Below are 144,179 nucleotides of genomic sequence, written 5' to 3'. Positions count from 1 at the left end.
TGCCTGCCGGACGCTGTGGTGTGAACAGCGTCCGACATGACAGGTACATGGCGTGCGCTCCCGGACCCATTCCCGTACCTCTGCAGGGCACTAGGCGAGAAATTGTTCTATAAGGAACGCCTGTATAACATCTTCCACAGTAAAGGCGTTTTCTGCTCCCAGCCATCTCCGACATGCCTCGGACATCTTATGTGCATACATCCTAAACGATCCCCCCGTGGTGCATGGGAGTTCTCGGAACTTGGCCCTATATGAGTCAGGGGTGATAGCATGGTAATCCAGGATAGTCCGCTTTACAATGTTATAATCCCGATTCCGCAGTGCATCAATGGTTCGGTAAGCCTCCGCCATGCTTCCATTCAGGAGTCCCAATAACAAACGCATCCAGCTAGAGTGGGGCACCTCCATCACAGCACACTGCTGCTCAAAGTCTTTGAAGAACCCCTCCACATCTCCAGAAGCCTCATCAAATGGCTTAAACTCTGTCCGGGTGATCCGTACAGGCTCCCGGATTGTTGGGGTTACACTCCACATTGCGTTACTCCCTTTTTCAAGCTCCATTGCTTCCTGTCTCCACTGTGCCCGGCGGACAGCCTCCTCCTTGTACTCCTGAGAGACGCCGGGTGTTATGATTGCGTCACCGGAGGAGGAAAACAAAAATACAGGCTAAGTCCAGAACACCGAGAGGTTGGTAACTAGCGGATTGCAGACCCCTGATCCTATACACCACAACTAACAGTAGCCGTGGGGGGTTCCTACGGTGATCCTTGACTCCTTGATCACAGCCGGAGATCTAAATAAACCTAAAGAAGGAAAGGGGAAATCTAAACTGCCCCAGAGCAGACCCCAAAGCAATAGGCAGCCCCCAACATGTATTGACGGTGAAAACAGGAGAAAGCACAAACACAGATGGAAAGACAGGCTGAGCAAACGATGGGGCCCTTGCTAACTAGATAGGACAGAAAAGCTGCTGTCTGCAATCACGCAAAACTCTACCAAAAATATTGCCAACCGTCTGATAGGAAAAAAAGCCCTGAAGTCACTAGACTTCTAAATACCTATATCAGCCCTCAGGTATATTCTGCAGACAGAGCAAAAAGAGCAATTGATCAGAGACCAAAAATGGAGTCCAGCCAGTCCTAGCCAAGCTGGCTGAACACAGACACTAAGTAAACAAGACAAAATCTCAAGAAATAACAGAAGAGCAAACTTAGCTTTAGCAGACTGGAATAGACTGGAAGCCAGAACTCAGAGCAGATTGGAATCACCAGCAACCCAGCAGAGCGTCGGCAGCCTTATATCCACTCAGAAATTCTGGATGTCCAATCACACTCCACCTGGTCTCTCCCCTCCAGATCAGTTTCACCACCTCCCTTCACCAGCAGAGGGAGTTCCTCGGACATCAGCGGTGAAGGAGAAAATGAGCTCATAACAGGTGAAGGAGAAAATGAGCTCATAACAGTACCTCCCCCTTGAGGAGGGGTCACCGAACCCTCATCCTCGCCACCAGGGCGATCAGGATGGGCCCGATGAAAAGCACGAACCAATCTTTTGGCATGAATATCGGATGCAGAGACCCAAGAATTATCCTCCTGGCCATAACCCTTCCACTTAACCAAATACTGGAGTCTCTGTCTAGCCAGACGAGAATCCAGTATCTTCTCAACCTCGTATTCCATATTACCATCAACCAATACAGGGTCAGGAGGTGCCACCACAGGAACCACTGGCTCAACAAACCTCTTTAACAGAGACTTATGAAACACGCTATGGATCTTAAATGTAACAGGAAGAGCCAATCGAAAAGAGACCAGATTAAGAATCTCCAAAATCTTGTAAGGTCCAATAAATCTAGGTTTAAACTTTGGAGAAGCCACCTTCATAGAGATATTCTTAGATGACAGCCAAACCATATCACCCACCTTAAACCGGGGACCAATGGTCCTATGCCGGTTGGAAAACCGCTGGGCCTTTTCCTGGGAGAGAGACAACTTATCCACCACTTGGTCCCAGATCTGGTGCATTCTCTCCACCACAGTGTCAACACCTGGGCAGGCAGAAGACTCCACCTGCCCTGAAGAGAATCGAGGATGAAACCCATAGTTAAAAAAAAAGGTGACATCAAAGTGGCAGAACTAGCTCTATTATTTAAAGCAAATTCGGCCAAGGGCAAAAATGAAACCCAATCGTCCTGATCAGCAGAAATAAAACATCTCAAATAAGACTCCAAAGTCTGGTTTGTTCTCTCCGTCTGCCCATTGGTCTGAGGGTGAAACGCAGAGGAGAAGGACAACTGAATTCCCAGCTTGGAACAAAAAGTCCTCCAAAATTTAGAAACAAACTGAACCCCTCTGTCAGACACAATGTTCTCAGGAATCCCATGCAAGCGAACCACTTGCTGCAAAAACAAGGGCACCAATTCTGAGGAAGATGGCAACTTAGGGAGTGGTACAAGATGGACCATCTTAGAGAATCTATCGCAAATCACCCAAATAACAGTCATTCTCTGAGAGACAGGCATATCAGAAATAAAATCCATAGAAATATGGGTCTATGGCCTCCTGGGCACCGGCAAAGGCATCAACAACCCACTAGAACGAGAACAAGGTTTAGACCGGGAGCAAGTCCCACAGGACTGCACAAAATTCCTGACATCACGAGACAAGGCGGGCCACCAAAAAGACCGACTCACCAAATCTCTAGTACCAAAAATACCCGGATGACCAGCCAATGCGGAGCAATGAACTTCAGACATTACTCTCTTCCTCCACTGGTCAGGAACATACAATTTTCCAATGGGACAATGCTCAGGTTTGTCCTCCTGAAACTCTTCCAGAGCACGTCTCAAATCAGGTGAGATGGCAGAAAGAACTACCCCCTCACCTAAGATGGTAGCAGGCTTGGTCACCATAGGAGAGTCAGCAAAGAAACTCCTAGAGAGGGCGTCTGCCTTGACATTCTTAGTGCCCGGAAGAAAAGAGACCACAAAATCAAAACGTGTAAAAACAGGGCCCACCTAGCCTATCTAGGACTCAAGCTTTTGGCCGACTCAAGATAAATCAAATTTTTGTGGTCAGTAAGGACCATGACTTGATGTTTAGCTCCCTCCAACCAATGTCTCCACTCCTCAAAAGCCCATTTCATGGCTAACAATTCCCGATTCCCCACATCATAGTTGCGTTCGGATGGGGAGAACATTCGGGAAAAGAAAGCACAGGGATTCATTTTAGATGTCACAGGATCCTTTTGGGACAAAACCGCTCCTGCACCAATCTCAGAAGCGTCCACCTCTACCTGAAACGGGAGTGAGACATCAGGTTGCCGCAAAACCGGAGCAGAAGTGAACCTCCGCTTCAGCTCCTGAAAGGAAGAAACAGCCTCTGGAGACCAATTCAGTACATCAGCACCCTTCTTAGTCAAATCAGTCAATGGTTTGGCAATACCAGAAAAATTAGCTATAAATTTGCAATAAAAATTAGCAAAACCCAAAAACTTCTGGAGGGCCTTCAAAGAAGTGGGCTGAACCCAATCATAAATGGCCTGTACCTTGGCCGGGTCCATTTCAATAGTTGACGGAGAGAAAATAAATCCCAAAAATGAAATCAACTGTACACCAAAAAGGCATTTCGATCCCTTAACATACAGGGAATTCTCCCTCAAAATCCGAAACACAGTCCGAACATGTTCCACATGAGAGTCCCAATCCCTGGAAAAGATCAAAATATCATCCAGATAGATGATCAGAAATTTATCCACAAAATCCCGGAAAATATCGTTCATGAAGCACTGGAAGACAGAAGGGGCATTAGTGAGCCCAAAAGGCATCACCAGGTACTCAAAATGTCCCTCCAGAGTATTAATCGCCGTCTTCCATTCATCCCCCTGCTTAATGCGAATAAGATTATATGCCCCCCTGAGGTCGAGCTTGGTAAACCAGCAAGCACCTTTAACTCTGGAGAATAAATCAGATATCAGGGGTAACGGATACTGATATTTAACAGTAATTTTGTTGAGGGAACGATAGTCAATACAAGGCCTCAATGAACCATCTTTCTTGGCCACGAAAAAAAAACAGCACCCAAGGGTGAAGAGGATGGTCTAATATGACCCTTCTCCAATGACTCCTTAACATAAGATCGCATAGCCTCGTGCTCGGGTACAGATAAATTGAAAAGTCGAGCCTTGGGAAATTTACACCCAGGGCTCAACTCAATTGCACAGTCATAATCCTATGAGGAGGCAAAGACGCAGACTTATTCTCACTAAATACATCATAAAAATCAGCCAAATAGTCAGGAACATCATGCGACTGGGGAGAGGTGGAGAAGACAGGAGCGTCACCAATAGCACACCAACAACCCCAACTCACCACAGACACAGATTTCCAATCCAAAACTGGATTATGAATTTGCAACCAGGGAAATCCCAGAACAATGGTATCATGCAAATTATGCAACACCAAAACTCTGCAATTCTCCTGATGGTCTGAGGCGACCCGCATTACCACCTGGGTCCAAAACTGAGGTTTATTTTTCGCCAAAGGAGTAGCATCAATACCCCTCAAAAGGATAGGCGTCCGCAGAGGTGTCATAGGAAACCCACAACGTTTAGCAAAATCCAAGTCCATCAGGTTCAGAGCTGCTCCTGAATCCACAAAAGCCTTGGCGGAAAATGTAGACAGTGAGCAGATCAGAGTAATTGCCAGAAGAAACTTAGGTTGAACACCACCCACAGCAAATGTGTGTGCAAAACGTTTTTCTCGTTTAGGGCAGACAGAAATCATATGAGAGGCATCTCCAAAGAAAAATCACAGCTTATTACGCTTTCTGATCTCCTGACGTTGCGCCCTAGAAAAAACTCTATCACATTGCATAGGTTCAGACATTTGTTCAACAGGAAACATTTCTCGTGTACCTCTACGTTCACGCAGATGCCGATCAACCTGAATGGCTAAAGACATAGAATCGTTAAGACCAGAGGGAACAGGAAATCCCACCATAGTATCCTTTACGGTTTCTGACAAACCCCTCCGAAAGAGAGCTGCCAAGGCACCATCATTCAAGGTAGTAAGGACCGCCCACTTTCGGAATTTTTGACAGTATAACTCTGCAGAATCCTGACCCTGGCTCAATGCCAACAGGGCTTTCTCAGCGTGATCAATAGCATTAGGTTCATCATACAATAACCCCAAGGCTTGAAAAAATGCATCCACATTAGCCAGAATAGGATCATCAGGTGTCAAAGAAAACGCCCAATCCTGGGGATCGCCGCGGAGCAAATAGATGACAATTTTAACCTGCTGCGCAGAGCTCCCCGATGAGTTAGGCTTCAAGCCAAGAAATAATTTACAATTATTCTTAAAATTCAAGAATTTAGACCGATCCCCAAAAAACACATCAGGAGTAGGAATCTTTGGTTCAGCAGTGTGTGAACGAGCCAGATAGGCGGAAATTCCCCGCACTTCAGCAGTCAGCTGCTCCACATGATCAGACAATTGCTTAATCTCCATTAAGAAAAAATTCCTCCTACGGCCCCAGAGAAAAAGAGGAAGAAATATAAAAAAAAAAAAATTCTGACACTTTTTTTTTTTTTTTTTTTACAATTCCTTTCTGCTATTGAGTACCCTAGAATCTGCGGTTTGGCTGGTGATTCTGTTATGATTGAGTCACCGGAGGAGGAAAACAAAAATACAGGCTAAGTCCAGAACACCGAGAGGTTGGTAACTAGCGGATTGCAGACCCCTGATCCTATACACCACAACTAACAGAAGCCATGGGGGGTTCCTACGGTGATCCTAGACCCCTCAATCACAGCCGGAGATCTAAATAAACCTAAAGAAGGGGAAATCTAAACTGCCCCAGAGCAGACCCCAAAGCAATAGGCAGCCCCCAACATGTATTGACGGTGAAAACAGGAGAAAGCACAAACACAGATGGAAAGACAGGCTGAGCAAATGATGGGGCCCTTGCTAACTAGATAGGACAGGACAGAAAAGCTGCTGTCTGCAATCACGCAAAACTCTACCAAAAATATTGCCAACCGTCTGATAGGAAAAAAAGCCCTGAAGTCACTAGACTTCTAAATACCTATATCAGCCCTCAGGTATATTCTGCAGACAGAGCAAAAAGAGCAATTGATCAGAGACCGAAAATGGAGTCCAGCCAGTCCTAGCCAGGCTGGCTGAACACAGACACTAAGTAAACAAGACAAAATCTCAAGAAACAACAGAAGAGCAAACTTAGCTTTAGCAGACTGGAATAGACTGGAGGCCAGAACTCAGAGCAGATTGGAATCATCAGCAACCCAGCAGGGCGTCGGCAGCCTTATATCCACTCAGAAATTCCGGATGTCCAATCACACTCCACCTGGTCTCTCCCCTCCAGATCAGTTTCACCACCTCCCTTCACCAGCAGAGGGAGTTCCTCGGACATCAGCAGTGAAGGAGAAAATGAGCTCATAACAGGTGAAGGAGAAAATCAGCTCATAACAGCCGGGGCCCAGAACCGCCATCTCTTCTTCATACCACACCAACCACTGGCTTTTCTGGATGGGGATCCCTGTCTCCAGTGCTCGTCCTTCAGACATCTGGGAGGAGGTGGCCGGGCTAGCGCCCACCAGTAGATCGATTAAGGCCTCTTTAGTCAGTCCCTGGTAGTTCAGGCCCAGGTCTCTGGCTCTCTCCTGTAAACTGCATACAGTCCAATTTCTGTACTCATTCTGTGGGTGGTTCTCCATTGGGTTACGCTCTGTCGATCCCACTTCTGACACCAGTTGTCACGGGGTCCTTCTCTGGTATCACACAATCAACAGAGCAAGTGAAGAGTGAACAATTCCAAGACCTTTATTCAGGCAAAAATACGAAAAGGTCCATATTCAGTCCACCACACAAAGGATAAGATAGTCCAGAATAAGAATGCAGTCCAGTAACAGGATAAAATGTCCAGGGAAACGAGATTCCAAAACTCCAGCACCAGAGGATAAAATGGGTCCTTCTCTCTCTGAAGTGATGTCTGTCCACGATCCTGTCCTCTCCAGAACTGACTTGTCCAGCTGCTGTTCTTCCCCCCACCCCCTTCTGTCATGTCGGACACTGTTCGCACCAGGGTGTACGGCAGACAGCGGTAATACCCCATCCTACCACTTTGTTCTCAGCGGCGCTGGTTGGTCTTCTGATCCGGCTTGGATTGGATTAACCAGGTTGTCATTCTGACTGAGGTCTTAGCCACGCCCTCTGTCTTTAAATTGTCCTGCGTGACTATGGGCGTCGCCGACTATAGCTCTTGCCTTGTGCTAGCGTTACCGGTCTGGAGTGGTGGTCTAAGGAGCATACGGTTTCTGGTGTAGTATATTCCGTTGTTGCCACTGTGCCTCCCTGTGTTGTATTATTTGGTTGCTCTTGCACATTATTGTATTCCCCTGTGTGTACGCGGTGTGGTGCATTTCCTTTATCCCTGTCCATACGTATTTGTGGGGTCTGGGGTTTGGTCTCCTCACTGGGTGGAGGGTGGTGGGTTCAGCTTAGGGCTGGACAGGAGACAAGGACAGGGTGGAGGCCCAGGCAGGCACACCTTCAGTGTAAACCCTGGGTTGAGGGACAGACAGGGTTTCCCCTAGTCTGAGGGACACCGCAGGGGCCCCGGGGTTTCAGCCTAAAGTTACCTAGGCTGCCCATGACATTATAGTCGGCCCAAAAAAAAAAGAAGAAAAAAAAAAAGAGGATTATTTACCATGGATCCTATAGTCTCAATAACCAAGCAGCTGGAGGCTCTGTCCATACAGGTCACTGAACTGAGGGGGGCGGTCCAGCAACAAGGCTTGTCAGTTCCTGCTGTGCAAACTGAGGCAGCAGCCAGGGCAGCTGAACCCAAGTTACCTCTTCCTGAACGATTTTCTGGTGATCGCTGTAAGTTCATTGTATTTCGTGAATCCTGCAAATTGTACTTTCGCATGCGTCCACTCTCCTCAGGAAATGAGGCTCAGCGTGTGGGCTTGGTAATCTCCTTGCTGAGTGGTGATCGAGAGGCATGGGCCTTTTCACTACCTTCTGATTCACATGCATTTGAGTCCGTAGACTTTTTTTTTCTGCTCTTGGTTTAATCTATGACGATCCAGACAGACTGGCGTTAGCAAAGTCTAAAATACGCTCTCTACTCCAGGGTGAGCGACTGGCGGAGGATTACTGTACTGAATTTCGTCGCTGGGCTTTGGACACTCAATGGAATGACCCTGCTCTAAGGAGTTAATTTTTGCATGGGGTTTCTGGAAGGGTTAAATAAGCTCTGCTAATGTATGAGACTCCCGCCTCTCTGGAGGCTGCTATGGTGCTTGTAGTACGCATTGATAGCCGCTTTCGTCAGAGATCGCAGGAGACATTGCCTGTGGGGGGGCAGATTCTGGTGAGGTTGCTTCGGGTGAATCCGTGGAACCTATGCAGATCGCTGGTATATCACATACACATAATAACAAGCATAAATGTCCCTTGCCCAGAAAGCAAGGGGTCTGTTTTTTTTGTGGCAAAAAAGGACATTTTATTAATGCTTGCCCACTGGTACCTAAGAAAGACGTGCCGGCGGAAAACTGCTAGGCTCAGAGGGTCTGGAGGAGTCTAGTCTGAGCCTTTGCATATCCTCCATGGTGTGGTCTCCCAGTGTATGCTCCCTGCCAAGGTAGTAATCGGGGGCCAAGAGCTGTCAATTACTGTATTTTTAGATAGTGGTTCAGCTGCTAATCTCATTGATGAAAAGTTTGCGCGTACAGCTGGATTTAAGGTGGAGACGCTGCCTAATCCTATCCGGGTGGTTACCATCAATGCCTCCCCTCTCCGACAAGGGGAGATTAAAGAGTTTGTGGCTGATGCAAAACTCCACATTGAGGTCCTACACTCTGAGCAGGTAACCTGTAAGGTGCTCAGTAATTTACCTGCTCAGGTAGTTCTGGGGTTTCCATGGTTGTCTATGCACAATCCGGTGGAGCAGATATTGCCAGGAGAGTTGTCTGGCCACGTGTATCTCCGCAGTGACTCCCAGCATCCCGGAGCCACTGCTGGACTTTGCTGATCTATTTTTTATGAAAAAGGTTGTTCAGAGCTGCCACCGCACCGACCCTATGACTGTGCTATTAGGTTAAAACTGGGAGCTAAGTTACCAAAAGCCAGGATGTTTAATATCTCAGGTCCTGAGAGGCAAGCTCTCAAAGAATACATTGCAGAAAGTCTAAGCAAAGGGCACATCAGGCCCTCATCATCTCCATTGGCGGCGGGGTTCTTCTTTGTCAAGAAGAAAGATGGTGGATTACGCCCTTGTCTGGATCTCAGGGAACTCAACCAGATTACGGTTCGTGACCCATACCCGATGCCACTGATACCCGATTTGTTCAACCAGGTGTCTGGTGCCAAATGGTTTTCCAAGCTTGACCTCAGGGGGGCGTACAATCTCATAAGAGTCTGTCAAGGGGATGAATGGAAGACGGCATTTAATAACCCTGAGGGTCATTTTGAGAGTTTGGTGATGCCATTTGGGTTGACGAGCGCGCCAGCAGTGTTTCAACATTTCATAAATGATGTATTTTCTTATCTCTTGGGGAAATTTGTTATATACCTTGATGACATTTTTATTTACTCACGCGACCGTGATGCACACATAGAGCATGTTAGGCAGGTATTGCAGTTGCTCAGGGAGAACAAGCTCTATGCCAAGCTTGAGAAATGTGTATTTGTCGTCCAAGAATTACCTTTTTTGGGTTATGTAATTTCCGCCGCAGGGTTTAAAATGGACACCGCTAAGGTGCAAGCGGTGCTGCAGTGGGAAGGGCCTGATAATCTCAAGGCGCTTCAGCGATTCCGGGGCTTTTCCAACTATTATAGGAAATTTATTAAGAATTTTTCTATGATTGTTAAACCGCTCACTGACATGACTAAAAAAGGTACCAATTTTTCTGACTGGTCTGAGGCTGCTGTGCACGCGTTTGAATTCCTGAAAAACAGTCTTGCTGCAGCTCCCATCCTGGTTCAGCCTGATGTCTCCCTACCATTTACTGTGGAGGTGGATGCATCCGAGGTTGGAGTAGGGGCGGTACTGTCTCAGGGTCCATCCTTGGGCAAATTGCATCCGTGTGCCTACTTCTCCAAGAAGTTGTCGCCTGCCGAGCGTAATTACGATATTGGTAACAGGGAATTGTTGGCCATCAAGTTGGCATTTGAGGAGTGGCAACACTTCTTGGAGGGGGCTGTCCATCAGATTACTGTTATAACAGACCATAAAAATCTGCTTTATTTAGTGTCTGCTAAACGCCTGTCCCCCAGACAGGCTCACTGGGCGTTATTCTTCACCCGGTTCAATTTTTGTGTCATACCGACCAGGTTCTAAGAATACTAAGGCGGACGCCTTGTCCAGATGTTTCCCGGGTGGAGAGCCACGTGAGGATCCGGTGCCTATCCTCCAAAAGGGTGTTGTGGTCTCGGCTCTCACGACAGAAGTTGAGGCAGATATTGCTGATGCTCAGGAGGAGGTACCGCCAGATCTGCCTCCTAATAAATCATTTGTGCCACTACACCTACGCTTAAAGGTGTTAGGGGAACATCACAATACTGTCCTGGCAGGCCACCCAGGGGTTAAGGGCACTCTGGAACTTGTATCACGTCGCTTTTGGTGGCCCAAAATCTGGCAGGACGTGGCCTCATATGTGTCAGCCTGTACCACGTGCGCACGGGCCAAGACACCACGCTTCCGTCCTGTTGGCACGTTGCATCCTCTCTGTGTGCCCAGTAAGCCATGGACTGAGATTTCCATGGATTTCATTAAGGATTTGCCCTCCTCGGCGGGGAACACGGTCATTCTGGTAATAGTTGATCGGTTCTCTAAAATGTTGCATTTCGTTGCTTTGCCATCTTTGCCCAATGCGAAGACCCTTGCTCAGGTATTTATTCGCGAGGTGGTCAGACTTCATGGTGTCCTGTCTGACATTGTATCTGATAGAGGTACACAATTTGTGGCAAAATTTTGGAGAGCTTTTTGTTCACGCCTAGGGATTAAATTGTCTCATTCATCGGCTTTCCATCCGCAGTTGAATGGGCAGGCTGAGCGTATGAACCAAAACCTGGAGCAATACTTACGCTGTTTTGTGTCTGACAATCAGGAAGAGTGGTCGGCGTTTCTTTCTCTGGCTGAATTTGCAATAAACAATCATTGTCAGGAATCGTCTGGGGAATATCCCTTCTTTTGTGTTTATGGTCAACATCCCCAATTCTGTACCTTGCGCCAAGGGTGCTCGGCGGGCGTCCCTGAGGAGGACCAGTTGGGATCACAATTGTCATCTGTTTGGAGGAGAGTAAAGCAGCGCTTGCTGAATGTAGGTTCTAGGAACAAACGTGTGGCTGACGGTAGACGTGTGCCAGGTCCGGACCTGTGTGTGGGTGATTGGGTGTGGTTGTCTACAAGGAACATCAAACTCAAAATACCATCCCTTAAGTTGGGTCCCAGGTTCATTGGTCCATTTAGGATCTCCGCAATTATCAATCCTGTGGCATTTCGTTTGGAGTTACCTGCCGTATACAAGATACATAATGTGTTTCACAGGGCGTTACTTAAGAAGGCCGTTGTTGATGTTTCTCCCGTGCCACCAGCTCCCGTCTTGGTGGATGGCACGTTGGAGTTTGAGGTGTCCAAGGTGGTTGACTCTCAGGTAGTGCGTCGCACTCTTCAGTACCTGGTCCACTGGCGTGGCTATGGTCCAGAGGAGAGGACTTGGGTGCCGGCTTCGGACATACATGCGGACTGACTGGTTACAATGTTTCATTGCCGCCGTCCAGACAAGCCGGGTCCTCGACATTGCGAGGTTCCTGGGGTCCCTCGTAGAAGGTGGGGTACTGTCATGTCAGACACTGTTCGCACCATGGTGTCCGGCAGACAGCAGTAATACCCCATCCTACCACTTTGTTCTCAGCGGCGCTGGTTGGTCTTCTGATCCGGCTTGGATTGGGTTAACCAGGTTGTCATTCTGGCTGAGGTCTTAGCCACACCCTCTGTCTTTAAATTGTCCTGCGTGACTATGGGCGTTGCCGACTATAGCTCGTGCCTTGTGCTAGCGTTACCGGTCTGGAGTGGTGGTCTAAGGAGCATATGGTTTCTGGTGTAGTATATTCCATTGTTGCCACTTTGCCTCCCTGTGTTGTATTATTTGGTTGCTCTTGCACATTATTGTATTCCCCTGTGTGTACGCGGTGTGGTGCATTTCCTTTATCCCTGTCCATATGTATTTGTGGGGTCTGGTGTTTGGTCTCCTCACTGGGTGGAGGCTGGTGGGTTCAGCTTAGGGCTGGACAGGAGACAAGGACAGGGTGGAGGCCCAGGCAGGCACACCTTCAGTGTAAACCCTGGGTTGAGGGACAGACAGGGTTTCCCCTAGTCTGAGGGACACCGCAGGGGCCCCGGGGTTTCAGCCTAAAGTTACCTAGGCTGCTCATGACACCTTCCTTGTCCAGGGGTAGTCAAACAAGTTGCCTCCCAGAGGAGATCAAAGGGCCTTAGGGATTATTGCACTACAGGGGGTCATCAAGAGACAGATACAGTGAGGCTGTAGACTTACAATGTAATAAGAAAAACACTATGAAAATAACGAATTGTTAAAAATAGGAATATACAAAAAATGACATCCACATAGCATATCACACCATCACACCGCACAACTTCAGGTATGAAGAAAAAATAAAGTTTACTGAAATAAGACAAAAATATAGAAACACCAAGTTCCGGAATATGCACATCATGAAGGAAACCCATCTCAAGTTGACAGGCGAAGCAGAAGGTCATCATGGGTAGATGCAGTCCAGGATTGTCTGGCACGGGCTTACTAGGGGGAACCGCACATGCGGGTGGTCATGCAGCACAGCGGATCCACGCACGCATGCACGGGTACAGGCGTAGCACAGGCGCAGCAGGAGAAAGTCAGATACCGACCTCAGGCGGGACTCCAATGATGGCAGAGGTCATCACTAGTAAGACCCCAGGGAACCGGCAAGACATAAGAATGGGACTTGGATAGCACAGGTCCAGGAATGTTGGCAATACCGCATCGGGCATAGGCTGGTCAGATCCAGGACTTGCAGGTGGGACCGTCACCAGGGAGCCGAGCTGAGGACTCCAGAATGCCGTGGAGGAGGATTCCATCCAGGAAGAACGGGACTGGCTTAAGAGCACGAAGTGGACCACCAGAACCATGGACAGGATATCTGGACACAGGCTGGACATCAGATCTCAGAGAGACATCAGGAACACGGAGCGGACATCAGGAACACGGAGCGGACATCAGGACATCTGGACGCTGGGTGGACATCAGGACACTAGACAGGACATCTGGAAGGGGTCGTCAGATACCGGACATCAGGCCGTGGACGTAAGGATCCAGACAAGAGGCCACGGACATCTGGAAGCGACCTAGAAAGGAACCCAAACGGTCTGGTGCAAACCCTGCCGGGTTGGACAGGAGCCGGCAGGGAATTGCACCGAATCCCCAGTTGAGCACAGAGTAGCAGAAACTCAGTGGACTCCTACTTCCTAGATGAACCCAGGTTAGATCACAGAAAGTCAGGTAGCAAAGAGTCAGTCACTGGGCACAGGGTTCAAGACATGGAAGGACCTCAGGAACATCACACAGTGAACACAGTTCAGACAGGGTCAGGTAAAGGAGCAGATCCAGGAAACACACAAAATACACGGGCCTGGATATGCAGCCTCCAGGAAGGGTGATCTGGGTATTACTGCCCCCAGAGCAGGCGGAGAAACAAGATACAATTCAGACAGGCCTGGATATGCAGCCTCCAGGAAAGGCGATCTGGGTATTATGCCCCCTGAGCAGGCCAGGTTATAAGACACAGTTCACAGAGGGACAAAGAGCAACAGCTCCCCCAGAGCTGAACAGAATCAGAGCAGGAGCAGAACGCAGACTCACATGGCAAGGTTCAGGAACTCAATGCGAAGCTCTTACAATGCCCCAAAGGGGAAAGGACCTTTATATAGGATCTGCCCACAGTCATAGGCTGGAGCAGCAATTGTAGCACACACCCATTCCTCATAAAAGGAAGGGAGGTGTGGCCGCGCGTGCCCTAAGCAAAGCAGAACATAATCAGACAGCAATGCAAAGGACACCTGGCAGGAGCAGAAGCCTGAACACAGTGCTAAGTCAGGCAGGGTGCCACAGACCTATTAACCCACGGATGACTGCCAGGGAACGCACACACGGGTGGTCATGCAGCGCAGCGGAACCACGCACGCATGTACGGCTATGCAGCGGAGCCGGGCACTGAGCAGCATCCACACAGATAACTGACAACAGCATTCCAGCACATTAGAGGGAAAAGAGCGAAGGGTTAAAGCAGAGATGCAGAGTAACGCCGTGAATCAAGGTCCAAACACAGCGGCGTTACACAAGCCTTTGCTTGGTGCTGGGAGTTAAATGATCCCTGAGCATATCCCACACCAGTAGACTACATTGTTTAATAAGTTCCACCTGGTCGCCTGCTCCATACATTATCAAGCATAGCTATACCCCTTCCTCATCCATCCAGCCTTTTACATTCACATGTACAAAACAACCAACAGGGAACTTGAGTTTCAGCAGTTTTTCTTTTAAAAATAATCATTGGTCTCAGTTTGGCGCCATCAGCTGTGCATCCTAACACCACTGTAAAACTGGACTTCTCATGCCATTGTTTTAATTAAAATTGTTTTTTCACCTTTTTGATAGACAGTTTTATTTCCAATCATATCAAAATTCATTGGAGTCTCATCCATATTTCCAATATTACGTAACGGATAGCCATGTTTAGTGCGCTGTTTTATTAGGTATCGATGGAAACTATGTACTTTGTTATCAAGATCTGCAGGTAATTTTTGGGCAATTTTAGTTTTTTGCCTCAGTACCATATTATGCCTTGCCATGAACCTAGTACACCAGGATACAGTGGCCTTAAATCTGTTGCTGTGATCTGGGTTAGATTTGGCTCACTGAAGTGCAAACAAACATATTTGATTTCGTGTCACTACATAGCCGTCTTGGCAATGCTCCTTCACCATGTCTGCTGAATGTTTTTCAAGTTCTGGCCAATGTGGGTGCCTCTTCTTAATGCACACTTACCCCTCGGCATACTCTTTAATGCTGTTTCATTTGCTTTCCAGTCCCGAACCATCTTTTCTGTTACTCCAGATTGTCTTGCAGCAGTGCAGTTATTATGTTCCAATGCAAAGTTTACAACTTTAAGTTTAAAACTGGCTTTATATTTATTTCTTCTTGCTGGTGGAGCCATGATGGGGTTTTGACTGCTGGACATTTGTATTGTATTGTACGTACTGGTGAACAGGTACAGATGATGATGCTTCTGAACTCAAGTCAGGGAAGTCTGGGGTTTTGTCTGCCATCACTCTCCTACAAGTATTTAACTGAGAACCAACAGAAGATACATCAGAAAAGTCACATTCGATTACCACAGCTGCGGACTTACGATTTTTTTCCGGGACAGACCGAAATGTAGTGACCAGATTTTCCACAGTAGAGCGCATAAATTTTCTCGAAAGCGATGTTCCTTGCGTGTGTCAACAGTACTCCTCCGAAGCGCATCAATCTGCATAGGCTCATCCTCTGCCGGAGAAGACTTGTTTTGAGTTTCCCCGGATGAAGATGGGAGGAATATGGGGTTATTACGATTGGCCTCAGCCCACTTCTCCTGCCTGCGTTCCGTGAGATGAATATCTATTCTGATACAATGATTTATAAAGTCAGTCAGATTAGCAGGTGATTCACCCCGAGCCAGTTCATCTTAATAATAGTAGCAGACAGACCCCTACTGAACACTGCATATTTTACTGAGTCACACCATGTAGTGTCCAGCACCCACCTCCGAAATCCCATCGAATATTTCACCACAGGATGCTTTCCTTGACGAAGTGTTAATAATGCAGATTCTGCCATGACATTACGGTTGGGATCATCGAACATCTGACACATGGCAGCAATAAAGTCATTTAGCGAATTCAAACGTGCATCATTGGTTTCAATCAGTGGATTTGCCCAGGCTAATGCTTTGTTCGTCAGCAGCATTATCATGGTTAACACCTTGTCCCGTTCAGTTGCGAACTGAGCCGTATGTGCAGAAAAATACAATTGACATTGTTCAGAAACCCACGGAATTTCTCTCTTTCTCCACCAAACCTGAATGGTGGGAGTTTGGGAAAAACTGGACCTGGAGGTGGAACGGGGGCTGGAACCACAGATGCGGCTGTATTCTCCACATTTGAGAGACGAGAGACTATAGCCTGGATAGAAGTATCAGCCACATTTGCATTGTGATTAGTTTGGGACTCTAATGCCCCCAGCTTGGTCTTAATTGCCTGAAGCTTCCTGTGCAGTCCTGTGACAAATGAGCATAGCTTTTTCACCCGTGTCTCCATTATCTGACCCAGTTAGCTCCATATTTGTGGCTTGTGTATTCTGTTATAAGTTTATACTAGAACTCTATGGAGCCCGATGACGTGGGTCAGAAATGAAGACAAAACACGGTATATCACAATTCAAGATGTATATATCTATTGAAAAGATATGCACTTCAGCTGACAGATGCAAAGCAGGCAATAAGACAGTCTCAGTAGTATGCACAAGTAGTAGTACAGACCGAGGGTGCGAATACCAGTCCAGCAATGTGGAGTCCAGGATCCAGAGCCCAGACCTAATGGAGGGCAGACCGAAGCAGAGGTGGGTGCAGAGCAGGTATAGTAGCAGAGTCCTTCCTGTGGTACGCAGATCCCACAACAAGCGGGGTATCCCGAAGAGTAGAAGAGGCAAGCAGGTTGCTTGCTAGTCCTTCCAGCTTGGCAGCAAGTAAAGAACAAGATACACAAGCAATGCTTAGTGTGCAGAGTTCCCTTATGTATACAGCAAACAGGAAACAAGGAGTCTTAGACAGGAAACAAGATGGCCCCCTTGAAGCCAGCAACTCCATTTTGGTTCAGGGCAGAATTCATCAGAAGTAAGGGCAAGAGTAGAAAAAACAGATATGCAGTCCCAGTCCTTACAGCTTGCTGAAAGCTTGGCTGTGTCGTTTAGCAACTTTGGTGACACCCTAGATGTGTTTTATGGGAGTGTTAGCTGGATTCAGAATATCATAGTCCCAATTCTTCTCAAAAGTTCGGCGGTCAATGGTGGTAACTTGTGAACCCGTGTCTAACAAAGCTTCCAAAGGTACACCATCAATCCATATGGTTATATACGGGCATTTGAAGACAAATCGGGAGACCCATTGTGACTGTCCCTCTGGGATTTTGGATTCACCTCCCGAGTGGCGGCCCTCGGCCTCAGGGGTGACCCGTTTAACCTATAGCATTGATACTTATAGTGCCCATGACGCTCACAATAAGTACAGTAGGCACAATCTCCAGATGGAAGCCCTCCAACACCTGGGCGACTAGAACGTGGTTTTGGGGACACTGCTCGACTTACGGATGTCTCGCGTGGTGCATGGGATTGGCTTTTTAGTTCCTTTAAGGCTTGGCATACAGAGTCAAGGACTTGGACAAGTGCATCTGTGGTAATAGGAGTATGACCGAGAGTAGGGGCTGGCACGTACTGTGTGACCTGCATAAATGGAGCATGTGAAGGTGGAGATACGGTCGATATTCCGGCAGCCAGGTCTAGAGACCAAGGAGCAGGAGCATAGCTGGGGCAAGGTGAGTCATTACCCATTACCCGCAAGGCTAGAGCTTTAAAGTCTAAGAAATAGTGAAAATAACATGCCACTCAACTTAAGATGTCCTTAATTAGAAGACAAATTTTTATTAATGCAGTCTATACAAAACGTTTCGGCCTATATGGCTGTCACGGGGTCCTTCTCCGAAACCACACAATCAACAGAGTGAGAGAAGAGTGAACAATCCCAAGACCTTTATTACAGGCAAAATTAGAAGGTCCATAAACAATCCACCACACTGAGGATACAATAGTCCAGAACAAGAATGTAGTCCAGTAACAGGATAAAATGTCCAGGGAGACGAGATTCCAAAACTCTAGCAGAGGATAAAATGGGTAGTCAAACAGGTTTGGGCAGTTTCCAGGCCTCCCAGAGGAGAATAAAGGAGCCTTGGGGATTAAAGAACTACAGGGGGTTATCAAGAGACAGATCCAGTCAGGCTATAGACATACAGGAAAAACACTATGAAAATAAGTGAACTAGAAATATACACAAAATGATATCCACATAGCCTATCACACCATCACAACCTCTCCCCTCAATAATAAGTGAGCACGCTATGAGGTCTACACAGACCTCTGGCCTTCTCTCTTTAGTCCACATTGCTCAACCATTTATAGTTCCTTGTACAGTGGCAGGGGTAGGTCGGCCTGGGGAGCCTATGGTTCTTCTTGTCGAGACAGTCCATCGGCGTTCTGGTGTTGGCTTCCCCGCTTGTATTGGATGGAGAAGCTGTAGGGTTGTAAGGACAAGCTCCACCGCAGCAATCTTCCATTGTCCCCTGATATGCGGTTCAGCCATGTGAGGGGGTTGTGGTCTGTAACAATTGTAAAGTCTCTGCCATACAAGTATGGCTGCAATTTTTTTAGCGCCCATACGATGGCAAGGCACTCCTTTTCAATAGTGGCATAGGCAACTTCCCGATCCAGTAGTTTCCGACTGGCAAAAGCAACAGGATGTTCTTCTCCGGCGGAGTTCACTTGGTTAAGTACTGCCCCAATCCCAAAGGTGGATGCATCTGTCTGCACGAGGAACCTGCGCTTATAATCCGGGGCAGCCAAGACAGGAGCAGTGACGAGTGCGGTCTTTAACGCTGAAAAGGCATCCTCGCATGCAGTCATCCACGTCACATTCCTAGGCATGTTCTTGCGGGTCAGGTCGGTTAGGAGCTTGGCCAAGGAGCTGAAGTTAGAAACAAATTTGCGATAGTAACCAGCAGTTCCTAAAAATGTAAGTACCTGCTTTTTAGTCTGGGGTCTACCGAGAGTCCAAAGGGTTCTCTCCCTTCGAACTACTGTTTAGCCGGAAGGTCCATGGGCCTCTCACTCTTCTGAAAGAACATTTGGAGGGAGACATCTCAGATACCGGAATGCCCATCATTCCCTATGTTCTAGAACTCAGAGACCGTCTCACCCAGCTAGCTACCTTCGCTAAAGAACATCAGCGATTGGCCCAGTCCAGACAAAAAACCTGGTATGACCGTAATGCCAGGACCTGGGAATTTATGGAAGGACAGCAAGTGCTCATGATTACTGCTTCCCCTGCCAACAAGCTTCAAGCAGTGTGGGAAGGCCCTTATCAGGTTGTCAAGAAAACTAATGACACTATGTTATTGCCCTGGACTCTAGTGGTCGACAACAGAAAACCGTCCATATTAATATGCTGAAAGACTACCACGACCGATCTCTGCCTGTTCTAGCTGTCTGCCACCCCCTAGTGATACCGCCGACGACGAGTATCTCCCTGATCTCCTCAAGGTTGCCCAAGCGGGAGGATCACTGGAACAAGTGCCCCTGGGCTCCCATTTATCGGATATACAAAAGGACGATATTGTTGCCGTACTAAGGCCGAGGGCTGCTGCTTTCTCCTCAAAGCTGGGGAAGACTACTCTCACCAGCCACCATGTGGAAACCCCCGGACAACGCCCCGTCCAGCAGGCTGCCTACCGGGTTCCAGAGGCTGTTCAAGGCATGATAAAGAACGAACTGGAGATGAAACGACTGGGAGTTATTCCGCCATCTCACAGTTCTTGGGCCTCTCCTGTCGTCCTGGTCCCCAAGAAGGATGGTACAACACGATTCTGCGTTGATTACAGATGATTAAATGATGCAACCAAGAGTGATGCTTATCCCATGCCCAAGATTGATGATCTATTGGATCGTCTGGCCAGTGCCCAATTTGTGACCATGTTAGACTTGAGCAAGGGGTACTGGCAGATACCCCTAACGGAGGACACTCGGGAGCGCTCGGCCTTCAGTACTCCATTTGAGCTTTTTGAGTTCCTGGGAATGCCCTTTGGGATGAAAACTGCCCCCACTACTTTCCAGAGACTGGTAGATCGACTGTTACAAAAATGTCAGGACTTTCAATCCAGAGAAAACACAAGTGAACGGCACCAAGGCATCAATCCACCAGCAACCAGCCCTGGATCAACCACAGGCACACAGTATGCAGCATGCTGCTAGGGATAACGGTGCTCTGCATCAGAAAAAACATATAAAGTATATGAACGAAGAAACAAAGATGCGGCACTCACCCAATTTGCAGTGTAGTGTTTCTTTATTCAACCATTAAAGGTCACACAATAAAGGACAGGCAGGTAACATGAGGCATGTGGTGAGAAAAAGTGGACGATAGCCGTTTCGCGTACACAGACGCTTCAACAGGTCCAGGTGTGTAATTACGTGATGTAATTTCCTTAAATAGGTATATGACTAAAGGTACTGTCACACTTAGTGATGCACCAGCGATCCCGACCAGCCATATGACGCGGTCAGGATCGCTGGTACATCGCTAAGTGATCGCTAGTGAGCTGCCAAACAGGCAGATCTCACCAGCGACATCGTAGCGGTCGGGGGTCGCTACTTATCTGTCACACTAGGCGATCCTGCGTCCTCCCGCCCCGCTCCACGTGCGTCGCTCGTCTCTCCACAGGAAGCGCCGCAGGAAGCTGACGACGAGAAACAGTCCAGGACGTTCTCGCGCGATCAGCGATAACCAGCGGGGGAGCCGGTCGGAGGTATCAGACACAGCGATATCGCTAGCAATATCGCTATAACGTCACAAGTTATAGCGATATTGCTAGCGATATCGCTAAGTGTGACAGTACCTTAACAGCAAGTGAACAGTTAAAATCATGAACAAACATTTTCACATTAAAAACAAGTGACATAATTACATCTTCATGCTGACTAAAAAAGTAATGAAAGGATCACAACAACCTATTTTCTTCTTATCTTTTCCAAAAATTCTTTTTGCAATGAAGCAAAAAATTGTTTTTTAAGAATTTTTTTTTAAGAATTTTTTTCAAAAGATTTTTTTCTTTACAGAAAGATAGGTTGGATTTGTCTATCATTCAGTCCTATTGGATCCTGCACTTTTAATTTAATTATCCATCTGGCTTCTTGTCTCATCAAGAGTTTATTATGATTACCACCTTGTGGTGGAAATTTTACCATTTCTAAACCAGCAAAGCGTAATAATTCAGGGTTGGAGTTGTGTTTTTCTTGCATATGTTTTATCAAGCGCAAAGACCCTTTTCCTGTACTAATAGAATGATAATGTTCACGAAATCTTGTTGCAAGTGGTCTAATAGTTTTTCCTATGTAAAAAAATAAACAAGGACAAAACAAGACATATACCACAAATTTACTTTTACAAGAAAGAAAATCTTTTACCCAATGCTGAACAGGTCCGATTTTTAGAGGATTGGAAGTCATATGTAAATGACTTTAATTACAATTACCGCATTTAAAATTCCCTTTCGTGAATTTTTTTGTAACCAATTTTTATCAAGGGGGAGCAAACGATTATGTACTAGAAGATCAGCTATATTATGAGTGCATTTATATGCAAATTGCGGAGCCAAAGTACTAATTTCATTCAAATCTTTGTCAGAGCGTAAAACATGCCAATTTTTTCTAATGGCTGTGTGTATAATCCTGTCGATGGAGCTATGTTTAAAGCTAAAGAAAAATCTCTTTTGTGGATTTATTTCGCTATTCATTTGTTTTTTGTGACGTCTGGTGACCCTTTTTAATAAATCACTTTGTGAAATGGCTTTGACTCGTTCGTGAGCTTCATTTACAACACCAATAGGATAACCTCTCCTCAACAATCGTGTTTTTAATTCCTCAATTTGTTTATTACAGATGTCATCATTATTGTTCAGTTTCCTTAATCTAACCATCTGACTGAAAGGAAGCCCTTCTTTAGTATGCATGGGGTATGCACTATTAAAGTGTAGGAGTGAATTAGTCGCGGTTGGTTTTCTATGTACCTTGGTGATCATATTACCATCTACAATATCGATTTTTACATCCAAAAATTCTCTGTTTTTCTGCCCAAACTTTACATATGCGCATATTCATGAGTTTTAATGAGCGGTATCACATGACCGCTGAAGGCAGAAAGAGAGAGCGCGGAGAAGCTGGGGGCTCAAGAGACAGCATCAGGACGGGTAAGTATAGCGATACTCACCTGTCCTGCGTCCATGGCTGCTTGCTGCTGTCTGTCATCTGTCAGTGACTTCAGACAGCAGAGGGCGCAGTGACGTGGTTAGTGCGCGCCGCGCCCCCTGCAATCTGAACGTCACTGACCGATGACGTGGCAGATAGCGATGAGCAGCCATGGACGCAAGACAGGTGAGTATCTCAGGTGCCAGCAGTGACACCGGCACCTGACACCCAGCGACGGAGAGGTGAGTATGTCATTATTTTAATTTTTACATGCAGCACCAGCAGCAGCACATGGGGGAATAATCTATTAAGCATCTTATGGGGGCAGCATATGGGGGAATAATCTATGGAGCTTCTTATGGGGGCAGCATATGGGGGAATAATCTATGGAGCTTCTTCTGGGGACACCATATGGGGGAATAATCTATGGAGCTTCTTCTGGGGACACCATATGGGGGAATAATCTATGGCGCTTCTTCTGGGACACCATATGGGGGAATAATTTATGGAGCTTCTTAAGCGGGCAGCATATGGGGGAACAATCTATGGAGCCTATGGAGCTTCTTCTGGGGACACCATATGGGGGAATAATCTATGGAGCATTTCCCACCCTAGGCTTATACTTGAGTCAATAAGTTTTCCCAGTTTTTTGTGGCAAAATTAGGGGGGTCGGCTTATACTCAGGTTGGCTTATTCTCGAGTATATACGGTACATGCTGAGATGTGATTGGGGTCTGGAGCTTTAAGAGCACTGGATAATGTATTTTGGTATGTTACATTGGGAGGTAGACGCAGCAATTAGAGGTTACAGACCTGTATTTGGGGTTATCTCCACAGTGTGTCACGGCACGTGCACAAGTACTTATAGGTGAATGTAAAAACTGTGGTGAATCCAGTCAGAAATACATGTGGTGAATCCTGTCAGGAATACTTTAGATGTGGTGAATCCTGTCAGCAATAATTTAGATGTGGTGAATCCTGTCAGCAATACTTTAGATGTGGTGAATCCTGTCATAAATACTTTTTCGATGTGGTGAATCCAGTCATAAATACTTTAGATGTGGTGAATCCTGTCAGAAATAGAATGATGTCTGTACAGGTTAGAGGGAACTCAGGCTTTTACGCCTGCAGGAGATCTTGAGGTAAAAACCTCCTCCACGTTTGTTCTGCTCTCCCTGATGGCATCCCTCAGACTAAAGAACATCCTACACTTGCCTGGAAAAACAGCTCCTCCTATTGACCATGTGACTAGGAGCTGGCCAATAGGAGACCGAATTCACATCTCAGCTCCTTACAAAACAATAATTCAGTCATTGTACAGTTTCACCTTTAGATGGCGACAGAACACAGCAAATGAGAAATGCATTGCATCTAAAATGAAGGTGACGAGAAATGGAGAATTACAGCTCACAAATAATGTAGAGAGCCAGTTAGAGAGTGAGCAGTAGTGTACAGAAGCTACTCACAATTCAGTATTACTTAAAGGGACAGACACACTCTGGACTGGGTCACTACACAGTCACATCGGGAGATGTGACCGCTCTACCCGACCTCCGGTGATACACTGGGGGAGATATTACCTCATGTCAGTGTATCACGGAGCTGCACTGAGAGTTCACCAGAGTTCATCACTACGGTGCTCTCCCTTTACGGCACTACCGCTGTGTGAGAACTTTCCCACGCAGCGGTGCCGTGACAGCACGGAGCCGATCAGCTGATACAACATGGGGGTGATTATCTCCTGTCAGTGTATCTCCGGCGACCAGGTAGAGCGGTCACATCTACCGATGTGACTGTTCTACACGTGAGATCGCTGTGGGACAATCTGGGTTACCTTGGACTATGGTGGACAGGAAGTACGTGTTGGTTTATCATTATACATTATTTCTAGAAGAGGGCGTCGGGGATTTGGTGTGCGGTGAGTATAATGGGTTTTAATTTCTATGTGAATATGTATGTATTATAGATCAAGATGTATGTATTTTGTGAATAATGAATATGTATGTAATTTTACTTTTATTTTTTAACAGTGAGCACAGGCGCCGGCAGATGATACTACTCTCCCATCAGCGGCACCTGCTGTCACTGTTATCAGTGACACCAGACATAGCCGGATGGGAGCAGTAGTCTCATGAGGGACATGCCTGCTTCACCGCTGCGGGTCACAGTCAGCTGTGGAATCACCCTGACATCTGCCAGCATGATCCCGCAGCGCTGTGACCGACAGTACCGGCATTAGCGTTACCGCACACGCAGACACCCGCTCACATCTGCAGACACCAGCACGCACTCACCTGCACACACACAGACACCCGCACACACACAGAGACCCGCACACACACAGAGACCAGCACACACACACAGACACCAGCACATACTCGCACACACACAAAAACCTGCACAAACACGCAGACACCCGCAAGCACACGTAGACACCCGCACACAAACACACCCGCACACACGACGCAGACACCTGCACACACACACACAGACACCCAGACACCAGCGCACACGCAGACACCCGCACACACGCAGACACCCGCACGCACACAGACACCGGCACACACCGGCACACACCCGCAGACACCTGCACACACACAAACACCTGCACACACGCAGACACCTGCACACAATCACATGCATACGTAGACACCCGCACACACAGACACCCGCACACAAATGCAGACACCAGCACACACGCAGACATCCGCACACACGTAGACACCTGCACACACACGCAGACACCCTCACGCACACAGACCACACACAGACACCAACACACACAGACACCTGCACAAAGACACCCGCACACACATGCAGACACCCACACACACATGCAGACACCTGCACACATGCAGACACACACCCACAGACACCCGCACACACGCAGGCACAGCTCCATTTCTGGTCACAGTGTACTCATACATGTCGGCGCGTATGTGATGACGCTATCGGGTACGCGGCAGTCCAGGGTGGGCGGACGCAGTCGGAGCTGCGCAGCTGTCAGGGAATGATGGCCGTGCACAACTCCGAGAAAGCTCCCGGGCTCCGACACCGATGATGTCACGCTCACCTCCTCCCCGGCACCTGGCACGCTCACCTCTCTGGCTCTGGTCTGCTCTGCGGCGTCTGCGGCCGCTGTCCCGACCGCCGCTGTCTCTGCTACCTCTGCCCGGGGCTCTCCATCTGCCGATGCCGCAGCTCCACCGCTTGCGGCGCCTTCGGTCCCCGCCGCCTCCCGTGTCTCCATGCCGTCTGGGCCTCTCCAGCGCGTCCGCTCCTCTCGCTCCGCCCCCTCTGCTGGCACCTGTCAATCATCCCTCTGGCGGCCGGCTCCTGCTCCTTCACACAGGCGTACTGTTAGGATGCCAGGTCTAGGGGGCGTATCTATCTCCTGGTCCCATGGTTCAGCTGCACTCTGACCCGGAAGTCCTCTAGCATGTCCTATATCAGGCAGTCTCACCCTCTGCTCACTGCCTATCATTTGTGGTATCGGGTCCACGCGCTCCTGCGTTCCTCTTCGTTCCTGCGCTGTCTACCTCTCCGTGGCCTCCGCTGTTCTTCCTGTTTGTGACTTTCCTGTGTTCCCTCCTAGATCCAGTCCGCTCCTGCTTCCGTCCTCCTGCTCCGGTGTCCTGTCCTGTACCGGTTCCTGCCTGCCGCCATTGCCAGTCTCGTCTGCCGTCCATCACCATTACCGCAGTCTCAGCAACCATCCCTGTGGCCGTCGTCATCTCTCATCTGGTCGTCTGTATTTCCCTGCTTGCTTACTTACCCGGCTGTTCCTAGGTATCAGCTTCCGCGGCGATAGTCTTCCTTGGGTCTGCCCCTAACGCTCCCTGTATAGGGGGTGGTCCACCTGGTTCAGCTCGCCCGAGGGAGGTTCGTCATCGCGGTCCTGAGGGTTCACTCCGGAGGCCCCCAAACTCACAGTATAGTCAGGCCATGGACCCCACTGGTACCCCGACCCAAAAGGAACTACTGTTCCTACGAGAGAATCAGATGAGGATAATGTCCTTCCTCAAGTCTATGGAGTCTCGTCTGTCCTCCCTTCGGTCCTCAGATCCCACCAGCGCCTCCCAAATGGCGGGTCTCCAGAGGGAGCTCGCTCAGCAGCGCGACACTCAGGCACATATTTTAAATTATATGGCCTTGGTGGATAACCGTCTCCTGGCCCTCCAGTCCGCAGCCTCTGCTCCGGTCCAGGCGGCAACCCCCCACCCCGTCTGGCGAGACCTCCACGGTATAATGGGGATCCCAAATTATGCAGAGGGTTCCTAAACCAATGCCTGCTCAACTTCGAGCTGTCTTACCCGCAGTACCCTACGGATCGGGCCAAGGTGGCCTTTGTTGTATCTCATTTGGAGGGGGAGGCTCTAGCTTGGGTAAATCCTCTCTGGGAGCGAGACGATCCCATTGTCTCCCAACTCTCCAATTTTTTAGACACCTTTCGGAAGGTGTTTGATGAACCGGGATGTTTGGCCTCCACTACCGAAGCGTTGTTTAATCTCCAACAGGGCACTCTCTCGGTAGGCCAGTACGCCATACGCTTTCGCACCCTATCCTCTGAACTGGGGTGGAATAACGAGGCCTTGTTAGGGGCTTTTTGGCGGGGGCTCTCTGGCCGAATCAAAGACGAGCTGGCGGGACGAGATACTCCAGCCTCCTTGGAGGATTTGATCTCCTTGGCCACCCGTATCGACCTCCGCTTTCAGGAGCGATCCCGAGAGGCTGCTAGAGAGAGGAGGCCTCGCATCCTGCCAGCCGCTCGTAGACCACCCCGCTCCCACTCAGTGACGTCCTCGACGGCTTCTGCACCGGAACCATGCAAGTGGATCATCTCAAGCCGGTGGAGGAGCGTCGGAGAGAGAGGATTGATCAGGGGCTCTGTTTCTATTGTGGGAGTGCATCCCACTTCCTCCGTTCATGTCCCATACGCCTGGGAAACGCCTCCGCCTAGGTCAGGTAAGAGAGGCCTCCCTAGGTGATTGTGATTCCTCTCTACCCCTGATTCTTTCCGTTCTTTTGCATGTAGACTCCAAACGATCTTCTGAGTGGGCCTACATTGATTCGGGTGCTGCCGGCAATTTTATTCAGTTTGAGGCGGTTAAAAGACTTCGGATCCCTGACCGATCCCTGGAGACTCCTCGGCAGATTGCTTCAGTCGACGGTCGACCCCTGCGGATGTCCGTCACTCAGGTCACTGAAGAAGTGGAACTGCAGATTGGAGCCTTACACCGAGAGAGGATAGTCTTTTATGTTCTGCCTTCGTTATCTCACACCATCCTCTTGAGCCTGCCCTGGTTAAGGACTCATGAGCCTGTTGTGGATTGGCGCTCAGGGGACATCCTGCGTTGGGGACAGTCGTGTCAAGCCGAATGTCTGTCTGCCGTTCAACCGAAGAACGCCATGCCTTCCGCTCTAGTCCCTACAGGATTACCTTTGGCCTATTGGGCCTTCGCGGACGTCTTCAGCAAGAAGGGGGCGGAGGTTCTGCCCCCGCATCGGCCCTATGATTGCCCGATCGACCTGGTCTCTGGCTCTACTCCACCCCGTGGTCGGATCTATCCTCTATCTCCCTCCGAGACCCAGGCTATGACCGAATACATCCAAGAGAACCTGGCCAGAGGTTTCATTCGCAAATCATCTTCACCGGCAGGAGCAGGGTTCTTTTTCGTCAAGAAGAAGGATGGTTCCCTTCGTCCCTGCATTGATTACCGGGGTCTCAACGATATCACCATCAAAAACAAATATCCGTTGCCTCTCATTCCGGAGCTATTCGACCGTCTACGGGGAGCACGAGTCTTCACTAAACTGGATCTCCGAGGGGCGTATAATCTGATCCGCATTCGCCCCGGAGATAAATGGAAGACCGCCTTCAATACCCGAGACGGCCACTATGAATATTTAGTCATGCCCTTTGGCCTGTGCAATGCTCCCGCGGTATTCCAGGAGTTTGTCAACGTCTTTCGAGACTTTCTCTACTCCTGTGTGGTGGTGTATTTGGACGATATCCTTGTGTTCTCCGCGGACCTGGCTTCCCACAGAAAAGACGTTCGCCAAGTCTTACTACGCTTAAGAGAGCAGCGTCTCTACGCCAAACTCGAGAAATGCGCCTTCGAGCAGTCGTCCCTGCCATTCTTGGGATACATCATTTCCGACTCGGGTCTCCGCATGGACCCTGAAAAAGTGTCCGCCGTGCTCAAATGGCCGCGTCCTCAGGGAGTCAAGGCGATCCAACGATTCCTTGGGTTTGCTATTACCGGCAATTCATCCCACACTTTTCTTCTCTGACCGCTCCTATCTCCGCCTTGACCCGTAAAGGAGCCAACCCTCACCTCTGGTCCTCGGAGGCCAAGGATGCTTTTCTGTCGTTGAGACAAGCTTTCGCTTCCGCTCCCGTCCTACATCGTCCTGAAATTAACAAACCATTCATTCTCGAGGTGGACGCGTCAGCCATAGGAGCCGGGGTAGTTCTTTCCCAGAAATCTTCCTCCGGCCGGCTACTCACCTGCAGTTTTTTCTCTAAAATGTTTTCCACCACCGAGAGAAACTACACTATTGGTGACAGAGAGCTAATCGCCATCAAACTGGCTTTGGAGGAGTGGCGGTATCTCCTGGAAGGAGCTGTTCATCCGTTTAAAATCTACACCGACCACAAGAATCTGGCATACATCCAGTCAGCACAAAGACTTAACCCCCGACAAGCCAGATGGTCGCTGTTCTTTGCCCAGTTCGATTTTGAGCTTCATTTCCGTCCCGGTGACAAGAATCTGAAAGCTGACGCGCTATCCAGGTCTTTTCTGGTCTCCAATACTGAGGAAGAGCCATCACACATCGTAGATCCTGGTAAAGTCATCATGGTTGCACCCATTAACCTGACTTCTTTGCCGCCCGGTAAGACCTTTGTGCAAGAGAGCGAGAGAAAGCGAGTGTTACGCTGGGGTCATGCCTCCAAGCTGGCCGGCCACGTGGGTCTCAAGAAGACACTCCTTCTCATCTCTCGTTTTTACTGGTGGCCATCTCTTCTTCAGGATGTCCGAAGTTTTATCGCCTCCTGCCCGTCATGTGCCAGAAACAAAGTTCCTCGGCATCTACCGTCTGGTCTCTTGCACCCGCTTCCGATTCCTTCGGTCCCATGGCGACACATCGCAATGGACTTTGTTACTGAACTGCCACGATCTTCTGGTCACACCGTCATCTTAGTTGTGGTGGATCGATTTTCCAAAATGGCCCACTTTATTCCGTTGCCAGGGTTACCCTCCGCACCAGAATTAGCAAGGATTTTCGTCACCCATATCTTCAGGATTCATGGCTTCCCCAAGCATATCGTTTCCGACAGAGGGGTGCAGTTCACCTCGCAGTTTTGGAGGGCCGTATGCCGTATGATGGAGGTAACGTTGGATTTCTCCTCTTCCTACCATCCTCAGACTAACGGCCAGGCAGAACGAACAAATCAAATTCTCGTGACCTATCTCTGGCATTTTTCCAATGCTCACCGGAACGACTGGTCCAACATGCTCTCATGGGCCGAATTCACCTACAACAATCACTACAGTGAGTCCTCCTCCAAGTCACCCTTCTTTATTGTCTACGGGCAACATCCAGGTGTTCCTTTGCCGGTACGTCCTGTCTCGGGTGTGCCGGCGGCCGATCTTCTGACCGAGTTCTCCAGGGTCTGGCAGACCAAAACCGCGCTTGATCAGGCTCAAGGCCGGATCAAGAGACATGCCGATAAGAGACGCCTGGATTCCCCACGGTACCAGCCCGGAGATAAAGTATGGCTGTCTTCTAAGTTCGTCCGCCTGAAGCAACCCTCGTATAAACTGGGTCCTCGGTATATAGGTCCGTTTGAAGTCTCGGCCCGTATCAACGATGTGGCCTACAAGCTGAAACTTCCCGCTTCGCTCAGGATTCCAAATTATTTTCATGTCTCTCTCTTAAAGCCTGTCGTACTTAACCACTTTCACCCCACCACCGGCTGTCCTCCTCCGCCTGTATCTGCACAAGATGTCTTTGAAGTCAAAGACATTCTCGCAATGAAAAAGTCCAGAGGTAAGACCCTCTTCTTAATTGATTGGAAGGGTTTCAGTCCAGAGGAGAGATCTTGGGAGCCTCGGGAAAACATTCAGGCTCCTCGTATCTTGGCCAGATTCCTTTCCGGTCTTAAGAAGAGGGGGCGTAAGGAGGGGGGTACTGTCACGCTCACCTCCTCCCCGGCGCCTGGCACGCTGACCTCTCCGGCTCTGGTCCGCTCTGCGGCGTCTGCTGTCCCGACCGCCGCTGTCTCTGCTACCTCTGCCCAGGGCTCTCCATCTGCCGATGCCGCAGCTCCACCGCTTGCGGCGCCTTCGGTCCCCGCAGCCTCCCTTGTCTCCATGCCGTCTGGGCCTCTCCGGCGCGTCCGCTCCTCTCGCTCCGCCCCCTCTGCTGGCACCTGTTAATCATCCCTCCGGCGGCCGGCTCCTGCACACAGGCGTACTGTTAGATATGCCCCCTAGACCTGGCATCCTATCTCCTGGTCCCATGGTTCAGCTGCACTCTGACCCGGAAGTCCTCTAGCATGTCCTATATCAGGCAGTCTCACCCTGTGCTCACTGCCTATCATTTGTGGTATCGGGTCCACGCGCTCCTGCGTTCCTCTTCATTCCTGCGCTGTCTACCTCTCCGTGGTCTCCGCTGTTCTGCCTGTTTGTGACTTTCCTGTGTTCCCTCCTAGATCCAGTCCGCTCCTGCTTCCGTCCTCCTGCTCTGGTGTCCTGTCCTGTACCGATTCCTGCCTGCCGCCATTGCCAGTTTCGTCTGCCGTCCATCACCATTCCTGCAGTCTCAGCAACCATCCCTGTGGCCGTCGTCATCTCTCATCTGGTCGCCTGTATTTCCCTGCTTGCTTACTTACCCGCCTGTTCCCAGGTATCAGCTTCCGCGGCGATAGTCTCCCTTGGGTCTGCCCCTAACACTCCCTGTATAGGGGGTGGTCCACCTGGTTCAGCTCGCCCGAGGGAGGTTCGTCGTCGCAGTCCTGAGGGTTCACTCCGGAGGTCCCCAATCTCACAGATGTGTGCACCACAGGCCCACAGCGCACAGCACATTAGTGTACGATGGGGCCTGGTGAGCAGAACCACAAGAGACGGGGCCCTGCGGGCTCCCCTGTGTGCCGCTGCTCATCAGGCCCCATACAGCAGATAGGGCAGTAATGCCCTGATGGCGGCCCGGGCCACACGTCAGGGCTGAGAAGGAAGGAGCGCTGTTTCTGGGAGGTAAAATGAGCAAATAAAGTGCAGTAGAAGATTAGCTCTTATCGTTACGCCGCTCCTCGTGCGGTGTCAGAGATGAGGCGGATATATTCTTCGGGGTGCTGTGATTACAGCGATGCTGGATGTCTATGGCTTCTATGTTTTGCTGCTGTCACACACTAGACATGCTCGGAGAGCTGTCACTTTTGTTGGAGATTTCTTGTGACTGTTTCGGGGGATAATATTTAGTGATCGCTTTTTCTTCAGATTTATCAAATGCAAAACAGAAACTCACTTATTGTTTTTATATGTTATTTTGCGGTAAAAGTGACGACAGCGATTTATTCTTCGGGTCAGTATGATTGTAGCGGTAAAACATTTATATCTTTTTACGCTTTGCTACTTTTACACATTAAAATCATATTTTGCAAAAATAAATGAGTTTCTCCGCCGCCTCCTTCTGAGAGCTGCGTCTTTGTGTGTCGCTGAATGGCCGTATTGGGGCTTGTGGGGCGATTTGGCGGTTTCGTGTGTGGATTATATCATTTCTGTCCTTCCATATCACTGTGGACGCCGTTTTCTTATATTGCTGGTGCCGTTGTCGCCTCTGTGTGAACATTTTACCTCAGCACTGCTGCTGGCTCAGGGCAGTGTTCCCTTATCCAACATGGCTGCCGCGGCGTCAGTCGCCCTATGAGCAGCACTGACCGGGTCCTGAGGTGCTGAGGAGAGTCCTATGGCCGGGGCTGGTGATGTCATGGCCGGGGGTCTCCCAGGCTCGGCTCACGCCCCTCTCTTTGTCTAGTGGCCCCTTCCCCCTCAGTTTGGCCTCGTGTTCCTACCTCCAGGCCTCTCTTCTGCTGAGCCCCCGACCACTTGTCTTCCGGCGTCAGGGCTTGGTGAGTGTTCTCACGGTGCGGCTTCTCACACTGCTCGCCTTCCCTTCCTGCGGTTGTGTTCCTCTCACTGTCTGCACAGCTGATGTCGCTCTGTCTGGTGGCGCTGACCTCTGTCCACACAGTCACTATGGAGCCGCCATCCACACTGGCTTGTAGTCTGTGCCCCGGGTGCCATGTCTTCTGCTGAGGAGGCTCCGGAGGAGGACGGTCCCCAGGATCAGTGCGAGCCTCGTCCTCTGTCTATAGAAGGGCCGAGAGTTACTGGACAGGCGCCTTGAAAAAGTCTTCATTCCCCGGGAACTTCTCCTCAGCTCTCACATTACACCCACAAACCTCTATGGATTCTATTGGGATTTTCTATGATACAAAGAAAAGGAAATAATACAGGAAGGATTAAGAATTATTCTACAACTATAAACCCGAACATTGTGCCGTGCATTAGTATTCAGCCCCTTAGTCAGTGCTTCATAGGACCACCTTACCCTGCAGTCTTCTGGGGTCTGTCTCTCCACCTTTCTCTGCAGTCTTTTGGGGTCTGTCTCCATTCTCTGGAGTCTTTTGGGGTCTGTCTCTCCACATTTCTCTGCAGTCTTTTGGGGTCTGTCTCTCCTTTCTCTGCAGTCTTTTGGAGTCTGTCTCTCCTTTCTCTGCAGTCTTTTGGAGTCTGTCTCTCCTTTCTCTGCAGTCTTTTGGGGTCTGTCTCTCCTTTCTCTGGAGTCTTTTGGGGTCTGTCTCTACACATTTCTCTGCAGTCGTTTGGTGTCTGTCTCTCCACCTTTCTCTGCAGTCTTTTGGGGTCTGTCTCTCCTTTCTCTGCAGTCTTTTGGGGTCTGTCTCTCCTTTCTCTGCAGTCTTTTGGAGTCTGTCTCTCCTTTCTCTGGAGTCTTTTAGGCCTGTCTCCACCTTTTGGGGTCTGTCTCTCCTTTCTCTGCAGTCTTTTGGGGTCTGTCTCTCCTTTCTCTGCAGTCATTTGGGGTCTGTCTCTCCTTTCTCTGCAGTCTTTTGGGGTCTGTCTCTCCTTTCTCTGGAGTCTTTTAGGCCTGTCTCCACCTTTTGGGGTCTGTCTCTCCACATTTCTCTGCAGTCTTTTGGTGTCTGTCTCCTTTCTCTGCAGTCATTTGGGGTCTGTCTCTCCTTTCTCTGCAGTCTTTTGGGGTCTATCTCTCCTTTCTCTGGAGTCTTTTAGGCCTGTCTCTCCACCTTTTGGGGTCTGTCTCTCCTTTCTCTGCAGTCTTTTGGGGTCTGTCTCTCCACATTTCTCTGCAGTCATTTGGGGTCTGTCTCTCCACATTTCTCTGCAGTCTTTTGGGGTCTGTCTCTCCACCTTTCCCTGCAGTCTTTTGGGGTCTGTCTCTCTCCCTTTCTCTGCAGTCTTTTGGGGTCTGTCTCTCTCACCTTTCTCTGCAGTCTTTTGGGGTCTGTCTCGCCCACCTTTCTCTGCAATCTTTTGGCATCTGTCTCTCCCACATTTCTCTGCAGTCTTTTGGGGTCTGTCTCTCCTTTCTCTGCAGTCTTTTGGGGTCTGTCTCTCCTTTCTCTGCAGTCTTGTGGGGTCTGTCTCTCCACCTTTCCCTGCAGTCTTTTGAGGTCTGTCTCTCCCAACTTTGCCTGCAGTCTTTTGGGGTCTGTCTCTCCCACTTTCTCTGCAGACTTGTGGGGTCTGTCTCTCCACCTTTCCCTGCAGTCTTTTTTTTGGGGTCTGTCTCTCCACCTTTCTCTGCAGTCTTTTGGAGTCGGTCTCTTCTTACTCTGCAGTCTTTTGGGGTCTGTCTCTCCTTTCTCTGCAGTCTTTTGGGGTCTGTCTCTCCACCTTTCTCTGCAGTCTTTTGGGGTCTGTCTATCCACCTTTCTCTGGAGCCTTTTGGGGTCTGTCTCGCCACTTTTCTCTGCAGTCTTTTGGGGTCTGTCTCTCCACCTTTTTCTTGAGTCTTTTGGGGTCTGTCTCTCCCACCTTTCTCTTCAGTCTTTTGGGGTCTGTCTCTCCCACCTTTCTCTGCAGTCTTTTGGGGTCTGTCTCTCCCCCTTTCTCTGCAGTCTTTTGGCGTCTGTCTCTTCCTTCTTTCTCTGCAGTCTTGTGGGGTCTCTCTCTCTTTTCTCTGCAGTCTTTTGTGGTCTGTCTCTCCCACCTTTCTCTGCAGTCTTTTGGGGTCTGTCTCTCCACCTTTCTCTGCAGTCTTGTGGGATCTCTCTCCCTCTTTTCTCTGCAATCTTTTGGGGTCTGTCTCTCCCACCTTTCTCTGCAGTCTTTTGGGGTCTGTCTCTCCCCCTTTCCCTGCAGTCTTTTGGGGTCTGTCTCTACCCCTTTCTCTGCAGTCTTTTGGCATCTGTCTCTTCCTTCTTTCTCTGCAGTCTTGTGGGGTCTGTCTCTCCCTCTTTTCTCTGCAGTCTTTTGGGGTCTGTCTCTCCCACCTTTCTCTGCAGTCTTTTTGGGTCCGTCTCTCCCACCTTTCTCTGCAGTCTTTTGGTGTCTCTCTCTCCACCTTTCTCTGCAATCTTTTGGGGTCTGTCTCTCCCACCTTTCTCTGCAGTCTTTTGGGGTCTGTCTCTCCACCTTTCTCTGCAGTCTTTTGGGGTCTGTCTCTCCACCTTTCTCTGCAGTCTTTTGGAGTCTGTCTCTCCTTTCTCTGCAGTCTTTTGGGGTCTGTCTCTCCTTTCTCTGGAGTCTTTTGGGGTCTGTCTCTCCACATTTCTCTGCAGTCGTTTGGTGTCTGTCTCTCCCACCTTTCTCTTCAATCTTTTGGTGTCTGTCTCTCCTTTCTCTGCAGTCTTTTGGGGTCTGTCTCTCCTTTCTCTGCAGTCTTTTGGAGTCTGTCTCTCCTTTCTCTGGAGTCTTTTAGGCCTGTCTCTCCACCTTTTGGGGTCTGTCTCTCCTTTCTCTGCAGTCTTTTGGGGTCTGTCTCTCCTTTCTCTGCAGTCTTTTGGGGTCTGTCTCTCCACATTTCTCTGCAGTCATTTGGGGTCTGTCTCTCCACATTTCTCTGCAGTCTTTTGGGGTCTGTCTCTCCACCTGAGGCTGAGTGCACACGTGCTTTTTGGCCCTGCGGATTTCTTCCATTTTTGATGCGGTTTTCCCCCTGCGGATTTGGTGACAGGGGAGATGGAAAACCGCACAAAAGAAGTAACATGCTGCGGATTTTGTATCGCGGAAAAATCCGCAGCGTCTGCACAGCGGTTTTTTTTTACATTGATTTTAAGGCTACTGTACATCACAATGCAGAAATGCAACGTTTCTGCGCGGTAAAATCCGCTGCGGAACCGCTGCAAATCTGCATCGTGTGCACACAGCCTGACTCTGGAGTCTTTTGGGGTCTGTCTCTCCCACCTTTCTCTGCAGTCTTTTGGGGTCTGTCTCTCCCCCTTTCTCTGCAGTCTTTTGAGGTCTGTCTCTCCCACCTTGCTCTGCAGTCTTTTGAGGTCTGTCTCTCCACCTTCCTATGCAGTCTTTTGGGGTCTGTCTCTCCCTCCTTTCTCTGCAGTCTATAGGGGTCTGTCTCTCCACCTTTCCCTGCAGTCTTTTGGGGTCTGTCTCTCTCCCTTTCTCTGCAGTCTTTTGGGGTCTGTCTCTCTCACCTTTCTCTGCAGTCTTTTGGGGTCTGTCTCGCCCACCTTTCTCTGCAATCTTTTGGCATCTGTCTCTCCCACATTTCTCTGCAGTCTTTTGGGGTCTGTCTCTCCTTTCTCTGCAGTCTTTTGGGGTCTGTCTCTCCTTTCTCTGCAGTCTTGTGGGGTCTGTCTCTCCACCTTTCCCTGCAGTCTTTTGAGGTCTGTCTCTCCCAACTTTGCCTGCAGTCTTTTGGGGTCTGTCTCTCCCACTTTCTCTGCAGACTTGTGGGGTCTGTCTCTCCACCTTTCCCTGCAGTCTTTTTTTTGGGGTCTGTCTCTCCACCTTTCTCTGCAGTCTTTTGGAGTCGGTCTCTTCTTACTCTGCAGTCTTTTGGGGTCTGTCTCTCCTTTCTCTGCAGTCTTTTGGGGTCTGTCTCTCCACCTTTCTCTGCAGTCTTTTGGGGTCTGTCTATCCACCTTTCTCTGGAGCCTTTTGGGGTCTGTCTCGCCACTTTTCTCTGCAGTCTTTTGGGGTCTGTCTCTCCACCTTTTTCTTGAGTCTTTTGGGGTCTGTCTCTCCCACCTTTCTCTGCAGTCTTTTGGGGTCTGTCTCTCCCACCTTTCTCTGCAGTCTTTTGGGGTCTGTCTCTCCCCCTTTCTCTGCAGTCTTTTGGCGTCTGTCTCTTCCTTCTTTCTCTGCAGTCTTGTGGGGTCTCTCTCTCTTTTCTCTGCAGTCTTTTGTGGTCTGTCTCTCCCACCTTTCTCTGCAGTCTTTTGGGGTCTGTCTCTCCACCTTTCTCTGCAGTCTTGTGGGATCTCTCTCCCTCTTTTCTCTGCAATCTTTTGGGGTCTGTCTCTCCCACCTTTCTCTGCAGTCTTTTGGGGTCTGTCTCTCCCCCTTTCCCTGCAGTCTTTCGGGGTCTGTCTCTACCCCTTTCTCTGCAGTCTTTTGGCATCTGTCTCTTCCTTCTTTCTCTGCAGTCTTGTGGGGTCTGTCTCTCCCTCTTTTCTCTGCAGTCTTTTGGGGTCTGTCTCTCCCACCTTTCTCTGCAGTCTTTTTGGGTCCGTCTCTCCCACCTTTCTCTGCAGTCTTTTGGTGTCTCTCTCTCCACCTTTCTCTGCAATCTTTTGGGGTCTGTCTCTCCCACCTTTCTCTGCAGTCTTTTGGGGTCTGTCTCTCCACCTTTCTCTGCAGTCTTTTGGGGTCTGTCTCTCCACCTTTCTCTGCAGTCTTTTGGGGTCTGTCTCTCCTTTCTCTGGAGTCTTTTGGGGTCTGTCTCTCCACATTTCTCTGCAGTCGTTTGGTGTCTGTCTCTCCCACCTTTCTCTTCAATCTTTTGGTGTCTGTCTCTCCTTTCTCTGCAGTCTTTTGGGGTCTGTCTCTCCTTTCTCTGCAGTCTTTTGGAGTCTGTCTCTCCTTTCTCTGGAGTCTTTTAGGCCTGTCTCTCCACCTTTTGGGGTCTGTCTCTCCTTTCTCTGCAGTCTTTTGGGGTCTGTCTCTCCTTTCTCTGCAGTCTTTTGGGGTCTGTCTCTCCACATTTCTCTGCAGTCATTTGGGGTCTGTCTCTCCACATTTCTCTGCAGTCTTTTGGGGTCTGTCTCTCCACCTGAGGCTGAGTGCACACGTGCTTTTTGGCCCTGCGGATTTCTTCCATTTTTGATGCGGTTTTCCCCCTGCGGATTTGGTGACAGGGGAGATGGAAAACCGCACAAAAGAAGTAACATGCTGCGGATTTTGTATCGCGGAAAAATCCGCAGCGTCTGCACAGCGGTTTTTTTTTTACATTGATTTTAAGGCTACTGTACATCACAATGCAGAAATGCAACGTTTCTGCGCGGTAAAATCCGCTGCGGAACCGCTGCAAATCTGCATCGTGTGCACACAGCCTGACTCTGGAGTCTTTTGGGGTCTGTCTCTCCCACCTTGCTCTGCAGTCTTTTGGGGTCTGTCTCTCCCCCTTTCTCTGCAGTCTTTTGAGGTCTGTCTCTCCCACCTTGCTCTGCAGTCTTTTGAGGTCTGTCTCTCCACCTTCCTATGCAGTCTTTTGGGGTCTGTCTCTCCCCCTTTCTCTGCAGTCTTTTGTGGTCTGTCTCTCCACCTTCCTCTGCAGTCTTTTGAGGTCTGTCTCTCCCTCCTTTCTCTGCAGTCTATAGGGGTCTGTCTCTCCACCTTTCCCTGCAGTCTTTTGGGGTCTGTCTCTCCCCCTTTCTCTGCAGTCTTTTGGGGTCTCTCGCCTTTCTCTGCAGTCTTTTGGGGTCTGTCTCGCCCACCTTTCTCTGCAATCTTTTGGCATCTGTCTCTCCCACATTTCTCTGCAGTCTTTGGGGTCTGTCTCTCCTTTCTCTGCAGTCTTTTGGGGTCTGTCTCTCCTTTCTCTGCAGTCTTGTGGGGTCTGTCTCTCCACCTTTCCCTGCAGTCTTTTGAGGTCTGTCTCTCCCAACTTTGCCTGCAGTCTTTTGGGGTCTGTCTCTCCCACTTTCTCTGCAGTCTTGTGGGGTCTGTCTCTCCACCTTTCCCTGCAGTCTTTTTCTTGGGGTCTGTCTCTCCACCTTTCTCTGCAGTCTTTTGGGGTCTGTCTCTCCTTTCTCTGCAGTCTTTTGGGGTCTGTCTCTCCACCTTTCTCTGCAGTCTTTTGGGGTCTGTCTATCCACCTTTCTCTGGAGTCTTTTGGGGTCTGTCTCTCCCACCTTTCTCTGCAGTCTTTTGGGGTCTGTCTCTCCTTTCTCTGCAGTCTTTTGGGGTCTGTCTCTCCTTTCTCTGCAGTCTTTTGGGGTCTGTCTCTCCACCTTTCTCTGCAGTCTTTTGGGGTCTGTCTATCCACCTTTCTCTGGAGTCTTTTGGGGTCTGTCTATCCACCTTTCTCTGCAGTCTTTTGGAGTCGGTCTCTTCTTACTCTGCAGTCTTTTGGGGTCTGTCTCTCCTTTCTCTGCAGTCTTTTGGGGTCTATCTCTCCACCTTTCTCTGCAGTCTTTTGGGGTCTGTCTATCCACCTTTCTCTGGAGTCTTTTGGGGTCTGTCTCGCCACTTTTCTCTGCAGTCTTTTGGGGTCTGTCTCTCCACCTTTTTCTTGAGTCTTTTGGGGTCTGTCTCTCCCACCTTTCTCTGCAGTCTTTTGGGGTCTGTCTCTCCCACCTTTCTCTGCAGTCTTTTGGGGTCTGTCTCTCCCCCTTTCTCTGCAGTCTTTTGGCGTCTGTCTCTTCCTTCTTTCTCTGCAGTCTTGTGGGGTCTCTCTCTCTCTTTTCTCTGCAGTCTTTTGGGGTCTGTCTCTCCACCTGAGGCTGAGTGCACACGTGCTTTTTGGCCCTGCGGATTTCTTCCATTTTTGATGCGGTTTTCCCCCTGCGGATTTGGTGACAGGGGAGATGGAAAACCGCACAAAAGAAGTAACATGCTGCGGATTTTGTATCGCGGAAAAATCCGCAGCGTCTGCACAGCGGTTTTTTTTTTACATTGATTTTAAGGCTACTGTACATCACAATGCAGAAATGCAACGTTTCTGCGTGGTAAAATCCGCTGCGGAACCGCTGCAAATCTGCATCGTGTGCACACAGCCTGACTCTGGAGTCTTTTGGGGTCTGTCTCTCCCACCTTTCTCTGCAGTCTTTTGGGGTCTGTCTCTCCCCCTTTCTCTGCAGTCTTTTGAGGTCTGTCTCTCCCACCTTGCTCTGCAGTCTTTTGAGGTCTGTCTCTCCACCTTCCTATGCAGTCTTTTGGGGTCTGTCTCTCCCCCTTTCTCTGCAGTCTTTTGTGGTCTGTCTCTCCACCTTCCTCTGCAGTCTTTTGAGGTCTGTCTCTCCCTCCTTTCTCTGCAGTCTATAGGGGTCTGTCTCTCCACCTTTCCCTGCAGTCTTTTGGGGTCTGTCTCTCCCCCTTTCTCTGCAGTCTTTTGGGGTCTGTCTCTCTCACCTTTCTCTGCAGTCTTTTGGGGTCTGTCTCGCCCACCTTTCTCTGCAATCTTTTGGCATCTGTCTCTCCCACATTTCTCTGCAGTCTTTTGGGGTCTGTCTCTCCTTTCTCTGCAGTCTTTTGGGGTCTGTCTCTCCTTTCTCTGCAGTCTTGTGGGGTCTGTCTCCACCTTTCCCTGCAGTCTTTTGAGGTCTGTCTCTCCCAACTTTGCCTGCAGTCTTTTGGGGTCTGTCTCTCCCACTTTCTCTGCAGTCTTGTGGGGTCTGTCTCTCCACCTTTCCCTGCAGTCTTTTTCTTGGGGTCTGTCTCTCCACCTTTCTCTGCAGTCTTTTGGAGTCGGTCTCTTCTTACTCTGCAGTCTTTTGGGGTCTGTCTCTCCTTTCTCTGCAGTCTTTTGGGGTCTATCTCTCCACCTTTCTCTGCAGTCTTTTGGGGTCTGTCTATCCACCTTTCTCTGGAGTCTTTTGGGGTCTGTCTCGCCACTTTTCTCTGCAGTCTTTTGGGGTCTGTCTCTCCACCTTTTTCTTGAGTCTTTTGGGGTCTGTCTCTCCCACCTTTCTCTGCAGTCTTTTGGGGTCTGTCTCTCCCACCTTTCTCTGCAGTCTTTTGGGGTCTGTCTCTCCCCCTTTCTCTGCAGTCTTTTGGCGTCTGTCTCTTCCTTCTTTCTCTGCAGTCTTGTGGGGTCTCTCTCTCTTTTCTCTGCAGTCTTTTGTGGTCTGTCTCTCCCACCTTTCTCTGCAGTCTTGTGGGATCTCTCTCCCTCTTTTCTCTGCAATCTTTTGGGGTCTGTCTCTCCCACCTTTCTCTGCAGTCTTTTGGGGTCTGTCTCTCCCCCTTTCCCTGCAGTCTTTTGGGGTCTGTCTCTCCCCCTTTCTCTGCAGTCTTTTGGCATCTGTCTCTTCCTTCTTTCTCTGCAGTCTTGTGGGGTCTCTCTTCCTTCTTTCTCTTCAGTCTTGTGGGGTCTCTCTCCCTCTTTTCTCTGCAGTCTTTTGGGGTCTGTCTCTCCCACCTTTCTCTGCAGTCTTTTTGGGTCCGTCTCTCCCACCTTTCTCTGCAGTCTTTGGGTGTCTGTCTCTCCACCTTTCTCTGCAATCTTTTGGGGTCTGTCTCTCCCACCTTTCTCTGCAGTCTTTTGGGATCTGTCTCTCCACCTTTCTCTGCAGTCTTTTGGGGTCTGTCTCTTCACCTTCTCTGCAGTCTTGTGGGATCTCTCTCCCTCTTTTCTCTGCAATCTTTTGGGGTCTGTCTCTCCCACCTTTCTCTGCAATCTTTTGGGGTCTGTCTCTCCCCCTTTCTCTGCAGTCTTTTGGCATCTGTCTCTTCCTTCTTTCTCTGCAGTCTTGTGGGGTCTCTCTTCCTTCTTTCTCTTCAGTCTTGTGGGGTCGCTCTCCCTCTTTTCTCTGCAGTCTTTTGGGGTCTGTCTCTCCCTCCTTTCTCTGCAGTCTTTTTGGGTCCGTCTCTCCCACCTTTCTCTGCAGTCTTTTGGTGTCTGTCTCTCCACCTTTCTCTGCAATCTTTTGGGGTCTGTCTCTCCCACCTTTCTCTGCAGTCTTTTGGGGTCTGTCTCTCCCACCTTTCTCTGTAGTCTTTTTGGGTCTGTCTCTCCTTTCTCTGCAGTCTTTTGGGGTCTGTCTCTCCACCTTCCTTTGCAGTCTTTTGGGGTCTGTCTCTCCCCCTTTCTCTGCAGTCTTTTGGGGTCTGTCTCTCCCCTTTTGCTGAAGTCTTTTGGGGTCTGTCTCTCATCTTCTTTTGGGGTCTGTCTCTCCCCAGTTTGGGTCTGTCTCTCCTTTCTCTGCAGTCTTTTGGGGTCTGTCTCTCCTTTCTCTGCAGTCTTTTGGAGTCTGTCTCTCCTTTCTCTGGAGTCTTTTAGGCCTGTCTGTCCACCTTTTGGGGTCTGTCTCTCCTTTCTCTGCAGTCTTTTGGGGTCTGTCTCTCCACATTTCTCTGCAGTCTTTTGGGGTCTGTCTCTCCACCTGAGGCTGAGTGCACACGTGCTTTTTGGCCCTGCGGATTTCTTCCATTTTTGATGCGGTTTTCCCCCTGCGGATTTGGTGACAGGGGAGATGGAAAACTGCACAAAAGAAGTAACATGCTGCGGATTTTGTATCGCGGAAAAATCCGCAGCGTCTGCACAGCGGTTTTTTTTTTACATTGATTTTAAGGCTACTGTACATCACAATGCAGAAATGCAACGTTTCTGCGTGGTAAAATCCGCTGCGGAACCGCTGCAAATCTGCATCGTGTGCACACAGCCTGACTATGGAGTCTTTTGGAGTCTGTCTCTCCCACCTTTCTCTGCAGTCTTTTGGGGTCTGTCTCTCTCCCTTTCTCTGCAGTCTTTTGAGGTCTGTCTCTCCCACCTTGCTCTGCAGTCTTTTGAGGTCTGTCTCTCCACCTTCCTATGCAGTCTTTTGGGGTCTGTCTCTCCCCCTTTCTCTGCAGTCTTTTGTGGTCTGTCTCTCCACCTTCCTCGGCAGTCTTTTGAGGTCTGTCTCTCCCTCCTTTCTCTGCAGTCTATAGGGGTCTGTCTCTCCACCTTTCCCTGCAGTCTTTTGGGGTCTGTCTCTCCCCCTTTCTCTGCAGTCTTTTGGGGTCTGTCTCTCTCACCTTTCTCTGCAGTCTTTTGGGGTCTGTCTCGCCCACCTTTCTCTGCTATCTTTTGGCATCTGTCTCTCCCACATTTCTCTGCAGTCTTTTGGGGTCTGTCTCTCCTTTCTCTGCAGTCTTTTGGGGTCTGTCTCTCCTTTCTCTGCAGTCTTGTTGGGTCTGTCTCTCCACCTTTCCCTGCAGTCTTTTGAGGTCTGTCTCTCCCAACTTTGCCTGCAGTCTTTTTGGGTCCGTCTCTCCCACTTTCTCTGCAGTCTTGTGGGGTCTGTCTCTCCACCTTTCCCTGCAGTCTTTTTCTTGGGGTCTGTCTCTCCACCTTTCTCTGCAGTCTTTTGGAGTCGGTCTCTTCTTACTCTGCAGTCTTTTGGGGTCTGTCTCTCCTTTCTCTGCAGTCTTTTGGGGTCTATCTCTCCACCTTTCTCTGCAGTCTTTTGGGGTCTGTCCACCTTTCTCTGGAGTCTTTTGGGGTCTGTCTCGCCACTTTTCTCTGCAGTCTTTTGGGGTCTGTCTCTCCACCTTTTTCTTGAGTCTTTTGGGGTCTGTCTCTCCCACCTTTCTCTGCAGTCTTTTGGGGTCTGTCTCTCCCACCTTTCTCTGCAGTCTTTTGGGGTCTGTCTCTCCACCTTTCTCTGCAGTCTTTTGGGGTCTGTCTCTCCACCTTCTCTGCAGTCTTGTGGGATCTCTCTCTCTTTTCTCTGCAGTCTTTTGTGGTCTGTCTCTCCTACCTTTCTCTGCAGTCTTTTGGGGTCTGTCTCCACCTTTCTCTGCAGTCTTGTGGGATCTCTCTCCCTCTTTTCTCTGCAATCTTTTGGGGTCTGTCTCTCCCACCTTTCTCTGCAGTCTTTTGGGGTCTGTCTCTCCCCCTTTCCCTGCAGTCTTTTGGGGTCTGTCTCTCCCCCTTTCTCTGCAGTCTTTTGGCGTCTGTCTCTTCCTTCTTTCTCTGCAGTCTTGTGGGGTCTCTCTCTCTTTTCTCTGCAGTCTTTTGTGGTCTGTCTCTCCCACCTTTCTCTGCAGTCTTGTGGGGTCTCTCTTCCTTCTTTCTCTTCAGTCTTGTGGGGTCTCTCTCCCTCTTTTCTCTGCAGTCTTTTGGGGTCTGTCTCTCCCACCTTTCTCTGCAGTCTTTTTGGGTCCGTCTCTCCCACCTTTCTCTGCAGTCTTTTGGTGTCTGTCTCTCCACCTTTCTCTGCAATCTTTTGGGGTCTGTCTCTCCCACCTTTCTCTGCAGTCTTTTGGGGTCTGTCTCTCCACCTTTCTCTGCAGTCTTTTGGGGTCTGTCTCTCCACCTTCTCTGCAGTCTTGTGGGATCTCTCTCCCTCTTTTCTCTGCAATCTTTTGGGGTCTGTCTCTCCCACCTTTCTCTGCAGTCTTTTGGGGTCTCTCCCCCTTTCTCTGCAGTTTTTTGGCATCTGTCTCTTCCTTCTATCTCTGCAGTCTTGTGGGGTCTCTCTCCCTCTTTTCCCTGCAGTCTTTTGGGGTCTGTCTCTCCCACCTTTCTCTGCAGTCTTTTTGGGTCCGTCTCTCCCACCTTTCTCTGCAGTCTTTTGGTGTCTGTCTCTCCACCTTTCTCTGCAATCTTTTGGGGTCTGTCTCTCCCACCTTTCTCTGCAGTCTTTTGGGGTCTGTCTCTCCCACCTTTCTCTGCAGTCTTTTTGGGTCTGTCTCTCCTTTCTCTGCAGTCTTTTGGGGTCTGTCTCTCCTTTCTCTGCAGTCTTTTGGGGTCTGTCTCTCCACCTTCCTTTGCAGTCTTTTGGGGTCTGTCTCTCCCCCTTTCTCTGCAGTCTTTTGGGGTCTGTCTCTCCCCTTTTGCTGAAGTCTTTTGGGGTCTGTCTCTCCCCAGTTTGGGGTCTGTCTCTCCTTTCTCTGCAGTCTTTTGGGGTCTGTCTCTCCTTTCTCTGCAGTCTTTTGGAGTCTGTCTCTCCTTTCTCTGGAGTCTTTTAGGCCTGTCTGTCCACCTTTTGGGGTCTGTCTCTCCTTTCTCTGCAGTCTTTTGGGGTCTGTCTCTCCACATTTCTCTGCAGTCTTTTGGGGTCTGTCTCTCCACATTTCTCTGCAGTCTTTTGGGGTCTGTCTCTCCACCTGAGGCTGAGTGCACACATGCTTTTTGGTCCTGCGGATTTCTTCCATTTTTGATGCGGTTTTCCCCCTGCGGATTTGGTGACAGGGGAGATGGAAAACCGCACAAAAGAAGTAACATGCTGCGGATTTTGTATCGTGGAAAAATCCGCAGCGTCTGCACAGCGGTTTTTTTTTTACATTGATTTTAAGGCTACTGTACATCACAATGCAGAAATGCAACGTTTCTGCGCGGTAAAATCCGCTGCGGAACCGCTGCAAATCTGCATCGTGTGCACACAGCCTGACTCTGGAGTCTTTTGGGGTCTGTCTCTCCCACCTTTCTCTGCAGTCTTTTGGGGTCTGTCTCTCCCACCTTTCTCTGCAGTCTTTTGGGGTCTGTCTCTCCCCCTTTCTCTGCAGTTTTTTGGCATCTGTCTCTTCCTTTCTCTGCAGTCTTGTGGGGTCTATCTCCCTCTTTTCTCTGCAGTCTTTTGGGGTCTGTCTCTCCCACCTTTCTCTTCAGTCTTTTTGGGTCCGTCTCTCCCACCTTTCTCTGCAGTCTTTTGGTGTCTGTCTCTCCACCTTTCTCTGCAATCTTTTGGGGTCTGTCTCTCCCACCTTTCTCTGCAGTCTTTTGGGGTCTGTCTCTCCCACCTTTCTCTGCAGTCTTTTTGGGTCCGTCTCTCCCACTTTTCTCTGCAGTCTTTTGGTGTCTGTCTCTCCACCTTTCTCTGCAATCTTTTGGGGTCTGTCTCTCCCACCTTTCTCTGCAGTCTTTTGGTGTCTGTCTCTCCCACCTTTCTCTGCAGTCTTTTTGGGTCTGTCACTCCTTTCTCTGCAATCTTTTGGGGTCTGTCTCTCCCACCTTTCTCTGCAGTCTTTTGGGGTCTGTCTCTCCCCCTTTCTCTGCAGTTTTTTGGCATCTGTCTCTTCCTTCTTTCTCTGCACTCTTGTGGGGTCTCTCTCCCTCTTTTCCCTGCAGTCTTTTGGGGTCTGTCTCTCCCACCTTTCTCTGCAGTCTTTTTGGGTCCGTCTCTCCCACCTTTCTCTGCAGTCTTTTGGTGTCTGTCTCTCCACCTTTCTCTGCAATCTTTTGGGGTCTGTCTCTCCCACCTTTCTCTGCAGTCTTTTGGGGTCTGTCTCTCCCACCTTTCTCTGCAGTCTTTTTGGGTCTGTCTCTCCTTTCTCTGCAGTCTTTTGGGGTCTGTCTCTCCTTTCTCTGCAGTCTTTTGGGGTCTGTCTCTCCACCTTCCTTTGCAGTCTTTTGGGGTCTGTCTCTCCCCCTTTCTCTGCAGTCTTTTGGGGTCTGTCTCTCCCCTTTTGCTGAAGTCTTTTGGGGTCTGTCTCTCATCTTCTTTTGGGGTCTGTCTCTCCCCAGTTTGGGGTCTGTCTCTCCTTTCTCTGCAGTCTTTTGGGGTCTGTCTCTCCTTTCTCTGCAGTCTTTTGGAGTCTGTCTCTCCTTTCTCTGGAGTCTTTTAGGCCTGTCTGTCCACCTTTTGGGGTCTGTCTCTCCTTTCTCTGCAGTCTTTTGGGGTCTGTCTCTCCACATTTCTCTGCAGTCTTTTGGGGTCTGTCTCTCCACATTTCTCTGCAGTCTTTTGGGGTCTGTCTCTCCACCTGAGGCTGAGTGCACACATGCTTTTTGGTCCTGCGGATTTCTTCCATTTTTGATGCGGTTTTCCCCCTGCGGATTTGGTGACAGGGGAGATGGAAAACCGCACAAAAGAAGTAACATGCTGCGGATTTTGTATCGCGGAAAAATCCGCAGCGTCTGCACAGCGGTTTTTTTTTTACATTGATTTTAAGGCTACTGTACATCACAATGCAGAAATGCAACGTTTCTGCGCGGTAAAATCCGCTGCGGAACCGCTGCAAATCTGCATCGTGTTGTCGGGATCCCTCAGATTACTCTTTCATCTGAAGGACCGATGTTCTTAGGTGTGAAGCATCATATGTCTCTAATTAAATCAGCTCCGTCGAGAAGAACTACACAGACACCAGCTGTATAAAACCACTCGGGATGCCTCTCAAGACGCCTCTGGCTTATCAGTTAGGCTTCCGTCTTTTATAGTAAAGAATTTAAACATTTTACAGACATGCGCAGTACAAATGATTTTACAACTTGTTTTAGACAAAGAAAGTCATTTAGGCGAAAAAGCAGAGGTATTTGACCTTGGTTCACAAGGGAGATGTCTGAGACATCTCCTGGAAGAACAGATAAGGTTTTAAACAAGAGAATGCAACATAGACAGAACTCAATTTAACTCCTTCAGTTCCTATCATTCCCCCCTTTGACATCTTCATTTTCCACAATCTGGAACACTGGATCCTGCAACAACAGCGGATAGTGGCTCGTTCACCAGGTACTATCCCAGGCCGACGGGTTGCCCAAGGGAGACAGGTCTTCTACCTTCTCCATCCCCCAGATACTGAAGCCACGTCCATCATTGCAAGAGTACGCTCCTTCATGCCAGAAATGAGATGTCAATCTAGGACTCAAAGGAATAATAGTTAAATTCTTGTTGTTTACAGTCAAACTTCCTTATCTATTTCTACATCTTTTCTTGCATACAGAGATACACCAAAAAACAAGTTTCAATAGCACATATATTACGAAGATACAAACAACAATGATTTTGGACAGCAACGGTGGTGTTCAATATATCCAATATATCCCATATTTGGTCATCTAAGTAATCTGTAGCCCTGACTAATTTATCCCACATTTGAGTGATCATAGGATAAATAAAAATAGAGCTGACAATTTTATTAGCCACACTCATCTGCACTATATGTGGTCTCCCAGAGAGGCGAGGTGTATTGTCAGCAGCTCTTTTGTACAACGTGTGTTTAGGTATGCTCTGAGTATTCAACTGGTCATTCGGAATAACAAAGGTAGCTGGAGTCAAACGACCCAGAGTACAAGCACCTTTTACCCCTACTGGCAACCATTTATATGCATTGTCTCCACATACCCAGAACATGTCACTAGGTAGGTCCCATAGGGCTGAATGTTGTAATACCAGTCTATGAACTAAATCTATGAACGCAGATACATTCTGAACCATACACCAATTTGGAAGTTGTCCTAAAGGGCTACACTACCCTACATCGGGATTTCCACAGGTGGGAGTTCCTTTCTCATATCCAGATGACTCGTTGCAAGGTATATTACCTGAAATATTAAAACAAGTTTCATTATTGCCCTGGGGAAATAAATTGGAATACTCCCAGGACGTGTTATGCAACCTTCTTTCTAGCAGTATTGGTTTGAAGGCATCAGTAGAGTGGGAAGTTACATTAAAACTAACTTGTAGGCCATACATTGGAATTTGCCCCAGGTAGGTTAATAGAGTTCTATTCCTGGGTACCCAAGCCCCCCCTTTATATGCCAGATATTGAAGGTATGTATTACTTCCTGAAAGATTACCCTGCCACCAAGGGTATCCTACCCATCCCACAATAGGTATACCAACAGTTGTGTTCCATAACTTCACATTATTTGTGGCATTATTAGCAAGTGTATCAGAACAACTGGTCCAGGCAAATAATTCCTCGGGTGGCATAGGAATAACAAGGAACGGAATACTGGTGGCTGATACTGGTGAATGTGTGCAGATCCAGCAAATGATTTGACCAATCATTCAGTAATTTTTCATGATGTTGTATAAACTTATTATTCAAGGACATTGGAGAATTTAGATTGTCCCACGCAGCTACCATTATTACAGATAATGCAACAAAACCAAAACATTATGCACTCTTATGCTTTGTTAATTTCTGTGGCTAGTTTGCAATGCGATGCGTGGATCCAGGTTGGTCGTCCTTCCAACTTAACAGAAGTAGGCGTTGTCAGGAGTACTTGGTAAGGTCCTTGATATCGGGGTTCAAGGGTCTTTCTGGAGTGTTTCTTGACATATACGTAATCACCAGGTTGTAGACAGTGAGTTCCTTCCACACTATCTGGATCTAGAGTGGAAGAGAAAACTAGAGAATGCATTTGAGTTAAATGCTTTTGCAACTGGATTACATCCTTGTCAAATTATCCACATTAAGTGTTAAGACCTGTGGGTAGTACAACGCTGTGTTCGGTGGTCTTCCAAACAGTATCTCGAAGGGTGACAGTTTAGTTTTCCCCGTGGGTGTGTACCTTACTGAGAATAATGCTAATGGGAGACACTCTGGCCATGGTCTATGGGTCTGCTCCATGGTTTTCTGTATTTTCAATTTCAGTGTCCCGTTCATTCTTTCTCCCTTCCCTGAACTCTGTGGGTGGTAGGGTGTATGAAATGCCTGTTCTACACCTATCATTTGCATTACATTTTGCATTACCTCAGCAGTAAAGTGTGTACCTCTGTCTGATTCAATTGTTTCAGGGACACCGAATCGTGGTACTAGTTCCATCACCAGTTTCTTTGCAGTGGCTCGAGCTGTAGCCGTTTTCACCAGGTAGGCCTCTGGCCATCCAGAGAAGAGATCTACACATACTAGGATATTTGCATACACTCCTACCTTGGTAGCCGTATGTCGTCAATCTGCCGTCTCTGAAACGGGTAGAGAGGCCTAGGTGTCGCTTTCTTAGGGACTTTTACTGTTTTACCTGGGTTGTGCTGTGCACAGATGAGGCATGATTGTACAAGTTTCGCGGCTGCGCAACTGAAGCCAGGAGCGATCCAGAAGGCATCCACCATGGCACACATGTGACTTTTTGAGGTGTGATTGGGGCCATGTGCTGCTTGCGCCATGATTGGGAACAGGGACTTTGGTGGGCACATTTTATCCTTATTCTCCCATACTCCATTTGAGTTCAGCTCAGCTCCCAGTCTCCCCCGGTGTACCTTCTCTGTTTGGGCAGCCTTTTGCTGGAGGGATTTCAGGACATCTAGACCCAATGTGGCTGGAATACGCTGACTCCCCGCCACCGTCCACTGCTCTCTCTAGGCCGCCTTGTGCTATTTTAGCAGCCTCGTTCGCCCTTCTATTGCCCTCTACCTCCACGGAGTCACCTTTGTGTGTGCTTTTACCTTGACAATGCCAACCTGGACTGGTAACATCAATGCCTCCATCAATTGTTTCACCAGCTCTGCATTTTTAATGGGCTTCGAATCTGTGAAAATATTAGCGACTTTACCTGCAGCGGCTCTACACGCCTCAGTGAGTGCCTTCAACTCTGCCTCCTGCGCCGACATGTGAGGAGAGAGTGGTTCCGCTCGGATTACCTCATGTGAGGATACTACTGCATATCCAGTGTAGAATCGTCCATCCTGGTGGTATCTGGGGCCATCTACAAAAAAGAAACTCAAAGTCTGCATTAGGAACAGGTTTTTCATGAATGTGTGCAAACCCAACTGTCTCCTGACTCATCAGTTCTATGCAGACATGTTCATGCGTCATGTCAAAGTATCCTTCCTCACTTGCCAATACGGTCACCAATTCCCCCTTTTCTGAATCCACAGGCAGGAGGGTGGCTGGATTCAGAACGTTACATCTTTTGAGGAGTGACATACTCAGGAATTAGTAGAGCACACTCAAGTCGGAGCTGTCTGGCCATAGACAGATGTTTTGGTTGAACTTGTAGGAGTATGGCATGGATGTCATGTGGGGAATAGATTGTCAAAAGAAACGTCAGTGTCATCTCACATGCCTTCCCTATTACGTCTCCACTGTTTTCCTTGTGCTCCAGCATACATGACAGGTCGTTTTATTGTCCTTGTTTGCTCAATTTCTTTAGCTACCTTAAGGAGGTCTTTCGGATCTACATGTCTCCATTCAGGTCTGGCTGTCTGTACTGCGTCTCGTAAGTCTTTGTTCATACCGTCAATGAATGCATTCACCAGTATTCTAACATCAAGTGGGTTTATGCAAATGTACCCCATGTCTGCCCATTTCAGCTGTAACCGTCCAAGGTATATCTCTACCCTCTCTCCTCTTTGCTGTGTCACATTAGTCAGGAGTACAGACTGCTCTGATTGTTCCACTGCAGCCCATTGTCTTAGTGACTCACAGTATGTCTCCCCAGATCGTGCAGATTTATCATCCATGCCCCAAGCCTGATTCTTTGTCACATCTGTGTGTCTTAATTATATGATCTAGTGCGTCACCTGCCTTTAAACTCACCAACCTCTCTAGGTCTGCCCAGGTACACTTATATGTCTGCTGTACTTCCTTTATGTGTCTGTAAAACGGGAATGGTTGGTCTTCAGGGGCAGGCAGCTGCTTCAGCAAAGCTAGCTGGTCAGAGGGGCTCCAGGGATAATACACCTGTATCTTTCTTATTCTAGTCACACTTCTAGGTCCTGATGGGGTTGGCCGTCTGATGTCTACTGTCAGCTTACTCCTCAAGGGCCAATGTCCCCACTACCCACTATCCACACTATTATGTCAGCTTCTTATGATCTTGTCTGGATAGGATTTAGTGCAATTCTCTTAGGTCAGTAGCACAGGTCACACAAGTAGCTATTCAGTCTGGGTTTGTCTGAGTCTGACCACAGTGTTTACAAGTCCATCTGTTTTGTCTGGGTCTCTGGTTACACTTTGTCAATCAAACATTCATAATACACCTTCCACACTGCTGCACATTCTCAAGCATCATTTATTCACTTGCTATTTTCTTCCCTTGTCTGTGCCTTTTTGTACATCCAAACATTCACACTCTGGTATTTTTGCCTTTTTCAATATTTGTCCCACTTGTTTTACTACTTCCTTCCTTCTCTGTCTCTTGTAATTTGACACAATTTGCTATACAAATCAATCACACAACTAGAAGCAGGTTCAAACACATTAATGACCAAGCAATCACTTACAATTCCCTTCTAAATTAGGCACCATATCTTACTTTTAACTTCCAATCTTCAATTAAGTACTGTTGCTTTAAAATGCACAAATCTTTCAGCGTGTACCTTACGGATAGAATTACAGAGAATTTTGAGCACAGCTCACACTCAGCAGAGATAAGAGCGAAGGGAGAAGAAAAACTACGCAGCTCCATCCTTCACCCCTCCCGTCAGAATGCAGCGTCGTCCTTCACAGAATTCTGTAGCTCTTTAGACTTATCAAAATCAATTTCTACAAAGAAACTCAAAATCACGGGATTTCACTGTAAGGGCAGATAACTGTATAATGAGATTAACCATGTCTTGCCCTTTTTCTGGCCAAATGCATTCAGGAAACTTTACAATGTAATGCCACATATAACACGAACTATATCATTACTCAATTCATTCAGTCTCAGATGTAGATTTGAAATATCTATAACGCATCTGTCCGGGATTCCACCACAACTAGAAAGGTCACAAATCTCTTGACACAAAAATGATGTGTGATGATTCATTCATACGTGATCATTCACTGATTTTTTTTTTTTTTTTATACTCAATTACTCATCTCTCATCTTATTCAGAGGTTCTCATAGACATATATACAAGGATTCACACAGCCTGCCTATCTTGCACTTTGGATTTGATTAATACTTCTTCCAGGTTCTTTGCTGCACTACTTCCATATCTATCCTCAATTATATCACATAACCGATTTCCTTCTTCAGGTGTCTTTCCCTGACTGTTCCCCATTTTATCTTTTATTCTTATCCTGTCTCTCTTGTTGTCTTCCTGTTAGTCCCCTGCCTTAGGTGGTGTATTGGGTAAGCTCAAGACTAGGCTCTACTATACCTCGTTACCTTCTTCCTAAGGTGCTAACAGGCTAAATGGAGTGTCTGTTCCTCGGTGTACTACGTGTTTCGTGTACTTATATGCTATGTAGCATCCAAACAGAAATACTCCCACAACACACAGGATTGTAAATAAAGTGTCCATCTACTGGGGTTCTTCAGTCATATCCTGTCACAGGCTCATTTCACGGTCCTGTGCTCATTCGGTCACACTCTTATCTGTCACAAGGTTTATTCGTAAAGGGTGTTGATTTAAGCTTAGGCGGTGACCTCCCCGAAAGGACGCTGTCACATGGCCCAGTTAGGCAATATCACCACTCTTTGAACGAATACCTACTGTGCAGCTTATTTGTCTACTTTCCACAACCTTTCAAATCAAAGTAGCCATTCAACAACCTCCTCTATTCCTAGTGCGGAACCGTCTATTGTGAAAAACTTGTCCGTCCGGGCTGCGCAGTATGAACTGTTCACCCAGCCTTATATTCCGTAATGTCAGACCTCTCCCATTTTGATTTGCATCAGCTCTTTTTCTAAAAATAGCTGTGCACACACAGAACCTACAGTAACCTCTCATTCGAGCAGAAATTACATATGCGTGTCACACCCGATTTCCTCAGAGTTCTTATATGGACCTGATTTTACGGCCCCCTCCTCTACTAGATTCCCCTTTATACGGACCTTAGTTATAATGATAGATTATGAAGAGCAGAGAAGAGAAAAATTGATCTCTTACCTGGCCAGGTGTTTAGGTCTGCTGTTCACAATTTCATCAGTAACTGGTGTGGTCTGTAGATCGGGTAGTCTTGGAGAGGTGCCTATATCAAGTCCCTGTTCGGGCGCCAGGAAACTGTCGGGATCCCTCAGATTACTCTTTCATCTGAAGGACCGATGTTCTTAGGTGTGAAGCATCATATGTCTCTAATTAAATCAGCTCCGTCGAGAAGAACTACACAGACACCAGCTGTATAAAACCACTCGGGATGCCTCTCAAGACGCCTCTGGCTTATCAGTTAGGCTTCCGTCTTTTATAGTAAAGAATTTAAACATTTTACAGACATGCGCAGTACAAATGATTTTACAACTTGTTTTAGACAAAGAAAGTCATTTAGGCGAAAAAGCAGAGGTATTTGACCTTGGTTCACAAGGGAGATGTCTGAGACATCTCCTGGAAGAACAGATAAGGTTTTAAACAAGAGAATGCAACATAGACAGAACTCAATTTAACTCCTTCAGTTCCTATCATTGTGCACACAGCCTGACTCTGGAGTCTTTTGGGGTCTGTCTCTCCCACCTTTCTCTGCAGTCTTTTGGGGTCTGTCTCTCCCACCTTTCTCTGCAGTCTTTTGGGGTCTGTCTCTCCCCCTTTCTCTGCAGTTTTTTGGCATCTGTCTCTTCCTTTCTCTGCAGTCTTGTGGGGTCTATCTCCCTCTTTTCTCTGCAGTCTTTTGGGGTCTGTCTCTCCCACCTTTCTCTTCAGTCTTTTTGGGTCCGTCTCTCCCACCTTTCTCTGCAGTCTTTTGGTGTCTGTCTCTCCACCTTTCTCTGCAATCTTTTGGGGTCTGTCTCTCCCACCTTTCTCTGCAGTCTTTTGGGGTCTGTCTCTCCCACCTTTCTCTGCAGTCTTTTTGGGTCCGTCTCTCCCACTTTTCTCTGCAGTCTTTTGGTGTCTGTCTCTCCACCTTTCTCTGCAATCTTTTGGGGTCTGTCTCTCCCACCTTTCTCTGCAGTCTTTTTGGGTCCGTCTCTCCCACTTTTCTCTGCAGTCTTTTGGTGTCTGTCTCTCCACCTTTCTCTGCAATCTTTTGGGGTCTGTCTCTCCCCCTTTCTCTGCAGTCTTTTTGGGTCCGTCTCTCCCACTTTTCTCTGCAGTCTTTTGGTGTCTGTCTCTCCACCTTTCTCTGCAGTCTTTTGGGGTCTGTCTCTCCACCTTTCTCTGCAGTCTTTTGGGATCTGTCTCTCCCACCTTTCTCTGCAGTCTTTTTGGGTCCGTCTCTCCCACTTTTCTCTGCAGTCTTTTGGTGTCTGTCTCTCCACCTTTCTCTGCAGTCTTTTTGGGTCTGTCTCTCCACCTTTCTCTGCAATCTTTTGGGGTCTGTCTCTCCCACCTTTCTCTGCAGTCTTTTTGGGTCCGTCTCTCCCACTTTTCTCTGCAGTCTTTTGGGGTCTGTCTCTCCACCTTTCTCTGCAGTCTTTTGGGGTCTGTCTCTCCACCTTTCTCTGCAGTCTTTTGGGATCTGTCTCTCCACCTTTCTCTGCAGTCTTTTGGGGTCTGTCTCTCCCCCTTTCTCTGCAGTCTTTTGGGGTCTGTCTCTCCACCTTTCTCTGCAGTTGTGAGGGATGAGGGAGACTCCATTTTGGATTTATTAATTCAGGCCCAGTATATTGTCCAGAGATCTTCCTCCACTTATGAAGTGGCCCCCACCCTTGGGAGAAGTACGGAAATCCCCAAAACAACAGAACTTATGCCAAATGGCCCCCCGTAGGCAGACTGAAATATAAGGCAGCACCCCCCCATAGGCAGACTAATGTAAGGCAGCACCCCCCCATAGGCAGACTGAAATATAAGGCACCACCCCCCGTAGGCAGACTGTAATGTAAGGCAGCACCCCCCCATAGGCAGACTAATGTAAGGCAGCACCCCCCCTCCATAGGCAGTCTGTAATGTAAGGCAGCACTCCCCATAGGCAGACTGTAATGTTAGGCAGCACTCACCCCCTTAGGCAGACTGTAATGTAAGGCAGCACCCCCCCGTAGGCAGTCTGTTAGGTAAGGCAGCACCCCCCATAGGCAGTCTGTAATGTAAGGCAGCACTCACCCCCTTAGGCAGACTGTAATGTAAGGCAGCACCCCCCCGTAGGCAGTCTGTTAGGTAAGGCAGCACCCCCCATAGGCAGACTGTAATGTTAGGCAGCAGCCCCCCCCCCATAGGCAGTCTGTAATGTAAGGCAGCACCCCCCATAGGCAGAATGTAATGTTAGGCAGCACCCCCCCCCCATAGGCAGTCTGTAATGTAAGGCAGCACCCCCCATAGGCAGACTGTAATGTTAGGCAGCACCCCCCCATAGGCAGACTGTAATGTTAGGCAGCAGCCCCCCCCCCATAGGCAGTCTGTAATGTTAGGCAGCACCCCCCCATAGGCAGACTGTAATGTTAGGCAGCACCCCCCCCATAGGCAGACTGTAATGTTAGGCAGCACCCCCCCATAGGCAGACTGTAATGTAAGGCCCCCCCATAGGCAGCCTTTGTATTATAATGCACCTCCATAAAAAAAAAATACCTCTCTTCCTCCCACCTACTGCGCTGCTCTTATCTCCTGCTCTTCTCCTGACAGCGGGCGCCAGGCAGTGACGTCATTGCACCCACTGTCAGTGTCTGCATCAGATGCTGAGAGGGAGATGATGGGAGAAGGAGCACTCGTCAATGCGTTCAGTTGTATTGGCTGGATGCTGGTGCAAGAAAGCTCTTTTGTGCATGCCACACAAGAGAGGGGTGGGGTCTCTCAAACCATGCTAGGAAGGAAAAAACGGATTAAAAACACATGTGACATGCACAAATATGAACAAGTCGGTAAGACAACGTTCACACCACCCACTAACTGAGACACAACAAAAATACTCTGCAGTAAAATATATGACAGTAATCAGCAAGTGCCAGATAACAAATACAGGGTATTTAGTCGATACGTTTTTTGCAAAAAAATGTATACCAAGCTGCTTCTCCGCAGTCCCATATACCCATCATACCGTACATATCCTCCATCCCATAGTCCCTTGGCCATATACCCATCACACATATCCGCCATCCCATTGTCCCGTGCCCATATACCTGTCATACATATCCTCCACCCCATAGTCCAGTGCCCATATACCCGTCATACATATCCTCCATCCCATAGTCCCGTGCCCATATACCCATCATACATATCCGCCATCCCATAGTCCCATGCCCATATACCCGTCATACTTATCCTCCATCCCATAGTCCAGTGCCCATATACCCATCACACATCCTCCATCCCATAGTCCAGTGCCCATATACCCATCACACATATCCGCCATCCCATAGTCCCGTGCCCATATACCCGTCATACATATCCTCCATCCCATAGTCCAGTGCCCATATACCCATCACACATCCTCCATCCCATAGTCCCGTGCCCATATACCCATCACACATCCTCCATCCCATAGTCAACCATTATGACATCATAATGAGGGGCGGGGCTTGATACACACACACTGTTTCCCCCTTATGTAGATAGGTGCAAAATTGTTTGGTGAATTGGAACGCGCGGGGTTAAAATTTCACCTCACAACATAGCCTAGGACGCTCTCGGGGCCCAGACGTGTGACTTTGCCAAATTTTGTGGCTGTAGCTGTGACGGTGCGGATGCCAATCCCGGACATGGACATACATACACACACACACACACACTTGAGATTTATATATTAGATATATATACATAGATAGATATTATATAGCCACACACACACATACATGTATATATATTACATAGTCTCCTTTATTATGTATATTGCTGTCCCTTACACAGTGCCCTCTCTTGTTATGTACAGTACCGTCCCTTACATATCGGATTATATAGAGCCCTGTTTTTTATTACATACCGTCCTGTCTTGTTAGCTGTATAATGCAATGATCGCTGATTAAGCATGGGAAAGCTTCCTTTCTAATGGAGGAGCTGATGGACTGGTAGTTTGGTCACTGGCTCCTCGATCAGCAGTCATTTTATATCTAAAAAGAGAGGGGACTATGTAATAAAAGAGGGCACTGTAAATAACAAAATTAGCAAGAATACACTATGTATGAGACAGCACTATACATAACAGCAGAGGAAGCTATATAATAAGGGACGGCACCATATATAACTAGAGAGGATGGTACGTAATAAGGGATGGTGTTATACATAATAAAAGAGGAAACTATGTAACTAAGGATGGTGTTATACAGAATTAGTGAGTACACTATATACTAAGGGACTGTGATAGACATAGTGAGTACACTATATACTAAGGAACTGTGTTAGACATAGTGAGTACACTATCTAATAAGGGACTGTGTTAGACATAATAAGCGATAATAATGTCTTCCTCCACCTTCCCCTGTTCCTAAGGCCATTATAAGTTCCCCTTCTTCCCATCCCAATCCCCCACACCCCTCATTGTCCTCCTCCACTCGCATCCCATTATTGTCCTCTCCCCCACCTCATCATTGCCCTCTTCACCACCTCCATAATTGTCTTCTCCCCCACGACTATCTTTCCTTTCTACCCCACCACTCCCATCATTGCCCATTCCACCACCTCCATCATTTCCTCCTCCTCCTCCACCATGCCCTTTCCACCACCACCTTCATTGCATTCTCCCCCACCACCCCATCATCATTACTTTTTCCCCCACCACCCCATCATTGCCCTCTCCATCACTCCATCATTGCCTTCGCCTTCACCCCATCACTCCCATCATTGCCTGCTCCATCACCCCATCACTCCCATCATTGCCTGCTCCATCACCCCATCATTGCCTTCTCCCCATCACTCCCATCATTGCCTGCTCCATCACCCCATCACTCCCATCATTGCCTGCTCCATCACCCCATCACTCCCATCATTGTCTGCTCCATCACCCCCATCATTGCCTGCTCCATCACCCCATCACTCCCATCATTGCCTGCTCCATCACCCCATCACTGCCTTCTCCCCATCACTCCCATCATTGCCTGCTCCATCACCCCATCACTCCCATCCTTGCCTGCTCCATCACCCCCATCCTTGCCTTCTCCATCACTCCCATCATTGCCTTCTCCCCATCACTCCCTTCTCCCCATCATTGCCTTCTCCATCACCCCATCACTGCCGTCTCTCCATCACTCCCATCATTGCCTTCTCTCCATCACCCCCATCATGGCCTTCTCCCATTACCCCCTCATGACCTTCTCCCATCACCCCCTCATGGCCTTCTCCCATCACCCCCTCATGGCCTTCTCCCATCACCCCCTCATGGCCTTCTCCCATTACCCCCTCATGGCCTTCTCCCATCACCCCAGGCATCATGGCCTTCTCTCCCCATCACTGTCTTCTCCTCATGTCCCCATCTCCTCCAGGGCCAGGCTAACCTATACACACACAGACATACATACATACATACACAGACATACATACACACACAGACATACATACATACACAGACATACATACATACATACATACATACATACACACACAGACATACATACACACACAGACATACATACACACACAGAAATACATACACACACAGACATACATACACACATAGACAGACATACATACACACACACAGACATACATACACACACACAGACTTACACAGACACATACATATACACACAGACACCACCTCTCACCTGTCCGCAGCATTGCCCGCGCTTCCTCGCTGTGACACAGCAACGGCCGCTGAATGATGACGTCATTCAGCGGCGCGCTACTCTCTGTGTCAGTCAGAGACAGGAAGCAGGACGGGTCCTTGCAGCTCCGCTCCTGCTATTCCCTCTTGCAGGCAGTGGAGCTGCTTGGATCGCTCCCTGGCCGCCGCTACACATGAGGGCAATCTGGCCAGGGGCCTCCCGGAGCCTCGGGCCCGGAGAAAACTGCCAGATTGCCCTCATCATTAGCCGCCCTTCAGGGGCCCCCTAGAGGCTCTGGGCCCCGGTGCAGTGCACCGGTTGAACAGACGGTATGTCCACCCATGTCTGAATCTATGCAATGTGTCTAGGTTGCAACGTCAGGAGTTTAGAAGGCGTAATAAGCTGTGTTTTTTCGGTGGGGACGCCTCTCATACTAGTTCTGTCTGCCTTAAACGAGAAAAGCGTTTTGCTCACACCCTGATCTGTTCCTTGTCTACATTTTCCGCTAAGGCTTTTGTAGATTCAGGAGCAGCTTTGAATCTGATGGATTTGGACTTTGCTAAACCTTGTGGTTTTCCCATGATACCCCTGCGGACTCCTATCCCTTTGAGGGGTATTGATGCTACCCCTTTGGCGGAGAATAAACCCCAGTTTTGGACGCGGGTCGCCCCGGACCAGCAAGAAAATCGTAAATTTTTGGTGTTGCACAATTTGCATGATACTATTGTTCTGGGGTTTCCTTGGTTGCAAACTCATATTCCTGTTTTGGATTGGAAATCTGTGTCTGTGGTGTGTTGGGGTTGTCAATGTGTTCTTAGTGATGCTCCTGTTTTCTCCAACTCTCCCCAGTCTCATGATATTCCTGACTATTTGGCTGATTTTTCTGATGTATTTAGTGAAAGTAAGTCTGCGTCTTTGCCTCTTCATAGGAGTTATGACTGTGCAATTGAGTTAATGCCCGGGTGTAAATTTCCCAAAGGTCGGCTTTTCAACTTATCGGTACCTGAACATGATGCTATGCGATCTTATATCAAGGAGTCATTGGAGAAGGGTCATATTAGACCATCCTCTTCACCTTTAGGTGCTGGGTTTTTTTTGTGGCCAAGAAAGATGGTTCATTAAGGCCATGTATTTATTGACTATCGTTCCCTTAACAAGATCACTGTTAAATATCAGTACCCGTTACCCCTGATTTCTGATTTATTTTGCAGAGTTAAAAGTGCCTGTTGGTTTACCAAGCTTGACCTCAGGGGGGCGTATAATCTTATTCGCACCAAGCATGGGGATGAATGGAAGATGGTGTTTAATACTCCGGAGGGACATTTTGAGTACCTGGTGATGCCTTTTGGGCTCACTAATGCCCCTTCTGTCTTCCAATCTTTTATGAATGATATTTTCCAGGACTTTGTGGATGTTTTTGATCATTTATCTGGATGATATTTTGGTGTTTTCCAGTGATTGGGATTCTCATGTGGAACATGTCCGGACTGTGTTCCGGATTTTAAGGGAAAATTCTCTGTATGAATCGTAGAATCATAGAATCGTAGAGTTGGAAGGGACCTCCTGGGCCATCTGGTCCAACCCCCTGCGCAAAAGCAGGATTCGCTAAATCATCCCAGACAGATGTCTGTCCAGCCTCTGTTTGAAGACTTCTATTGAAGGAGAACTCGCCACTTCTCGTGGCAGCCTGTTCCACTCATTGATCACGCTGTCAAAAAGTTTTTTCTAATATCTAATCTGTGTCTCCTCCCATTCAGTTTCATCCCATTGCTTCTAGTCTTTCCTTGTGCAAATGAGAATAAAGATGATCTTTCTACAATGTGACAGCCCTTTAGATATTTGTAGACAGCTATTAAGTCTCCTCTCAGTCTTCTCTTCTGCAAGCTAAACATTCCCAAATCCTGCAACCTTTCCTCATAAGACAGGGTTTGCAGACCGGTCACCATTCTGGTCGCTCTTTTCTGAACTTGCTCCAGTTTGTTGATGTCTTTTTTAAAATGTGGCGCCCAAAACTGGACACAGTATTCCAGATGACTTCAATAATGACTTCACGTGATCTAGACTGTATGCTTCTGTTAATACTTCCTAGAATTGCATTTGCCTTTTTAGCTGCTGCATCACACTGTTGACTCATATTCAGTCTGTGATCTATTAGTATACCCAAGTCTTTTTCACATGTGCTGTTGCTTAGCCTTATTCCTCCCATTCTATATATGCTTTTTTCATATTTTTTGCCTAGATGTAGTACTTTGCATTTTTCCCTGGTAAAAACCATTCTGTTAGTTGCTGCCCACTGCTCCAGTTTACTTATATCTTTTTGAATCCTCTCTCTCTCTTCTCTAGTATTAGCTATCCCTCCTAGCTTTGTGTCATCAGCAAATGTAATCAGTTTACCTCAATTCCTTCATCTAAATCATTGATCAAGATGTTGAACAATACAGGGCCCAGGACAGAGCCCTGTGGTACCCCACTTGAGACATTCTTCCAACTGGATGTGCAGCCATTTATGACCACTCTTTGGGTCCGATCACTAAGCCAGTTATGAATCCACCTAACAGTTGCCTTGTCCATTCCATGCTTAGCCATTTTTTCTATAAGGATTGTATGAGAGACTTTGTCAAATGCTTTGCTGAAGTCAAGATATACTATATCTACAGCATTTCCCTGATCCACCCAATCAGTGATTCTGTCATAGAAGGAAATTAAGTTAGTCTGACATGACTTAGTAGTTACAAACCCATGCTGACTCTGTTTAATCACTTCATTCTTATCCAGGTACTATACTTACATACATGTTAAGGGATCGAAGTGCCTCTTTGGTGTACAGAGGATTTAATTTTTGGGATTCATTTTGTCCCCGTCTGCTATTGAAATGGACCTGGCCAAGATACAGGCCATTTATGATTGGGTTCAGCCCACTTCTTTGAAGGCTCTCCGGAAGTTTTTGGGTTTTGCTACTTTCTACCATAAATTTATAAGTAATTTTTCTGGTATTGTTAAACCACTGACTGATTTGACCAAAAAGGGCGCTGATGTGGTGAATTAGTCTCCAGAGGCAGTCTCGGCATTTCAGGAGCTTAAGCGGAGATTCACTTCTGCTCTGGTTCTACGGCAAACTGATGTCTCACTCACATTTCAGGTGGAGGTAGATGCTTCTGAGATTGGTGCAGGAGCTGTTTTGTCCCAAAAAGATCCGGTGACTTCTAATGAATCCCTGTGCTTTCTTTTCTCGAAAATTCTCCCCATCTGAACGTAACTATGACGTGGGGAATCGGGAATTGTTGGCCATGAAATGGGCATTTGAAGAGTGGAGACATTGGTTGGAGGGAGCTAGACATCAAGTTGTGGTCCTCACCGACCACAAGAATTTGATTTACCTTGAGTCAGCCAAGCGCTTGAATCCTAGACAGGCTAGGTGGGCCTTGTTTTTCACGCATTTTAATTTTGTGGTCTCTTTTCTTCCAGGCACTAAGAATGTTAAGGCGGACGCTCTTTCTAGGAGTTTCTTTGCGGACTCTCTTGATGTAACCGAACCTACTACCATTCTAAATGAGGATGTAGTTCTTTCCGCCATCTCACCCGATTTGAGACGTACCCTGGAGGAATTTCAGGAGGACAGACCTGAACGTTGCCCTAAGGGAAAATTGTATGTCCCTGACCAGTGGAGGAAAAGAGTAATGTCTGAAATTCATTGCTCCGCGTTGGCTGGTCATCCAGGTATTTTTGGTACCAGAGATTTGGTGAGTCGGGTCTTTTTGGTGGCCTGCCTTGTCTCATGATGTCAGGAATTTTGTGCAGTCCTGTGGGACTTGTTCTCGATCCAAGCCTTGTTCTCTTTCTTGTGGGTTGTTGATGCCCCTGCTGGTGCCCAGGAGGCCATGGACCCATATCTCAATGGATTTTATTTCCGATCTTCCTGTCTCTCAGAGAATGACTGTTATCTGGTTGATCTGTGATAGATTTTCTAAGATGGTCCATCTTGTACCACTCCCAAAGTTGCCATCTTCTTCTGAGTTGGTGCCCTTCTTCTTACAACAGGTGGTTCGGTAGCACGGGATTCCTGAAAACATTGTGTCGGACAGAGGAGTTCAGTTTGTTTCCAGATTTTGGAGAGCTTTTTGTTCCAAACTGGGAATTCAGTTATCTTTCTCCTCTGCATTTCATCCTCAGACCAATGGGCAGACCAAGAGAACAAACCAGACTTTGGAGTCCTACTTGAGATGTTTCATATCTGCTGATCAGGATGGCTGGATCTCATTTTTGCCCTTGGCCGAATTCGCGCTAAATAATAGGGCTAGTTCTGCCACTTCGCTGTCGCTTTTTTTGTAACTTTGGGTTTCCTCCTCGATTTTCCTCAGGGCAGGTGGAATCTTCGACCTGCCCAAGTGTGGACTCTGTGGTTGAGAGAATGCAGCAGATTTGGGACCGAGTGGTGGATAAGTTGTCCCACTCCCAGGAGAAAGCCCAACGGTTTTCTAACCGGTATAGGACCATTGGTCCCCGGTTTAAAGTGGGTGATATGGTTTGGTTGTCTTCAAAGAATATTCCTATGAAGGTTGCGTCTCTAAAATTCAAGCCAAGATTCATTGGTCCTTATAAGATTCTGGAGATCCTTAATCCCGTTTCTTTCCGATTGGCTCTTCCAGTTACGTTTAAGATCCATAACGTGTTTCATAAATCTTTGTTGAAGAGGTTTGTGGAGCCAGTGGTTCCTGTGGCGGCGCCTCTGGACCCTGTATTGGTTGAGGGCAATTTGGAGTACGAGGCAGAGAAAATATTGGATTCTCGTTTGGCCAGACGGAGACTCCAGTACTTGGTCAAATGGAAGGGTTATGGCCAGGAGGATAATTCTTGGGTCTCTGCTTCTGACATTCATGCCATAAGATTGGTTCGTGCTTTTCACCGGGCCCATCCTGATCAGTCTGGTGGCGTGGATGAGGGTTCAGTGACCCCTCCTCAAGGGGGGGTACTGTTGTGAATTCGCTTTCTGGCCTCGGTCTCCCTCTGGTTATTACTGAAGGTAGTGGAGCTGGTCGGTTTGACAGAGGGGTTGCAGGTTCTCTTTCTGGGCTCCCTCTGGTGGTTACTGGAGGTAGTGGAGCTGATTTGAATGACAGAGACTTGCCACCTGATAATGAGGACGACGATTGGAGATCTGGGGCTTCAGATTGGGATTTAAGACAGCCGACGCCCTCTATCCCTGCTGGTGATTTTTTTTGCTGCCTTGCCTCCTGAGGTCTGACGTATCCAGCTCTATCCCTGCATTGTCCAGCTAAGTGATTCATTTGCTTTTCTGTTTGCAATTGTTCAGTTTCTGTCTATTCCTGCTTTGTGCGGGTCAGCCAGCTCCAGCTGGGGCTGTGCTGAATCACCACCCATGTGTTGCTGCTTGTGCCAGTTTGTTTTGCCCCCTGTTAGATTGGTCTCTATTGCTTTGCTTTCAGAATCTACCAGAGTGCTGATATAGTGGGAGGTGAAGTCATGTGATTTCAGGGTTTTTTGCATCAGTCGTGTTGGACATTTTGTAGAGTTTTTTGCGTAATTGCAGACAGTGTCTATCCTTTCCTGTCCTGTCTAGTCAGTGTGGGCCCCATCATTTGTTCAGTATATGTTTGGGGGCTATCTATTCCTTTGGGGTCTTCTCTGGGGCAGTTTAGATTTCCCCTTTCTTGCTTTAGGCATAGTTAGCTCTCCGGCTGTGCCGAGGCGTCTAGGATCATCGTAAGTACGCTCCACGGCTACTGCTAGTTGTGTGGATAGGATCAGGGTTCTGCCATCCGATTAGTTACCAACCTCTCTGGTGTTCTGTGGCTCAGCTCAGTCAGGCTACAGTATAGTTTCCCCACAAAATCCTTTATACAGTATAAAGTCCCCACATTGTCCTCCTTACAGAAAAATTGGACTCACATAGTCCTCCATACAGAATATTAGTCCCCACATAGTCCTTCATACAGAATAATGAGCCCCATATAGACCTCCATACTGTAAAATGGGCCCCACATAGTCTTCCATACCGAATAATGGGCCCCACATACAGTGTGGGAAATAATTATTTGAACCCCTGCTGATTTTGTAAGTTTGCCTACTGACATGAACAGTCTATATTTTTAAGGGTAGATTAATTTTATTATTGAGAGATAGAATATCAAAAATAAAATCCAGAAAATCACATTGTATAAATTATATTATTTGCATTTTGCAGTGAGAAATAAGTATTTGATCGCTCTGGCAAACAAGACTTAATACATGGTGGCAAAACCCTTGTTGGCAAGCGCAGCAGTCAGGCTTTTCTTGTAGTTGATGATGAGGTTTGCGCACATGTCAGGAGGAATTTTGCTCCACTAGATTTTGAGGCTGTCGCTTGGCAACTCGGATCTTCAACTTCCAGCATAAGTTTTTTTAGGATTGAGATTTGAAGACTGGCTAGGCCACTCCATGACCTTAATGTGCTTCTTTTTGAGCCAATCTTTTGTTGCCTTGGCTGTATGTCTTGTGTTCTTGTTTTGTTGGAAGACCCGGCCACGACCCATTTTTGCTGTCCTGGCGGAGGGAAGGAGCTTTGTCACTGAGGATTTTACGGTGATGCAGTGAAGTAGTCCTGTGCCTTTAACAGAGAAACACCCTCAAAACATAATGTTTCCACCTCCATGCTTGACAGTGGGGACGTTGTTCTTTGGGTAATAGGCAGCATTTCTCTTCCTCGAATCACGGCGAGTTAATGCCTAAGACCTCAATTTTTGTCTCATCTGACCACAGCACCTTCCTTCTCCCAATCACTGACAGAATCATCCAGGTGTTCACTGGCAAACTTCAGACGGGCCTGCACATGTGGCTTCTTGAGCAGGGGGACCTTGCGGTCACTGCACGATTTTAAACCTTTAAAGTGTAATGTGTTACCAATGGTTTTCTTGGTGACTGTGGTCCCAGCTGCCTTGAGATCATTAACAAGTTCCCCCTGTGTAGTTTTAGGCTAATCTCTCGCATTCCTCATGATCAAGGATAGCCCATGAGGTGAAATTTTGCATGGTGCCCCAGATCGATGTCGATTGACAGTCATTTTGTATTTCTTCCACTTTCTTACTATTGCACCAACAGCTGTCTCCTTCTCACCCAGCGTCTTACTCAGGCGTATCTAAGGGGGGAAGCCGGGGCATGTGCCCTGGGCGCAGCCAGCAGGGGGGCGCAGTCAGGCCGCCTAATGCGGTGGTCCACATTGTCTCCCCCGGCGGCTGCATTCTGGCACCCCCCAGACTCTGAGTCAGCTGTTCTCTGTGCCGACTGTCAAGCTGACAGCCGGCACAGAGAAGCTGCAGCGCATCGGCTCCCATGGAATCATTATGCTTACATCTTGGAGACGCAAGTACAATTGAAGCTCTGACCGCCGGGTCAGAGCGACGCCAGCTGCGTGATCATGTCATGTGATCACGCTGCTGACGTCACTCGCCGGTGCTGCAGAGAGGCATATGGGTGTTAAGTGCTCCATTGGAGCTGAAGACACCAAAGATTAAATACATGGGGGTAGATTTAAAGTGTGGGGGGGAATTAGGAGTGAAGATGGGGGCAGAATTTGAGTGGGGATGGGGAGTGTTAGGCGTCGGGTTTCTGCATCTACTCTGCAGGAATCAGAGCTTCGCATTCTGCGGTCTCCTGCTGTCTATCTCCCGCAGAGTAGATTGTTTTTAAGCAGATCGCTCCAGAGACTAAGTCCCTCTGTTCTCCTACTGGGCATGCTCACGAGACGGTCTCCCATTGGAGATCGGGAGTCATGTGCCCAGGTCCTGCTCCAGATCTCATTGGTCCATCTGGAGATCTGGAAGCTTCCGGAAGGTCCCGGCTATAAAAAGCGCGCATGACCGTTCGGCCATGCGCTAGTATAGTCTCTAGTTGCTACTGTGTGAATGATGATGGATGTATTATTCTGGTGAATGTCTCATTAAGATCCCCTCCCTCTGATATTACAAATGTGTACAGGGACTTAAATTAGAGTCAGCGCAAGCGCGTGGCAAGCCTCAAGCCACTTCTCCATCATCCTCAGTGCTAGCGTCCGTCATTGCGCCTGCTTCTTTGCTTTGTCGACTAGTGGCAGTGTCCTACGTCGCGCTGCAGTTGCAGCCCTCTTTGGCGACCGCAGTAGCGACGCCGCACGCACAGTAGGTCTAGACGGACGCAGCTCCTCTGCCTTGGGTCCTGCTCCTGTGACCACATACTGTGTGTGAATTTATCTGAGGCCTGTGACACTAACAGGCTCAGCTTTTTGTATGTTTATGTTACAGTGCCTCTGTGACTTAACAGAGTCCGCTTTGCGCACTTCGGGTGAAGTTGAACCCGTGAGCATTATACCGCCATATAGCACGTCTGCCAATACTCAGCAGCAGTTATAACACCTTCTGCACGGTGGACCCAGAGCGGCGAACACACCTTATTATTTATTTTATTTAGTGCGTTCCGCCGTTCCTAACAGGGAGATTTGTTTTGTGTGGGGAGAATTGGAGTGGGGATGTGGGATTTAATGTGTGGGAGGGGATTTGGAGTGGTGAATGGGGGATTTAATGTATGGTGGGGAGATTTGAGGACACAAAATGAGGTGCAAAGGAGGAGATGGGGGCATGTTTGATGAAACAGTACTTGGGAATTGGGGCGTGTACGAGGAAACAGTACACGGGAATGGGGGGCATGTATGGGTGAATGGGAGGCATGTACGGGGGAATGGGAGGCATGTACGAGGAAACAGTACTGGGGAATGTGGGGCATGTACGAGGAAACAGTACTGGGGAATGGGGGGCATGTACGAGGAAACAGTACTTGGGAATGGGGGCATGTACGAGGAAACAGTACGTGGGAATGGGCGAGCAAGTACGAGGAAACAGTATAGGGGAATGGGGGCATGTATGAGGAAACAGTATGGGGGGATGGGTGCAGAAACAGTATGGTGATTGGGGATGAGTGCAGACAGTATGGGGAGGGAACGGGGAATGTATGCGAACACAGTATGAGTAGTGATGTGAAAAATGTATGTGGACACAGTATGGGGAGTGAGGGTGATGGGATGTGTGCAGACACAGTATGGAGAGTCAGGGGTATGTGTGAGAAGACAGTATAGAGAGTAAGGGGGTAAATATATGAGGAGACAGTATGGTGAACAGGGGGATGTGTGAGGAGACAGTATGAGGAGGGAGGGAAATAATATGAGGAGATAGTATGGGGGAAAAAAGTGAGCGGGCACAGAATAGAAACTGAGTAGTGGGGGCATAGCATGGGGGGGACATTGTAAGGGCACAGCCAGAAGGGGATAGTATACCAAGGAGCGGGAGTGTGATGAGAGAGTACAGTATAAATACTGGGCCCTATAGGGGGGACACAGTATGAGAGGACAGTGTGAAGAGGGGGGTCGGTATGGAAAGGTGAGGTCAGTGTAAAGAGCATATATCCATAAGAGGGACAGTGCAGGGGTCATATTTTGTGCAGACAATATAGTGAGGGGCATTTTTTTATTCAGGAGCATTATAATGACACTTCTATCTTTAACGGCATCTTGTGGAGATTTGCTGCTGAAGACCGGAGAAGATGGAAGTCTGCAGAGACGAGATGTGGACGAAAAAACTCATCATGGGGTCTGGACAAGATGAAGAAAAGGAGAACAACTACAGAGACTACGTCATCTATAAGGTACCTGAATGTAAATGTTATTTGTGATACTGACTTATTCTCATGTTTTTATTTATGGTAGGAGCTTTAAAGGGGTTGTTCAGGACTGTGATGAGTCTGCAGTCATTCTATGTGACTGCAGACTTCTGAATTCTCACAGTGCTCACTGAACGCTGTCAGGATTCTCTCGTGCTGGCGATTTACATACATGTGGTCACATGCTGACTAGACGTGTGTGGCCTCACTCAATTAGAATGAACTGAGCGAGGTCAGACACGTCTAGTCGGAATGTGGCCAGAAGTATACAAATCAGATGCTTGTGCTGACATGACTGTCCACCGGTACGGGAGAATCTTAAATGTGTGCAGTGCATTTGTTCTGAGAATTCAGAAGCCTGCAATGTCAGGATTCAGCTCTGCAGGTTCCAGTAGTCATCACATGGACACTTCATTCATATGCGATTTTCCAGGACGTCCCTCCTGACAGCACCAGGGAGGACGTCCTTCGCCTCCTTGCAGGGACAGGAAGAGCACACAAGAGGTTAAAACAGTCTCCACCCACATTCCCTCAGTGTTTCTTCCTGTCCCTGCATGGAGGGACGCACAAGAGTATTCGTCTTACCGGAGGGGTCCAGGGGGATCGGGCGGCCCAGCCAAACCTTCCTCCTGTGAAGCGGCCCCAACGCTGAAACCCCCCTGGGTAGAGCTGCTTCCTCCCGCAGTGGAGGCTCTCAGCTCCGACGCCGGCCGCAGCGCGGGGACAGGAAGTCGCGTGGAGGGAGACCAAGGCGCACTTCCAGTGATGTCAGAGCGCCGGAAATCCAGGCCGCCGGCGGGCGCTCTGAAATAGCAGAGTGCGGCAACAGCGAGACAGGCAGCAGCAGCCTTCCTGACCTCGCAGAGGCTCAGCGAAGGATGGAGGACCAGGGAAAAGGGTCGATCCGGACGGGGTAAGTGTGCTTAGCGCAAACCGACCGACCGAGACCCTGACTTCCCTGACTGGAGCCTGACTGTCCCTCTCTTGCACTATGCAGGAAAAGGCACAACCAATAGCGCCCACTCCCACAACCAAACAGACAGGGAAAGATCCAGGGAAAACCAATAGGTGTCCTGTATGCAGGGTTAAGCTCTCCAGCAAGCACAAAAAGATGTGCGTCACCTGTACGGTCAAAGTAAGAGATGAAATCGCTGATTCGAGAGGAGGTCCAGACTTCCATGGCCACCTTTTCCCAGCCTTTGCCAGCCAATCCAGGTCCCAGTGCCAAGCGGACCTGACGGGAGATGGAGCTTAGTTCAGAGGAAAATTCCTACTCCTCAGAGTCGGATCAGGAAGAAGGCAAAGTGCGCGCTAATGAACCAGAGCATGGGAGAAGATACCTCTTTTCCTCGGACGATACAGACAACCTGATACAGGCCATCAGAGACACAATAGAGGAGGTCCAGAAACCTCAGTCCAGACAGGACATGATGTTTGGGGGCCTTAGGTCGCAGAGAAAATTAGTATTCCCAGTGAACGACCATGTGAGAGCAATGGTCCTGGAGGAGTGGGTGGAAGCGGAAAAGCGTCTCGTGATGTCCTGGAACTTTTAGAGACGTCGACCCTGAGGACATTAAAGTGTGGGATGAAGTTCCCAAGATTGATGTCCCTGTAGCAAAAGTGGCCAAGAAAACAGCTATCCCCTTCGAGGACGCCTCTAGCCTGAAGGACCCCATGGATAGGAAGGTGGATAACCTATTAAGGCGGGCCTGGGAGACATCTGTAGCCTTAATTAAAAAAAATCGTAGCAGCTACTTCGGTAGCAAGATCTATGTCTTTATGGTTGGGGCAGTTAGAGGAACACCTGACTAATAAAACCCCAAGGGAGGAAGTTATAGATTCACTCCCAATTATGAAGTCAGCCACAGCCTTCCTAGCCGATGCATCGGCGGAATATGTGAGATTCTCGGCCCGAAATGGCTCTTTGTCAAATTCGGCTCACAGAGCTATCTGGTTAAAGACCTGGTCAAGTGACAGAGCCTCTAAAAACTAGCTCTGTGCCCTTCCCTTCTCCAGGTTAAAGGTTTTTGGCCCAGCATTAGATGACATATTGGAAAAAGCATCCGATATAAAGAAGGGGTTTCCAGAGGAAAAGAAACCTAGGGACCAGCCCTTTCGTAGACCTGGTGGATATAGAAGACAGCAGTACTATAGATACCAGGGGAGTTCTCAGAGGGGTTCCTACGGTAGCACCCACTCTAGAGCTGGAAGACCTAGAGCTCCCCCTTCTGGATCACGTACTAGATCCAGAAGGACATGACTATACCAACATAGGGGGTCGGCTCAGAGAATTCAGTTCCCAGTGGTCTCGGTTCACAAAAAGTCAGTGGGTACTGAGAACAATAGCAGAGGGTTACCAAATCAGTTGGTTTCCTGTTCCTAACAAGGACAGAACTCCCTACAGATCGTCCGTCATGGATAACCGAATCCCAGGCCAGCGGACCGACTCAGGTAGCGGGGGGTTCTCCTACCTCGGTCTCGCTGGGGGCCCTGGATGCGCCACCGTGGGTCCGGGTAGGATTTCCACGGCAGTGGTAAGAGCAGGCGGAGACAGGGTCCGGCGGTCGCCTTCTCCACGGGGCCGGTGAGGTAAGCGGGTCCCCCTGTGTCTCCTTCCCCCGGGGGTGCGGTCCGTTCGGGCGGGCGCCGCCGGCGGTGTCCCACAAAGGGAGCGGCGGTTCCGAGCCGGCGGCGCAGTCCTAGCCCCTTGCCGCGCGTCCCCGCGGCCTCTATCGCGCGGTGGAAGTGACACGGCGAAGGGGGCGGGGCCTAGCGCCGAAACCGGAAGTCGGATGCCGGCGGCTTCCGGTTGTGGTGAACGCGCGCCGATGCGCGCCCGCCGCCTGAGGGGGCCGGGCACCTGAAGGGGAGGGGGAGGATCGCGAGGAGCGGTCCAATGGGGGGCCCGAACACCGGACAGAGTTCCTGCTAAACCGGAGGGGGAGCCTTCTTAAGACAGAAGGCATTGCTGCTGAGGTGCTTCTGGAGGCCCAGCAATGGACACAACAGAAGCCCCCATGGACCCACAAGAGGTGCAGCCCGTGGCAAAGCGCCCCAGTGACCAACCTAAGAGGCGGAAGGAGGGACGTGCGAGTGGACAGAGCCACAGCAGTTCCTCTAGGTCAAAGGATCCTCCTGCAGCCCCCCATGATCCGGTACCTGTCCTCATCTGCAAGGGTAAGAGATCTGCGTGAATGTACCCTGAGCAGTGTCCCCTTATGTGTTTGATTCTCAGGGGAAGAAGGCCACAGGGAAGCAGAAGCACAAGGAATGTGCCCTCTGTAGTTGCCCCTTACCAGATGGCCACCCCAAGAGATTGTGTCAGTCTTGCGTGAGACAGACGGTAGGGACGGAGATGAGGGGTAGAACGTGAGTGGAGTATCAGACTCTTACACTCTTCCCTATTTATGCAGGTAGCGGAAGAAGCTCCAAGCTTCGCTACAGACCTGAGGCAATTAATCAGGACTGAAATAAAAGCCCTATCAAAAGAAGATTCTTCTAAAAGAAGACGAGCTAGTGTTTCAGGCTCAGAGTCTTCAGTCGGCCCTAGGAAGGAAGATATCTCCTCAGAGTCCTCCGCCTCCTCTTCTTCTTCCGAAGAGGATTCCAGTCGGTTCTGCTTTCCCTTGGACCAAATGGATAAATTAATTAAAACCATAAGGTCAACCATGGGGGTAGAAGAAAAAAAGACAGAACTGTCTGCTCAGGACATTATGTTCGGGGGTCTAGACCCCAGAAAACAAAGGACTTTTCCACTAAACGAAAGAGTCCAGAGCCTGATAGACAGGGAGTGGAAAAAAACTGAAAAAAGGGGGTCTATGCCGCCTGCTTTCAAGCGTAGATACCCCTTTGAGGACCCAATAGTAAGTCGATGGGATAAGGCCCCCAAGCTGGATGCAGCGGTAGCTAAGGCCTCAAAAAAGTCATCTATACCCTTCGACGATATGGCCTCCCTTAAAGACCCCCTAGATAAAAAGGCAGATTCCTTTTTAAAGGGCACATGGGAGATGTCAGCAGGCGCCCTAAGGCCAGCAATAGCAGCCACGTGCGCAGCCAGATCCATGATGGTCTGGCTGGATCAATTGGACTCTCAGCTAAAGGATGGAACCTCCCGAGTCTCCATCCGTAAGTCTCTTCCAATTATCCAGAATGCTGCTGCCTTTCTGGCAGATGCCTCGGCGGACTCAGTAAGAATGGCGGCCAGGTCTGCAAGTTTGTCTAATTCGGCCCGAAGAGCCCTCTGGTTAAAATGCTGGCCAGGAGATATCCAAGCCAGGTCCCGTCTCTGTTCTATCCCCTGTGAGGGTGAATACTTGTTCGGCTCCGTCCTAGACGAACTGTTAGAGAAGGCCGGGGATGAGAAAAAGAAATTTCCGAGTCTGCCGAATACATCCTGGAGACGTCCTTTTTCTAGGAAAGGGTATTCCCGCAGGAGACAGGCCAGAGATCAGAACAGATGGGACAACAAAAAAACCAGAGGTACGGGCTTCATGTATGGAGGAGGGGGGCGCCAAGAAGGTCCATCACGGGATAATAAGAAGCCGCCCCAATGACTAGTGGCTCCGGTAGGAGGAAGATTATCTGCCTTCTACCCGGCCTGGGCCAGAATCTCGAATAGCAGCTGGATACTGGGGGTGATAGCTACAGGACTGCACCTAGAGTTCTCCTGCGTTCCCCAAGATCGGTTCAAGGTAACTCCACTCAAATCTTCCCCGCTAGAACAAGCTGCCCTGGAGACCGAGGTCCTCGAGCTACTGGACAAAAAAGTCCTGACGAGAGTTCCAGAGGAAGAGAGGGGGAAAGGCTTCTATTCCCCCCTGTTCTTGGTCCGTAAACCGGACGACTCATTTAGGGCTATATTTAACCTCAAAGCCCTCAATAAATTCCTGGTCGTACGTCCGTTTAAAATGGAAACAATTAACACCGCAATAAAAATGCTGTTTCAAAACTGCTTCATGGTGGTCCTAGATCTGAAAGACGCTTACTACCATATACCAATTTGTCTAGCACACCAATCTTTCCTTAGACTGGCGGTTCAGTTGGATGGGTCAATCCAGCACTTCCAGTACGCGGCCCTACCCTTCGGGGTGGCGGTTGCGCCCCAAGTATTCACCAAAGTGATGGCTGAGGTGATGGCCCATCTGCGCGAGCTAAACATTCTTGTCGTCCCCTATTTAGATGACCTCCTTATAATAGGCAGTTCAGCCGAGCAGTGTTTAGAACAATTACAGAAAACAACGGCGGCTGTAGAGCGGTTGGGATGGCTACTTAATATCAAAAAATCCCGTTTGCAGCCATCAAAAATTCAACAATTTCTAGGCCTAACCCTAGATTCAAAAAAGCAGGAATGCCGTCTGCCCCAGAGAAGCTGCTGCACCTACATGGCCGGGTCCTGAACGCTTCCAACAACCCCTCCATGTCCCTCAGGAAAGCCATGTCCCTGTTGGGTTCCCTCTCATCCTGCATTCCCGCAGTCCAGTGGGCCCAAGTTCATACGAGAACTCTACAGGGCGAAGTTTTATGGTATCAGAGAATCCTGGGGGGTAACTTAGAAGGTCGACTGACCTTATCCAGAAACACAATAGAGTCCCTGGAGTGGTGGCTAGAAAGAAATAACTTGTCTAGAGGGGTCCCTTGGGAGTATAACATTACCCGCGTGGTCACCACAGGTGCAAGTCCTTCCGGTTGGGGGGCGCATATGGAGGAAATTCTGTTCCAGGGCCTATGGGAACGAGATCAGATACAAATGTCTTCTAACTTGAAAGAATTAACAGCGGTAGTACTCGCAGCTAAAGAGCTCCTTATGTATCTACAGGGCCATCACGTACGAGTTCTCTCGGACAATCGAGTGGCTGTGGCCTATATCAACCACCAAGGCGGAACTCGATCCAGAACTCTGATGAATGTGGCGGGACAGTTGTTCCAGCTAGCAGAGCGTCATTTTTTATCTCTCACGGCTCTTCACATAAGAGGGAAAGAGAACATCGCGGCAGATTTCCTAAGCCGCAATCTGTTAAAACAAGGAGAGTGGGCCTTAAACCCCTCCATTTTCGTTCAGATTGTGCAGAGATGGGGTCAGCCAGAGGTGGATCTATTCGCCACCAAGGAGAACTCGAAAACGACACAGTTTTGCTCCCTAAATCCCAGGGAGACTCCTCTGGCAGTAGATGCGCTTCTGATAAAATGGGACTTCAGGCTAGCCTACGCCTTTCCTCCCCTATCTCTACTTCCTCTGGTGTTGAGGAAGATCAGGAAAGACAGGGCAAGGGTCATAGTCATCGCCCCGTTCTGGCCCAGAAGAGCATGGTTTTCGAACCTCAGGATCATGTCGATAGACGATCCTTGGGTTCTCCCGGACATCCCGGACCTTCTGTCCCAGGGCCCGGTCTTCCACCCTCAGGTGCCTGGCCTACATCTCACGGCGTGGAATTTGAGCGGTCACTGCTAGAAAGTAAAGGCTTCTCCCCAGACCTAATTGACACTCTACTAAAAAGTAGGAAAGTGGTGACAACTAAGATTTACGTAAGAATTTGGAAAAGGTTCCTCGAAAGCTCAAATATAAATACTGGTGATTCCGTCCCCATAGGCCAGATCTTGGAATTTTTACAAAAAGGGCTGGACTTGGGTCTCTCCACCAGTACCCTTAAAGTACAGGTATCCGCCTTAGGGGCCCTCTTTAGCTGCAACATCGCGGCTAATTATTGGGTCAAAAGATTTATCAAAGCAGCGAGTAGATCCAGACCAATAGTAAAGAATAGACTCACGCCATGGGATTTGAACCTAGTCCTCACAGCTATGACAGAAGCGCCATTTGAACCCATCTCGTCAGCCTCTATTAGGAGCCTATCCCTCAAAATAGCTTTCCTAATAGCCATAACGTCAGCCCGTAGGGTAAGCGACATTCAGGCATTGTCTAGGCGCCCACCTTTTCTTCAGGTAAAAGAGGATAGGGTAATACTTAGACCCGACCCAGCGTATTTACCAAAAGTAGCCTCCAGCTTTCATAGGTCGCAGGAAATAGTCCTTCCATCCTTCCTCCCTAAACCAACTAATGAGAAAGAGGAGAAGCTACACACTTTAGATGTTAGGAGATGCCTCTTGGAGTATCTAGCGGCTACCGATCCCTGGAAGAAAGACAATGCCCTCTTTGTCTCCTACCAAGGCCCTAGGAAAGGTCTTAGGGTGTCCAAAAGTACACTAGCCATGTGGATTAGAGAAGCAATCTCGTTAGCTTATGCCTCAAAAGGTAGAGTAGCTCCGGAGAAATTGAAGGCGCATTCCACCAGAGCCGTGGCGACCTCGTGGGCCGAGAGATCGGAAGTCTCCATCGACCAGATTTGTAAGGCGGCCACTTGGTCCTCTCCGAGCACTTTTTATAGTCATTATAGACTAGACTTGGGTGCCTCTGCAGACCTCTCCTTCGGTATCAAGGTTCTGCAGGCTGTAGTCCCCCCCCTAAAGTAGTGATTACTCTCTGTAATTCTCTCAGGTGGTGCTGTCATGGACGACCGAATAAAGTCTTAGTTACTCACCGGTTAACGGTATTTTTCGGAGTCCATGACAGCACCCATAGATTCCCTTCCCTTAGTTAATTTGGGTGTGCACGTCTTCCCTTTGTACATATCCACGGGTGATAAAGATTTAAGTATTGATAGTGTTGTACATATAATCATGCATTAACCTTGGAGGTCCTCTTTTTATACTCTGTAATCCAACTGATGCGTGGGAGAGGTGCCGCCCTTTTGTATCTGTAGGTTTTCCTGTTCCTAAGAAGGGTGGATCCCCTCTCTCAGGTGGTGCTGTCATGGACTCCGAAAAATACCGTTAACCGGTGAGTTAACTTTCTCCCCTCAGAGTAAAAGACGACTCACAGATGTAGGTCGACTTAACAGACCTGGCCAACTCTGGCGTGATAATTCCGGTTCCCCGGGCAGAAATAGGTGCGGGTCACTATTCATCCCTATTCGCCATCACGAAACCATCCGGAGAATCCCGCACCATTATAAACTTAAAACCCTTAAACGCCTGGGTCGCGTACAAAAGATTTCGGATGGAGTCAATCAGATCCACAGTCCATCTGATAGACAAGAATGCCCTGATGTGTACCCTGGACCTGAAAAGTGCCTACTATCAGATACCAATTCACCCAACATCACAGAGATTCCTGAGGTTTGCAGTAAGACTTCAGAATCGGACCTGCCACTTTCAATTCCAGTGTCTTCCGTTTGGTCTGGCTTCGGCGCCTTGAGTCTTTACGAAGCTAATCGCGGAGGTGGTAGCATTCCTAAGAAATCAGGGAATAATCATCATTCCATATCTGGATGACTTCCTCCTGGTGGCAAGATCAACAGAGGAACTGCAGCGGCACAAGGAGAAGACAATAGAGGTTCTAGAGTTCCTGGGCTGGATCATAAACAAAGAAAAATCAGACTTGGTGCCAGAAAAAACTTTTGGGGGGTACTACTGGACTCCAGAAGCAGAACTTCCTTACCAGCAGAGAAACAGAGGAAAATACGAGACAGCATGAAGAAACTTCAAAAAGGTCACGTATCCATCAGAGTAGCAATGCGTGGTCTGGGCCTCATGACATCCTGCATCCTTTGTGTCCGATGGGCTCACTTCCATTCAAGAACCCTTCAAAAAAAGAAGTACTTGCCGCCTTTGATCGTCACCAGGCCTCCCTAGACAGGAAAATATCCTTGTCTCCGGCAGTAAGAAGATCCCTGGTGTGGTGGATGAAGCAGGAAAACCTGAGGAAAGGTGTCCCCTGGATCACCTCCCCATGCGTCGTAATCACCTCAGATGCCAGCAAATGGGGCTGGGGGGCACATCTAGACGGCAGAATTCTTCAAGGGGAATGGCCGGCAAACATGCGGTCCACTTCCTCCAACTACAAGGAACTTTACGCCACATGGGAGGCCCTAAGAAGAAATTAAGCCCGACTGAAAAACCAACACGTCAAGATTCTATCGGACAATGTGACGGTGGTGTCCTTCCTGCGGCATCAAGGGGGAACCAGGCATTGGAGGCTCCAGGACCTTTCAAAGAAGATTTTTTTCTTGGACAGAGAAATCTGTTCTATCAGTAACAGCCGACCATCTCGAAGGATCCCAAAATACAGTGGCAGACTATTTAGGCTGAGTGTAGACGTACTTTTTGGCCCTGCGGATTTTTCCGCGCAGAATGGAAGAAATCCACAGGTCAAATGACCTGCATTTTTCCTGCGGATTTCTTCCATTTTTAATGCGGTTTTCCTGCGGTTTTTGTGCGGTTTTCCATTGCGGTTTTCCCCCTGCGGATTTGGTGACAGGGGAGATGGAAAACCGCACAAAAGAAGTAACATGCTGCGGATTTTGTACCGCAGGAAAACCGCGCGGAAAAATCCGCAGCGCCTGCACAGCGGTTTTTTTTTTCCATTGATTTTAAGGCTACTGTACATCACAATGCGGATATGCAACGTTTCTGCGCGGTAAAATCCGCTGCGGATCCGCTGCAAATCTGCATCGTGTGCACACAGCCTTAAGCAGGCAGAAGATCTGTCCCACAGAGTGGGAGCTGAACACAAAGCTCTTCCAGAGCCTATGCCAGCGCTGGGGAAGACCGCACATAGACCTCTTCGCAACCAGCAAAAATACCAAGACGTACAGGTTTTTTTCTCTGAATCCATTGGACAATCCAGAAGGGGCAGACGCTCTAAGCCAGAAGTGGGGGCAAGCTCTCTCATACGCATTTCCCCCAATAGCTCTCATTCCAGCCATCCTCAGAAAGATTCAGGAGGATCAGGCAAGAGTGCTACTGATGGCACCTTATTGGCTGAAAAGGAGCTGGTTTCCACTCCTGGGGATTATGGCAGAGGATCAACCAGTCCGGCTTCCACAGAGGGAAGACATCATTCACCAGGGGCCGGTCTTTCACCAAGACCCAGGAAGACTTCACCTGTCAGCCTGGATCCTGAACGGCAGATCTTGAGGGCTCGAGGCCTGTCAGACCAGGTCATCTCGACTATTCAGGCCTGCAGAAAGCCCATAACTTCTGCGATATACCACAAAATATGGAAAAGATTCTGTCTAGATTGTGGCAGGCCCGACTCAGCAGAAGGAAAACGAGACATCCCAAAGATACTAGATTTCCTTCAGACAGGCTTTAACCCCTTCATGACCAAGCCTATTTTGACCTTAATGATCAGGCCATTTTTTGCAATTCTGACCAGTGTCCCTTTATGAGGTAATAACTCAGGAACGCTTCAACGGATCCTAGCGATTCGGAGACTGTTTTTTCGTGACATATTGGGCTTCATGTAAGTGGTAAATTTAGGTTGATAATTTTTGCGTTTATTTGTGAAAAAATCAGAAATTTGGGAAAAATTTAGAAAATTTAGCAATTTTCAAATTTTTATTCTGTTAACCCCTTCACCCCACCCCATTTGGCGAAAATTTTGAATATTTCGCAATTTTCCAACTTTGAATTTTTATGCCCTTAAATCACAGAGATACGTCACAAAAAAAACTTGATAAGTAACATTTCCCACATGTTTACTTTACATCAGCACAAATTTGGAACCAAATTTTTTTTTTGTTAGGAAGTTATAAGGGTTAAAAATTGACCAGCGATTTCTCATTTTTGCAACACCATTTTATTTTTACGGACCACATCACATTTGAAGCCACTTTGAAGGGTCTATATGATAGAAAATACCCAAAAGTGACACCATTCTAAAAACTGCACCCCTTAAGGTGCTCAAAACCCCATTCAAGAAGTTTATTAACCCTTTAGGTGCGTCACAGGAATTTTTTGAATATTTAAAAAAAAAAATGAACATCTAACTTTTTTTCACAAAAAAAATACTTCAGGTTCAATTTTTTTTATTTTACCAAGGGTAACAGGAGAAGTTGGACTGGAAAAGTTATTGTGCAATTTGTCCTGAGTACAATGATACCTGATATGTGGGGGGGAACCACTGTTTCGGCACATGGCAGAGCTCAGAAGGGAAGGAGCGCCGTTTGACTTTTTCAATGCAAAATTGGCTGGAATTCAGATCGACGCCATGTCACGTTTGGAGAGCCCCTGATGTACCTAAAAAGTGGAAACCCCCCACAATTGACCCCCTTTTGGAAACTAGACCCCCCAAGGAACTTATCTAGATATGTGGTGAGAACTTTGAACCCACAAGGGCTTCACAGAAGTTTATAATGTACAGCGGTACAATTAAAAAATATTTTTTCCACAAAAATGATCTTTTCACCCCCAATTTTTATTTTCCCAAGGGTAACAGGACCCTAAAAGTTATTGTGCAATTTGTCCTGAGTACGCTGATACCCCACATGTGGCGGTAAACCACTATTTGGGCGCATGGCAGAGCTCGGAAGGGAAGCAGCGCCATTTGACGTTTTGGGCTGGAATTGAGATCGGACACCATGTCGCGATTGGAAAACCCCTGATGTACCAAAACAGTGGAAACCCCCCACAAATAACACCATTTTGGAAACTAGACCCCCCAAGGAACTTACCTAGATGTGTGGTGAGAGCTTTGAACTCCCCCAGTGCTTCACAGAAGTTTATAACGCCCGGGCGTGAAAATAAAAAATTTGTATTTTTTCCACAAACATGATCTTTTAGTCACCAATTTTTTTTATTTTCCCAAGGGTACCAGGAGAAATTGGACCCCAAAAGTTGTTGTCCAATTTGTCCTGAGTACCCTGATACCCCATATGTGGGAGAAAACTACTGTATGGGCACACGTCGGGGCTCGGAAGGGAAGTAGTGACGTTTTGGAATGCAGACTTTGATGGAATGGTCTGCGGGTGTCATGTTGCCTTTGGAGAGCCCCTAATATACCTAAACAGTGGAAACCCCCCACAAATGACCCCATTTTGGAAAGTAGACCCCCTAAGGAACTTATCTAGATGTGTGGTGAGCACTTTGAACCCCCAAGGGATACACAGAAGTTTATAATGCCTGGGCATGAAAATAAAAAAATCGTATTTTTTCCACAAACATCAATTAGTCCCCAATTTTTTTATTTTCCCAAGGGTAACAGGAGAAATTGAACCCCACAAGTTGTTGTCCAATTTGTCCTGAGTACACTGATACTCCATATGTGGGAGAAAACTATTGTATGGGCACACGTCGGGGCTCGGAAGGGAAGTAGTGACATTTTGGAATGCAGACTTTGATGGAATGGTCTGCGGGTGTCATGTGCGTTTGGAGAGCCCCTGATGTACCTAAACTATTGAAACTCCCCACAAGTGTCCCAATTTTGGACACTAGACCCCCACGGAACTTATCTAGATGTGTGGTGAGCACTTTGAACCCCCAAGTGCTTCACAGAAGTTTAAAGCGCCCGGGAGTGAAAATAAAAAAATCATTTTTTTTCCCACAAAAATGATATTTTTGCCCCCAATTTTTTATTTTCCTAAGGGTAACAGGAGAAATTGGACCCCAAAATTTGTTTTGCAATTTGTCCTGAGTAGGCTGATACCCTACATGTGGGGGTAGAACACTGTTTGGGCGCATGGCAGAGCTTGGAAGGGAAGGAGCACCATTTGACTTTTTCAACTCAGAATCGGCTGGAATTGATATCAGATGCCATGTTGCATTTGAAGAGCCCCTGATGTGCCCAAACAGTGGAAACCCCCCAATTCTAACTCCAACCCTAACCCCAACACACCCCTAACCCTAAACTCAGCCCTAGCCCTAACCCTAACGGGAAAATGGAAATAAATACATTTTTTTTTATTTTATTATTTTTCCCTAACTAAGGGGGTGATGACGGCGGGTTTGATTTACTATTTATGGCGGTTTTTATTTTCGGCAGCTGTCGCACGCTAAAAGACGCTTTTTATTGTAAAAATAGTTTTTGCATCACCACATATTGAGAGCTATAATTTTTCCATATTTTGACCCACCAAGTTATGTGAGGTCTTATTTTTTGCGGGACGAGTTGACGTTTTTATTGGTACCATTTTCGGGCACGTGACATTTTTTGATCGCATTTTATTCCGATTTTTGGGACGCTGAATGAACAAAAACCAGCGTTTCATGAATTTCTTTTGGGGGGGTGCGTTTACACCGTTCCGCATGTGGTAAAATTGATAAAGCGGTTTTATTCTTCGTGTCAGTATGGTTACAGCGATACCTCATTTAGGTCGTTTTTTTCATGTTTTGTCGGTTTTATGCAATGAAAACTATTTTATATAAAAAATAATTATTTTTGCATCACTTTATTCTGCGAGCTATAACTTTTTTATTTTTATTTTTTAGGGAGTTCGCTAAAGGGGTTAACTAATGGGATAGTTTTATAGGGCAGGTCGTTACGGACGCGGCGATACCTAATATGTGTACTTTTATTGTTTTTTTTTTCTTTTATTTCCAAAAAATGGATTTATTGGGGGAATATATTTTTTTTTTTTCTAATGTATTTGGCGATTTTTTAAAAAAAATTATTTTAACACTTTTTTTTTTTTTAACTTTATTACGTAGTGCCAGGTGGGACATCACTGTCCTGTGACAGATCGCTGGTCTGTCACATCACAGATCACTGTGACAGATCAGCGATCTGTCACAGGCACTGCTGCAGACTTCCTCATGCCTGCGCTTTGCAGGCACTGAGGAAGTCAGCTCCCTACAGGCCCCCCCGTCGTCATCTTGGATTCGGGGGCTTGTAGGGAAACAGACCCCCGCAGCAGCGCTGCACATTGCGCTGCCGTGGGGGGTTCAGGGAAGCACGGAGGGAGCCCCCTCCCTGCCGATGCTTCCCTTTAACCCCCCGGTACACCGCGATCACGTTTGATCGCGGTGTGCAAGGGGTTAACGTGTCGGGGGCGGTCCGTGACCGCCCCTGACACATTGTGCCGGGTGTCAGCTGTGATAATCAGCTGACACCTGCCCGCGATCAGCGGCGCTCACCACGTGGGTGCCGCTGATCGCGGTAGACGTACTATCCCGTCCATGGGCATAGGGGCCCAGGTCCCATGGACAGGATAGTACGTCTGATGTCAGGAAGGGGTTAAACCAGAGAGTTATGTGACACAAAGTGGTTACTAAATAACATTTCCCACATGTCTACTTTACATCAGCACAATTTTGGAAACACATTTTTTTTTTGTTAGGAAGTTATAAGGGTTAAAAGTTGACCAGCAATTTCTCATTTTTACAACAAAATTTACAAAACCATTTTTTTTAGGGACCACCTCACATTTGAAGTCACTTTGAGGGGTCAATATGGCAGAAAATACCCAAAAGTGACACCATTCTAAAAACTGCACCCATCAAGCTACTCAAAACTACATTCAAGAAGGTTATTAACCCTTCAGGTGTTTCACAGGAACTAAAGCAACGTGGAAAGAAAAAAAATGGACATTTTAATTTTTACAACAAAAATTTTCATTTAGCATCAATTTTTTCATTTTCACATGGGCAACAGGATAAAATGGATCCTAAAATTTGTTGGGCAATTTCTCCTGAGTACACCGATACCTCATATGTGGTCATAAACCACTGTTTGGGTACATGTCAGGGCTCAGAAGGGAAGGAGCGCCATTTGACTTTTTGAATGGAAAACATGCTGGAATATTTAGCGGTTGCCATGTCGAGTTTGGAGAGCCCCTGTGTGCTAAAACTTTGGAGGTCCCCCACAAGTGACCCCATTTTGGAAACTAGACCCCCCAAGGAACTTATCTACATGCATAGTGATCACTCTGAACCCCCCAGGTGCTTCACAAATTGATCGGTAAAAAAAAAGTACTTTTTTTTCACAAAAATTTTCTTTTAGCCTCAGTTTTTTCATTTTAACATGGGCAACAGGATAATATGGATCCTAAAATTTGTTGAGCAATTTCTCCTGAGTGCACCGATACCTCATATGTGGTCATAAACCACTGTTTGGGCACACGTTTGGGTCCGGAAGGGAAGGAGCGCTATTTGACTTTTTGAATGGAAAATTAGCTCCAATCGTTATCGGACACCATGTCGCGTTTGGAGAGCCCCTGTGTGCCTAAACAGTGAAAAACCCCCACAAGTGACACCATTTTGGAAACTAGACCCCTTATGGAACTTATCTAGATGTGTAGTGAGCACTTTTAACCCCCAGGTGCTTCACAGAAGTTTATAACGCAGAGCAGTGAAAATAAAAAATCATTTTTTTTCCTCAAAAATGATTTTTTAGCACGCTATTTTTTATTTTCACAAGGGTAACAGGAGAAATTGGACCACAAAAGTTGTTGTGCAATTTGTTCTGAATACACCGATACCCCATATGTGGGGGGAACACTGTTTGGGCGCACGGCAGGGCTCAGAAGGGAAGGAGAACCATTTGACTTTTTGAAATTAAAATTACCGTACGTCGTTAGCGGACACCATGGCGTGTTTGGAGAGCCCCTGTGTGCCTAAACATTGGAGCTCCCTCACAAATGACCCCATTTTGGAAATTAGACCCCCTAAAGAACTTATCTAGATGCATAGTGAGCACTTTGAACCCCCAAGTGCTTCACAAAAGTTTATAACGCAGTGCCGTGAAAATAAAAAATATTCTTTTTTCCTCAAAAAATTATTTTTTAGTGCGCAATTTTTTATTTTCACAAGGGTACCAGGAGAAACTGGACCCCAAAAGTTGTTGTCCAGTTTGTCCTGAGTACGCTGGTACCCCATATGTGGGGAGGAACTATTGTTTGGGCGCACGTAAGGGTTGAGAATGGAAGTAGTGACGTTTTGAAATGCAGACTTTGATGGAAAGGTCTGCGGTCGTCGTTACGTTTGCAGAGTCCGTGATGTGCCTAAACAGTAGAAACCCCCCACAAGTGACCCCATTTTGTAAACTAGACCCCCCAAGGAACTTATCTAGATGTCTGGTGAGCACCTTGAACCCCCAAGTGCTTCACAGAAGATTATAACGCAGAGACGTGAAAATAAAAAAATCATTTTTTTTCCAAAAAAATCATTTTTTAGCCCCCAATTTTTTTATTTTCCCAAGGGTAACAGGAGAAATTAGACCAGCAAAGTTGTTGTGCAATTTTTCCTGAGTACGCTGATACCCCATATGTTGGGGTAAACCACTGTTTGGGCATACGTCGGGGCTTGGAAGGGAGGGAGCACCGTTTGACTTTTTGAACGCAAAATTGGCTGGAATCAATAATTGCACCATGTTGCGTTTGGAGACCCCCTGATGTGCCTAAACAGTGGAAACCCCTCAATTCTAACTCCAACCCTAACCGCAACACACCCCTAGCCACAGCCCTAACCCCAACACATCCCTAACCCTAATCCCAACCCTAACCATAACCCTAACCCCAACACACCCCTATCCCTAACCCTAATTCCAACCCTAACCCTAATTCCAACCCTAAACCTAGTTCTAACCCTAATTCCAACCCTAACCCTTATTCCAACCCTAACCCTTATTCCAACCCTAACCCTAATTCCACCCTAACCCTAATTCCAACCCTAACCCTAATTCCAACCCTAACCCTAATTCCAACCCTAACCCTAATTCCATCCCTAACCCTAATTCCATCCCTAACCCTAATTCCATCCCTAACCCTAATTCCATCCCTAACCCTAATTCCATCCCTAACCCTAATTCCATCCCTAACCCTAATTCCAACCCTAACCCTATTTCCAACCCTATCCCTAGCCCTAACCCTCTTTCCAACCCTAACACTCTTTCCAACCTTAACCCTAATGGAAAAATAAAAATAAAAAAAAATTATTTTATTAGTTGATCCTGCCTATGGGGCTGATAAACAGTGGGTTTATTTACTTTTCATTCTATTTTGATCACTGTGAGAGTTCATCACAGTGATCAAAATGAGTGAATAAATCTTCAGCCGGCGGGCACACTGCGCATGCGCCCGCCATTTTCCAAGATGGCGGCGCCCATGAAGCAGGACCGCGGGACACCGGGAGCTGGAGAGGAACATCGGAGGTACCGGGGGGGTGAAGGGGGGGTCGGAAGGTGGGGGGAGCCTAGAGAAGGGCGAGGGGAGCCGATGATGACGGCGGCGGCACATTGCCGCCGTCAGTCGGTATCGGGGGCCGATCGGCCCCGTGAGTCGGTGGAGGGGGGGGTCGGATCACGGTCTGCAGCCATGTCCGATGCTACTGCAGCATCGACCATGGCTGGGTTGTAATATTTCATCAATTTTCATTGATAAAATATTACTATCGCTCTGATTGGCTGTTTCACTTTTAACAGCCAATCAGAGCGATCGTAGCCACGTGGAGGCAAAGCCACGCCCCCTGTGGTGAAGAGCAAAGCCCCCTGTACTGCGGGTCAGATGACCTTTCAGTGACCTCGGTCACCTGACCCGCAGGGGAGCTTTAAACTCATGACGCCACATAGGCGTCACTGGTCAGACTGGCACATGTTTTTATGACGCTTATGTGGCGTCATTGGTCGGGAAGGGGTTAATAAAGGACTTAGGCCTAGCACGCTGAAGGTCCAGATCTTGGCATTAAGCTCTTTTCTCGATTACCCCTTGGCTTCCCACCCCTGGGTAATAAGATTTATCGGGGCTACTCAGCGGTTACGTCCCACAATAAGGAGGTCAGTCCCCCCCATGGGATCTTAGTCTTGTCCTTCGGTCCCTTTGCTCAAATCCCTTTATCCAAAACCAGTAGATGCTCATTTCACATCGAACCATGAAGGTAGCATTCCTAGTGGCTATCACCACGGCTAAACGTATAATCGAGATACAAGCCCTATCCATCTGAGATCCATATCTCCAAATCTGGGAGGATCGAATAATTATGAGACTAGATCCCACCTTTTTGTCCAAAAATTTCGTCTGTTCAAAACCTAAACCAGGAGATAGTCTTGCCCTTGTTTTGTGGGAACCCCTCAAACAACAAAGAAAGAGCCCTACTCGAATTAGACGTACGCCAGGCAGTTATTGACTACATCAAGGTCATGGAGGGTTGGAGGAAGGACCATAAACTTTATCCTTTTTTGGGGGAAAAAATAGAGGGAAAAAGGCCTCAAAATCCTCCATTGCGAGATGGATAACGTCACTAATCAGTTTGATATATGTCTCTCAGGGGGTCCCCCCACAGAAAGGTTAAAAGCTCACTCAACACGAGCGCTATCAGTTTCTTGGGCAGAAAGGACAGGGGCCTCGGTAAACCAAATCTGTAAGGCCACAACCTGGTCCAGGTTGGACACATTCTGTAAGTATTACAAATTGGATGTGTTGTCTAACCAGCAGACTGCTTTCGGGAGAATGGTTCTCCAGGCAGTCATCCCACCCTAAGGGGATACTTTGGTATTCTTCCTGGTGCTGTCAGGAGGGACGTCCTGGAAAATAGGCATTAGACCTACCGGTAATTATGTTTCCAGGAGTCCATCCTGACAGCACGGATAGTTCCCTTCCCGAATTAATTATGTCATATGTTGTAATATGATTCTATAAATAAAGTGTTCAGTTGCATCATCCACGGTGTGGTACTTGGAAAAACACTGAGGGAATGTGGGTGGAGACTGTTTTCAACCTCTTGTGTGTTCTTCCTGTCCCTGCAAGGAGGCGAAGGACGTCCTCCCTGGTGCTGTCAGGATGGACTCCTGGAAACATAATTACCGGTAGGTCTAATGCCTATTTTCATACTTATGGTCCTGTGACAACGAGCTTCTCTTCCTGCTTCTCTGTTTTTCACTGAGCATTTAGAGCATTAATCAGGGAGAGCAGCTCGTCCGTACATGACTAAGGGCAGAGACACACTGCCGTATTTTTCGTCCGAGAATCGCATTGTAAAACTCGCACTGGCTGTTTTACTTTTTTTTAAATAACATTTAGGCTATGTGCCCACATTGTGTTTTTGATGCAGAATATTCCTTAGCGGAAACGCACACCCTCTTCCCGGGAAAACGCATGCGTTTTATGAAGCGCTTTTGTAAGCATTTTTGTAAGCGTTTTAGCATGCGTTTTCCTGTGCATTTTTGCAATACAATTGAATGTATGCGGAAACGCGTGCGTTTCCGCAAAATTAATGAACACACTGCGTTTTTTTCCGCTTAGAGTTTCCGCAGCGGAAAAAAACGCACCATTAGCACAACATGTGCGTTTACCATTATAATTACATTGGATGCTTTTCTTAAGCGTTTCCGCAGCAGAAACGCTTGTCTAAAATCGCTGCAGAAATGCTTAAAAAACGCAACGTGGGCATACAGCCTTACATTCCCTGTAAAAAAACGAAAACAAATGAACAGTATGTGAGGCAGTGACTGCTGTCACAGGTAGAGGTCACTGTGTGTTCTCCCCAGGATGCGCACGGAGGCGTATGGAGGCCATGTTGGGTGCATTGCAGACAGCTGTGATTGCAGAGGAGACTAAAAATAAGTGTTAGTCTTGGGCATGCTAGCATCCAGGGCAGAGTTGGGAAAACCTGCTCTGGGTTTTTGTATTTTGAAACAGACTGCAGGATGGTAGTTGTGCAGTCCGTTTCATTCCAGGCCCGGGTTTTCCATGTGACTGAAGGCCACAGATCCCATTTAAAATCCCTGCAGTAAAGGGTTTGGGTGTGTCAGGTCCAGTGTCAGTCTGGTGTGTGCTAGAGGGCAGAGCAGTTGGCTCTGCAGTGCTCCATCCATGTGAGGCAACACAGACACCCGGAGCCATGCAGCTCAAAGGCCTGGCACCCACAGCGGTGCAGTCGGCTACGGCAACTGGTCTCGGAGGTGGACTGTCCTGTGCCCGGCGGTGAACTGGAGGTAGACTGTCTTGTGCCCGAAGGAGGACTAGCGTGTTTATCGCCTGCAAACTTGAGGGCATGGTTCCCGGCTCCGATCTGGAGGATACTGGGTACTATTCAGTGCTGTGAATTGGAAATTAATGCTACGCACTTGTGTGAATTGGACATTAATGCTGTGAAGTAACTGCATTAAAGAGACTTTGTGTTGGAACTTTTTAAGTCACTGCCTCATCACTGCACCTTGTGCTACCGCAGCACTACAAGTAATACTCACCTAATGCCAATTCCATTGAATCCCTGGTGTCGCGTAAAAAACAAAAATGAAAAACAACCATATCCCTCACCTGTGATGAAAAAACAAAAGCAAACAAAATCCCTGGTCCATGAAGTGTTTAATAGGCCTTGGACTATTCTGTCAACATATCTAGATCTGAAGGATCCTGTGACCACACGAGCCTCTTCTGGTAATATCCACGTCTGACCTCCCGGCGTGGAGTCACATTACACGGACGGAGACACAGACGCAGTCACCAGATCCTGGTTTCTTTGCATGTAAAACGCGTAAAGCAAGAAAAGTATTGATTCTGAGTAAAAACTTTCTAGATGATTTTGGCACGGGGGTCCTTAGCTATGAATAAATTGACAACTGGGCATTTACATTATATTTATTAAAGGGGCATGTCCATACACTGACTCTGTGAACTGATTGGACTGTGCAGACACCCCCTCACCTGGTAACACCCAGCTGTCCATATATTCATACATTATCAGTAGGAATAACAGAGGAACGGTACAACGCTGAGATATAAAGAGAGATGCTCCAGAATCATATAATGGAGAATATGAGGATTTACTAAAGCCGTCGTGTCCGGAGAGCTGACGGCTCCTCTTTACCGATCTTCTCTGGTCATCTAGAACTTTCCATGTGACTTTTCCTTTGGTCTTTTTCTTGTGTTACTTTTCCTTCTGTTTGTGATTTTTCCATTATTTCTTTCACAGATCTGATATCCGGGTGTAAAATTTGAAAATAATAATACTACAGCCATAATGGAGAAAGAAAAGCGTGATGAACGGTGCACAGAGTACGGTCCCACAGGTAACAGCCCCGGTGAGGAGCCACCATTAAATAAAGCAGAAAAGAGTCACGTTCTCCTCATTCTCCGGACCAGACAGTTTTGGGATGGAGGTTTTAAATATAGGTGATATCTGGTGATAATGTGATAGCACTATATGTGATAACAACACTGTGCATCTATAATATGGGTGTAAAATGCAGCGGGAATGAGGAGGTGAAATAGGAGCAGGGTTGGGCTTACCTAAGAGAGGCGTAGCTAATCGGGTTCCTCGTTTTCACTGGAGCTCCTGATGGTGGAGTCATGCTTGAGCTGCTGATAGCGGCCGGGTACCACTCCAGCACAGTCTCCGGTACTGCTGCTGCTCACCCCAAGGATCACACACGCAGACACTGACACGGTCTCTTGCTCTGCTCTGACTATGCTGCTTCTGGATACTGAGCAAGAACGACACTGACAAGGAGTCACTGACAGGACTGAATTCGGAGACTGGTATAGCTGTCCAGACTCACGGATCTAAGGAATAGGTTCAGGCCCTGGCCACACAAGGACCAGGGAGTAGGTTCTGGCACTGGCCACACATGAACCAGGAGTTTGGGTTCAGGACAGCCACACAAGGACTAGGGGACATAACACGTGTCCACGTATCAGTCGTTAAGTGGACAATCCCAGTAAGTGCATTGGTAAGGGCATGGGTGATGTTCCTGGACACGTGCTGGTAAAAGGTGGGGATGCCACACCGGGAGACATAGTGGCTGCTGAGGACCAAGTATCAAGGGACAGCTGCCGCCATGAGTCTGCAGAAATCCTGTGTATATACAAGCTGAAAAGGCAACATTTCCATGACAAGTAGCCTGGAAATGTGCACTTTTAGCATTTGGTCCATAGGTGGGTGGCTGAGAATTTTCTTTTTCGTTTCAAGCCCTGGGATAGGGACAGCTGAATGCTGTTGTCATGATCTGAAGTGATCTGACAGTTTTAAATCACTGGGTGAACTTTTTTTACTTTGGAAAGTTCCAAGGTGTCTTGACTGTCCCCGGTGGTGGTTTTGATATTGCACTTTAGGTTTTGTGCACTTAATCATGTATCAGGTGTTACACCCTATAAAGGTGTGCTAGAGGTGTGCAATCACGGCCTGTGATATTGTGAGTTTGTGTTCACTCTGTTTTTTGGAGAGCCTGGAGGACGGATGGAGCTGGTGAGGAGTCCTGCGCAGCTTAGCCAGGGGGGAAGAGTGTCAGCTATGGTGTCTGGACGAAGGGCTGGCATGGCGTGGTGGAGTCGCAGTGATGGTGTCAGCGGGAAGTGTCTGCATGGGCTGGTGGAGTGGCGACTATGGAGAGTGGCACTCACCATGTGGGACTTGGCCGCTGAGCTGGACTCAAGCATGCTCGACTTCGTGTCAGCAGCTGAACTCATCCTTGGGACTGGTTCTAAGCAGCTGCAACTGGTGTTGGACTCTGCTCCAAGGTTGCACTAAGGTGAAGGATCCTGTTATGGTGATGGATCCGGGTGGAGGAGAAGATGCACTCAGGTGGAGGGCTCTGTTGCTAGGAGCGCACGCAACAGAGCAAAGCTAAGTGGTGTTTCCCCTGTATTGTCTCTTTCCTCATGTGTGTTATTAGTGCAGTGGTGGGATTAGTTTCCGCACCGACCAATTCCCTAGTGAGGGTTTAGGGTCAGGGCGAGCTAGGGCGTTGAGGTACGCGTGCGGCGCCCGGTGCGAAACCGGCATAGGGAACGTTAGGAGTGCAGGGACACTGGCTCAGGGGAGCTCAGGAGGTCTCCAATTCCCTTTCCCTATTGCAGGGCCCACCATTGTTAATGTTTCCCAGGTCCCCCTTATTTAAATTCGCCATACTGGAGGCGGGGTTTCCAGAATGTTTATTAATGTGTAATACCTAAATTCGCCAGGTGGAGGCGGTGTATCCATCTGCACGTATTATTATTTAAATTCGCCCCACTGGAGGCGCTGTATCCAGGGTCACGTGTGTTATGGGTTCGCCTTGCGGTAACACCTGCGCCCAGACACACAGTGACCATGACAGCTGTGCTTGAACAACGATTTGGTAGCACATAATAACGGTGCCTCAGAATGTGCAATAACATGTGCAGGGTGGGAGGCATCTGCAATAGTGTCATGGACAGGGGATTGTCCATCACCTAGCTCAGGGGAAGAGGCAGTGGTGTCACCCATTGGCAGCAATTGTAGACCCAATCGTTCGTCCCACCGAGTCAGGTGCTTAGATGACATGTGCCTGCTGGTGGTGGTTAGGCTCTTAGTATTCAGGCCCTTGCTGATCTTGGCATTACACAGGTTGTAAATTACCATTTTTTTGTCTTAGAACTCTCTTTAAAAAAGTACCAGCGTGGGGATCATCTAACTCTTTGAAGGAAAATTCACGAGTGTCGGCGGAATAATTTCCCGCCTTCTCTCCCTGTTCACCCTACTGCCTATTCCTGCCTGTTTCGGTGCTGCCAATCTGTCCCCTTCAGTTCTGCTGGCCTTGCTCTGCATGCCAGCTTCTTCGGTTGGGTCAGTAACTTTGTCTTCCACCACCTCGTCTTCCACCACCACGAGCTGCCCTGGTCTTCCTGAATTGGTAACTTAACAACAACCCGACTTATTGGCAACTGTGTCTTATCATCATTTACCTCCTTTTACAAAATGTACCATTCCCCACCGTCATGGTCTTTTGGCCTTGGCTGCTCTACGTTTTGTGCATCACTAAACAGCATGTCCTCCTATCCCTCTTCGAGCATGCAGAGTAAGAAGCCACAATCAAGAAATGATGATGCAAAGTGCTCCTCGGAGTGTCCTAGTGTGGGATCACAGGTCTGCTGGGACTCAACATGGTGGAAGGAAGGAGGATCAGGGTGAAAATTAAGTGATCCAGACTCTTGGGTGGTGAGACTGGACTGTGTGGAAGACTGGGTGGTGCTGGAAGCATCTGCTATTCAACCGACCACTTGTTCACACTGGTGTGGCTACATAAGTGGTGTCTCTACTCTTGCCTCCCTGCAGAGTGGTACAGGAAGCTATGTGTCGTGGATGCGCGTGTTGCTTATGCTCCTTACCCACGTCCTCGCCTTCTACGTGCACCATCATCAGCACTTCCCGTCCCTCACCACACACCTTACGCATTTTGCAATTGCTAGGTCTCTGGAAACTAAGTTTTCTTGATTAATTGAAACTACATTTTAATAAAATAAAATTAGGTCACCTGTTCCAGGCCAAGTGTTTTTTAAAAATTTCAAACCTCCGTAACTTCACACAAAGCAGATATAAACTGTATGGAGACAGTAGTCAATTTTTGGAACTAAAAATGTGAACTCTAGCAGGCCAAGCAGTTTTTTAAAAATTTTAATGACCGCAATTTAACACAAAGCTCATTAAACTGTATAGAAGACAATACAGTCAATATATAGGTCACAGTTCACACCTCTGTACATATCACACTCCACTGGAAATGTAGACATCTGTTGGGCAGGGTGCATTTAATCACCTAACCATTCTGTTCTCCAGGTGAGTCTGGAAATCGCTTTCTTTGTTGTCTCCAATTGTCTGAAATGTTGTCTATTTTGGACAAAAGATCTTTCATCACCTGATGTCAATGAAGTTGTAGGGCCAGTAATGTGAACGTATTGTTCCGTGTGGAATAAATGGTGTAAGGTCTTAATGTGTAATGACTGTGTATTGGGCTCACCTGTTGAGGTGGAATCCTTAAGCCATACAGTGGATATAAAGTCTTCACACTTCTATTAAAATACCAGGAAAAAATCCTACTAAGAGAGTAGCTAAGCCAATCCAGAACTTCCATCTTCCTCTGGTGAAGCCGTTCTTATGGTGATTTGGAAGTCACTTTTGTCTTTGTTGTGCTGAAAGGTGAAATTCTTCCTCATCTTCAGCCTTTTAGCACAGGCCTGAAGGTTTGGATGTAAAGTTAACTGATATTTGGCATTGTTCATAATTCCCTCCTATACCTGTACAAAAAATAAGATGTGAAGCTATCACATTTGTGGCAGCATAAGCACTGACTACCAGGCTATTACATCTAGTTTAAAAAAAAATTACCAATATTATATGAAGATGAAAAATTGGCTAACATACTGCCATCTGGAGCCAGATATTCCGCTCATTAGGAGAGACGTTATCTCCAGGTTTATGCGGTTGTCCCTCTCCCGCTCACATAACCTGGTTATCTTTCATAGGTAGCTTTAGACGTGGCACAAATGTGCAAGATGCAAACTTATGGTCAAAACTCCGTCTTTTTCATCTTACAACAAGAGGATGCAATATAGTATTGATTCCTTCATCAACTGTAACATCACACAAGAGGTTTACTTAGCGGAATGCAAATTATGTGCTTAACAATACGCGGGCTGCTCCACAAGAAAGCGAGAGGTCACATTATCAGAACGTGTTTATGTCGTAGCATCCACCTCTATAAGACTGCAGAGACCCGTGTGACGTAATCCGTGCCTTCCCGCCTCCCACCAATCCCGTAATAACAAAAATGCCAACAGGCCTGGATGGGTTGAACAGGTCGGTCACAATTTATTAAATTTTGTAAGCAGAGAGAGGCAAGTACAAATTCGCAACAGACTCAATGCTGAAATCCCCATCACTGCTGGTGGCAAGAAGCCGATGAGCAGTTACGAACCTTTGCCCCCTCTACACTACCGCCACGGAGGACCATGTGTATGACCTACACAGGACTCCGTCCCCCACACAACATCATTATGGCCTGTTCAACACTATCCTGTAAATTAGTGAAAAATATATCGAGCCCGATATCTGTGAGATGAACGCCGTCCGGTCTTAGTAAATTTGAATTGTCTTTCCGAAGCTCGTGGTGGCGAACCTTGATGCCATAGTTCACTTTGACGAATTTTGCCATCTTTGTGTTGATCTTTTTCCTTAATTTGTCACTGGCTTTAGAATCTTTAGCTCCTTACTAGACCGCTCGTGGTATTATCTCTGACCACGCCACCACCATATCCGGCAATAAGCAGGCAAAACGCTCTATGTCCGTTGACATCACTGTGTACAGCTCGGCCATTTTTTTTTTTTCTTTAAGTCATTACCGCCGGCGTGCAACACCAGAACCACCGGCCCTTTGGCCGTCTTAGGAATTTTAACCATCCCTGGGAAGATTTGCTGCTACCGCAGCCCTCTGATGCCTCAGTGATGACTCTGCGAATTGACTTAGTTCCGGGGACCCACAACTTATTTATTTATTTATTTATTTATTTATTTAATGCTTGAGTGCAGTTTGGCTCTTTTGCATGCCTAATAAACAAAAGAATGTCTTACAACCTAACTTGTGGGCTTACAACCGCCTGTAAGAGACAAGATGTGTTAGAGCATGTCTGGTCTTACACTGTGTTCCAAATTATTATGCAAAAAATATTTCCTCATATTTTCTCTAAATTACCTATATGAATTGCAGTCACTGTTATTTTCCAGTCATCTAATATTCTAGTATAATTGCAATGTTTTTGAACAAACTGCCTTTGAAAACAGTATATTTTGAAAAATAATAAACACTCAAAAGGCATGTTCCAAATTATTATGCACCGCAGAGTTTTCAACCTTTTTATTTTTATTTTGAACAAAAAATGGTCAATTATGAAATGATAAGCATTATCAGCTTATTACAAAATGAAATCAAACAGTTTTCAAGTCAAAACTTTATTCTAGGTGATGTTACATTTGCACATAGGACCCCTTGTTCGAAAGAAGCTTCTGAACTCTCTCGTCCATTGAATTTGTCAGTTTTTGGATGGTTTGTGCTTCAATTGTTTTGCCTGTGGACAGAATCCCCTCCCAGAGCTGTGGCTTAGATGTGAACTGCCTCCCGCCATCATAGACACTCCTTTTGATGATGCTCCAGAGGTTCTCAATGGGGTTGAGGTCAGGGGAAGATGGTGGCCACACCATAAGTTTGTCCTCTTTTATGCCCATAGCAGCCAGAGATGCAGATGTGTTATTTGCAGCATGAGACGGTGCATTATCATGCATGAAAATGATCTTGCTGCGGAAAGCACGGTTCTTCCTCTTGAACCATGGCGGGAAGTGCTGTTTTAGAAACTCCACATAGATTATGGAGTTCATCTTTATCCCTTCAGGGATCCTAAAGGGGCCGACAATCTCTCTCCCCATGATTCCAGCCCAAAACATTACTCCACCTCCTCCTTGTTGGCGCCTTAGTCATGTTTTCATGGGGTGTCCATCAACCAGCCATCCTCCACTCCCTCCATCTGGACCATCGAGCGTTGCACGGCACTCATCGGTGAACAAAACAGTTTGGAAGTCAGTCTTCATGTCTCGTTTGGCCACTGGAGCCGTTTCTGCTTGTGTGCAGTGGATAGAGGTGGTCGACAGGATGGCTTACGCACAGCTGCAAACCTCTGAAGGACACTGCATCTTGTTGTTCGGAGGACATTGGATGCACCAGCAGCTTCAAAAACTTGTCTGCTGCTATGACAAGGCATTTTTGCAGCGGCTCTTTTAACCTGACGCAATTGCCTGTTGGAAAGAGTCCTCAATTTTTCTTTAACAGCACGCACACGTGTGTGCTGGGAATCGGCTGCATACTTCTTGATTGTGCGATGATCACGATGAAGTGTCTTGGCAATGTTGATTGTAGTCATGCCATGACCTAAATACTCCACAATTTGTTGCTTCTCAGCAGCCGACACATTCTTTTTCTTTCCCATTTTGGCAAAAAATGTAGGCTGCTTAATAATGTGGAACAGCCTTCTTAAGTAGTCTTGCCTTTATTTGGACACACCTGCCAAACTAATTTGCACAGGTATCTGCAATTGCTTTCAGTGATATAAAGAGCCCTGACACACATCACCATCAATGAGTTTAAATGACAAACAAAAAAATTCTAACTTTATCACTCCTAAACTCTTTTTGCATAATAATTTGGAACACAGTGTATATATTTTGCAAAAACATGCGGATTTCTAATGGCCCAATCGCTGTGCTTCGACTTCCAATATACCGGACCTAGCTGCTTCGGTGGCTGCCCCTATTCTGAAAGAATGCGTCCCGTATTCCTTTGGGTTAATGTCGGCTGGGACCCGTCAGTGTGTGAGAGAGAATCTACTTGCGTGTCTTATAACTCTATAGAGTTCAGGTATTTTCACTGGGCATATAGGGTTGTCTAACGCCTTGACCAAGACCCACGTCCCTCTATCTGCACCCTAATGCTCAAAGCGTCGCTGCATATGAGGAGATCTTTGTTGATTAACCCGCCTGTCAATGCTGATTTTGACTGCAACACCAGTTTGCTAATGCGAGGTGCCGCGAAGAATGCGATTGTAAATGCTGTAGATATTAGGGATTAGATAAAAATATATCAAGTATGATATCCGATTGGGTTTAACTCGTATTGTGACTTGCACACTGTTATAGAGATTGCGATAATGTGATGCAACAGACTTGAAGAAACGGGGCGACGACATTCCTGACTAGGTTGTAGCCATTTCCAGCCTTTAACAGCTTGCTTGATGAAAAAATATTTAGTTACGTCGTCCCACCCCAAAAGCTGGAAGAAAAAGGCTATACCCGCTAAATTTCATTGCGCTTATGTACCCGCCGCACCTTTATGCTTGAGCCGATTCAGGAGTTCTACTAACGCCGCATCTCGCCCGATCGCGCGTATCGACTGGTCTTCATTTAATTAACGAGCACCATTCTTCCCATGCCTTACCACTTACCATAAGCCTGTAGGGTAGCCAGTGTCACTGAGGAGCGGATTAGGGGCAACAGTTATTGGCCACCATGTCCCAAAGGTAGGGAGGACACTGTAGGCCCGATGGCTGTGCATTGAGGAGGAAGACTTTGAAGACCTGCTAATCGAACGATAACAGAGAGTTAACAATCTTATCCACAATAGACGTAACTCTGGCGTGGCACTAGATGTTGTGTCTAAGGTATAATAGCACTAGGCGGCGCAACAGTGAGAGAACGGGCGGGGAAGAAGAGGACATGCTGTTTAAGCTTTTTTGTGATTCCCGGGTGTTAGGTTAATGAATCTGATGTTATCATATTTTAATTGGGAACCGCACCATTGGTCCTTGTAGATTACGACAAAGCCATTTGATAAATCTCCAACAACTGCTAGACACAAAATTTTGCTTGGCGTTTCCTTCGGCAAGACGCATGTGTGCCCATTGTAGAATTCTAAGAATGTTCTACAGAATAGCAAATACGGCCTCATGGAGGGGTAGAGTCTGTGGTTTTTTTTTTGGCACGACTGGGCAATGCCCTTTGTTGTTGATGATAAACGCGTGAAAAAGCTGTGCCCACTGGCACTTGCAGTGTTTTTTGTAATTTATCTGCCGGTAAACAAGAAAAACCATTTAGTTGTTATCTATTTCGATGCTGAGGAAAGGAAGCAGGTTGCACGGACCGTTTTTTTTTTGTGATAGTGGTATTTCTGATGTTCCACGGGCAATAGACAGAAAGCAGACTATATGTCGGATTTTGCAAGCAGGGCACCGGGCTCCACTTCACGCACGAGTTCGGCCGCTCTGTCAAATGAAGCGTAGGTTACGGAAGTGTCTTCTGGGGGTATTATGTCGTTAACCGAATTGCATTTTGGGTAGGAAAGGTGATGTATTAGCCGATATTTTCTGGGTTCCTTTCGGGAACAATACCTAAAGGCGAGACTGTGAAATTCTTGAATGGCAATAATGTAAATGGGAACGCCAATTTGCCTAGGTAAAATCTTGGGGAATTCTCGTGCCGATTTTAGATTATTTAGCGCGCACGGATTTTAGATTATTTGACTAAATTTGAAGGGGATAAAAAGCCGTATTTAAAACCGTGATATGGCTGCTGGGCAGCTTCGTTATTGGGATAAAAGCCAGGTGCCTATGGCGGTTACACCCACCGGGATTATGCCTATTTTTTTTTTCTGGGCCCGACGAACAAAAAATCGTCGAGGTAGTCAATTGTTGAATTGCTACCTGTTTCGTGTTGCACTACCCAGTCTAGGAAGGCATTGAAAAGTTCGAAATAGTGGCATGAAATGGAGCAGCCCATTGGCAAGCACATGTCGAAATAAAACAGCTGGTCCACGTTACAGCCTAACAAATGAAAGCTTTCGGGGTGCACCGGCAAAAGGCGGAATTACGGACCTCGTAATCGTTACGTTTGCTTTGCAGGTACCCTTTGATGCAGGGTGTCCGCCTCCACAGGCTGAGCAGAGGGTAATAAATAAATGGCTCATTCGGCATTAATTCATTATTGCTTTTGCTTCTGTAATAGATGCCTCGTTCGGCATTGAAACATTCTTGATTTGTGTTGAATTATTATTGATTTTGTTTTCATAGTAGATGCCTTTTTCGGCATTGATTCATTATCAATTTTGCAACATTCACCAATGTGTGTCATAGGAGTGATACCCGAAACTAGTGTAACGCCATCCCATACTCCGCTGTCCGCTGGCTCCACCCCAGGGACTCTTAATCCACCATCCACTGAGTCCACTTTTGGGACGCATATATAACTTGGTGTACCGATTTTTGATTGTCAAGCGCTACACTTGCTTGGCAGGTACACCTTGATGCAGAGCATTCGTCTCAATATTAACAAGGCAAGTTGAAACGGCAGTATCCTTCCTTAAAAAGTTAGCAGGTCCCTGGTCCACGTGTGGCCACTGAATTCCGGAGTCGTTAGTGGTCGCGTATGGAAAAGGGGGGCTATTTATATGACTTCTATATGGTATCCTGATATATTAATAATTTGGAGCCACGTTCATGCCTCTGGCCCATAATACAGCCAAATACTGTAAATGCCTGTTAACTCCACAGAGATGTACGTCTTTGCGTAGGCTCGCTAATTTAGATGTAACTTTAAATAGTAAGCAGGCCTCTGGTCACGTGCAACCGTTGAAATCCGGAGTAGTTAGTGGTCGCGTATGAAAAAGGGGGCTGCTTTTGAGCCATCATCAGTTGTAACCAAACATCTGTTGCTTTTACTCTCCAGCCTAGATTGGGCTGTAGGGCCAGGCGCCTGCGGAACTGTACATTGTACCACCGCCAGGCGGAACCACCATCGTTATTTCCTGAGTGATTGACAACATTTAGATCGCTGGGATGAGAACACTCACCACTATTTCACTCCGGCCGGGTGACTCCAGGTTATGGAGGAACTCCGGCTCCCGCTGTATGGTTGGTTGAGGTTTGGTGTCTGCCGTGACCAGAAGCCTTGGGAGGTTAGGATAGATCTTCCAGGCTAATAGCCAGAGATGGGGTACGTGACGTCTGATCTCTGTCGTGTCCCCGAGCCCGAGTGACTCCCGATGGGGGAACTCCGGGTTTAATCTGGTGGTTGGACTGGCTGGTAGCCCTCGGTGACGATTCACGATCGCCTATCATGACACTTAGATTGTCGGACCGATCGGATATGACAAGGGAACGCCATCTAGCGGAACGAGATCTGTGGCGGCTTCTATGTGATCCGTGTCTGCGGTGGTAACGGGATTGAAAGACTCTTAGAGGGATAGTGGGAATGGTGACGGGAGGAGGAGCGGGAGGTCCTGCGGCGTCTACGCCAGGAACCGCTGCTATTATGGGATGTGTTGGGGGCATTCACGTCAGCCATGAGGGGTTCACTAAGTGTATACAGGGCTGTGAAAAGTAGAGGTGTGCTGTGGGGCATGGGAGGTGGCCTACGTTGCTATCTTTAAGATTAATGGCAGTATATGGGAGGTCAAGGGTTAATGTATTTTTTTATTTATTTCTTTTTATTATTATTGAAATGGGGTTGACAGTGTGTAGTGTGTGGATAGAGTTAAAGTGTTACATGTGTTGGAGATGTACTATATTTCCTGCAGAGCGCGCTGAACGGTCGGGTTGGACCGGACAGCACGCTCCGCAGCAGCGTTATGGGCAGGCATTGGGGGTGTTAATAGTGTATTAGTGATGGGTGCAGTAACATTAGGTGTACTACACCGGTCCGTCATACTCACCCGACCTCCGTTCCCACGCCGCTGCCGGTCTCTGCTCCCACGCCGCAGTCGGCCTCCGCTCCCACGCCGCAGCCTCTTCCCATCCGACGGCCGCGGCGGTCACCTGTGATGGGCTAGCGGCCGATGCCATCCCTGCATGCTATGCGCATGTGCCATAGGCCGCAGGCCACTTCCCTCTGAGGGAGGCGCCTGATCGTTGTGTTTCCTAGCACTCTGGCCTCGCTCCATCGTGTGCTCTCTGCTCCTGCAGTTCCTTTCTCGTCTGCTCTCTGCAGCAGCCTCCAGTGTTCCTGCTCCATCCTGCTCCAGTCCCTGCCGTCCTACTCCAGTCCTGCTTCCAGTGTTCCTATTCCATCCTACTCCAGTCCTGCCTTCAGTGTTCCTGCTACATCCTGCTCTAGTCCTGCCGTCCTCCAGTCCTGCTTCCAGTGTTCCTGTTCCATCCTACTCCAGTCCTGCCTCCAGTGTTCCTGCTCCATCCTGCTCCAGTCTTGCCGCCCTATTCCAGTCCTGCCTCCGGTGTTCCAGTTCCATCCAGCTTCACTCCTTCCGTCCTCCTTCTTTCCTTTCTCCTGTGTTACTACTCCTGCCATTCTTTCTCGTTCCAGTCTACTGTCTCACTCCATTCCGGCCTCCTGGTTCCAGCCCTGTTCTGTCATTCTATACTTCAGGCTCACAGTCCTACTCCGGTCCATCCTGAGCTGCCCCTCTCGGTACCGGCTACCGTGGTTCTGGAACTCCTGAGCCTGCTCCTAACGGTCCCTGTATAGGGGTCGGTTCCACCTGGCAGCTCGCCCAGGGCCCCTCGGTGCCACGGTCTAGAGGGTCCACTCCCAGAGTTTCCGGCTCCAGACCACCCACGCTAACAGTACGATCAGGCCATGGACTCCGCCGGTACTACGGCTGCTACCCAGAAAGAGTTGCTATTCCTACGGGAAAATTAGGGTTGCATTATGTCGGTCATGAAGTCTATGGACACCCGTTTGTCGACCTTACAGGTGGCCGATCCTTGAAATGCCACTCAGCTGGCCAGTCTCCAACAGAAGCTGGGTCAGCAACAAGATACTCAAGCCCACATTTTGTCTTACATGGCCTCCTTTGACAGTCGCTTGTCGGCCCTCCAGGCTGCCACTGCAGTCCCGACTCCTCCTCCCGCGTCTACAGCTCTCCCGATGCCTCGCCAAGCCGCCTCGCTTCACCGGGGATCCCAAGCTCTGTAGGGGGTTCTTAAATCAGTGTAGCCTCCACTTTGAATGGCTGCCGCAGCAATATCCCTCAGATCGGGCCAAAGTGGCCTTCATCATGTCCCATCTGGAGGGAGAGGCTCTATCTTGGTTGAACCCGCTCTGGCAACGTGACGACCCGGTAGTCTCGAGTCTCCCGGTTTTCCTGGATACGTTTCGTAGGGTCTTCGATGAGCCGGGTCAAGTTAGCCTCTCACTGAGTCACTCTTTAACTTACACCAGGACACTCTCACGGTCGGACAGTACGCTATTTGCTTTCGCACTATCTCCTCTGAGCTCAGCTGGAATAACGCGGCTTTGGTGGGGGCATTCTGGCGCGGTCTTTCAGGCAGAATAAAGGATGAACTCGCAGGTCGAGATACCCCATCCACCTTAGAGGACCTTATCTCGCTTGCTGCCCGCATTGACCTACGCTTCCTGGAGCGCGCCCGGGAGTCAGCTAGAGACAGGAGGTCCACCAGGTCAGTTTCCCCTTTCACCCGATCTGACATCTCCCATTCGGCTGGGTCCTCTTCTCTCTCTTCGGTTGAGTCCATGCAGATAGACCATCTCAGGTTGGCCGAGTTGCGTCAGAGAGAGAGGCGGGCACAAGGTCTGTGCCTTTATTGCGGTGATTCGTCACACTATGTCCACACCTGTCCTAAGAGACAGGGAAACGACTCCACCTAGGTCAGGTAAGAGAGGCCTCCCTAGGTGATGATGATCCCTCTCAACCCCTTACGATTTCTGTGCTTTTGGTTTCAGGAGGGAGGCTTGGTTCCGAGGTGGCCTACGTGGATTCGGGCTCGGCAGGTAACTTCATTCGGCCTGAAGAGGTGGACAAATACCAAATTCCTGTAGTCACTCTATCTAACCCTATTCAGATCGCCACTGTGGATGGCAAACCGCTACAGGTGACCGTCACCTTGGTCACTGAAGAGGTGGAGTTGCAAGTCGGAGCCTTACATCGAGAGAAGATAGTTTTACATTTTGCATAAGCTCTCTCACGCCATTCTACTCGGTCTCCCATGGTTAAGGACTCATCAGCCTGTTCTCGACTGGTTCTCTGGGGAGATACTCCGCTGGGGTCACTCATGCCAAGCTCGCTGTCTGACTCCTGTCCGTCTGGCGGTCGCTTATCGGTCACCTCCAGACCTTCTGGGTCTTCCTCCAGCCTACAGCTCCTTCGCCGATGTGTTTGATAAGAAGGAGGCGGAGGTCCTTCCTCCACACCGGCCGTTTGACTGCCCAATTGAACTTGTTCCCGGTTCAACCCTTCCAAGGGGCAGAATTTACCCTCTGTCTCCTGCAGAGACTACCGCCATGTCTGAGTATGTCCGAGAGAACTTCGCCAAAGGCTTTATACGGAAGTCCTCTTCGCCCGCGGGAGCCGGGTTTTTCTTCGTCAAAAAGAAGGACGGAACTCTACGGCCGTGCATTGACTATAGGGGCTTGAATGAAATTACCATCAAGAACAGGTACCCTCTTCCACTCATTCCGGAGCTTTTTGACTGTCTCAGAGGGGCTCGGGTCTTCTCCAAGCTGGACCTCAGAGGAGCCTATAATCCGGTCCGTATCTGTGCAGGTGACGAGTGGAAGACCGCTTTCAACACTCGAGACGGCCATTACGTGTACCTGGTCATGCCCTTTGGTCTCTGCAATGCTCCTGCGGTGTTTCAAGAGTTCGTCAATGAGATCTTCCGGGATCTCTTGTACTCCTGTGTGGTCGTGTACTTAGATGACATCCTCGTCTTCTCGCCGGACCTCTCGTCCCACAGAAAGAGTGTCAGCCTGGTGCTTCAGCGTCTTCGGGAGAACCGCCTGTATGCAAGGATCGAGAAATGTCTCTTCGAACAGACCACTCTGCCGTTTCTGGGATACATTATCTCCGACACTGGTCTAAGGATGGATCCCGAGAAGTTGTCTGCCATCCTCAAATGACCTCGACCCGTCGGAGTAAAGGCAATACAATGATTCCTCGGATTCGCCAATTATTACCGACAATTTGTTTCCCACTTCTCCGCGATCACAAGACCCATTTCTGCGCTCACCCATAAAGGGTCTACTCCCAAAGATTGGTCTCCTGAGGCAGAAGAGGCCTTTCTGACCCTAAAACGGGCCTTCTCCACGGCTCCGGTCCTGCTTCGCCCTGAGAGCAATCGACCTTTTGTACTCTAGGTGGACGCTTCCTCGACGGGTGCCGGGGCAGTACTGTCCCAGAGAACCACCTCCGGTTGCCTGCACCCTTGTGGCTTCTTCTCGAAGGCCTTTTCTCCATCCGAGTGTAACTACTCAATCGGCGACCGGGAACTTTTGGCCATCAAGTTGACCTTGGAGGAATGGCGTCACCTCCTGGAAGGAACTGTCCATCCCTTTGTCATCTTCTCGGACCACAAGAATCTGGCCTACCTCCAGTCTGCCCAGAGACTTAACCCTCGCCTGGCCAGATGGTCCTTATTATTCGCCCGATTTGACTTCGAGCTCCGTTTCCGTCCTGGCAACAAGAATACCAAAGCAGACGCCCTGTCCAGGGTCTTCCAGCCACATGAATCCACGGAGGAACCTTCGCATATCATTGATCCCACTAGGATCATCACCGTGGCTCCAGTGAACTGGCTTACTCCCCCTCCTGGCAAGACGCTTGTGCCTGAGAATCTCAAGCGAAAGGTCCTTCTATAGGGGCACTCCTCCAAACTGGCCGGCCACGCCGGAACTAGGAAGACCCTTGACCTTATCACGCGTCACTACTGGTGGCCCACGCTTCGCCAAGATGTACTCGACTTTGTGGCTTCTTGTCCATCCTGTGCTAAAAGCAAAGTGCCACGGAGACCTCCGTCCGGCTTGTTGCTTCCGTTGCCCGTCCCTACGGTTCCTTGGGAAAACATTGCCATGGATTTCATCACCGACCTACCCCGCTCTTCAGGCTGCACAGTCATTTTGGTGGTGGTGGATCGTTTTTCCAAGATGGCCCACTTCGTCCCTCTGCCCGGTCTTCCCTCAGTGCCGGAACTGGCCAAAGTCTTCATTCACCAAATCTTCAGACTTCACGGACTACCTCAACGCATTGTGTCTGACCGAGGGGTTCAGTTTACCTCCAAGTTCTGGGGATTGCTGTGTAAGCTCATGAATGTTTCCCTTGACTTCTCCTCGGCCTACCATCCGCAGTCCAACGGACAGGTAGAGCATACCAACCAGACGCTTATGGGGTACTTACGTCACTTCTCCAACGCCCACCAGAACGATTGGGTCGACTTACTCCCCTGGGCAGAGTACGCTTATAACAACCATGCTGGTGAATCCTCGGCCAAGTCTCCGTTTTTCATTGTTTTTGGCAGACATCCTGGTGTTCCTCTTCCAATAACCCCGGCCTCTGAGGTACCCGCGGCCAACGCCTTGTCCTCTGAATTTTCCATGATTTCGGCTGAGACCAACACGTCACTCAAGAGATCCGCTGATCAGATGAAGAACTATGCCGACAAAAAGAGATTAGATCCTCCACCGTATCGTGTTGGGGACAAGGTCTGGCTCTCCTCCAAATTCATCCGATTGAAACTGCCCTCCTACAAATTGGGACCACGCTACATCGGTCCGATTGAAATTCTGGGACGTATTAACGAAGTCGCCTACAAATTGAGGTTGCCTGCTTCGCTCTGGGTCCCGAACACCTTCCATGTCTCTCCTGAAGCCTGTGGTGCTGAATCGCTTTCATTCCTTGCCTGATCCTGGTCCTCAGCCAGTGGGTGCCGATGATGTTTTTGAAGTGCAGAACATTCTCGCTATGAAGAGGGTTAGAGGTTGGACTTTCTTTCTTGTTGATTGGAAGGGCTTTGGTCCTGAGGAGAGATCCTGGGAGCCTCGGGAGAACATCAATGCTCCCCGTATCCTCAAGAGGTTTCTTGCTAACCTCCGGGGGGGTACTGTTACACCGCTCCGTCATACTCACCCGGCCTCCGTTCCCACGTCGCTGCCAGTCTCCGCTCCCACGCTGCAGTCGGCCTCCACTCCCACGCCGCAGCCTCTTCGCATCCGACGGCTGCAGCGGTCACCTGTGACGGGCTCGCGGCCGATGCCATCCCTACATGCTATGCACATGCGCCATAGGCCGTGGCCGCGCCTCCCACCTGCTTATGCTCCGGCTGTGCCCTGACCCGAAAGCACCTTTGGACCAATGGCTGACCAGACGGGGCCATATCAGGCCGCTTCCCCCTGAGGGAGGCACCTGATCGTTGTGTTTCCTAGCACCCTGGCCTCGCTCCATCGTGTGCTCTCTGCTCCTGCAGTTCCATTCTCGTCTGCTCTCCGCAGCAGCCTCCAGTGTTCCTGCTCCAGTCCTGCCATCCTACTCCAGTCCTGCTTCCAGTGTTCCTGTTCCATCCTACTCCAGTCCTGCCTCCATGTTCCTGCTCCAGTCCTGCCATCCTACTCCAGTCCTGCTTCCAGTGTTCCTGTTCCATCCTATTCCAGTCCTGCCTCCAGTGTTCCTGCTCCATCCTGCTCCAGTCCTGCCGCCCTACTCTAGTCTTGCCTCCGGTGTTCCAGTTCCATCCAGCTTCACTCCTTCCGTCCTCCTTCCTTCCTTTCTCCTGTGTTCCTACTCCTGCCATTCCTTCTCGTTCCAGTCTACTGTCTCACTCCATTCCGGCCTCCTGGTTCCAGCCTTGTTCTGTCATTCTATACTTCAGTCTCACAGTCCTACTCCGGTCCATCCTGAGCCGCCCCTCTCGGTACCGGCTACCGTGGTTCTCGAACCCCTGAGCCTGCTCCTAACGGTCCCTGTATAGGGGTCAGTTCCACTTGGCAGCTCGCCCGGGGCCCCTCGGTGCCACGGTCCAGAGGGTCCACTCCCGGAGTTTCCGGCTCCAGACCACCCACGCTAACAGTAAGTACTGTTGCTGGCTTGTTGCTGTGGTCAGCCGGGAGGAAGAGGAAGTCTCCGACCCTAGCACCAGAGTTTAACCCCTGAGGGTGTGGCCGAACGCCCCTTCCCCTTTCTTCCCATTGGTCAGTGGGCGTCCTCATTAATGGCATCACCTAGGGCATGGTTCCCCAACTCCAGTCCTCAAGGCCCACCAACAGGTCATGTTTTCAGGATTTCCCTTGTATTGTACAGGTGATGCAATTATCACCTTGGCAATACTAAGGAAATCCTGAAAACATGATCTGTTGGTGGGCCTTGAGGACTGGAGTTGGGGAACCCTAACCTAGGGAGTAGTGGGGATGAGGAGGCACTGCACGAAGTTTCTAGCATAATTATCTATGGGGCTCTGCAGACAGATTCACGTTCCCTATACGGTGCCATGCCTGCCAGAATGAAAAGCTCATTGTAAGTGCTATCCAGGCATTTCCCAGACACACACCAGGGAGACGTATCCCCCCTGATGTTCACAGGCATAGAAAGGGTCAATTGTCCATCACGAGGAAGAAATTGAAGAAAAGCGCTTTTCAAATGTGAATCACACTGGATCCTAAAACGTGAAACCAGATTTCCCAAAGGGTTAAATTATAAAACGGATCTGCTATATTTACATTGACAAGCATCAATTTCCATCCACTCATAACCAAAAAAAACCCTTTTTTTATGATTTTTTCTTTCTTCCTTTTTTCTTTTTCCTTTATTATTTCCCCTGCTCATAAGCATCCCCCCTTATATATAGTCTACTTATTATTTTTTACAAACTTATTTCATCTCATGATTCCTCCACCATGCCTCACTGTGGGAATGGTGATCATTTAGTGATGCATGATGAGACATGGCACAAAACAAACCTTTTAGAATTATGGATAGAAGGTTCCAGAGCTGTGCTGTTACACGCTGTGTACTGTTTACATCTGGCTGCTGCCACAGCTGGTAACAGGAGATGCTGAGTGTTACCCCCCCATTGATTTGATATTGATGACTTTTACTAAGGATAAGTCATCAGAAATGCTAAGGAACATATAGGAAAATATATAGTGGTTCCTCTGAGCTGTTGGTGAAAATTCACAGTAATGATCCAGGAGACTCAATAAATTTTACGCTTTTTTTATTATGTGTGTGTTTCAAAGTCCTCCGACTTCCTTTTCAGGATGTAACTAGAGATGAGCGAATATTTAAGTGTTCGGTTTGGATTACATTCGCTGAATTTGTAATATTCGCTGATTAATTTGTTGAATATTCGCTGACTATAGCCGAATGCCATGCAGGTCAATGGGAGGCAAACACAAACGCATGCACAACACCTTATAACGGTCCCATTTTCTGCCAAAACACATCAAATTAGGAGCAGACACCAGGAAAGTAGCCTCAATTTACCCACAGTACAAATTACAGCATAGCAGTACAGCAATCAGCCAGGCATGAGGTATCATCGGGGTCTGGGACAGCATTTACAGCTTTTAACTGAGCGTCACAGTAAGACGAGGTGGGTGAGGGATCAGTGTAGGCCTCCTTTTCTGGGAGCCCTGATACCACATGCAACAACTCTAACTGCTTTCATGCTGAGCCACACTTAGGTGCCACAAATATCAGTTTCGTAGACCACCATTGTCACAAACATTTAAGGATAGTAACACGGGTAGTGGAGTCCAAGGAAGTGGAGGCCTGATGGTCTTGGAGGCCTACTGCTAGAGGCAATACGAGAGAGTTAGGAGACCTAACCAGGAGTGTTCATATTTCCAAAAATTATTGGCAGACACCACCATAGCGGCATCAGTTTCTCCACAGTAGAAATATAGTATAATAGGGACCGAGAGGTCTTCCTCTACACCCAATCCAGCAGAGCAGCAGATGGACTCCCAACTAGAAAAATGTTCACATTTCCAAAAATTACTAGCAAACAGCACAAAAGTGGCATCAATTTCACCACAGTAGAAATAGTATAATAGGGACCGACAGTTCTTCCAATACACCCAGTCCAGCAGATGGACACCATACCAGGAGTTCACATTTAATCAAGTGAGGGCCTTAACCACAGAAGTGGCATAAATGTCACGAGAATAGAATAGTATAATTGGGATTGACAGGTAACCCAGCAGATGTTTATTTACATTGTTTATTCTTCCAACATTATTGTCTCTTCCACTTTTTATATATTAGTGGATATTTTAGTTTTCATTTTTTCTATTAATTCTGTTATGAATGGGTCACCGAGGAGGAGAGCAGGCCCAGGCTAAGCCACAGAAAACCAGAGAGGTTGGTAACTAAGCGGATTGCAGACCCCTAATCCTATCCACACAACTAGCAGTAGCCGTGGAGCGTACCTACGATGATCCTAGACGTCTCAGCACAGCCGGAGAGCTAACTAAGCCTAAAGCAAGAAAGGGGAAATCTAAACTGCCCCAGAGCAGACCCCAAAGGAATGGATAGCCCCCAAACATATATTGTCGGTGAGACAAGATGAAAACACAAACACAGGTAGAAAAATAGACTGAGCAAATGATGGGGCCCACACTAACTAGACAGGATAGGAAAGAAAAGACATTGTCTGCAATCACGCAAAAAAACCCTGCAAAAAGTCCAACCCATCTGATGCACAAAAACACTGAAGTCGCACGACTTCGCCCCCACTATATCAGCACTCTGGTCTCCTTTTGCTCTGCTTTCAGAATATACCAATCTAACGGGACAAAACAAACTGGCACAAGCAGTACATATGGGTGGTGATTCAGCACAGCCCCAGCTGGAGCTGGCTGACCTGCACAAAGCAGAGATAGACAAAACCAGATCAAATGCAAACAGAAAAGCAAATGAATCACTTGGCTGAACCATGCAGGGACAGAGCTGGAGACATCAGACCTCAGGAGGCACAGGAGGAAAATCACAAGCAGGGAAAGAGGGAGTCGGCTGTCTTAAATCCCAATCTGAAACCCCAGATCTCCAATCGTCATCCTCATTATCAGGTGGCAGACCTCTGTCAATCAGATCAGCTCCATTACCTCCAGTAACCACAAGAGGGAGCCCAGAAAGAGAACTCGAACCCAACCCCTCTGTCAATCTGACCAGCTCCACTACCTTCAGTAATAACCAGAGGGAGGCCAGAAAGCGAATTCACAACATAATTCCTTCTTAAACCTTATTCAAGTTTTGGGTCTAATTTTGAGTGGCTGTTCACTCTTGTCGGTTGGACGCATGGATTTTTTATAACATGATTTTACCTATATTTTACATAGTTTATATGGGTATATTTTTTTATATGTGCATAGGTTATTTATTTTACATTGTTATTTCCACCACATCCTTTTTGGTTTGGTACTCTAACCCAGCAGATGTAGACCAACCATGAGTGTTCACATTTCCACAAATTTGTGTTAACATCAGCAGCAGCAGGCATAGAAGCCACACTAAAGATATCACAGAGTGCAGTTACGTGACATTAATGCATCACACTAAAAAATGCAATATCACCTAGTCTCTACAGTCTGTGATTGGGGTGCAAAAGTCCTTGGAAATCCATAGTGTGTTCATCTTGATGAAAGTTAAGTGGTCTACACTTTCAGGGGACAGCCGGCTCCGCTTATCCGTCAGGACACCACCAACACGTTCCGAAGACATGCTCATCCATTTTGTAAGACCAAAATGTGAAGGGTCCAAACCCTCCCTGATGGTATTGATATTTAGTTTGAGATACTCCTGCACCATCATCTCCATTTGTTCACCACATGTAAGACTTGGACTCTGTTGTGCTGGCGCACGAGCTTGCCTAAAAAAAGTGTCAAAGGACCCACAGAAATTGCTTCTTCCACATCCGCCACTGCTGCTGCTACTGTTTTGGCGTTGACAAATTAACGTGCCGGAGGTTGGAAGTCTACATCTGCGATACGAACTGTGGGCTTCACTGCTGTCTTGGGAAAAAGCTCTCTTAAGGTTATGTAAAAACTTGTTTCGATACTCCAGCATTCACGGGTCCCTTTCTAGGGCGGGAATCATCTGGCAAAATTTGGTTTTATAAAATGGATCTAATAACGTGGCAACACTGTAGTTATTCATAACTATATGGGGATCATGTTGCAGATAGTGCAGCAAGAAGGCACTCATATGTTTGGCTCTAACATGAGGTCAAAGCCCATAATGTGTTGGTGGCTGGGTAACAATGAGGCTCGTTTCCACCATCCCCTCCCGCCAACCACGAACAGCAAAGAGGGGAGGAATATCCTCTTCATCTGACAGTTGCTTACTTATCACCTCTTCCTCCTCCATTTGTTCCTCGGATCTTGCACCTTCAATATGTTTGTCTGCTATCCCCAGCCACCCTCGATCGCAGTAATCCACCCTCCTTTGGCACCCACCTGTGTGACGACAGTCTTGAACTTAAAGACATTGTTATCCCTTCGGCATCCTCCTCTGCTTCCTCTTCTCCTGGGACCACCATCTTCCGCAGGATTTTCAAAGTCTGCTCCAGCATATAGATGACCGTAATAGTGATGTTGATGACGACGGCGTCAGCGCTAACCATCTTAGTAGCCATTTCAAAACTGTGCAGAAGGGTGCAGAGGTCCTTAATCTATGCCCACTCTGTAAAGATATGTGCCACATCCGTACTGCGTTGGCCCTGGCTATACGACATGACATACTGCGTCAGGGCTCATTGCTGCAACATGTGCAGAATGGAATTCCACTGTGTCGGCACATTGCATATCAACCTGTTAACTAGCATGGACAAAGACCTCTGTATCGATGCAAGTCGGTGAGCAGAAGGGTGCAAACGGCAGAAATGAGCACACATCTTGCATGCTTTTTGGAGCAGCTCACACAGGCCAAGATAGTGGCTGAGAAAACGCTGTACCACCAGGTTGAAGACGTGAGCCATGGAAGGCACGTGTGTGAGCTTGTCTCACCATCGGGCCACCACCAGGTTCGCACCGTTATCGGACACGGCCTTCCCTGGATGCAGGTTCAGCAGAGACAGCCATTGATCAAACTCGGCCTGGAGAGCTGTCCACAACTCTTCAGCTGTATGACTGCGATCTCCAAGGCATTTCAATTTTAATACTGCCTGATTGAGATGAGCCCTGGCTGTGCATTATCAAGGTGGTGGGGGTTTTCTCTGCACTGTTGGAACTCATGTCTCGTTAAGGTAGAGGTTGAGGGCGCAGTTGGACGAGATAGAGGAGGGGAGGCAGAAGCAGTGGAGGAAGTGTTAAATACAGAGGTTTGTCCTGCAAGCCTTGTGGATTCCAAAACTTGTGGAGCAGCTCCTGCCCCCTACAGCCACCAGAGTCACCCAGTGTCCAGTCAGTGAGATGTAACGCCCTTGGCCATGCTTACTCGTCCAAGTGTCTGTGGTGAAATGCTTCCTGGCAGACAGAGATTTAGTCAAGGAATTGATGATGTCTGCGACATGCAGGTGTAGCGCAGGCACAGCTTTCTTAGAAAAGTAATGGCGAGAGGGTAATTGGTACTGGGGGACTGCAACGGCCGTCAGCTTTCAGAAATCGTCTGCTTCTACCAGGTGGAAAGGCAGCATTTCCGTGACCAACAAATTGGAGATGGTGGAGTTCAACCTCTTAGCTTTGTGATGCGTAGGAGGGAACAATCTTTTATGTGACCAAAATTGTGGAACCATGGGCTGGCTCTAGTGATGTGAGAGTGTGGAGTATGGTTAACTGGACAAACTGCTGGACTGTGAGAGAGGTGCAAGCGGAGATATTACTGTGGATTGAGAAACTTGTGGTGTGATCGTTCTCTGAGATGACATGTCCGCTTCCGTTACAGCTGAAGGTGGCCTCTCAGACAGTGTGACTGGAGCAAGTAAAGAACCCAAGGTTCTGCTGTCAAACACCTGCATCTCAATAGTTGGCATGGTAACAGAGGAGGAGGAAGAAGCAGCAGATGTGATTGATGGGGCAGCTGATGGTTGTTGAGGTCCGCATTTTTGCGCAGAGAATCATGTTGATTGCGCATGTGAAGGTTCATACATGTAGCAGTCAAATTATTGCACTTTTTACCTTGACTCAGATTTTTTGGCAAAGTTGGCAGTGTGACAGAGTCAGCTTCTGCTGAGTCGATTTCTAGAGTGGATCCTCTTTCCCATAGCACCCACCCACCTAGGGCGAGCTGACCTTGTGAGGAACCACCCCTATACAGGGAGTGTCAGGGGCAAGACCAAGGGGGTGAGTCACCACGACTGCTGGAACCAGACGGCCGGCTCAGGGAGACACTTGTGTGTGTGTGTGTGTGTGTGTATGGCAACAGGAACAAGCAGGGTACAAGACAAGACAAAACATGGTCACAGGGTATCTTCAATAAAGCGTGGTCTCAGGGTTTAATCGGATTCAAGACATAAATACGAAGACACGGAGATACATGGCAGGGTGCGTGCAAGCGCAGGCCAAGTTCCAAGACAGGGTTCGTGCTAGGTGGCACGCCAGGGTCCAAGGCAGGGTGCGTGCTAGGAGACATGCCAAAGTCCAAGGCAGGGTTCAAGGCAGGCTGCGTGCTAGAAGACCCGCCAGGGTCCAAGGCAGGGTTCAAGGCAGGATGCATGCTAGGGGGACCCTCTAGGGTTCAGTCTAGGGCCTGTGCATGCTAGGAAGCACACCAGGGTTCATGGCAGGACCTGCGCGTACTTAGAGAAACACTGGGAGGTATGCCAAGGGTGCAGGCAAGGGTCTGTACGTGCCAAGGGACATGCCAGGGTTCAGGCTAGGGTCTCTGCATGCTAGGAGGCACGCCAGGGTTCAGGATAGGGCCTGTGCGTGCTAGGAGGCACGCGATGCACAGTGCAGGGACAGCGAGAGTGCAAGGAAGCACAGAGCATGGCTGGGGCACTGGCTAGGTGCTCGGGCTGAGGCACAGACAGGCGGACACAGCTAAGTCACTGGCCGGCAAGCATGGCTGAGGCACAAGCAGGCGGACACGATTGAGGCGGGCACGGCTGAGGCACAGGCAGGCGGGCAAGGCGAGACCAGGTGCGTGCAAAGGGCATGCGGAGAAACAAGGCAATTCAAAGTACAGAGCAAGGAGCGGAACGTAGGCAGAAGCACAAAGCCGAGTACAGACAAAGAAGAGGAGCGTATGCTAGGGCCCATGCTAGAGCCCAGAGCCGGGTCAGAGAAGAAACTAGGTACAGAGCCAGGAGCGGAACATAGGCAGAAGCACAGAGCCGGGTAAGTGAAAGAGAAGCGGAGCGTATGCTAAAGCCCAGAGCCGGGTCAGACAGAGTACAGAGCTAGCAACGGAACGTAGGGTGAAGTCCAGAGCCGGGTCAAGGAAGAACCTTGAGACTAGACAGAAATGTGGTAGAGGAGCACCCTAAGACAGAGTACAAGGTACAAACTAAATACAGAGCTACAGAATATTTTTTTTTTATGTAAAATCTCGGGGAATTTGCATGATCTACTTGATGTAAAAATTCGGGGAATTCGTGTGCCAATTTTAGATTGTGATTTTAGATTATTTGCCGATGTTAGCTAAATTTGAAGGGCATAAAAAGCCGTATTTAAAATCGTGATATGGCTGCTGGGCAGCTCCTTTATCGGGGTAAAGGCTTAGCCAGGGGTCTATGGCGGTTACGCCCGCCGGGATTGTGCCTCGCAATTGCTCCGTTTGCTTTGAGGGTACACCTTGATGCAGGATGTCCTTGAATGTAACGATGGTAGCTGCGCAATTGATTTTGCTTCAGTAATAGATGTGTCGTTAGGCATTGTAAATTTTTTTTTTTTTTTAGTAGCTGTCTTTCTCAGTATTGATTCATTATCGATTTATCAACATTCACCTATATGTGTCACAGTAAGAGTGATACCTGAGCTGGTGTACTCCAACTCCTTGATCCGTATTCCGCTTTTATATGTGAGATACATTCAGTACTCCGCTGAGTCCACACCAGGGACTCTTACATATACTCCGCTGAGTCCACTTTAGGGACTCTTACTCCATTTAACGGGGGTAAAACCTGTAATCAAATCCATAATATATCCGCTGAGCAGCTTGTAAGAGCTTCATTTGCTTGGCGGGTACACCATGATGTAGGGTGTCCGCGTCCACAGGATGAACATCCATGTTTATATTTACCACGTAAATCAGCAGTATCCTTCATTAAATAGTAAGCGGGCCCCTGGTCCACGTGCGACCGTTGAGTCATGGAGTAATTAGTGGTCGTGTATGAATAAAGGGGGGGGGGCTGCTTTTGAGCCATCATCAATCGTAGCCAAACATCTGTGGCTTTTACTCCCAAGCCTGTTAAGGGAAGAATATATGGCACATGAATATATACAAGAATCAAAACTGTATCACTATATGGACGCTTTGCTGGATATTGGGATCATGTTGCTTTAAGATACTTCTGATTTTCTTATATTTTCTTATATTCTCTTAGGGTTGTTTCTGTATGGTATCACTCACCTAAGCTTCATCAAATATTGAATAAACTGGGTGGACCAGGGTGAGTCAAGCTAGAAGACAATACTTGTGTATATAAGTATTAGCTAGCAATGTGGGAGCAGTCAACGGTAGCCCAGAAATGTACATAATAATTGTGTAGCGACCTGGGAAAAGCAAATAGTAACTGGAAACATGCCCATGATGTAACTGATGATGTAGCTCAAATTCTGTTATAAAAGCTGTACACGTTTGATTAAAGACAGAGAAGAATCATACTGACACGATACCCTCTTGTCTTGTGTATTCTTTTCTCGAGTATACGTATACCTTGTGCCAAAGCTACAATTCGGCCACAGACAATTAAGACGGGTCGCACCTTAGTGTGACAGAATCATCAGTTGGCGCCCAACGTGGGGCTCAGGACGATACCAGATGATCACAGCCGCAACAAAATCTCCCCCCAGGACGGACGTCTTTCCAGCGGGACGAGACTGCAGCTCGAGACCTGGTGAGAAAATATATCATCTTACCTAACCTTCTGTATTCACGTCCGGCTGGGAGGAGATAGTTGGCTGTCTTCTCTGAACCCTTAAACTGACCACGTTTGAAAGTCCTGAGCCTACGGACCCGGTCAGGTATATAATTCCTTAATTGTCTGTGTGTATTATCCGGTCTAACCAATTCGGAGGGTGTATCTAGAATCCATCTAGTATCTGTTAAAAACTATTTCATACTGCACTAGGGCTACTAGAAGCATACAGAGCAGAGTACAAAGGGGATGTTTCCACTGGGTTATCACCCTGGTTCCGAACTTAGACGGTCGAAGAAGTTATGTATATATTATATATATACACATATAGGTGCTCACGTCCGGCCATACGCCCACAGTATAAACTGGGCCCGGTGACGTGAATGACACGGCATATACATATTTTTAAGGAAAGAGGTGATTACTAATTTTTCCCCCCTCTGCTGAAATATCAACCACCTATCTAGAGGTGATTACCACTATTTACTATACCTAAAGTGACAAAAAGCCCAGCCCTAGTTGCCTTGGTAACAAAAGAACAGTGAAAGGGATAAGGAATACATTCATAATAGTTTTTTTTATGTTTTGAAGTATTGATGCATTGTTGAGACACGCCTGTCCGCAGCTCTCATATTGAATATACTGCCATACTGGTTAGACTGCTATTTCAGCTGCATTTCCTGAATGCAAAGTGTTTAACAATCACGCTACATTATCTGTATTCGGTCCGGAGGATATAAAATATAGAGTGTAATGAGTTGTTTTATAGTATACACACAGTAACCCTTCAAGCATATTTATAATTACGGTAATCTAAAAGTTTAATTGTCTGCCTTATCTGCTTTGCCTCTCTGCTTTGCTGTTTTGGTTGTTTGCATACGTGATTGTTACCTCAGCCAGCCTGAAAAGGAAAAAAAAAAAAAAAATAGATAGGGAGACGTACTGAGCAAATTCACTGTCACTCTGGTTCCGGTCCTGCTCTCGGCTTGACCGATGATCGCAGAAGTCTGAACTGTGTCTCTCCCAGTGGGCAAGTGGGAGTAGGGGCTTGATTACTCTCAGTGATTTTCCAACCTCTAAGTGGTTGGTGACTTCTTGCGGGTTTCCCACAGGACATCATCTGGCTAAGATGATGGTGTTTTAGCTGCAGCATAGGTTCATAAGTTATATGGGTGGAAGGGTAATTTCAATTACCGTGTTGATGTGACTGAGTGATTGCTCTCTCCCTGAAAAGTATGGTTTGCCCAGGTGTAGATTTTTCACCTCTACAAATCAGGCTGGCATATGGATAGGTAAATTGCGAATTGTTTTGGTGTCAAGGATTCGCAGTATTTGATGTCAGTACCAGTTTTAAATTCATTGTCTTTTGTCTTTTGTAGTGTGTATAATTTGCAGGAGGCGTACTAGCATGTGGTTAAAATTTTTGAATGCATTCTATGTGTGTATACATATATATGTTGTGAAATTAGAGAATTGGATAAACTGGTTTTGTTCTGCATACTATAATTATAAGGTTAGTTGGTTCAGGTAGAAAGAGAATTACTTGAATGGTAATTGCTTGATTTGTACAGATATCTCTGTGAGATCCGAGGTCTATTGTTACTTTTTAGTTATTGTTTTACTAATGTCACTACATTTCTCTATGAGATGGTTTTCTTTGAAAGGTTTTAGAGCGAAAGTTTTGAGGAAACAGAAATTTTAACAATTTATAAGGTATTTTTATACTACGCAGTTTCTGGATACACAAGATTTGTGAAATACTCTGGTGTTAGTTGTTGGTTAATTCCCTATATTACTGTGTTCAAGATAGCTAGACATCACTATGTTCACTGAAGACCCCTTTACTCAGACATAAGGAGTACATACAGCTTTTACAGTCACATATCCAACTGTTCATAACCCCGTGAGAATTTGTTTTAAGACGCACACATACAAATGTTTTTCAGATATACTCAGAATTCAGATGATAGAATGGGTGGGAGCAGTCAGTCGATATCTATAAGACAGATATGACCCATAGTGGAGTGAGAAAGAAAATGTACGTTAAGAAACCCTCCGATCACGAGGGGAGGAGCATTAGATAAGAAGGAATAGAAGAATGTGTTAATGAGTGGAGAGCAGCGTCCCAGCCTCAGGTATTATGAGGTGTTACAGGACCCTGAAGCATTTTATAAGATGGCAGAGGAAGTTAGGAAAAAAGGGATGAGGAGAGGAATATAACAAGATTACTGAATTTTGTGCAAAACAAATATTTACACAGGAAGATGTCAGTTGCAATATCTGCATTACATTCATTTATACTTCTATATACATTCCAGATGACTGGACGTGTGCCAGCTGTCAAACGCAGAATGCAGAATATCGTGAGACTTGTTGTGACTGTCAGATGACCAACCCAAAGAGCCGTACCTTCTTTCCAACTATTTATATAGACGGCACGTCTTATGCTACATCCTGTCCAGCATCCATTATAGGTTTATTAATTAATGTCGTTTATGAAAAGAATAATGAAGAAAAAGATGAATATGACATGGAGGTATATAATTAAACAGAACAGGAAGAGACAGGAAATAAATAGCTCAGACTGATAATCTACAGTATTTATCGTTATATGGTGAGGGGACATAATCATCATCATCTTTTAAGCCTCAAAGCTCATACTTTTATACACAATCTACTACATGCAAGGACTCCTGGAAATGCCAGGAGACAGATACCCTAGTAAACAGCTCGCCCCCCCCCCACAAAAATACAATGGAGAAACAACATCTCTCACCCAGACAGGGTTGAGGATACTCCTCTCAAATTCCTGGTGGGTCCCGATGCAATCAGAAGATTGATCAGGGACATTGATCTACTTGCTGAAGAAGTATGTAGTCTTTTCTTTTTTTTTTTTTTTTTTACAGGACACATCTGTAGATCATGTGGGCGTTGAACTAATGGCACTGATTCCAGATTCAATATTGGCAGGCTGAAAATCCAGTTTGTAAAGGTGGGGCAGAAGCCAGTAGCCCAGCTGCCAAGGAAATTGCAATATTTACCCTCCATTTCATAATTTGCAATTATTTCTATGAAGTTATGGATAATACATGACTTATGTGCTGTCAATGAAGTTATAGTACTGAACACATCTATGGTACCAAACCCACACACTATGTTTTGTTTTTATCAATTCTATTTATTTTTTCTATGGTTCACGGTGATTGACCTGGCCAATGCTTTCTTCAGTTTATTTCTACATGCTGCAAGCCAGTACCTGCTTGTTTTCACACGAGGGCCAGCAATATATTTGGACTATGATGCCTCAAGGGGCACAGTATAGCCTCTCTATGTTCACCCGAGCCATGACCATGGTCCTGGAGCCCTGGAAGAGGATACATCCCACAGCCACTTTTTTTTTTTTTTTTTTTTTACAATACATATGGATGACCTCCGACCCTGACTGAAGACAGCCAAGACAATACTGCTCTTCTACACATGCAACCTTTTTTATAACTATTTTAAGGTTAACCAAAGAAGGTATCGGTGTGTTTTATATGCTAAATTGCAATCACATTTTCACAGCTCTAGGACTGCCACGCTATACTGAACTGTTTTGTCTGTTTGTCATGAAGAAGCCTGACCATGTAAATGGAGCCCTAACACAGCTTCACGGAGGAAGACAATGCCCTCCTGGCTTCTACTCTCCAAAACCTGACCAAGTGACTCGTGAAGTCCAAACCTGCATGAGAACCGTGTTTGCAACCCACCTGTGCTGGATAAAGCTTCTGATATTTCTGTCTGCAATGCCCTACTCTGCTCCCAGACAACGTCACCATCTCCAGATGTGCTGTCCATAATCCAGCTACTCTTCTACCTCAGCCAAAGGGGGGAGGAAGATGGAGGATGAAAACCACATCTCTGACACATTAGTGGAAGAGGTAGTCGACTCTGAAATGGCTGAACGCGATTGTCTTGCTGTCAGGATGAAAACCACATCTCTGACACATTAGTGGAAGAGGTAGTCGACTCTGAAATGGCTGAACGCGATTGTCTTGCTGTCATGAGGCAAGAGAACACCTGGAAGATCCTGACCTGATGCTCTTTGTGGCTAGACCAAGGTATGCAGACCAAGAAGGCCGTTCGCACACTGGTATAGCAGTAGCCACAGAAGTAACTTGCTGCCAGCAAAACCACTGCCTACATCCAAAGGCAGGACTGCGGGCCTTGACAGAAGCATACGAGAGGTCCACTCAACATGAAGCTGTCAAGATCAATCTGGAGGGAAAGAGGCTTCATAACGGCTAACGGAACGCCAGTCTGACACCACAAAGCCATACAAGAATTAATGGAGTCCTTGTTGATGCCAGGAAGAGTTGCGGTGGTAAAAGTAAAAGCACACACACTGGAGACACTTCAAGGGAAGCAGTGGGCAACAGACTAGCTGAAGTAACAGCAAAAGAAGCAGCAGTAATACCGGTTGACACGGAAACAGAGGAAAAGGAATAACCCTGGAAAAAGATGTTCTGACACTCCAGAAACAAGTATCCAAGGAAGAAAAGAAGAAATGGACCTAAGATGAAGTTATACAGGATGAAATATGCCTAAGGATGAACAAGGAAAATTTAAGGCCTCGAACAAAACTCTACATACTTGATGCTATACAGGAAACAGGGAAGTCATAGCATAAGAGTTTAGTCTTTCCCTTGGGTCACATACACGCACAAGTATAATTGCCTATATGTAGACTAAGTTTAAAAACATGTGACTAAAATGCATTTTCGAGTCTTTTCATCCATCCCAGAACCTGAGGACATAGGAGCCCACCAGATCCTGCCCGGTGACTGAGTCCTCATCACCAAAAGGTTCAACAGACGTACCCTTGAACCTAGAGATGACAGCCTGTTCCAAGTCCTGTCAACTATCGCAGCAGTCCATGGGTCCTCGCTTCCCACTGCAAGGAGATGCCGGATCCAGAGTCCAGTAGCGGCTGCCACTCTTCATCCATCTGGCACTTATCCTTCTCCTAGCTCAAGGGGTAGTCAATCACCAAGGGGTAGTCACTCATGAGAAGGGCATACTGACTTTCTGGTATAATGTCTCCACCCCAAGAGTAACATATCAATTTGACTACTGTCTCACAATAAGAATGTCCAGGCCCCATGGCACAGTTTCATATCAGGTTTAATACACAATTCATCTGTGTCACTACTGAAATAGGGGAAGGTTCAAACTGGGAGGATTAGTCTCTTGTTGGGTGGCACACTGGTGAAAGTGACTAGAGACATCAACCAGCCCAGGCCCTACAGCGAAGGGACAAATGGGGAATAAGCCTATTAAGTCGCATGACCCTGTCCAAAGCCCATTTTAAGGGTCAGAGTGGCCTTCCAGATTCAATACTCCCTGTCACTGCCACTCACTGCCCCAAGGAGGGATGCATAGTTCTGTACCTTACTATTGACAACCCTTCAGAGTATGAGCAAGGGTTATATGTACTAGGCTCAAGTACTAAACTTGGGAGGGAAAATGGTGACACAAAAGGTAAATTTTGGCTAAGAAGCATAGATACCAGTGGGGGCACACAGGGAGCACCTGACAAATTCAAAGTCGAGAACGAGACAATGGTTGTGTTTAAACCCACCATCCCCGCAAATAAGAATGCAAAGCGGATAAACTATTTATACAATAATCAACAACGGTTTATAAAATACACTGGGGATGCCATAAAGGCAATTATTGACCCATTAAGTTTGCAAAAGTTATTTTATGTCGTTTGATCATATTTTCTTTAATTCTATGCTGCATAGTGCCATGTCTTAAGAAAATGATGATGAAAACTATGGAAACCACAGTGATGACCATGCATGCCGATTTTGAAGATCCCCTGTATGAAAAATGTCCCAATGAAAACATGCAAGCACCACCTCCGGAATATGCCTGCCTGAAGCAAGCCAACGAGGGAAAGTCCAGGATCTGACTTCCTCCTGTGCAAAGTCCGTTAGGAGGGGGTCCATCTACTAGAGATGGGTCGTCTCGTATATACGGTGAAGATTAGTTAGTTAGGTTCCAGCATTGTTGAGATAGGTAGGCCGGGAGGACAGATCGATAGGTTCGACGAGATTAGGGTTTTGATTTTGCATATCTCCAAAGGAGGGACTGTTAAGGGAAGAATATATGGCACATGAATATATACAAGAATCAAAACTGTATCACTATATGGACGCTTTGCTGGATATTGGGATCATGTTGCTTTAAGATACTTCTGATTTTCTTATATTTTCTTATATTCTCTTAGGGTTGTTTCTGTATGGTATCACTCACCTAAGCTTCATCAAATATTGAATAAACTGGGTGGACCAGGGTGAGTCAAGCTAGAAGACAATACTTGTGTATATAAGTATTAGCTAGCAATGTGGGAGCAGTCAACGGTAGCCCAGAAATGTACATAATAATTGTGTAGCGACCTGGGAAAAGCAAATAGTAACTGGAAACATGCCCATGATGTAACTGATGATGTAGCTCAAATTCTGTTATAAAAGCTGTACACGTTTGATTAAAGACAGAGAAGAATCATACTGACACGATACCCTCTTGTCTTGTGTATTCTTTTCTCGAGTATACGTATACCTTGTGCCAAAGCTACAATTCGGCCACAGACAATTAAGACGGGTCGCACCTTAGTGTGACAGAATCATCAAGCCTAGATTGGGCTGTAGGGCCAAACGCTTGCGGAACTCATCATACCGCCACCAGGCGGAAACACCATCGTTATTTTGTGAGTGATTTTTAACATGTAGATCGCTGGGATGAGAATACTCCACTTTTTGACTCTGGCCGAGGAGTGACTCCAGGTGATGGAGGAACTCCGGCTCCTGCTGTATCGTTGTTTGAGGTCCGGTGTCTGCAGTGACCAGAAACCCGGGGAGTGTGGGATAGATCTCCAAGGTTGACAGGCCAGTGATGGAGCACGTGACGTCTGATCCCTGTCGTGTGCCCGAGCCTGAGTTTCTCATGACGGGGGGGGGACTCCGGGGTTTTCTGGTGGTTGGACCGGCTGGTCCCCCTGGGTGAAGATCCCCTCTGGCTGTCAGGCATTGATGTAGCATGAGCGGTTCTTAGAGGGATAGTGGGAATGGTGACGGGAGTCGTCTGAGGAGGAGCGGGAGGTCATGCGGCATCTACGCCTGGGACCACTGCTACTATGGGGAGTGATGTTACCCCCTTCGCCCGTTGTGGCTAGGGGCATAATTGATAACGTGCTTTTTTGCACGGTGGGGTATTTTTATTTATTTATTTATTTTTTTGAAAGGGTCATTGTGGGGGTTGGCGGAGTGTACTGTGTGGTTGGAGTGCTTGTTACGTTTTGTGTTTTGACATACTGTATATGCGGCAGAGCACATTGAACGGTCGGGTCGGACCGGACAGCGTGCTCTGCAGCAGCCTTTTGGGTTCTGACACCTGACCCCAAGTCTTCCCGAGCAAGCGGTGCAGCGTCGCCTGCCAGAGATGCTGCGGGTCAGGTGTGGGGTTAGGGTAGAATTTGTGGGGGGGAGTCCCATGCAATGTCAGCGTTTGGGGGGGCACAATCGTCTCGTGGACTGGGAGCCAGACGGGTGTCCTGGTCTCCCAACGCTTGTGGAGCTCAGGCCTGGCCAATCTGTAGCACAGGAAGAGCTCCCTGCAGACAGGCGGGGCTATCCCGTGCCTGCTGCCAGGAAGTGGGCAGAGCGCGGGTGATGATGACAGGAAGTGGGTGGAGCTATTGTGGGCCGATGACAGGAAGTGGGAGGAGCTATTGCGGGCCAGATGATGGGACGTGGGCGGAGCTATCACAGGCCCGATGACAGGAAGTGGGCGGCGCTATCACGCGCCAGCTCCCAGGAAGTGGGCAGTCTGAGAGTTCCGGAGCTGCAGCGTGTTCAGGCCCGGCTCCCGACCAACCGGAAGTGGGCGGGACATGTCCGGGCCTCAGCGCGACACCGGGAGAAGTCGTGGAGGCCCGATCCTAGGCGAGTGAAGCGCGACGCCGGCAGAGGAATAATGTGCGCAGGGCACATGCTCCTGGGTCGCCCTCCCAGGGCTGTGGGGTACTCGGTACCAGGCCGGTATCTCAGAGGGGGATGTCACAGCAGCGGTGACCCGGTCCGTGGCCCTAGGCGCCCATGTAAAAGGGGTTGAGTGATGGAAATAGAGTTTATGAGTGATTCGTAACGCCACCTGTGGTGCTCGGCAATAAAGGTGTTAAGCTGATGCTGCCGGCAGATCCTCTGGGACAGATGGTGTAAGGCAGCAAGATGTAATAGCTCCCCACAGGTAGAGCTGTAGTCCCAGGGCAGTGAGGATAGGTGTTGAGGAGAAGGGTGTAGTGTCCGGCACAGAGATGTAGCAGTGCTGGAAAAGTTGCGGGAAGAAGGCAAGGACACAACAGGGTGCAGTTTCTTTACCTTTACTTTGCTTGGCAAAGGCAGTCCAGGGTCCAGATTACAGATGGCACAGGAGCTGATTAGCCTGGAAGCAACTTAGGAATCTCTCTATCAGATGGGTTGTGTAGTGTCCTTTCTAGCGCTATCTTAGGTACTTGCAGTACTGTGTTACACTGAAGTTCCACTTGCTTGTTCTCTTTAGAACTCCCTCGTATGGCAGACAGCTGTAGCCTTCTATCTCCTCCGGCTCACACGTTGCTGTTGTGCCTCCGAGTCTTATGTGGGAACAGAGCATTTACAGCTTCCTATTCCTCCGGTGTCTGCTGCAGGAACGTCAGTATCTATACAACCTTGGAGACCGGGCTCCAGATCATGCGCTATAGCTGGGAATGAGCCTGAACTCTCTGCTCAATCTCCCAGCTCCTCTCCTCACGTCCACACACTTCGCCCTCCTCACAGAACTGACTAATTTCCCCTTCCTGGCCCCCAGAGAGCATCTCTTCCCCTTGTTTTGGTTCAGAGCTCCCTCTGCTGGCCTGGAGTGGGAACTATGTTATATGTAGTTATTAACTGCTAGAGAGACCGTTCATTGCTTCCAGGCATGACATCACACTCCCTAGGAGGAAGGTAATGCCACTGTGGCGACCATACTCCTGGGGGCGCCACACTCCCGTGCACGGCGACGGCAACCGCAGCGGCCGACGCGATCGGGCTGGTGGATGGAGCGGCGGTGATGACCAGCCGCCGACGTGGATCTGCACCGGATGGTAGGAGGACCATGTCACCGTCATCAATGGGATTGCACAAGAGCCAGGAGCAGACACAAGGTTTCCCCATTTTATGTTGAGTGGGGAATTGTTGTACCGGGTCACGAAAATAAGGGAGGAGGTGGCAGAGCAGTTAATAGTACCAGGCCCCTATAGACAGAAAGTGTTGGACATGGCCCATTCACACATCTTGGGGGGACACCTGGGGGTGGAAAAAACCCAGGAACGGATTGTACAGAGGTTTTATTGGCCTGGGTGTCACCGGGAAATAGTAAACTATTGCAGGTCCTGCCCGACATGTCAGTTAACTGCCCCCACATCTCATTTTCGGAACCCTCTTGTGCCACTGCCCATTATTGAGGTGCCATTTGAAAGAATTGCCATGGACTTGGTCGGTCCCTTAGTTAAATCAGCTCGGGGCCATCAGTATATATTAGTCATCCTGGACTATGCCACACGCTATCCTGAGGCTATTCCCCTGAGAAACTCCTCCGCGAAGAGTATAGCCCGCGAGCTGGTCCATGTGTTTTCCCGGACGGGTTTGCCGAAGGAGATCCTGACCGACCAGGGGACACCTTTTATGAGCAAGGTGATGAGAGAATTGTGCAGAGTCTTGCAAATTTCCCAGTTGAGGACTTCAGTGTACCATCCGCAGTCAGATGGCCTTGTTGAGAGGTTTAACAAGACACTGAAGAGCATGCTGAGAAAAGTCATAGAGGAAGATGGTAGAGACTGGGATTGTCTCTTACCGTATTTACTGTTTTCTATCCGTGAAGTTCCCCAGGCCTCCACGGGGTTCTCGCCCTTCGAGCTTCTGTACGGCCGGCATCCGCGAGGTCTCCTAGATATAGCCAAGGAAACCTGGGAAGCCGAAGTCACGCCCCACAGAAGCGTCATTGAGCATGTGGCACTGATGCAGCAGAGGGTTGCGAAGGTGATGCCCATTGTTAAAGAACATCTCCGCCAGGCACAAGAGGCTCAGGCCAGGGTCTACAACCAGTCAGCCAGAGTGAGGCAGTTCAATCCGGGAGACCGAGTTCTCGTGCTAATCCCGACGGTGGAAAGTAAGTTCTTGGCCAAGTGGCAAGGGCCATATGAGGTGGTGGAAAAGCTGGGAGACGTAAACTACAAGATCCACCAACCCGGAAGACGGAAGCCATACCAGGTTTACCATGTTAACCTTATCAAGCCGTGGCAAGATAGAGAGCCAGCGGTAACTCCGTGCTTGCTGGGTAGCCTAGAAGGGGAGGTTGGAGCCGTTACCATAGTGGAGACTCTATCGAAGGCCCAGAAACAGCAGTGCCGGGAGTTACTCCAGAAAAACAGCGACCTGTTCTCAGAGTTGCCGGGGTGCACAAAGGTGGTGGAGCACGAAATTCTGACCGAGGCACATGTGCGGGTGAACGTGAAACCATATCGTATTCCTGAGGCCCGGCGAGAGGTAATCTCCAAGGAGGTGCAGCGTATGTTGAAGCTCGGGGTCACAGAGGAATCCAAGAGCGGCTGGTCGTGCCCGATTGTCCTGGTCCCAAAACCTGATGGTGAATGGAGGTTCTGCAACGATTACCGGAAGCTGAATGAGGTCTCCAAGTTCGACGCTTATCCCATGCCACGCGTTGATAAGCTCATCGAGAGACTTGGACCTGCCAGGTACATAACCACTTTGGACCTGACAAAGGGATATTGGCAGATCCCCATGGCACAGGAAGCCAAGGAGAAGACGGCATTCTCCACACCAGACGGGTGCTTCCAGTATGTCCGGATGCCGTTTGGCCTACAGGGAGCCCCAGCAACCTTCCAGAGGGCGATGGATAGAATCCTTGCGCCTCATAAGCTATACGCTGCCGCATACCTGGATGATATCGTCATCTTTACCCCGGACTGGGAGACTGGAAAAGGTCCAAGCAGTATTTGACGCTCTAAGAGAGGCGGGGTTTACAATAAGCCCGAAGAAGTGTGCCTTGGGGAGAGAAGAAGCCAAGTACCTCGGATATGTAGTGGGGCGTGGCGAGATCAAACCCCAAATCAATAAAGTGGAGGCAATTCAAACATGGCCGAGACCTCTGTCAAAGAAGCAAGTTAAAGCCTTCCTGGGGATTGTGGGATATTACAGGAGGTTCATCCCAAACTTCGCCACAATGGCTGCACCTCTAACTGATCTGCTTAAGGGGACAAAGTCAGTGATGGTCAGCTGGTCCGAAGAAGCAGAGTCAGCCTTCCAAGAAATGAAGGGAGCTCTTTGTAAGCAACCCGTTTTGGTGGCCCCAGACTTTAAACGTGAATTTGTCCTCCAGACAGATGCCTCAGATGTCGGGGTAGGAGCTGTCCTTTCCCAAGAGATACGTGGGGAGGAGCATCCTGTTCTCTACTTGAGTAGGAAGCTGACTTGTGAGAGAAACTGCTCAGTTGTAGAGGAGTGTTTGGCCATAAAATGGGCAGTGGACACATTACGGTACTACCTGGTGGGACGGAAGTTTAGGTTAATATCCGACCATGCCCCACTCAGGTGGATGAGGGAAACAAAGGGCAAGAATGCTAGGGTCACCCGCCGGTTCTTAGCCCTACAAGACTTCAGCTTCCATGTAGAGCATAGGGCCGGGAAGCTACATGGGAATGCCGATGCCCTCTCCAGAATTCCTTGCCTGGTAGGTGAAAGTGCCAAGCCCCACGGCTTTAGGCAGAGGGGGGAGGTATGTGGCAGGGCTAAGGGTCGTGTAATTGATGGGAGATATGTGGTTCATAAATGGCTTATCTCCGTAATGTAGGGCATAAGTAAAGCATACCAGATATTGTGATTGTTTTTGTTTGAAGGACCTGTGGTGAGGTCACAATCATGTGACCAGTCAGCTGCTGGGTTTGTGGGTGTGGCTACAGCCTTATAATGTGGCCTGCTCCTGAACCAGGGGGCTGTGTGTGGGGAGGACTAAGCCTCCCATGTGTGCTGAGATTCCTGGTCTGAGTCTACAACCACGGACATTAGTCTTCTTTTGCCTGAACTAAAGGTTCCTTTTTGGTGTTATGCCGCCTTGTGCGTTTATGACGTGAATAAACCGCATGGACTTTGGAAAAACCTGTCTCATATTTGTCTCCCGCTGCACCTAAGCGAGTCACATCCCTACAGTGTAAATTTCCCAAGGGTCGGCTTTTCAACTTATCTGTACCCGAACATGATGCTATGCGATCCTATATTAAGGAGTCGTTGGAGAAGGGTCATATTAGACCATCCTCGTCACCTTTGGGTGCTGGGGGTTTTTTTGTGGCCAAGAAAGATGGTTCATTAAGACCGTGTATTGATTATCGTTCCCTTAACAAGATGACGGTTAAATATCAGTACCCGTTACCTCTGATGTCTGATTTATTCTCCAGAGTTAAGAGTGCCTGCTGGGTTACTAAGCTTGACCTCAGGGGGGCTTATAATCTTATTTGCATCAAGCATGGGGATGAATGGAAGACGGCGTTTAATACTCCGGAGGGACATTTTGAGTACCTGGTGATGCCTTTTGGGCTCTCCAATGCCCCTTCTGTCTTCCAGTGTTTTATGAATGATATTTTCTGAGACTTTGTGGATAAGTTTTTGATCATATATCTGGATGATATTTTGATCTTTTCTAGTGATTGGTATTCCCATGTGGAACATGTCCGGACTGTGTTTCGGATTTTGAGGGAGAATTCCCTGTTTGTTAAGGGATCAAAATGTCTCTTTGGCGTACAGAGGATCTCATTTTTGAGATTTATCTTATCTCCATCGAGTATTGAAATGGACCCAGCCAAGGTACAGGCCATTTATGATTGGCTGCAGCCTACTTCTTTGAAGGCTCTTCAGAAGTTTTTGGGTTTTGCTAATTTCTATCGTAAATTTATAGGTAATTTTTCTAGTATTGTCAAACCACTGACTGATCTGACTAAGAAGGGAGTTGATGTGCTGAATTGGTCTCCTGAGGCTGTCTCAGCATTTCAGGAGCTTAAGCGGAGGTTTACTTCAGCTCCAGTTTTACGGCAACCTGATGTCTCACTTCCATTTCAAGTGGAGGTAGACGCTTCTGAGATTGGTGCAGGAGCTGTTTTGTCCCAAAAAGACCCTGTGACTTCTAAGATGAATCCCTGTGCCTTCTTTTCTCGAAAGTTCTCCCCATCTGAACGCAACTATGACTTGGGGAATCGGGAATTGTTGGCCATGAAATGGGCATTTGAGGAGTGGAGACATTGGTTGGAGGGAGCTAGACATCAATTTGTGGTCCTCACCGATCACAAGAATCTGACTTATCTGAAGTCCGCCAAACGCTTGAATCCTACACAGGCTAGATGGGCCTTGTTTTTCACGCATTTTAACTTTGTGGTCTCTCTTCTTCCGGTCACTAAGAATGTTAAGGCAGACGCCCTTTCTAGGAGTTTCTTTGCTGATTCTCTTAATGTGTCCGAGCCTACTACTATCCTAGGTGAGGGGGCAGTTCTTTCTGCCATTTCGCCCGATTTGAGACGCGCCCTGGAGGAGTTTCAGGAGGATAAACCTGAGCGTTGCCCTATGGGAAGATTGGATGTTCTGGACCAGTGGAGAAAGAGAGTGATGTCTGAAGTCCATTGCTCCGCATTTGCTTGTCATCCAGGTATTTTTGGTACCAGAGATTTGGTGAGTCGGTCGTTTTGGTGGCCTGCCTTATCTCGTGATGTCAGGAATTTTGTACATTCCTGTGGGACTTGTTCTCGGTCTAAACCCTGTTCTCGTTCTAGTGGGTTGCTGATGCCCCTGCCAGTGCCCAAGAGGCCATGGACCCATATCTCAATGGATTTTATTTCTGATCTTCCTGTCTCTCAGAGAATGACTGTTATCTGGGTAATTTGTGATAGATTTTCGAAGGTCCATCTTGTACCACTCCCAAAATTGCCATCTTCCGCTGAGTTGGTACCCTTGTTTTTACAACAGGTGGTTCGGTTACACGGGATTCCTGAGAACATTGTGTCCGATAGAGGGGTCCAGTTTGTTTCCAGATTTTGGAAAGCCTTTTGTTCCAATCTGGGAATTCAGTTGTCCTTCTCCTCTGTGTTTCATCCCCAGACCAATGGACAGACTGAGAGAACAAACCAGACCCTGGAGTCTTATTTAAGATGTTTTATAGCTGCTGATCAAGATGATTGGGTCTCATTTTTGCCCTTGGCCGAATTTGCGCTGAACAATAGAGCTAGTTCTGCCACCTTGATGTCACCCTTTTTCTGTAATTTTGGGTTTCATCCTCGATTCTCTTCAGGGCAAGTGGAATCTTCGTCCTGCCCAGGTGTGGACACTGTAGTTGTTAGAATGCAGCAGATATGGGACCAAGTGGTGGATAAATTGTCACTCTCTCAGGAAAAGGCCCAGCGTTTTTCCAACCGGCATAGGACCATTGGTCCCCGGTTTAAAGTGGGTGATATGGTTTGGTTGTCATCTAAGAATATTCCTATGAAGGTTGCATCTCCAAAATTTAAGCCAAGATTTATTAGACCTTATAGGATTTTGGAGATTCTTAATCCTGTTTCTTTTCGACTGGCTCTTCCAGTTACGTTCAAAATCCATAACGTATTTCACAAATCACTGTTAAAGAGGTTTGTTGAGCCAGTAGTTCCTGTGGTGGCACCTCCTGACCCTGTGTTGGTTAAAGGCAATATGGAATATGAGGTAGAGAAAATATTGGATTCTCGTTTGGTTAGACGGAGACTCCAGTATTTGATCAAATGGAAGGGTTATGGCCAGGAGGATAATTCTTGGGTCTCTGCCTCTGATATTCATGCCAATAAATTGGTTCGTGCTTTTCACCGGGCCCATCCTGATCGGCCTGGTGGCTTGGATGAGGGTTCGATGACCCCTCCTCAAGGGGGGGGTACTGTTATGAGCTCATTTTCTGCTCCACCAGTTGGGAGTTCCCCTTCCGTTCTCCCTCTGTTGGTGACAGGAGGTAGAGAGGTTGGCTTAAGTGGTAGTGATCTGCCACTTGGTGAGGAAGCTAACGATTGGATCTCTGGAGGATCTGAGTGGATATAAGACAGCCGACGCCCTATCCTATTGCTGGTGATTTAGTCTGCATCTCAGGTCTAGGACTCAGCTCTGTTCCAGTCTTCAAGATAAGTTTGTTTTTTTGCTAATGTTCTCACTTGCTCTTGTTGGTCATTTCAGTTTTTGTGTGGTCAGCCAGTCCGGCTGGGCTGGTCTGGATTTTCACGCTTATTTGCCAAATTGTCTTTTTTTTGTCGCTTATTAGATTGGCCTCTTTTTGCTCTGTCTCAAAATATTTCAGAGTGCTGATATAGTGGGAGAAGTCTAGTGACTTCAGGGTTAATTTAGCTATCAGTTGTGTTGGACATTTTTGTAGGGTTTTTTGGCAGATCGCAGACAGTATCTTTCCTTTCCTATCCTTTCTAGTTAGTTTGGGCCCCATCGTTTGCTCAGCCTATTTTCCTGCCTGTGTTTGCTTTCATCTTGCTTCACCGTCAATACATGTGGGGGGTTGTCTTTCCTTTGGGGTCTGCTCTGGGGCAGTTAGTTTTTCTCTGTTCCAGCTTTAGGCTTATGTGGTTCTCCGGTTGTGACGAAGCATCTAGGAACAACGTAGGAACGCTCCACGACTGCTTCTAGTTGTGCTGTTAAGATTAGGGATCTGCAATCTGCATAGCTACCAACTTCTCTGGTTTTCTGAGACTTAGCTTGTTGTCTTGTTTTTCCTCCTCGGTGACACAATCATAACAGTACACTATGACACGCCCCATGAGGAAGGAAATCTCCGAAATGCGCATCGGGGTGGGCAGGAGGCAGCGTGGTGTCTGGAGTCTTGCTATCTGGTATGTCTATTACATTATCTCCTGATTATGCTGGGTAGATCTACAGCTATTTGAAATAATGGATGCTTATGTGGACTATGCAATATTACTTTGCCATTTACCATATATATTCTTACTTGCATATGAGGTATATCATATATATTTCTCATATCGCTGCATAGATCCTTGCTATGGTGTTTTACATACATGCCTATTTATAACATCTAATTCACTCCAAGACTCTTTGTCTAACCGCCCGTATGGTGTATGCTGTTATAGTCCGTCACTTTTAGCCCTGTTTGTCACTGACCTCTGATATTTAATAGATAATTTTTTGGGGGGGCATTTTTGGACTACTCATTGCGGATTTTCTTTGTGGTTTGCTCTTTTTCCCAGTCATGTTGCTCAGATAGTATGGACGGAGCACAGTATCAGCAACAAAAAATAAGATTTTAAACTCTGCACCACCTCTGCAAACAGCTGAATTTCAGCGACAGTAAATTCAAAGTTGAAATATGCTGTGCTGTATCGTGTTAGTCACAGAAAGAAAAAATTGAGTGTGGATGAGGCCTGTATGTCAAAGAAGTTGTGCTAGAAACATTTTTAAAGTCAGGTCCCTTACTGTATGACGTTAGTAACAGAAAACATTTTTGTGGCCTATGGATCAGGCCTCAGTAATACACTAGATGCTACAAACTCTTTTAAAGTCATGTCCCCTATTGTAGGACACTAGGAACAGATGAAATTTTGTGGCCTCTAGATCAGGCCTCTGTAACACACTCAATACTACAAGCTATTTTAAATGAAAACGAAAACAACGCGGTCTTTAGGGAACGCTGAGGCAAAAAAGGGGGAACAATTAAAAAAAAGATAATTGCACAAACCTTTAATAAAATTCTCTGCAATCCACAACGCGTGGGATACGGCGGGTTGTCTTAACATTTTTGCAACTGAAAAATAATTTTTTTTAACGTGCCTTAGTCTTGCAGACAGGTTCATATCATTGCCACAAAATGACAACTTGGGATACAGCAGGCTGTTTTACATTTGTCAACAGAAAAATAATAACTTTGTTTTTAATGTGCCTTAGGTCTGCAGTTTTCTATCACCACAGCACTAAATGACAAGGTGGGATACAGCAGGCTGCTTAATATTTTTTCACTAGCTACATGTGTATGAGAATGCTATACTCGTGCATGGAGCACAATAGAAGCAGAGCACAACATACTTGTAGGACATGTGCCCTGCCGGCTTTCTTTGTGGAGCTCGGTAATGTCGAAAAAAGAAAAAAATAGCTGGAAGGTAAATTTAACAGCCACACTGGACAGTAGCTACCGACAGTATCTGACTGATATACAACCGCCTAACTAACTAAAGGTGGCAGCATCAGGAGCAGCCTCTGCGCTGTTACAGGGCCAAAATGGCACTAAAACAAATTATCTGCTATTTATACAGAGAGGGACATGTGATTTCAGCAGCCAATGGCACAAGCCGTTGTGTCAGGACATTGTGGGTGTTTCCTGCGCCCTGATTGGATAGCTGTAATGTGCACACAGAAAGTTAGAGAAACAAAAAAGAGACTGCTGTGCTTACAAGAACGCCGCGCCTCTGAGCTCTGCAACCCCCCCTCATCACACGTGCCAAACGCTCATCATACACCACCAATATCATTGCTAAAGTGCTGAAAATATTTTTGTGGCAAAGCAAACATTTTCCGGCACTTGTGCAGAATGTTACCAATTTTTTCCCGATTTTATAAAATTTTGCTTGTGTTTCCGATCACGAATACGAATGTGCCATATTCGTGCCAAATTTATGTTTGGTGATCGATTTCCAAACAAATTTGCTCATCACTAGATATAACCACAGTGCATGGAGGAGAGCACTGGCTCAGATTTATCTCTCCCGACTGTAAGAAGCTTCACGCCTTTGTAGAGGTGATTATATGGAGAAAGATGTCCCCTCAGCATTGACTGGGATCGATTCTGGGAGTAGTAGTGCTTCCCACCGCTCCCTGGACTAGACAGGACTACGTTGTCCCACCTTACAGGAAGTGTCAGCACTGAGCGTGGAGGCTTCTCCCTGTTTCTATGGCGGCTTCTGGGGGGAGACTGAATATATAGCGTTCATATGCACACATCAGCCAGTAAATGGCAGCAGAGTGCACCGCCCAATGCACATTAATCAGTCCGCAGTGCGCGCACGTACACTGCATTATACATCTCCTGATTCTCAGCGCGCACAGTAATTCTGGCGCAATGGAGCATTAATACTGCCACACGGCAACCATTTCACTCTGCAGTAGTACAATGGGTGGCAGGATTCCACACTGAACAACAATGAACATTAGTAGAAATGATTGATTATTCTGTCTTCACCCCAAGTAAATGACACTTCTGTCAGTCAATAATAGTTCTGCTGCTTACTTTGCAATTTGTATGGGATTTTTTTCCCCAATTTATTATATTAAGATATATTTAATATTTAAGTTTATATTGTTCAAAAATAATAACATGCATTTTATTCTTGGCAGATGACTGTAGCGGGAGCTCCGAGGGACATCTGATATCTTTAGAATTTAAAGCAGATAATTGTAGTATCACACAAGATACATGTACACAGCATGAAGACATCTCGGCTATACCCCCAGCTGTTCACAGCAGAGATCGATCATCGGATGGTTTTAATGAAGGAATATCTCCTACTTCATCACAGATTGTTACAAAAAAGAAAAGTCAGAGAAGAAATGCTGAAGATAAAAGCCCTCCTAAAAAGGAGAAGCCATACTCATGTTCAGAATGTGGGAAATGTTTTGCACATAAATCAGACCTTAATGTTCATGAGAAAATTCATACAGGAGAGAAGCCATATTCATGTTCAGAATGTGGGAAATGTTTTGCGCAGAAATCACATCTTAATTGTCACGAGAAAATTCATACAGGAGAGAAGCCATATTCATGTTCAGAATGTGGGAAATGTTTTGTACATAAATCACATCTTTATAGTCACAAGAAAATTCATACAGGAGAGAAGCCATATTCATGTTCAGAATGTGGGAAATGTTTTGTGCAGAAATCACATCTTAATTGTCACGAGAAAATTCATACAGGAGAGAAGCCATATTCATGTCCAGAATGTGGGAAATGTTTTTCACAGACATCACATCTTTATAGTCACAAGAAAGTTCACACAGGAGAGAAGCCATATTCATGTTCAGAATGTGGGAAATGTTTTACAACTAAACCACACCTTAATAGTCACAAGAAAATTCACACAGGAGAGAAGCCATATTCATGTTCAGAATGTGGGAAATGTTTTGCAAATAAATCACATCTTAATTATCACAAGAAATTTCACACAGGAGAGAAGCCATATTCATGTTCAGAATGTGGTAAATGTTTTGCACATAAATCACAGCTTAATAGTCACGAGAAAATTCATATAGGAGAGAAGCCATATTCATGTTCAGAATGTGGGAAATGTTTTGCACGTAAATCACAGCTTAATAGTCACGAGAAAATTCACACAGGAGAGAAGCCATATTCATGTTCAGAATGTGGGAAATGTTTTGCACAGAAATCACAGCTTAATAGTCACGAGAAATTTCACACAGGAGAGAAGCCATATTCATGTTCAGAATGTGGGAAATGTTTTGCACATAAATCACATCTTAATCGTCACGAGAAAATTCATACAGGAGAGAAGCCATATTCATGTTCAGAATGTGGGAAATGTTTTGCACGTAAATCAGAGCTTAATTGTCATGAGAAAATTCATACAGGAGAGAAGCCATATTCATGTTCAGAATGTGGGAAATGTTTTGCACGTAAATCAGAGCTTAATTGTCACGAGAAATTTCATACAGGAGAGAAGCCATATCCATGTTCAGAATGTGGGAAATGTTTTGCACGTAAATCAGAGCTTAATTGTCACGAGAAATTTCATACAGGAGAGAAGCCATATCCATGTTCAGAATGTGGGAAATGTTTTGCACGTAAATCACAGCTTAATTGTCACGAGAAATTTCATACAGGAGAGAAGCCATATTCATGTTCAGAATGTGGGAAATGTTTTTCACAGAAATCACATCTTAATTGTCATGAGAAATTTCATACTGGAGAGAAGCCATATTCATGTTCAGAATGTGGGAAATGTTTTTCACAGAAATCACAGCTTAATAGTCATGAGAAATTTCATACTGGAGAGAAGCCATATTCATGTTCAGAATGTGGGAAATGTTTTGCACATAAATCACAGCTTAATTATCATGAGAAAATTCATAGAGGAGAGAAGCCATATTCATGTTCAGAATGTGGGAAATGTTTTTCACAGAAATCACATCTTAATAGTCATGAGAAATTTCATACTGGAGAGAAGCCATATTCATGTTCAGAATGTGGGAAATGTTTTTCACAGAAATCACATCTTAATAGTCATGAGAAATTTCATACTGGAGAGAAGCCATATTCATGTTCAGAATGTGGGAAATGTTTTGCACATAAATCACAGCTTAATTATCATGAGAAAATTCATAGAGGAGAGAAGCCATATTCATGTTCAGAATGTGGGAAATGTTTTTCACAGACATCACATCTTAATAGTCATGAGAAAATTCATACAGGAGAGAAGCCATATTCATGTTCAGAGTGTGGGAAATGTTTTGCTCAGAAATCAAATCTTTACAGGCATAAGAAAATTCATACAGAGAAGTAGCCATTTTATAGTAACACTAGCTGAAGAGGCTGGCATTGCCTGGGCATAGTAACCAACTGTGGTTAGTTATAACAAATTTTAATGATTATATTGCACATAAAAACCGTGCATCTAATCCTATCCTGTGTGATACTGTCTGCTGAGCTGTGTATCTAATCCTATCCTGTGTCATACTGCCTGCTGAGCCATGTGTCTAATCTCCTGTGTGATACTGACTGCTGAGCTGTGTATCTAATCCTATCCTGTGTGATACTGCCTGCTGAGCCGTGTATCTATTCCTTTCCTATGTGATACTGACTGCTGAGCTGTGTATCTAAGCATATCCTGTGTGATACTGACTGCTGAGCCATGTATAAAATCCTATCTTGTGTGATACTGGGCTCCCCCTGCAGTCTGTGTCAGAGGGTGGTCTGTGTTGGCACGGTAATAAATTGTGTTATTTCCAGCTTTACAGAAGGATGATATTGTCATGATCCAGTGTTGGATCTGGCGGTATTAAAAGCACAAAGTGAACTTTTTTTACTTTCACAAGTGCAAAGGTGTCTTGACTGTCCCCGGTGGTGGTTAGTGGTATCGCACCTTAGGTTAGGTTTTGCACTTAATTATGATTCAGGTGTGATACCCTATGAAGGTGTGCTTTGTGTGTGCAATCACTGCTTGTGATATTGATTGATTCATTGTGTTGATTCTGAGTTGGAGAGCCTGGTGGAAGGATGGAGCTGGAGAGGAGTCATGCACAGTCAGCCAGAGAGAACGAGTGGCAGCTAATGGTGTCTGCAGGAAGGGCTGGCATGGCCTGGTGGAGTCGCAGTTTATGGTGTCGGCGGGAAGTGCGGGCATGGCTTTGTGGAGTGGCGACTAGGAAGAGAGTTGCACTCGGCATGCTCGACTTGGTTGCTGAGAACTGGACTCAAGCATGCTTAGATTCTTGGCAGAAGCTGGACTCGTCTTGGGGCTCTGTGTACTGGACTGCTGCAAGTGGTGATGGACTCTGCTCCCATGCTGCACGATGGTGATGGATCCAGTTATGGTGATGGATCAGGGTGGAGGAGAAGATGCACACAGGTGGTGGGCTCTGTTGCTAGGAGCGTACGCAACAGAGCAAAGCTAAGTGGTGTTTCCCCTGTATTGTCTCTTTCCTCATGTGTGTTGTTAGTGCAGTGGTGGGATTAGTCTCCGCACCGACCTATTCCCTAGTGAGGGTTTAGGTTCAGGGCGAGCTAGGGTATTGAGGCACACGTGCGGTGACAGGTGCGGAGCCTGTATAGGGAATGTGAGGAGTGTAGGGACTCTGGCTCAGGGGAGTGCAGGAGGTCTCCATTTCCCCATTCCTTATCGCAGGGCCCACCATTGTTAAAGTTATCCAGGTTCCCCCTTTATTATTATTTAAATTCGCCGTACTGGAGGCGGTGTTTCCAGAAATGTATGCATAGCGTGTAATACCTAAATCCGCCAGGTGGAGGCGGCGTATCCACCTGCACGCTTTATTATTTAAATTCGCCCCACTGGAGGCGGTGTATCCAGGGTCACGTGTGTTATGGGTTCGCCTTGCGGTAACCGCTGCGTCCAGACACACGTGATCATGACAGATATCACCATAGAATTGATAAGAATAATAGGCCTCAGTTACCACAACTGTCTACAAAGAAAACTGTTGCTGATAGCAACCAATCATAGCTCATTTTTCATCTTTTAAACAGCTCTGGGACAGCGTGGCGAGTTTTGAGTGGTGACTTGTGTTTCGACTTTTATGTGGCGAGGTTGGTGTATGTGTGGTGAAATGTGTGCTGAGGGTGGTATATGTGTTGAAGTGCGTGGTAGTGTGTGGCGCATTTTGTGTGTGTGTTCATATCCCCGTGTGTGGTGAGTATCCCATGTCAGGGCCCCACCTTAGTGACTGTACGGTATATACTCTTTGGCACCATCGCTCTCATTCTTTGTCCCCCTTGTTCACATCTGGCAGCTGTCAATTTGCCTCCCAACACTTTTCCTTTCACTTTTTCCCCATTATGTAGATAGGGGCAAAATTGTTTGGTGAATTGGAACGCGCGGGGTTAAAATTTTGCCTCACAACATAGCCTATGACGTTCTCGGGGTCCAGACATGTGACTGTGCCAAATTTAGGGTCTATAGCTGCGACGGTGCGGATGCCAATCCCGGACATAAACACACACACATTGAGCTTTATGCATTAGATTATAACAAACATGGTGTCTTACCTTCCTGGAGCGATGCTCTTGCTCTTAAACCCTTTGACTACAATACAAGCTGCCCATCATAGTTACACAAGCGGTGGTCACTATGATAACATATAATATGGGGAACGTGCCTATATTTTCTTTATTATGTTTTCCCCCATAGTTTGAATATCTCTTTGGTCGCGGCTCCACACTGGTAATAATCCACCATAAGCAGGAGGGTGATGGCGGCTCTTCTCATGTACAGAAGTCCCGTCCATCTCATGTAAACCTACAGGTGCCAGATAGCAGATACATTACTCACATTTCACTTTCTCACAATTGATTGTTCTCGTGAAATCTCGTTCCTGTGACTAAGAAATTACAATTTGTGTTGCTTTTCTGTGTTCTGTTCTTCTGTCTTCATCATTATTGATGATGTGCATGCTACATAGAAGGCTTCTCTTCCTGATGTCCTTTTCCCCTATTTGTTACTCTTTGTGGCTCAGGAAAGATACCAATACGATATATACTGAATCTTGTAGACACCTACTTGAAATAAAGGAAGCTTTACTGTCTCACAGTGGTTTGGACAGTTCTTGTCAGGCGTGCCCACATCCTGGATTTTCTATTGGAGATTATGGTATGATCAGAATAGGGCATCTCTTCTAGTTGGTGAAGCTCGTTTCTAGTGATGAGCGAGCACTAAAATGCCTCAGGTGTTCGTTGCTTGGGTCGAGCAAATACTCCGGTACTCAACCCGAGCAACGAGCCCATGTAAGTCTATGGAAAAACCGAGCATTTTCACCGCGATCCCTCGAGGGTCCATTTAGGGTCTAAAAAAAAATTGGAAATCGATATGAACAGTGCTCAAATGACACGGGGACATCATGGGGAAGACCGCTGGAAGCATTTCTGACTGCTAGATCACTGCTGTCACTTTTAGGCTGGTTTCACATTAGCGCTTTTTAAGCGCACGCACGGCCGGGGGTAGCTCCGCCCCCGAGCCGGCTCTCTGCCCGGCGTGCCCGCCCCTTGCTTGTAGCGCCGCCTCCTAGCGCACAGCGGCGCCTGCGATCGGCGCACCCTATCTTTAGCATAGGGTGCGCAGGCCGTGCGCTAGTTGCGCTTTGACCTGCGCTGCGCACTTTTGACGGTGCGCCGAGCACGCCGAAATCCGAAAAGTTTGATTTTGGCGCGCACGGCGCACCGTCAAAAGTGCGCAGCGCAGGTCAAAGCGCAACTAGCGCACGGCCTGCGCACCCTATGCTAAAGATAGGGTGCGCCGATCGCAGGCGCCGCTGTGCGCTAGGAGGCGGCGCTACAAGCAAGGGGCGGGCATGCCGGGCAGAGAGCCGGCTCGGGGGAGAAGCTACCCCCGGCCGTGCGTGCGCTTAAAAAACGCTAATGTGAAACCAGCCTTACACTAAAACATACAAAAACAAAACAAAAATGGATTTTCCAGGAAAATATGTTAAGGGACATCCTTTCCAGGGTAATAATTTGTATGTAAGGAAAAATCAATAACCACCCCCCCAAAAAAAAATGTACCAACACCACTAGGGCTATGTTCACAGGTAGTGTTTTTGTTGCGTTTTTCACATTGCTTTCAACCAATACAAATGCATTCACTGGGAAATGTCAATTTAACATTTAACAACCTTTGCTGGCCATGTGGTGTGTGACACATCATCAGACACATCCTGTTTTATTTATGAGGCCGGGGTCACAGTAACCGACGCAAAATACGGTCCGTATTTTACATGCGTAATACGGATGAATGACCCCTAAATAGTGCTCCGTATGTCATCCGTAAGCAAGGTGTGGTTGCGTATTTTGCGCATGTCAGGATCCGTATGGAATCTGTATGGTGAGATTTTCTCGCAGGCTTGCAAAATGGACATTTAACGGTTTTGAGGCCTGCCAACTATTTAAATCATTAGCCTGCCACCTATTTATTGCCTCAGGAACAGGTGGCTGCCTCTATTCTGTCCATTTGTGACTTTGCATTGACTAGGTGTGTTGGTTTTGTATGTGCAACATGGCAGACAGTCTGAGTTTCATCACAACTGAGCAGGTTCTCTTCAACTGGCTTTTGTCACGCCACTTTGGTCCGCCATACCCAGTGATGGTGGATCCGCGGAGGAGAAGCATGTGGGTCCATCCACTTTTGAGGCAACGACTCACAAGAGGTCATTTTCACCGCCTCTATTCTCTGCGGGATCATCCTGAAAAATTTTACCAATACTCTCGCATGAGCCTTGCAACATTTGATTGACTCTTGGAGTCAGTGCGCCCTGGGATAACCTTTCAGGACACAAGGATGCGCAAGGCGATATCTGAAGAGGAGCAACTTCTGACATTACGGTATGTACTACACAACCACATTTTCTATGTTCACGATGTGTTGCCCAAAGTATGTATTTTGTGCTTTTGGACTAAGTTTAAATGCCCTCATCTTATTCCAGATATATTTAAACTTACAGACCAGAATGTTATGTGTAATATGTACTGAATATCATGTAGTCATTGTGCGACCAAATATATGTGTGTGTTAGTAGATCAGAATCACTAACAAGTTTGGTATGTATGTACCTGGTGTTGTGTTAATTTGTGCATTCTAAAATGTTCCATTTCTGTTCTTCAGCTTCCTGTCCACTGGCCTGTCTTATGCCGCCCTCCACCATGAGTTTCTGATTGGAAGATCTACCATTTCTGGCATAGTGGTCAAGACTACATCAACTCGTCATGCCCGAGCCCAGGATGGAAGACTGGTTGAGGATATCAAGGGACTTTGAGGAGGAATGCCAGTTTCATAATTGTATTGGGGCCCTTGATGGCAAACATATCCGGGTGCGTAAGCCGCCGAACTCTGGCTCCCAATTCTTCAATTATAAACAATACTTTTCTGTTGTATTATTGGCTCTGGCCAACCCTCAATACAAGTTTATAATTGTTGACATTGGGGCCTATGGAAGGACTGGAGACTCTAGAGTCTTCAATACTTCCGTTATGGCTCGGCGGCTACGCATCAACCAGTTGAATCTACCACCACCACGCCTAAGGCGCATCAGATTCCTGGGGGAAAGCTGCCTCTCCAGATATTCAAATAACTCATATGGGGTGTGTGGTTGCATCAAGCATGATCTGAAAACATCCTCGAATACGTAGCCTCACCTCACGGGAAAGGGCGCAAAGATAAAGGGCCAGGCTGCGTGAGTATGCCTCCTCGCCATCATCATTATTGACTCTAGCCAGATAGTTCAGTACCCCTATGTCAACATTGGTACAGGTATCTTGAGCAGGGATCTGGCGCCTTCCTCGCCGGGATTGTCCAGCAGGCTGTGGGGAGCCCCAAATCTGGGTAGTTGGGCTGCTGCTGATGTTGCACTGCTCCTCCTGTATGGCTGATGGTGCAGCAGACGGTCCTGCTTATGGATGTGGTCCTGGTGGTGGGGTATGTGGTGCAGGCACTGGGTTTTCCTGAGAGGAATCTTCACCCATGCTTCTTGGAGGGGGAGAAGATGGGCCAGCCACCTCTTCCCCTACAGACCCAGGATCTATGATGGGCTCGGTATCTGAGCCAGTTCCTCTCTCCGTAAGGTTGGACTGAGTTCTGTTATGAGATAGAACAGAGCCAAAAAAATCAATTTTTTTGGCCCTGTAAAGTATCTGTAATGTGGTGTGAGGTATTTACTTACGGTCTCATCCAGAATTGGAGCGAGTTAGGAGAGGCGGTCATAATATATATATTTCCTCTTTATGTGGCCCGCATCACCACTCCTGGACCGCTGCTGATGTTCTCGCCTGTATTGGTCGTGGATGCTGCGCCAGCGTCTCATCACATCTTCCACTGCAATGTGACAGGAAATATTCTCAATTTCACATATTTGATAGGTCAAATTTGCTACCAGTAGTCTAGGCATGTGGCCTTCTAGGGTGTGCTTTCTACCCAGGGTGGCATATATAATTGGGGCATCCAGGCCAGATCCAGGCCAGATACACAAGGGCACAATAGTTCATATATCAAGTAGCTACACTTAATAACTTGGTTGGCTGGGAGGATGAGGAGCTTGTGGCCTGGGCCAAATTATGGCAGTGTAAAACCATGGGTCTCATAAAAATCTACCCGCCTCCTGAGGTAAAAAGTCCAAGCACAGGAAGGGGGGGCTGATTCTAAGTGGCTTTTTTGATGTGAGGTAATTTTAAACAGTTTTTGGGTTGTACTTAGTTGCTGCTGCTCCTCACGTGGCTGATCAGCAAAATCGTGGAACATCTGGCGACATATACGCATCCATGACGCCTCCTTTCTCGCCTGGTTGGCATAATGGGCATCACGTTGGTCCCAGATTTCTGGCTGCTTCTGCACTAATACAATCAGCATCTCCACATTGAGGAAATATAGCGCCATGACACTGCAGGACTCTGTGGAGTCGTACTTCCTGGATGTCTGGAGCGCTTTTTAAGCTAACTAGCATGTCTAAGCTTCCTGATGATGGATTGGTCCATTTCCTGTCACCTGCCAAAAGACCTGCATATTTCTCGCAAGTCACACGTGTGGTCCGTGTGTAATCCGTATTTTTTGCACCCCTATAGACTTACATTGGCATGCTGCGATTGGCACGGACTGTAGAATACGGACGAGAATTATACGGCTTTTGGGAGCTGCTCCATAGAGAATCATTAGTCCGTGTGTAATGCGTGCTTTTAAGGGTATGTGTGGGTCGCCCCCTCCCAGGGCAGTGGGGTACTCGGAACCGGGCCCGTTGGTCTCAATGGGAGATGTCACGGCAGCTGGGACCCGGCCCGTGGCCCTGGGCGCCCATTGCAAAAAGGGGGAAATGTTCAGTGTACTCCCGATGGTGACAGTCTATAAATAGATGATTTGTGACGCCATCTGTGGTGTTTGGCAATGTAGATGTTAAGCCGACGCTGCAGACATCCTCTGGGACAGATGGTGTGGTGCAGCAAGGATGTTATAGCCCTCCACAGGCAGGGCTGTAGTCCCAGGGCAGTGTAGGTGAAATGACACGTTGATGGTGTAGTGTCAGGCGCGAGGGATGTAGCAGTGCTGAGTAGGTTGACGCAGGAATAATTGGAGGACACCAGGGCATGTAGTTCCAAAGCTTTACCCACAGTCTGTTGTGGTACAAGGGCCCGCATCCGTGCTTTGTCCTCCGGGTCAGGAGCTCAGTCAACCTCCAGGCAAGATGAAGTACTCCTTTCCAACACTCCGCCAACATGTGCCTTCTCTGAACGCCTCTTCTTATGGCGCCTATAAATGAAGTACTCCATTACTGAGCTACACTGGGGTTCCTCCTGTCAGATGTTTCTATGAACTCTACTTGTACTGCAGACAGCTGTAGCCTGCTTCAGGGACTCCTTGCGACTAAGTCCCAGCTCTATCGTTGCTGTTGTGCCCCAAGTCTTGTGTGGGAATAAAGCATTTACAGCTTCCTATTCCTCCGGTGTCTGCTGCAGGACCATTAGTATCCATACAACCTCGGGGACCGGACCCCGGCCTTGCGCTGTGGACTTGGGAAGGGTTCTCTAACCCTTATCCTTAGTCCTCCTTTTCTCCTTACGTTATGTACAATCCTTTCTTATGGAGAATCAGGCTTTCTCTCTAATTATCTCTTTCCTGTGCCAGCGGACCCAGGTCACTGAGGTTGTGTTAGGGTCGGCGGAACGCACCAGATATAAATAATAGGAGGTGCGTTCGCCGCCCGGGGTCCACCGTGCGGTAGGTGACAAGACCGCTGCTGAGTAATGGCAGATACGCTGGAAGTGCGATACAGCGCTCGGGTTAATGTCACCTGAGGGCGGACTCTGTTGAGTCACAGAGACGCCTAAATATGACATAGAAGTGAAGGCTGAACCTGTTAGCTGCACAGGTCAGCCGGCGTGTGGCGTCACAGCTGCGAACACCAAAAGCTGCTGCTACTGCAGCGCGGCCGTAACTGAAGCCGCTAAGCGACGGTGCCGGAGGAGCCAGGCACCGATGGACGCTAGTGCAGGTGAGGAAAGCTCAGTGGCGTGTAGATTGCCACAAACTGGAGCTGATTAACCCAACATACTGTCACCATTCGTATTATCCAAGGGAAGGGGTTTCATAATAAGTCAGTCACCAGTCCATGCATCCATCACCATACACACACAGCATAATATGCTACACTAGCGCATGGCCGAGCCACCATGCAGGCTTTTTATAGCCATGCGCTTCCGTACCTTCCCGAGCCTCGGGACCATGACCCTTCCAGTCCACCAAATAAAATTTTTTGCCACGGAGAAACCTGCGCCCCACGATGGCGTTAACCTCAAACTCGTCTGACGATAAGTCTGATGACCCGGCAGATG

At 47.7% G+C, this 144,179-nt stretch overlaps 2 protein-coding genes across 2 annotated transcripts; both read left to right on the top strand.

The window, feature by feature from the left end:
- Positions 1-31,988: 31,988 nt before the first annotated feature.
- LOC141053961 (uncharacterized) lies at positions 31,989-138,400 on the top strand. Its single transcript, XM_073551117.1, has 3 exons — positions 31,989-32,323; positions 88,861-88,969; positions 133,466-138,400. The coding sequence occupies exons 2-3, from the start codon at positions 88,909-88,911 to the stop codon at positions 135,643-135,645; spliced, it is 2,241 nt and encodes a 746-aa protein (XP_073407218.1). The 5' UTR covers positions 31,989-32,323; positions 88,861-88,908; the 3' UTR covers positions 135,646-138,400.
- LOC141053962 (uncharacterized) lies at positions 39,463-42,268 on the top strand. Its single transcript, XM_073551118.1, has 2 exons — positions 39,463-39,582; positions 39,653-42,268. The coding sequence occupies exons 1-2, from the start codon at positions 39,568-39,570 to the stop codon at positions 41,798-41,800; spliced, it is 2,163 nt and encodes a 720-aa protein (XP_073407219.1). The 5' UTR covers positions 39,463-39,567; the 3' UTR covers positions 41,801-42,268.
- Positions 138,401-144,179: the final 5,779 nt, after the last annotated feature.

Source organism: Dendrobates tinctorius, unplaced genomic scaffold, assembly GCF_039654945.1.
Source record: "Dendrobates tinctorius isolate UK_male_01 unplaced genomic scaffold, ASM3965494v1 ptg000173l, whole genome shotgun sequence".
NCBI lineage: Eukaryota > Metazoa > Chordata > Amphibia > Anura > Dendrobatidae > Dendrobates > Dendrobates tinctorius.
Note: the sequence above shows the minus strand (reverse complement) of the source record. Positions and strands in the feature narration are given on the sequence as shown.

Excerpts from the sequence above, each read along its gene's own strand:
- LOC141053961 (XM_073551117.1), top strand. The coding sequence starts at position 88,909 with ATGGAGAAAGAAAAGCGTGATGAACGGTGCACAGAGTACGGTCCCACA. Across the intron at positions 88,970-133,465 it reads TCCCACAGGTAACAGCCCCG|ATGACTGTAGCGGGAGCTCC; the intron begins GTGAGGAGCCAC and ends TATTCTTGGCAG.